Source organism: Mastigoproctus giganteus, chromosome 13, assembly GCF_048544385.1.
Source record: "Mastigoproctus giganteus isolate SK-2022 chromosome 13, ASM4854438v1, whole genome shotgun sequence".
Classification (NCBI taxonomy): Eukaryota; Metazoa; Arthropoda; class Arachnida; order Uropygi; family Thelyphonidae; genus Mastigoproctus; species Mastigoproctus giganteus.
In genome coordinates this window covers 105964901-106109079 of record NC_143587.1, presented here as the reverse complement: position 1 = coordinate 106109079, position 144179 = coordinate 105964901, and the positions used below count along the sequence as shown (strand labels likewise).

Here is a 144179-nt window from a genome sequence, read left to right as displayed (position 1 = left end):
CCTTAAAAACCGTAAAGCTACTTCGTCTGACCTGAAAAGAGAATGGGAAGAACATACAGGAGTGGTAGCAAGTGCAGTAACAGTAAGAAGACGCCTCTTCAAAAATGGACTTATATCCCGTCGTCCTAAGAACAAGCCCCTCCTCACACAAAAAATGAAAAAGGCCCAATTAATTTGGTGTAAGGAGCATGTCAAATGAACCCCAGAGTAGTGGAAGTCAGTTATTTTTTCGGATGAGAAGAAATTCAACCTGCACGGCTCTGATGGAAGACAAACGATTCGCCGTAGATGTGGTGAAGAATACCATCCACACTGTATGGTGTCTACATTGAAATTCTCTACCAGCCAAATGATATGGGGGTGCATTTCGTATCGCAGAGTAGGTCACCTGCAGTTAATAAAAGGTTCCGTAAATGCCAATGGATACCTGGCTATATTGGAATGTAAATTGCTGCCAACCATTAGAGACCATTTCAACCTGCTAAGTAACTGCATCTTTCAGGATGACTCTGTTCCTTGTCATCGCGCGAAAAGTGCAAGTAGGCACTTCTGTAGTTACTTTAGCTTCATTTCTGCATTAGACGTTCGACAGTAATGTGTTTACATTTGTTACAGATGAAAAAATGATCGGAAGAATGGTCCATTACAACTGTTAGCTGACCAGGAAACAGCCCGGACCTGAATCCTGTAGAGAACTGTAAAGCCCCTTCGTGAACTTGAGGAAACCATAATTCATGTTTGGAACCACGAACTATCAGTGTTGATTATCTCCAGAAATTGATCTTGTCAATGCCTCGACGGTGTGCTGCTGTCATCAGGGCCAGAGGCAGTTCCACTACATAGAAGATTGCACCTGGTGAACTTTTCATTTTAGGTTTTCCATTTAAAATGATAAACTGTAGCAAACTGAGGGCTTCTGATAAAATTTCAGCCGTAATTGTCGTGTTTACCAAAACTGTTGCATAAAGGATGCAAATGCTCATTTTGGATTATTTTGAGAGCAACTGTCAAATATTATTTGGCTTTGCCTTAACAATTAATAAATATCTTTTGTTTATATTTCTATTTGTGAAGCAAGTCATTAATGTAACGTACCATCGCGAAAAAGGGTTAGAAACGTGAAATCCCTAGGTGATGCACTTTCTTTGAACACTAGTGTATACTCATATGAAAAACTGAACCGAAGAAAACGTGCGGGAACTGAAACTAAAAAAAATTCAGCCGATCAGAAGAATTTACAATCTTTGATTCTTTTACCCTTGTTGACTTTCACGAATAATATCACTCAAAGTCGTGCGAACAGTGCAGTTGGGACAGAATACTCTTTCAGTGAAGTTAGCAAGTGGGCAGTGAAATTTCAGTGGGCATTTCATAAAGTGAGAAAGCAATTATGAGTGCAAAACACCAATTCAAATCATCAAAATGCACTACACTTATTATTATTATTAGCATAACCCTGGAGAGAGAGAGAGAGAGAGAGAGAGAGAGAGAGAGAGAGAGAGAGAGAGAGAAAACAAGAATCAGAAGGGAATCACCAAGAAAGAGATGAATGAAGATATCGAACTCAGGACCTTGGGTGTGCCAATCCCATACTCACGAGATGTGAGCCCCTGGAGTAATGCTCTCTCTCTCTCTCAGGGTAATTCAGAAATTTTTTTCCTTAGCTGGTGCAGCATGTGCAATTTGGGGAGTACAACGTCTACAGAAAGTATAGACAGGATAGGAAGGGGGGAGGGGTTATGCTATTAGTTAAGAAACACATAAAAACCAAGGAAGTGAAGCCAGTCGACATCGCCGGACAGTGCAGAGTTGAGTCAGTTTGGTGTGACATAAGCATTGGGAGATCAAAATTGAGAGTAGGAGTGTGCTATAGGCCTATTGACTCTGATGAGTATAATAAGGAACTGTACAGGGAAATAGAGTGGGCCAGTAAATCAGAGAGTCTTATAATGGGAGATTTTAATTTCCCAGATATTGACTGGAATTTGGGGGCTGGTTACTCACACACTAGCAGGGCTTCTGTGGATTTATTGGATGATTGTTTTCTACATCAGCATGTTCGGGAGGCAACTAGAGGGAGTAATACTCTTGATTTGATTATCAGCAGTGATTCTTCATGCATTAAGAATCTGCAGATAAACGAACCACTAGGCGGCAGTGATCACAGTGTGCTGAAGTGGGATTTACTCAAAGAGGTAACTACCATTAGGGGTAAAGGGAAGGGTTATTGCTTCCGTAAAGGCGACTACGATGGACTGAGACAGTATTTAAATTCTATACAGTGGGACCAACTGATGATGTTACCAAAAGCAAATTCAAAATGGGAAGCATTCAAAGAACTTATCTTGGAAGCTACTAGGCTTTACATACCAACTAAGAAATATTGTTCAAGGTTGAGGCCAAAATGGATGTCAGATGAACTAATGAGGCATATGGCAGAGAAGAAAAATGCATGGGATACTTACAAATTAACACATGACACAGAAGCCTATGATAGATACAAGTTGATATGCAACCAAGTTACAAAGGAGGTTAGGCAGGCAAAGGCAGATTACGAGAAATCCTTGGCAAGGCATGCAAAGAAAAACAGCAAAGAGTTCTTTACTTATGTTAACTCTAGAAGGAAGGGGATGAATCAGATTGGTTCACTTGATATTGATGGGTCAACTGTTGATGATCCTGCTCAGGTAGCTAACAAACTAAATGAATATTTTGCATCGACATCCACACATGAGGAGTTATTCAGCAAGGGGAATGTCAGAGGTGTATTCAACTCTAGCAGTAAGCTACAGAATCTTGAAATAACTGGGAGTAAAGTGGAGGAGAAACTGTTGAAGATAAACACAAGAAAGGCACCCGGGGTGGATGGGATCTATCCAGTTATATTAAAGGAGGCAGCAAAGGAAGTAAGCAAACCCTTAGCCATAATTATGAGAGCTTCCTTGGACTCAGGGGAGGTACCCATAGACTGGAAATGTGCAAATGTGACCCCAATTCACAAAGGAGGATCAAAGGCTGACATAAGTAATTATAGACCTGTGAGCTTAACTTCTGTTCCAGGAAAATTAATGGAGGCACTGGTTAAAGAAGCACTGCAGGATCATTTAGACAAGACTTCAGTTATAGCTCAGACACAGCATGGTTTTGTTAAGGGGAAGTCTTGCCTGACCAACTTGATTGGATATTATGATGCAGTCACAAAAGAACTGGATGCAGGGAATAACTTTGATATTATATACTTGGATCTTAGAAAGGCTTTTGATACTGTTGCACATGGAAGACTGCTGCACAAATTGGAGCAGTGTGACATTGGAGGCAAATTGCTGCTATGGATAAAGGGGTGGTTGAGGGGGAGAAGACAGAGAGTGGTAATCAATGGACACTGCTCATCGTGGACTAATGTTATTAGTGGAGTCCCTCAGGGCTCAGTGTTGGGTCCATTATTGTTTTCTGTATTTATAAATGATATTGATGATGGTATATCAAGCTTAATGTCCAAGTTTGCAGATGATACAAAGGTTGGCAGGGTTGTCAAGGACACTACTGACACTATGCTGCTGCAACAGGATCTGGAAAGGTTGAGCAGATGGGCTGAGAGGTGGCAAATGAAGTTTAACATTGACAAATGTAAAGTACTACACATGGGAAAGAGCAACGTATCAACTCTGTGGTACTACACTGACAGTGGTAGAGAATGAAAGGGACTTGGGGGTGGTTGTGCAGGCAGATATGAAGTTCTCTGAGCAGTGCAGACGGGCTGCAAGAGTAGCTCATGGAGTATTGTCAATGATATATACAGGAATTTTTCCAGCAGGGATAAGGAGGTGATTATTCCATTGTATAAGGCAATGGTCAGGCCACACCTAGAGTACTGTATACAGGTCTGGAGGCCTCATTTCAAGAAGGATGTAGAGCTGCTGGAACGAGTACAGAGAAGAGCAACAAGATTAGTGAATGGAACAAAGGGGTGCTCTTACGAAGAAAGGCTTAAGTTTTGCAAATTACAGTGTCTGGAGACTAGGCACCAGCGAGGTGATCTGATAGAGGTGTATAAAGCCTTGAATGGTTTAAGCATGCTCAATGCTGATGGGATTCTTCCTCTAGCTCAGAAAAATCACCTGAGAGGGCATAAATTCAAATTGAGGAAAGACAGATGTAGGATAGACGTGAGGAAATTTGCTTTAGCTAGCGGGTGGTTGGTTGGTGGAACAGACTTCCATCCCTTGTGGTGGAGGTTGATAGCCTAAATAAGTTTAAGGCTCAGCTGGACAGGTATTTGGAACGAACAGAGGGGTGAAGTGGAAGTGGGTTTTTTTTTTTTTTTTTTTTTTGGCTGATGCTGCATAAGCTTGCTTTCTTGCATCAAATGCCTCTACTAATAAGCCTTAGGCTCCTTTGCACCATATGCTAATAATAATAATAAAATAATAATAAGTGTAGTGCACTTTCATTGTTTATTAGGATGAATTCTTATAAACAGTTGTTATGTTAGGTTATAAGAATCAAATTTGAATGCTTTTGTGATGTTTTTCTGAAACGTATTTCTGGAGGTCACAACCACAAAACAATTTACAGTTTAACTGGAAAATAAAATAAAATAATTTTGGAATCAAATATTGGATTTGTTGAGCTAAAGATGTATTAAGCTATGCTGTATTTCTGTTTCAACTGATAGTGCTGAACGTTCTTTCAGCAAAATGAATCGATTGATGATAAAATTAAGAAACCGAATTGTATAGGAACCAATGCGAGGTTGCATGAAGATTAGGGCAGAAGGCCCGAATGAGTTATCGGAAAAATTAATAAAAGAGTTTTTTTTTGCTACATAGGCAAAAAAAAGCAAAGAAGAGCAAGATTATTATAATACTTGCATGTTTGTTTATAATTTGTACGATTTTTTTGTGAATTTTAATCTTTGATTTTCATATCATTAAACTGTGTTTGTTTAATGTCGTTTTTGTGAACTGACTATATTAGTATTTAGATAATAAATATTTCCTTTTGTTTCCTGTTTTGATTTCTCATATTCCCTTATTATAACATTCATAAATTACAGATCTGTTTGTAACATATACATTTGTTGTTAATATTAAATAATCATAAAAATATACACATACATTACATGTATCCTCCAACTTTACGTTCTTTTTCCCCAGTACATGTACATCCGAAGTTACATTCTCTCCCCCCCCCCGCAAACACTCTGGATTCAACACTGGCCGAGAAGATCTCTAAAGAAACATATTGAACACTTCATGCCACAGGATGCCAGTTGCCTAGGTTTTATGGTCTACTGAAAATTTATAAGGTGGAGGTTCCGCTTAGGCTAATTGTATCGTTTGTGGGCAGCCCTACGCAAAAATTATCCAGATTTTTAGCAATACTTATATCTCATATTGTAGAACGCTCAAACTTTTCCATCGATGACAATAGAGACTTCATGTAGTTCATACATGCTCAGGTAATTGAAGAGTGAGGTCATGGTGTCATTTGATGTGGTGTCTCTATTTACATGCATCCCCATTGAGCATGGGGTGAAATGTGTGCAAATGGCGTTGGAGAGGAATGACACCTTAAGGGACAGGACTCCATTGAGCAAAGAAGATATTCGTAATGATTTAGAACTATGTCTCTCCAGTACTGCTATATTATTTCAAAACACTATGCACAAGCAGGTTATTGGCTCAGCTATGGGCTCTCCAATTAGTGCTGTTTTAGCAAACCTAGAATGTTTTAGCAAACCTCCTCATCGAAGAGCTCGAGTCTAAGATTTTTTGATAGGTCTGCTTCGTTCCCCCTCATGCGTGCATGGAAACGATACATGGACGATACATTTGCCATTCTGCAGAGGAGAAGAGAGGACGAGGTTTTTAGCTTTCTTAATAGCTTCTCTCCTTTTATGCAGTTTACCTCGGAGGTGGAAATAGCTGGTACCCCCTTTTCCTTAATGTGTTGCTTTATAGAGATGGCCCCATATTAAAAACGAGAGTATATAGAACACCTATGTGCCGGGCAGGGCCGCTGCGACCCTATGTGTCGCCAGTAAGTGAAATCAAATTTTCCGCCCCAAAATATTTGGATTAAAAAAACATAAGGAGTAAATAAAATTGTATTCATTTATTGAAAAAGAAAAGAACTGCAACATATCTCACATATAATATACAACATATCTCACATATAAGGTTGGCAGGGTTATTATGGACAGTGTGCTACTGCAACTGGATCTAGAAAATTTGGGCGGATGGGCTAAGAAGTGACAACTGAAGTCTAACCTTCACAAATGCAAAGTACAGTACTGCATATGGGTAGAAGTAACCCGAGAGAAAAGTACCAACTGTGTGGTACTACACTTAAGGTGGTAGAAAATGAAAAAGACTTGGGAGTAATTGTGCAGTCAGATATGAAGTTTTCTTAGCAATGCAGACAGGATGCCAGGGCAGGTCATGGGGTTTTGTCAATGATATATAGGGATTTTGCTAGCAGGGAAAAGGAGATGATTGTCCCTCTGTATAAGGCAATGGTCAGGTTACGCCTTGAGTACTGCGTATAGGTCTGGAGGCCTCATTTTAGGAAGGATGTAGATTTGCCTGTGCGTGTGCAGAGAATGGCAACAAGATTGGTGAGAGGGGAATGAAGGGATCCTCTTACCAAGAGAGGCTTAAGTTCTGCATGATTTGATTGAGGTGATCTGATTGAGGTGTATAAGGCCTTGAATGGGTTGAGCACGCTGAATTCTGATGGGATACTTCCACTTGTTCACATTACGAATCTAAGGAGGCATAAATTCAAATTAAGAAAGGACAGGTGTAGAATAGATGTGCGGAAATTTGCCTTTAGCCAGCGGGTGGTTAATTGCTGGAACAAACTTCCATCTGTCGTTGTGGAAGTTGATAGGTTGAATAAATTTAAGGAGGAACTGGACAGGCATTTGGAGGGAATAGTGTGATTTTTTTTTTTTTTTTTTTGGCTGATGCTGCATAAGCTCATACACTTGCTTTCTTGCATCACATGCCACTACTACTACTACTACTACTTCAAATGGAGTAATATCGTCTTTAATATAAACCTGAAATACTCCGAGTTCTTCAGATAATGCTAAACCATCAATATCAAACTCATTACGATCAATGTCACATAATTTAATATGCAAATCTTTGCAATGATTTAATAAATCATCATCTGACCATTTTTTTTAATTCAGAAAGATTATAAAAGATTTTAAATATTTCTACATGGTCTTTCATATTTGTAAACCTTTCAGTTAACGAGAAAATTATTGTATCCATAATTTGAAAGAAAAAAATAATTTTGAAATTTTGTTGCGGATCCTGAATAGCTTCATCTCTACTTTCATAATCGAAATGACATTTTTGCAATCTTTTCCTTTCAGTGCTTACTTCTGGAAATGAAGCTTCAATGCCAATGATAGTAGTTATATTTTTAGCCGAATCGAGAATTTTTTGGAATGCTTTCTCTGTTCTATTTAATTTAAAACATTCCGTGATATTTTGTAGACATTCAAGAGCTTCTTGTATATCAAATTCGGTTTTTGTAGCATTTTACTTACCGGATTAATTGTATTTAAAATATCATGCCAAATTAAAACTGATCAAATAAATTTATAAGATATTATTTTTAATTTAGCATGATTCCCTAATGCATTAGTAGTAGTATTACCGCCAAATTAGGATCCACTAAAACTGAAAATAACAGAGCTTATATCACCAAACCAGCCTTCATGCCAATTATTCACTTAGGGTGGATGGGATCTATCCAGTTATATTAAAGGAGGCGGCAAAGGAAGTAAGCAAACATTTAGCCATAATTATGAGAGCATCCTTGGACTCGGGGGAGGTCCCCACGGACTGGAGAAGTGCAAATATAACCCCAATTCACAAAGGGGGATCGAAGGGTTACACGAGTAATTACAAACCAGTTAATTTAACTTCTGTCCCGGATAAAATAATGGAGTCATTAGTTAAATATGTATTGCAGGATCATCTAGACAAGACTGCAGCAATAATTCAGACACAGCATGGGTTTGTTAAGGGAAAGTCTTGTCTGACAAATTTGATTGGTTATTATGATGTGGTTACAAAGGAACTTGATGTGATTTCAGGAAAGCTTTTGACACCGTTGCGCATGGAAGACTACTGTACAGATTGGAGCAGAATGGTATTAAGGGTAAATTGCTACAGTGGATAAAAGGATGGTTGAGTGGGAGAAGACAGAGGGTGGTAATCAATGGGTGCTGCTCTTCGTGGACTAATGTTATTTATGGAGTCCGACAGAGTTCGGTGTTGGGTCCACTGTTGTTTTGTATATTTATCAATGATATTGATGAAGGCATATCAGGCTTAGTGTCGAAGTTTGCAGATGATACAAAGGTTGGCAGGGTTGTAAATGACAGTAATGGCAGTCTGCTAATGCAGCAGGATCTAGAAAATTTGGGCAGATTGGCTGAGAAGTGGCAACTGAAGTTTAACCTTGACATATGCAAAGTACTGCATATGGGTAGAAGTAACCCCAGAGAAAAGTACCAACTGTTTATACTACACTTAAGGTGGTAGAAAATGAAAACGACCTGGGAGTAATTGTGCACTCAGATATGAAGTTTTCTGAGCAATGCAGACAGGCTGCCAGGGTAGGTCCTGGGGTTTTGTCAATGATATATAGGAATTTTGATAGGAGGGGAAAGGAGGTGAGTCCTTCTGTATAAGGCAATGGTCAGGCCATGCGTTGAGTACTGTGTACAGGTCTGGAGGGCTCATTTTAGGAAGGATGTAGATTTGCTTTAGCGTGTACAGAGAAGGGCAACAAGATTCGTGAGGGGAATGAAGGGATCCTCTTACCAAGAGAGGCTTAAGTTCAGCAAATTACAGTGGCTGGAGACTAGGCACCTGCACGGTGATCTGATTGAGATGTATAAAGTCTTGAATGGGTTGAGCACACTGAATTCTGATGGGATCCTTCCACTTGTTCAGATTACGAACTTAAAGGGGCATAAATTCAAATTAAGAAAAGACATGTAGATTTGATGTGCGGAAATTTGCCTTTAGCCAGCGGGTGGTTAATTGTTGGAACAAACTTCCATCTGTCGTGTGAAGTTGATAGGTTAAATAAATTTAAGGAGGAACTGGACAAAAATTTAGAGGGAATGGTTGTGTGAATTATTTATTTATTTATTTATTTATTTTTGGCTGATGCTGATACTGCTTTCTTGCATCACAGGCCACTACTACTACTAATACTATTCAGCTACAGAACTCTGTCAACATTCGCATTCACACATTTATAAAACTCAAACAGATTCTGCAATAATATTAACAAAACCGAATTCCAGTTATAAACTATTATTAATACACGAAGCTTTAGCCATTGAATTATTTTCCGACTGAACCTCGCAGGATAACATCCTTAAAACATGTAAAATTTCCGGCGCTGGTGCGCGCTAACCATGCATAACGTTAGCTAGAGTTAACCGTTAGAACCAGAGGCGGATTAAGGTAGGTTGAGGCCCCGGGCGCAGAAGAAAATATTGGGCCCCTTAAAAAAAAGAGAGACAGGGAAAAAAAAATACATGTTAACTATTTTTTTAAATAAATAAAAAATATTATGTACTATTAATGTTTTATTTCCAATAAAGTTTGAATATAATATATGTATAACATAATTAATAATAGCATAATAATAATCACAAAGTTTTGAACTAATAGTTGAACATATGTAAGAGTATAATTAATGATGATATACGTATAATAGGAGTAACAATCAGAAATTTGAACAAAAAAATCATAGAATTTTACTTGAAATTAAAATTTCAAATGTGAAAATATTTAAATCAATTTTTTTCTTGCTTTTCGTTTTGCAAACTTATTAACTATCTCATCACAATCAATAATTTTAAGTAAATCGCTCTCTATATATAAAATAGCCATATTATTTAGTCTTTCCTCTGAAATTGAATTTCTTAGATAATTTTTTACTCTTTTTAGACAAGAAAATGAGCGTTCCCCCGATGCGTTTGAAATTGGCATGGTTAACAAAATTTTCAAAATAATTTCCACATTTGGAAAAGTTGCTTTCATATCTAATGCTTTTTTGTATATTATTAATTGATCGCTTGTCTTCTTCATCTAAATAGATTAAAAACTGTCCCAACTCATCTTTAAAATTGTTGGAATCAAGGTCATCTTTATACATTTCTATTAAATTATTAACGCATTTTTTCTTTTCTTCTACACACAATGTAAACAGGAAAAAAACTCTAAAATTACTTATATTTTCATTGGTTTTTCCGCGTCTGTTCAGTTCTGCTGTTAAATGATCGCATATTACGTAGAGTACATTATGTAAAAAAAATTCCTTTCGATTTTCTGTCGATGTTCGCTCGCGATCATCTTCAAATGTTTTATCTGTTAGTTCTTTAACTTCTGATTCGATTTCGTTGAAATATCTTATGTTTTCATTAATAAAAATTTCTAGACTTTTTAATAACGACGCACCTTTAACAATTGTGCAGCCAATAGATTGTAAAGATTTACTCGTTGCATCGATTCTTTGCAAAATTTTATTCCATAGGACTGTCATTACAGCAGTTTCATAATCATTCATTTCTTTAAGTAATGATTTTGCTTCAATAACAGCAATTTTTTTTTCTTTTGTGGAATTGCATATCTCATCTAATGCCTCTTTTATATTTTTGTAGCCACATTTTAACGCATCGGCGCTGCATCGGCCCTGGCAGACCACCTTGTATCTGACAATTTCTTTAATGTAGTAGTAGTAGTAGTAGTAGTAGTAGTAGTGGCACATGATGCAAGAAAGCAAGTGTAGAAGCTTATGCAGCATCAGCCAAAAATAAAAAATAAAAAAATAATCACACCATTCCCTCCAAATGCCTGTCCAGTTCCTCCTTAAATTTATTTAACCTATCAACTTCCACAACGACAGATGGAAGTTTGTTCCAGCAATTAGCCACCCGCTGGCTAAAGGCAAATTTCCGCACATCTATTCTACATCTGTCCTTTCTTAATTTGAACTTATGTCCCCGTAGGTTGGTAATCTGAACAAGTGGAAGGATCCCATTAGAATTCAGCGTGCTCAACGCATTCAAGGCCTTATAGACCTCAATCAGATCACCGCGCAGGTGCCTAGTCTCCAGCCACTGCAATTTGCAGAACTTAAGCCTCTCTTGGTAAGAGAATCCCTTCATTCCCCTCACCAATCGTGTTGCTCTTCTCTGTACACGCTCAAGCAAATCTACATCCTTCCTAAAATGAGGCCTCCAGACCTGTACGCAGTACTCAAGGCGTGGCCTGACCATTGCCTTATACAGAGGGACAATCACCTCCTTTTCCCTGCTAGCAAAATTCCTATATATCATTGACAAAACCCCAGACCCGCCCTAGCAGCCTGGCTGCACTGCTCAGAAAACTTCATATCTGACTGCACAATTACTCCCAGGTCTTTTTCATTTTCTACCATCTTAAGTGTAGTACCACACAGTTGGTACGTTTCTCTGGGGTTACTTCTACCCATATGCAGTACTTTGCATTTGTCAAGGTTGAACTTCAGTTGCCACTTCTTAGCCCATCTGCTCAAATTATCTAGATCCTGTTGCAGTAGCACACTGCCATTACTGTCATTAACAACCCTGCCAACCTTTGTGTCATCTGCAAACTTCGACATTAAGCCTGATATACCTTCATCAATATCATTGATAAATACACAAAACAACAGTGGACCCAACACCGAACCCTGTGGGACTCCACTAATAACATTAGTCCACGAAGAGCAGCACCCATTGATTACCACCCTCTGTCTTCTCCCACTTAACCATCCTTTTATCCATTGTAGCAACTTACCCTTAATACCATTCTGCTCCAATTTGTACAGTAGTCTTCCATGCATAAGAACCTTTATCCAATTTATTGCATAACAGGTTCCATTGAAACGTTGATGCGGAGAAAAAAAAAAACAAACAAATTTTGCACGAATAAAAAATATCTGGAAGCATTACTACAACTCCCTGCAGCAACATAACCAACTAAATTAAGTGAATGACTGGAGCACGGAATAAACGTTGCTGATGGAGCATGTTGTCTTATTCTTGTTTGCAGACCATTTTACTTGCCCGACATATTTGCTGCATTGTCGTACGATTGTCCACGGCAATATTTTATATCTACTGGCAAATTTTGCAAGGTAGATAAAACTGTCTCTTCTAGATACTCCGCATCGTGTCTTTCTATAGGGAAGAACTTTAAAAATCTTTCTTTAACATTCCCATTTTCTGATAAATAGCGCACTACAAAAGTAAGTTGATCCACATGCGCAACATCGGGTGTAGAATCTAAAATAATACTATAATATTTTGCGCATTTCATTTCCTCCACAATGTGTGCCCTAAGATAATCGGCAATTATTTGCAAAAGTTCATCACACGTCTGATGCGATAAGTAATTTACATGTCCACTACCTTGATTTCCATACTTTTGTAAGTGCAACTTTAAAAAATCGTCATATTCGCTCAAATACTCTAAACTAGTCAAATAATTGCCTTTTCTCGAAGATGTTGCACTCTCGTTATTGCCTTTAAAAGCAATGCCCAAACTTGCGAGGAATTTTATTGTGGATACAATTCTTCGCAGAATCTCTCTCCAATAATTTTCTTTTTGCGATGTAATTTGCAGATTTTGAACATCAACGCGATTTAACGTAGAGGAGCGCTTGTATAATGTACACATTGAAGCGATGTGCTCTTTTGACATTTCATGCTCGGACAAAGTTATTCCAATATTTTTTCCAATTTTGGAACCCTGTAGTCAACTTAGACTTTGAGCCCGAAAACATTTTGCATGGGTAACAATAAATTGATTTGGATGTTTCGGAAAAAATTAGCCACATCCTTTCTTCTTTTTCACCATTCGGAATATTTCTGTAAAAATGGTCTTTACACAAGCCTCTGCAGTAAATGCGATCACCGAAATATTTCTGTAAAAATGGTCTTTACACAAGCCTCTGTAGTAAATGCGATCACCGTTTTTATAGACCGATTTAAGTGTAGTTATATCGCCTATATTTCTTGGTTTATTTGAAATTCGACCATTTCATTAGATAAAACGTTAGGCCAGAGAGCAATATCTTTTAGTGTAACTTCGAATGGAATATTTTCCATTTGCGTTTCAATATTTTCTAATGGACTTTCTTCTATACTTTTTTCTACTGGTTTTTCACCTGGTTGACGGTTAACTGGTTTTTCATCTTCTTCATCATTGTTGCTTTCTTCTATACCTTGGTTTTCAACTTGAACTAACTCCTTTTGTTGGCTGATGGAAGCTCCTTGTTCTTCATCTTCATTGTTGCTCGAATTATGATGGCTTGAATGGCCAGCGCCAGTTATAAATTTGTCCGATGCTCCTTTCTGTTGGTTGGCAACTTGCTGACGTCTTTTTTAAATTTGTCTTTTATCAGCCCCTGATAGATGTCGTTTCATTTTTTTTAGCTACCATTGGTAGGCTACCAATGAAAAGTCATAATAGTCTGAATGATTAGAATACTAGAGAAAAGATTTTTCGTTATAGTGCAATAAATTAATGATTACTTAAATTCAAAAATTATTCATAAACTACGAAAATCCAGGCGCTGTTGTAAAACAGGAATTAATTTCATCTTAATATAATTTCAACAATATGCAATATACAGTGGTACCTTGGTTTGCGAGCATAATTCGTTCCGGAAACGTGCTCGTAATCCAAAGCACTCGTATATCAAAGCGAATTTTCCCATAAGAAATCATGGAAACCCAGTTGATTTGTTCCAAAACTCGAAAATATTCATATACTGTAAAAATGATTAATACAAAATACATACCTTTTCATATTTTTAATATTTAAATTTAATATACGTAAAGCAATCGGATTTATGGTAGGACCACTTTCACTGTCACTAACGGAAACACTGCTATCTGTTGACTCTTTCTTTCTATGCGACTTTAACAAGGAACCTCTCCAATGACACTTTGCCTTCTCTTGAGGATTTCACGGAAATATGACAATTGCATTGTCCTTAAACAGATTCATCGCTCGCACTATTACAAAATGAGGAGGCACATTTGATACACATAAACAAAGATCCGCGCATGTAGTAATTGAATAAACAACACCGTAAAGGCAGAGATACACTATTAACACCTCACATTTTACTAAAGCACATTTCTAGGGGTTACTACCATAAAACAATAAAAACAATTTCCGTTTTTAAACAATTAAAAACAAGTTGCGTTTCTGCTAGTGGAATCTGTTATAAACTGCTAGTAAACTCGATCTAATTGCATTTGCGATTATACCGATAACTGGAATTGTGTTGGTTTTTACGTTATTATGGTGAAATGTGTTTCCCCTTCACTGATATAAAAAACAAATACATTTTCAGAATCTTCTCTTCATTCCTATCGTGTTGGGGTGATTCCGGTCCGACTGCCATTTCTTGTAAACACAAAGGCCAATAGTGCATAAGCGAATTCGGTTCGTGTTATATAAGATATCGTTAAGTGTAAAGTTGGGGTTTCGGGGCCCTTCAGAAGTCGGGGCCCAGGGCGCGCGCCCGGTGCGCCCGCCGTTAAATCCGCCTCTGGTTAGAACACTCAGAATTTCTTTCGGGATTAAATAAACCAACTGAGGACGGAACTGCGAAACTCGAACGTTAGGGCTCTTGTTTCTTCTCTTTCTTCCCCTCGGGGAATTATTTTATATTTTTTAATTTCCCATTTTAATTTCTTCATTAAATTTTAACCATACAGTTTAGGAGGTACGTTTCGTGATATTTATAAGCAATGCTAAAAAATGGAAATCGTATAAAGAATCGAAGCTATAAGCATATGCTAACAAATAAGTTGCACATGGTAACACAAAAATACTTACCATGAGAAAAAATTACAATACAGTATATAGTACGGTCAGTCCTCGTATAACACGTGTTTACATTACACGAATTCGACCACACACGATTTATAAATAGGGGAACGATGTCGTATATAACATGAACCAAATTCGTTTCTGCACGATTCACCTTCGTGTTTACAAGAAATGGCAGTCGAACTCTGGAATCATTCGAACTGCATAACCCCAGGGGCTTACATTTGGTATGGGCTTGGCTCACCCAGGGTCCCGCAGCAAAGCCTTGGGTTTTCTTGCACCATATGGCTAATAATAATAATAATAATAATAATAATAATGAAGAAAAGTTTCCGAAAATGTATTTATGTTTTTCATATGATTGAAGATTTCAGTGCAGGGGGAAACACATTTCACCGTAGTAACATAAACAGCTATAATTACAGCTATCGGTATTATCGCAAATGCAATTAGATCGAGTTTACTACCCGTTTGTAACAGATTCCACTAGCAGGAACGCAACTGGAAATTGTTTTTATTGTTTTATGGTTGTGACCTCCAGAAATGTGTTTTTGTAAAATGTGAGCTAGCTTGAGGGAATAAGAGTGTGTTTCTGTCTTTACTGCTTTGTTTGTTCAGATGCTACACAAGAGCAGCTTTGTTTATGTGTATCAAGCGTGCCTCCTAATTTTTGTCTTTTTTTATAGTGTAAATGTGTTTTATTCCCTAAAAACGAGTTAAATACATGAGAAATGTGTGAAAAGGAAGCATGCTGGTGAAAGTACTACAGATTCAGAGAGAAAAAGAAAACGAATATCGATAGACTATCAAAAATTCTTACTGGGGAAAACTTGTAGCAGCCTCATACTAGAGTTTATGGCCAAAATCACACCAACTTCTGGCCCACGGTTTTCCCGGTAAGATCAGTCCACCTCTCTCGATACAGACAAGAAAAAAAAAAAAAAACGAAATTGTGAAAAGTTTTGAGCGAAATGAAAGAACATGTGATATTGCGTGTATCGTATTGAAAGAAGTTTGTTAAATAAACAAATGGCTTGTATATGCCAAAAGTTTATTTTGCGCCCTCTTGAGCTGCCGCTCGTAAGCGATGCTTACCTCGCCTAACTACTTGCGTCGGTCCTGGAGATCATTGTAGTGTCTGCCATGGAGTGTCTTCTCTGCCCATCGTTCTAGTTTTGTTTGTACCTCCTGGTTGGGGGAACTCCTCGCTTAAATTGAGTGGGGTATACTGATTGTCTTTCTTCCTTATGGCTTGTTGGAGTTCTGTAAGGCCTGCCTCATTTAGGCAGGCCTTAATGAGGTCTATCAGGCCCCTTTCTCCTCATTCCCGGGCAATTGTCAGTCTCTCCACGACAGATTTTGGGTGGTGTTGGGGGCACTTAGTCATCGTTGTCCTTGTCTTTCTCATGATATCCTCCAGCTCGGTGTTAGTCCGACCTATGACACCTAAAGAGTATGTTAGCACTGGGACTGCATAGGTGCTTATGGCTTTAACTGCATTCTCTCCATTCAGCTTTGCTTTCAGCAGGCTTCCGAGTCTCTGATGGCATTTTTCGGTTAGGCAGGCCTTAATTTCCTTGTACTCTAACTTGGGAAGTGTTTGGGAGGTTTGGATCTCTTCGCAGATAAGCTTGTTCTATTAGTTTGACAATTCATGGTGTATTCAATAGTAAGAAAAAGGGGTGGGACATGCTGTATGAAGTAATGAAATTTTTGGATGTGCAGTACACGTGGCAAGAATATACCCAGATCCTTCACATAACGTGGTGTCGACAATTCCCCCTGCACATAAACTACTCAGACTCCCTCCAGTCACTATCTGGCAGAGTAGCGGTAGCAAGATTATAGAGTAGCTGATCCAGAATTCTCCTAGAGAATTACCAGTAGGTTCTGTCCGGTGTACTAATTAGCGGCCGGCTTGCGAACACCGTTTTAGAGCTATACCCTCAAAATGTATGGAAGATTGGATCTCGCCATGATGTTCATCATAACAACCTCAAAAGTCATCAGTCATACTGTATGTAAAGTATAAAGTGTAAAGTGTGTTTAGGGTCAAGCGGCACCAGGGGTTTCCCCCATCTCCACGTAGTTTACATTGTGGGTGAACCAGTTGACTGGAAAAGCCAGAGATTCAAAAGTGTATGGACTTTGTATATGTGTGATGCCTTGTACCGTTGTTCATCTGGTAATTTAGCTGCCAGACCCCTACGGAGGGCCGACGTTGTCCCACTTTCGCCCCGTGGAGGCAGACCAAGTACTCACTAGTATATAATTCACTCTGGCAGGTCCTGCCACCTAATTTCCTGAGATTTCAGTGGCTAGGACCTGGAAGCGATGGGGAAAGGTTAACAGGAACACCCGCATGAAAGTGCAAGCAGAGAATTTGGCTGTCACAGACCGTCCGGACTTCGCCGAAATTGGGTCCACTTGACTTGAGTGTCACCGGAATATCAGTTCCATCAGCGTTTTAGACTCCCATGTAGCAAGTACAGCTTGTCTGTCATTAGCATTAGTAGAGGCATTTGATGCAAGAAAGCTTATTCAACATCAGCCAAAAAAAATAAATAATTAATAATAAAAATAAAAAAAATAACCACTCCCACTTCACCCCTCTGTTCATTCGAAATACCTTTCTAGCTGAGCCTTAAACTTATTTAGGCTATCAACTTCCACGATAAGGGAGGGAAGTCTCTTCCACCAACCAACCATCCGCTGGCTAAAGACAAATTTCCGCACGTCTATCCTACATCTGTCTTTCCTCAATTTGAATTTATGCCCTCTCAGATGATTATTCTGAGCAAGAGGAAGAATCCCATCAGCATTGAGCATGCTCAAACCATTCAAAGCTTTATACACCTCTATCAGATCACCTCGCTGTTGCCTAGTCTCCAGACACTGTGATTTGCAAAATTTAAGCCTTTCTTCGTAAGAGCTCTCCTATGTTCCATTCAGTAATCTTGTTGCCCTTCTCTGTACTCGTTCCAGTAGCTCTACATCCTTCTTGAAATGAGACTTCCAGGCCTGTATACAGTACTCTAGGTGTGGCCTGACCATTGCCTTATACAAGGGAATAATCACCTCCTTATCCCTGCTATAAAAATTCCTATATATCATTGACAATACACCATGAGCTACTCTTGCAGCCCATCTGCACTACTCAGAGAACATCATATCTGCCTGCGCAACCAAGACCCATGTCCCTTTCATTCTCTACCACTGTCAGTGCATTACCACAGAGTTGATACATAGCTCTGGGGTTGCTGTTTCCCATATATAGTATTTTACATTTGTCAAAGTTAAACTTCATTTGCCACCTCTCAGCCCATCTGCTCAACTTTTCCAGATCCTGTTGCAGCAGCAGCAGCATAGTGTCAATAATGTCCTTGACAACCCTGCCAACCCTCGTATTGTCTGCAAACTTGGACAATAAGCTTGATATACCATCATCAATATTATTTATAAAGGCAGAAAACAATAATAGACCCAATACTGAACCCTGAGGGACTCCACTAATAATATTAGTCCACGACGTTATTAGTGGTCCATTGATTACCACTCTCTGTCTTCTCCACCTCAACCACCCCTTTATCCAAAGCAGCAATTTGCCTCCAATGCCACACTGCTCCAATTTGTGCAGCAGTCTTCCATGTGCTTCAGTATCCAAAGCCTTTCTAAGATCCAAGTATATAATTTCAAAGTTATTCAATGCATTCAGTTCTTTTGTGACTGCATCATAGTATCTAATCGAATTGGTCAGGCAAGACTTCCCCTTAACAAAACCATGCTGTGTCCGAGCTATAAATGAAGTCTTGTCTAAATGAACCTGCAGTGCTTCTTTAACCAGTGCCTCCATTACTTTCCCTGGAACAGAAGTTAAACTAACAGGTCTATAGTTACTTGTGTCACCGTTTGATCCTCCTTTGTAAATTGGATGACATTTGCACATTTCCAGTCCATGGGTACCTCCCCTGAGTCCAAGGAAGCTCTCATGATTATGGTAATGGTTTGCTTACTTCCTTTGCTGCTTCCTGTAATATAACTGGATAGATCCTATCCATCCCAGGTGCCTTTCTTGTGTTTATCTTTAACAATTTCTCCTCCACTTTACTCTCAGTTATTGCAAGATTCTCTAGCTTCCTGCCAGAGTTGAATACACATCTGGCGTTGCACTCGCTGAATAACTCCTCATGTGCAAATGTCAATGCAAAATATTTATTTAGTTTGTTAGCTACCTGAGTAGGATCATCAACAGTTGACCCATCGATATCGTGGACCAATCTGATTCATCCCCTTCCTTCCTGAGTTTACATAAGTAAAGAACTCTTTGCTGTTGTTCACAGGCTCTCCCGTTATAGTGTATTCGCCGGATAACCTTTATCACCTAGTGATTAAGACAATCAACTATTACAATTACTCAACATTCAAGTGTATATAAAATGGTTTCCGGAGAAACTCATCACTAACATTAGCATTCCAGGAAGCCTGGACTTCGATCTGATCGACTAGCGATTTAGTTAGGACAAATTAATCTAGTGTTCTGAATTTACTCTGAGAAGTAAAATGTAAATTGCAACATCTAGACGCGTTGTGTTTTTCATCCCGGGACACCTCTTAGCTAAGGGCTGACTCGAAATGCCGCAATTAATGATTCTTTAAAAAAAATGATTGTTCAGTGAATTGCATGTAATTAAAAAGAATGGTCAACACATAAATATTAACAAACAACAAGGTTTATTTAACAGTATACAAATGTGTACAATATAACTGGTATATAAGTTAGATTAATTGATATGTAATTGTTAGATAAACTAACTGGATACAAGCAGTACCTTGCTTTAGCAATATTATAATTTTGTAATATTCTTCATGTGGCTTTTACATTAATTCTCTAGCAAGAACAAAATAATTTTTGTTCGTCATAACATAACACTGTTCAAATACTAGAACAGGGAATTATATTAACTTAACAGAGTAATTAATATTTGACAATTAAATTAATAAGTTGCATTATCAATTAAACTGAGTTCTAAGAAAATAATACAATTGTCGGGGTATATTTATATATATATGTGAGGAAAGATGTCTTATAAATGCATTAAAACGTATGCATATGATAGGTTCTGCCTTTGGGTAATTTAATACAGTTTGTTATTAAACAATAAGGGTTGACTTACCTGAAAATATTCTGCACCGCCTCGGTGGGGGGGGGGAAATCTGTGGCAGACATCAATATGGTTCTTTTCTCATCTTTTCCCTAGTAATTATTAATTTACCTCTTCTTCACACAATGACAAAAATTGGCCAAAACTATCACTGCTGTTTTCTTCAGTCCTGTCTCGCGCAAAGTTAACTGTGTGTGTGTGTGTGTGTCCCCTCTTTTATTTTTCCCCTTCTCAAATATATATATATATCTGCATCCCCTCTCTGAGCTCCCTAAGAATTGTTTTGTTCTCACGAGTCAACTATGGGGGGGAAGATTAAATGGATATTGTACCATGCACGGAGTGTCGAAGCTAATATGTTTATAAAGGTCTCGTTACACAAGACGTGCTGTGTCTTGTCCTCTAATTGGAATCATGACTCTGACCAGAGCAGCAAAGCAAAAGGCTCAAGCTAATGGGAGTGCTGTGGTTCAGGGGAGAACTGAGGGGGGGCAGTTGCCCTCTGAATCACAGTCTATTAAAATGCACTGTTTGCTTGATGTTTGCAGAGCAGTCGGGTACGGGACATGATACTGCCAAGGGGGGATGTCTTTGTGTGTGCACGATGTAAGGAGTGCAAGAAATCAGGCGACAACTCAGCGTTGTTATGGGCCTTTATGAGACCTTGAAGGTCAGGGTGGATGCCCTCGAAGGATCTAAATTGAGGGGCCCATCAAGCTCTCAGCTGCCCACATCAACGCCAGAGCTTGCACTTGGTCATCAGGCAACACAGGGGCAGCCCCCTAGGCAGAATGCGCTGGTCCCACAGGAACTAGTAGTTGTTGGTGACTCTATTGTCAGGGAAACGGGGAACATGCTTTGTAAAAAGGATAGGTGGAATAGGACCAGGGTATGTCTGCCAGGGGCAAAGGTTGATGACGTTGTAGAGCTGATATCATCTTTTAAGAGCACAAAAGGTGATATAGTTGTACACGTTGGCACTAATGATATTAAGAGTAGGAGACCGGTGGAATTACTTAGCAAGTACAGGTCACTGTTGAAAAAAAGCCGTGAATTAGGGTTGAACTTGAAAGTGTCTGCAATTCTGCCTAGACACGATAGGAGGGAGTATATGATGAGAGCCTTGTCGATCAATTCGGCCCTGGAGGGATTGTGCAAGGTTCAAGGGGTAGAATTTTTTTCAGCCTGGACTGTACTTGTTAACAGGAGAGATTGCTTCTACAGGGATGGGATACACTTAAATAGAAAGGGTGCAAGAATTTTTGCTGATGCTGTCGAGGCAGTGTTAGGTGGGTCGGAAAACTGCTAGTTGGGGGGGATAGAAGGACTAATAGATTAACAGTAGCCACTGGCAGAGGTGGAAGTGATTCTTGCACTGCTTCTATTCAAATGAGCAGAAGTCTGAAAAACAAGATGCAGGATATTTCAGAGACTGCTGGTAGTCATTGCGGTACAAGTAAACACATGGGTTGTGTTAGGGTAGCTAAGAATAGAAACAGGTGCATGTATACCTGCGTGTACACCAATGCTAGGAGTTTGGTAAATAAATTTGATGAATTTGAGGTATTGCTCAAAACATCAAAGGCAGATATTGTTGGGATATCAGAGACGTGGTGTCACACAGATATAAGTAATGCGGAACTGGAATTTGGGGAATACAATGTATATAGAAAGGATAGACAGGACAGGAGGGGAGGAGGGGTTATGCTATTAATTAAGAAACACATAAAGTCAAAGGAAGTGAAGCCAGTTGACATCGATGGACAGGGCAGTGTCGAGTCAGTTTGGTGTGACATAAGCATAGGGAAATCAAAATTGAGAGTAGGAGTGTGCTATAGGCCTAATGACTCTGATGAGTATAATAATATATTGTACAGGGAAATAGAGAGGGCCAGTAAATCAGAGAGTCTTATAATGGGGGATTTTAATTTTCCAGATATTGACTGGAATTTGTGGGTTGGTCACTCGCACACTAGCAAGGCTTTTGTGGATTTATTGGATGATTGTTTTCTACATCAGCATGTTCGTGAGGCAACAAGAGGGAGCAATACTCTTGATCTGATTATCAGTAGTGATTCCTCATGCATTAAGAACCTGCAGATAAATGAACCACTAGGTGGCAGTGATCACAGTGTGTTGAAGTGGGATTTACTCTAGGAGGTAACTACCATCAGAGGTAAAGGGAAGGGTTTTTGTTTTCGTAAAGGCGACTATGATGGTCTGAGACAGTATTTAAATTCTATACAGTGGGACCAACTGATGATGTTACCAACACCAAACTCAAAATGGGAACATTCAAGGAACTAATCTTGGTGGCTACCAGGCTTTACATACCAACTAAGAAATATTGTTCAAGGTTTAGGCCTAAATGGTTGTCAGATGGACTAATGAGACATGTGGCAGAGAAGAAAAATGCATGGGATACATACAAATTAATGGGTGACATGGAAGCCTATGATAGATATAATTTGGTCTGTAACCAAGTCACAAAGGAGATTAGGCACGCAAAGGCAGACTACGAAAAATCCTTGGCAAAGGATGCAAAGAAAAACAGAAAGGAGTTCTTTACATACTTGAACTTGAGAAGGAAAGGGATGAATCAGATTGGTCCACTGGATATTGATGGTTCAACAGTTGAGGATCCTGCTCAGGTAGCTAACAATCTAAACGAGTATTTTGCATCTACATTCACGCATGAGGAGTTATTCAGGAAGGAGAATGATGTAGGTAAAGTAAACATTGGCAGTGAGCTGAATGATTTTGTAATAACTGAGAGGAAAGTGGAGGAGAGATTGTTGAGGATAAACATAAAAAAGGCACCTGGGGTGGATGGGATCTATCCAGTTATATTAAAGGAGGCAGCAAAGGAAGTATGCAAACCCCTAGCCATAATTATGAGAGCTTCTTTGGACTCAGGGGAGGTACCCATAGACTGGAGATGTGCAAATGTAACCCCAATCCACAAAGGAGGATCAAAGAGATACACAGGTAATTACAGACCTGTTAGTTTAACTTCTGTTCCAGGTAAATTAATGGAGGCACTGGTTAAAGAAGCACTGCAGGATCATCTAGACAAGAATTCAGTTATAGCTCAGACGTAGCATGGTTTTGTTAAGGGCAGGTCTTGCCTGACCAATTTGATTGGATACTATGATGTAGTCACAAAAGAACTGGATGCAGGGAATAACTTTGATATTATATATTTGGATCTTAGAAACGCTTTTGATACTGTTGCACATGGTAGACTGCTGCACAAATTGGAGCAGTGTGGCATTGGAGGCAAATTGCTGCTATGGATAAGGGGATTGTTGAGTGGCAGAAGACAGAGAGTGGTAATGAATGGACACTGCTCAACGTGGACTAATGTTATTAGTGGAGTTCCTCAAGGTTCAGTGTTGGGTCCATTGTTGTTTTTGGTGTTTATGAATGATATTGATGATGGGATATCAAGTTTAATGTCTAAGTTTGCAGATGATACAAAGGTTGGCAGGGTCGTTAAGGACACTACTGACGCTATGCTGCTGCAACAGGATCTGGAAAGGTTGAACAGATGGGCTGAGAGGTGGCAAATGAAGTTTAACATTGACAAATGTAAAGTACTACATATGGGTAACAGTAACGCCAGAGCAATGTATCAACTCTGCGGTACACCACTGACAGTGGTGGAGAATGAAAAGGACCTGGGGGTAATTGTGCAGGCAGATATGAAGTTCTCTGAGCAGTGCAGACGAGCTGCAAGAGTAGCTCATATTGTCTTGTCAATGATAAAGAGGAATTTTTCTAGCAGGGATAAGGAGGTGATTATTCCCTTGTATAAGGCAATGGTTAGGCCACATCTTGAGTACTGTATACAGGTCTGGAGGCCTCATTTCAAGAAGGATGTAGAGCTGCTGGAACGGGTACAGAGAAGGGCAACAAGATTATTAAATGTAACAAAGGGTTGCTCTTACGAAGAAAGGCTTAAGTTTTGCAAATTACAGAGTCTGGAAACTAGGCACCGGCGAGGTGATCTGATAGAGGTGTATAAGGCTTTGAATGGTTTGAGCATGCTCAATGCCAATGGGATTCTTCATCTTTCTCAGAATAATCACCTCAGAGGGCATAAATTCAAATTGAGGAAGGACGGATATCGGATAACTGTGCGGAAATTTGCCTCTGGCCAGCGGGTGGTTGGTTGGTGGAACCGACTTCCATCACTTGTTGTTGAAGTTGATAGCCTAAACAAATTTAAAGCTCAACTGGACAGGTATTTCGAACGAACGGAGGGGTGAAATGGGAGAGGGGTTTTTTTTTTTTTTTTTTTTTTTTGGCTGATGCTGAATAAGCTTGCTTTCTTGCATCATATGCCTCTACTAATGCTAATGCTAATTTTCACTCGTATAACAATCTACTGTTCTTGGGACCTTGCATGATCGATGCTCCCGTTACACAGGAGAACAGGTGACGTCACAGAGTGTAGTATTATGGCGAGCGCTCCCCTGGGGTGATTGAAAACGAAAGTAAAAGTTTGTAAGTTCCGTCGAAATGACGCTATTTCTTAGTTGTACAGACCGTGAAAAAAAAATATCAGGCACTATTAGGAAAAATTACTTCTTGAAAGTAAGCGAAAGGGCTGAAAAATGAAAATATTTTTCACACACCTTCCCCCTACGGGCAAGAAATTCTTGAGCGCCGAGAATTTCACAAGCTCAAAATTTCTCAAATTTCTTTAAAAAATACGTGTAACATGAAATCTACCGGTGTGAAAAAATGTAGTCACAGACATCTCTCCTGTTACAAAAATTGGATTATTCTTAACTATGATAAATGGTACCCAAAAAAATAATGTGTCTAAACAACAATTTTCGAAATCTTCTGAGTCCTCTTATAACAAACAACGATAATTTTATGTAAATTTTCACATCCAACAATCCTACCTTGGTTGGGCCAACAACTTGGTCTCCACAGACCTTAAACAAAATCACACATTAGCAAGTAAATTTTCATATGAACTAAATGGTGTTGTGTCCTGAGTATAGTGTAACAATGTTCTATAAATATATTTCTTTTTTTTGTATTAACACAAATTGTAGTATCGTTGCACTGAATGTTCTCTATGCAGGACAATTGAAGCACTGGAATACTGATAGAATTGTTCATTGTTGGTCAGGGAAAAATACTGGAACTTCTTCTCAAAGAATTCTTTGGTCACATTTCCCTTATATCACCATTGACTCAACACAATAGTATTACATGCAACAAAAAAATCAAAGAATCAGTATCTATTCTTTTTAACCTAATTAGTATAATATGACACTAGATATACTATTCATTATGACAGTTTACAACTGAGACAACACAAATATTCAATACATATGACATCCTTTTATAATGAATGTATTTAAAAATATATCAAGCAAACAGCAAAAAAAAATTTTATCTAATACATGAACAGTTCTCACTTATTTATTTACTTTTTTTTAAAAAAAAAGAAAACATAGTAAGCATTAACACTAAATGACTATATAATAATATAAATTCTCAATATAATTGCAAATTCTATATAATATTTGCAAAAAGGACAAAATTTAAAGAATACATTGAATAAATACGGCTGCAAGTTCAAACTTATAACTTGCAAAGTTATAAGACTACAAATTGGACTGTAAAAATTTAGACAGTTACATTAACTGACCAATTGTATAGTTTAACAGTTCAGCATCTTCTGATGGTGCAACCATCATCTGTGGGGAATATCTCACTAACTCTCCAGACAGAGAGAGTTCTTGGGTTCACAAATCCTTAAAGTTTAAGGCCACTGAGTACACTTGTCGGCTGTGAAGACAGCCTAATATTCCTTGAGTGATTTCATAGAGATAGTACTTCATTGTTGGCTGGAACGCCATGTCTGAGCATGAGAAAGACTAAATGTTCACTACAGTTCTGAATGGAAGAACTTTTTGCGTGCCTTCAGAGGAAAGACATCCGTCATTCACATAAAGAAAAACCTCATACATTCTGAAAAAATCTCCTTGAAGCTACTGAGCAAGAAGATAGTAAAATGTTAAGTGGATCTCATTTTCTCTTTCTGTCTTTCTTTTTTTCTGTTCAATACGTTCAAATGTCATGTTCACAGCCTTTATTCATCTTTTCACATTTTGTTTTGACTTAAAGGAGTGGGGGTGAGGTCTCATGCCCTTTACCCTTCATCTATACACTTTCCACTCACTTTTCTTGTACTTGTTCACTTTCCAAAACTGTCACCTCCTTATTTCCTTTCATTTCTTTTCAAAATTTGGATCTCTCTTTTTATTTGCGAAACAGAAACACACAAGTCACTTATGACAGATTAACAAGATTCCCAAAGAAAAAGAATTGGAAAGCAATATCTAAACTTGAAAATGAGCTCTGATCTTTTCAATCAGTGCACTATATTAATTATCAGCTGTTTGGATTATCAAAGGCAACAGCACAAGAGCAATATTTCGACAGTTTGCTTTCTGTTTTCATTTTATTGTGAAGTTGATATTGTCTAAATATGCATACCATCCAAACTCTCTTTACATTAATACAATATCATTAACCTTTCTAATGTCATACGTGATAAAGTTCCAATTGGTGGATAAATTTCTTTCCAAAAAAAAAATATTTGTGGAACTAGAACTCTGATTTATATTGTTTCAAAACTTTAACTCAGGATGAGGCTGAGTATTCTTTTAAAATGGTGCAAGGAAAGATCCTCTTATTTTCATCTAGAAACACAGGTGTTACTATTTATTTCACTCTACTCTTCTCTTCAGAGGAACAACAAAACAAGCAGTGACTGGGCGGAACCAGCCATCCTCAGGCCACTTATCTCATCCGATCTTCAAAAGAAAAAGCCTAAATGTATATATAGACATATTCATATTTTTCAGAATCTTTTCTCTTGTAGTGAAATTTTAGCCAGGCAATGAGAGAGAGAGAAAACAAAAAGAAACTAGGGGTGTACCCAAAAGGCCCAAGTATCCACTGTAACCTTCCTCTCTACATTGGCCTATGATTGCAACATGTTTTGTGGAAGAGGGTGATAATATAGGTTCCATAAGAAAATATTTTCCTCAATGGTCAAATTTGAATAAGATTTCTAGTACTTATCTTCTTTTACTTTTTTTTATTATTTAAACAACTCCTGAAAATAACTCTTGTTTTTATTTGAAATCCAGATTCCCTTTCCATGTTCCCTACCTGTATCCTTTAATCCTCTGTGCTCACTGCATCATCCATAACAAAACTGCTGATAAACACAATGATAGAATTTGATGAAAACTAACCTTTCTTTTCCCTTTGTAAGTAAAAATTTCATGGGTCTGATACTCTAATTAATCTGAAGCTTCATTTAATGTATCTCACAGCTTATAATCAAATCATCTTCAGCCGAATGCCATATTCGTCACAGGACATAATGCATCAATTTAGCATGATACTGGAATCATCATTCTTGTATAACTTTCCCTTTCCAAGAACTGACTTCTTTTCTTTAGAGACAGAGGAAACATAATAACAAACATTGCCTCATACTGTTTTCTCTTTCTCACAAATTTCAATTTTGCTTCTTTATAGTTTTAATCTCTCCACGCATCTCTGATAAGACCTGCCAAATCAAGGCCTTTGTCATTATTTGGTGTATTTAACCTCGCGGTAAGTGGACTTCCCAACATCCACTGAATAGTCCTATCTAATCCACTGGGTTGATCAGCTTGATCTGCACTTCCATGTTCTTCTGTATTTTGATCTGAAGGTTCGCCTCTCTGCATCTCTGTTTCATGAGAGGAGCTTCCATGTTCTGTTCCTACTCTACTGTCAGAAGCTGATTCGGGAATTCTCACTTCATTTTGTGACGGTGGATTAAGGGTTACCACATATGGTGTGTGAGTTACAAGACTACGACTGCGCAAATTATAGTCATGTGTCTGTGCTGGCCTATGGCTAGATTCAACTGTCTCTTCAGACTGTTTTATCACTGACGGCCTATTTTGGTTCTCATTTGAAGATGTCGTCAAAGGTTCTGGAATAGGTGCAGTTCTGGTTGGCTGCAAATACACAGGTTGGGGGTCTATGGGTGGGATTAAATCACATTCTTCTATTATGGGGTCATCAAAGATCCATGTTTCTTTTGGCACTGTCTCTGTACCAGATTGATCTTGTAGTTCACCATCTTCTGATTCCTCTGACTCTTCTACTCTAAGTTCAGGAAACACTTTTCTATCTACTACCTTTGTCAATCTATCAACATGTACAATCTGCTTATCCTTAGGCTTATTTATATTCTGTATTTCATAGTTGACCAATGAAGGTTGACTGATTACCCTGTAAGGTCCTGTACTCAATCAAGCCAGTTTCCTCATGGTACCAACTTTCACCTTAGGAGTGAAAAGGTAAACAAGACTTCCTACTCGAATATTCTTATCCACAGCCACTGCTGCTCTACGTTGTTCTTGCTTCTGCACTGCTTCCTCCAAATGTTCAGAAACAATATCATAAGCTCTCCTAAGTCGTGCACACATTTCTTCTGAATAGTTCTCTAAAGATGCGTAACTTTGCCGTATTTTTGCATGCCATAAGTCTGAAGGTAACAGTAAATCTCTGCCATAGATTAAAAAGTTGGGTGTTTCTTGAGTAGAACTGTGAGTTGCAGCATGATATACAGCCACAGCCAATGGAACCATCTGATCCCAATCTGACTGGGCCTGATTTACGACATGAGATAAAATGTTCGCCAAAGTGCGATTCAAACGTTCAACTTTTGTGTTTCCTTGAGGGTGGAAGCTAGATGTATGAAGTTTATGAATGTTCAACTTCTCACACACTTGTCGCAACAAAGAGGACATGAAATTTGTACCTTGATCAGTGAGAATGTATTTAGATATTCCATGTCTCGCAATCACATTGTTTATAAATGCTGTGGCTACTCCATCTGCCTTCTGAGTTTGGAGTGGAATTGCTTCAACATAACGAGTGAAATTATCCACTGCCAACAATAGATATTTATGTCCTCTCAAGGACATAGGAAGAGGTCCTAGAATATCTAATGATACTCGCACCCAAGGTGAATTTTCACTGGGAACTCTCATCAGAGCTGCTTTGGCTTTAGGATTGTAAACTTTACGCTCCATACACGATGGACATGACTCAACATAGTTCTTAATGTCGCTGTAGATCCCAATCCAAAAAAATTTTTCTTTACCTTCTCTAATGTCTTCTGTAGGGACAAATGGCCTCCACTCAGAGCGTTGTCGTGGCATGCTTTCAATACTTCTGTCTTCAAGCCAACGGGGACTACTAATTGTTCTGTTGGCTCTTCTCTTGTCGCTCCAGGATCAGATAAAGTGTAGTGATATAGTATTCCCTCTTTAGATAAATAGAAGGAATCTGGGATTTTCGCTGATGCCTGGGGTATCCCTTCCAATTCTTCAATTAACTTTTGCCAAACTGGATCTTCTCTTTGCAGGGGTTTAATTAAATTTCTGGTTTGTTGCTGGGGCATCACCAATGACTCCATGGTTAAATCAGCTGATATGGGTGCTACTAACTCAGTTGTTTTAGCCTTCCTTGGCCTTTTTTTCTTTTCATCCTCTTCTAACACTGGCCTTGAAAGAAAATCTGCATTTGAATGTACTTTACCAGGACGGTACTGAATTTGGAAGTCGTATTCTTGTAAAAGCATGCTCCATCTCGCTAAGCGGGGTGAAGGATTCTTCAAATTGAGCAGATAACTCAAGGGTTGGTGATCTGTTATCAGGGTGAAATGATTGGACACTAAAAAAGGTCTGAACTTTGTTACCGCGAAAACAATAGCCAAAGCTTCTTTCTCCGTTGTACTATAATTCAATTCTGACTTCTTTAATAGTCTAGAAGCATAGGCAACTGGCTGTCTCGTATCCTCATCCATCTGAAGCTCCAGACAGGCCCCTACGCAGTATGCCGAGGAATCGGTTGATAAGACAAATGGTTTTGTAAAGTCAGGAAAAACCAACAGAGGTTCAGTTGTCAAGGCAGTTTTCAGTTGATCGAAAGCTTGCTGCGTGGAACAGTCCCAAACAAAAGGTGTTTCTTTTTTTGTTAGTGAAGTAAGGGGTCTCGCTATCTCAGCAAAATTTGGAATGAATTTTCTGTAGAAACCTGCCATTCCTAGAAACGATCGGACTTGTTTTACGTTCCGTGGGGGATGAGCGTCTCGAACGGCGACTAAGTTTTCGGGATTTGGACGAATGCCTTCGCTGCTCACCAGGTGGCCAAGGTAACAAATTTGTTGTTTACCAAATTCACACTTTTTAGGCTTCAATTTTAAGTCATAGTCTCTCAGACGTTGGAAGACCATCCGCAACTTGGCAATCTGTCAATCCCAGGTTTCTGAAGCTATGATTACGTCATCGAGGTAAGCGAATATTGATTGATTTTCCAGGCCAGAAAGCACCAATGACATAGTTCTCGCGAACGATGCGACTCCATTACGGAGCCCGAAAGGCATTCGTAAAAACTCAAATAAGGATTCGCCAGTGGTGAAAGCGGTTTTGTGACGATCAGCTGGGTGCACCTCAATTTGGCGGAATCCACTTTGTAAATCAAGTGAAGTAAAATAACGCGCTTTCCCTAAAAGTTGAAGAATTTCATTCAAATCCAGGACAGGATATGCATCTGAAACCGTTTTCGCATTCAATCTCCGAAAATCAATACAAAGCCTATATGATTGGTCCTTTTTGTGCAGCAAAACAATTGGCGCTGAATATGGGGATTGCTGGGTTGAATGATGTTTGCCTCCAAAAGTTCATTTACCTGCCTCCGAACTTCATCTTTCAACAAGAAGGGAACTCTATAAGCTGACTGCTTAACTGGTATTTTGTCCGTCAGTTTAATTCTATGTTTAAATACTTTTGAATTTCCTAGTTGAGCTTGACACTTGGCAAAAACATCTCTATATTCATACAACAAGTCTGACAATTTACGTTTCTGATCACCAGTCAAATGATCAAGATTAAAATCTTTTAAAGTCACAGGAGATGTCTTATTTTCTTCTACTTCCTTACCTGCAAAAGTAACTGGATTATTTTCAACCCTTTCCAAACTAGAAATTCCCATCCCCTTTGGAAGATATAAAGGCTCAGTTGACAAATTTGCCACCAGGACTGATACTAACCCATCGGCCTGTACTTTGTCCACTGAACAACGGACAGCTAAGTCTTCACGACCTAGGTTATAATTAGGCTCGGTTAACACGAGTTGTTCCATGGAAACAGCAAGCTGGTTACAATATGCTGTCACAACCCTTTCGGAAGATCCTGGTAGCACATGTTTACATATGAGCTTAGCTACCACAGGTTTAGAACTCATAATTCGTTCCCCAACACCTACTTCTCTTAAACAAATATTCAATGGGATTGAGCGAACCATTTTTTTACCTAAGTCAATTATGAACGAAAAACATCTCAAAACATTCAATCCTAATATAATGTCATACTGTCCTGTGAAATTTCCATTAGCTACCAAAACATTATCTTGAAAACTTGCACTATCCAGCTTAATGTTTACTGTAATTTCAGTATGGATCGGTACTACATATCCAGAAACACCAGTTACAGTCAAGTTTGGAGCTCTTGGATTTAGAGATTTATCATTTTTAATTTTATTAAATAAGTCTGTACTTATTAATGTTACGCTAGCGCCTGAATCTACAAAAAATTTAGCCTCCACATTTTGAACTGATCCCATGATCAATGGTAATTGAGAATCGTTATCTAAAATATAAACTCCATGTTGTACATTTTTGTGGTTGGCATACGATTTAGCTCCTCTATAATAATTTTGACCTGGTAAAACAGTTCTATGACGCTGATAGTCCCTTCTATTTCCTTCACACACCCGTTTATGTCAGAAATACCTATCTCTAGCTTGTCTGTAACTTACATTATCTACCTGGTTAATTTGCCTACCAAAAATCGCTTTAGGATGAGTTTGTACCTGATTAAACTTATTTCTAGGTATTTCTTTTCTTACCCCTGTGTAAGAGTTCCTATCTGTCCTATTTCGATTATTATAATACATTTTGTTTGCATTTCTAACCCCATTTCCATTAAAATTACCACTTTGTCTGTTAACATAAAGCGTCCGATATTTTGGTAACGCAGTGTATTCGCGCGCTCCGCGACTCGTGCACGGACAGTTAGGATAATTTGGCATCGGTCGGGAGCTGCCGCAGCGACCGCCAGGCACATAGCGTCCTTCCGACTGTCTCGCTTCGTATGTAGGTTTATAGTATACATGCTTCCCAGCATAGCACGGAGCAAAATCGCGTCTATTGCTAGCGTCTCTTGGTAACGCCCTGTTCAACTGTAAGTGCCTTACAGGGAACGCTTCGCGGTCACTAGAAGGGGAAGATGCATAATCTGTAGTGCTCCATTTTTGACATGGATTATTTCCATTATTAGCAGTACCTTGCGTTTCTAACTTATTTTGCATAACATTATTTACTGATAGAGTATATAACAATTGTTGTAGGTCTCGTATCTGTTCTTGTAACGGCTTTAAAAATTCTTTAAAATAGTTTTCTTGTTGATTCAGCATTTCTCCATCACTGTTAGTTTGTCCACTAAGGGTGTTAACGGATCTATGTTTTGTTTCTGTAAGAAGTTCATTTGTCTCCTCCCGTTTCAAGATAACAATTGCTTGATTGAAAGTGAGGGGGGGTTGTGGGACAGGACTATCCTTTTACTTTTATTTGAAACACCCCTAAGAAACTGGGCTAACATTGCCTGATCTAAATTCGAATTTGCTTCGGGGGGTTTCATTCTGTATCTTAAACGCCTTTCTTGCCAGGTTTTGAATTCGGGCTGCAAAGCTGGCGACATTTTCGTTAGGTTTTTGCACAGTATTAGCGAATTCGCTTAAGCATGTGACCATAGGTTCCGTTTTTTCAAACTGAGCTAAGAGGGCATTTTTGAACACTCTATAATTTTTTCTTTATGTAATTCAGTGGGTTGTGCCAGAAATTGTGCTGCCAAAGAACGATATTTAGCTTTTGCCAATTCCTCTATGCTTTCTAAAGTTTCAAAAAAATATTGGACAGATGGGCCTTCATCTGTACCAAAAAAGGTAGGCACCAAACTTAGGTAACCTGCGATATTAGCCACATGCGGCCTGCCTGATTCGGGAGGGGATTGTGTTTGTTGCATATCAAACAATGCAGCAGAAAGGTCGGTTGAAGTTTGTGGGATTTGTTCTTCCATGTTGGATTTATAAGTGTCTAAGTTAAATTAGATGACTATTAATATTTGAGTAATATTTGGGGTGGAAAGGGTCCCTCCAAAATAGTGTACTTACCTTTACGTAGCTGAAATAGAACTAAACAGTTAGTACTGAGCAATGCTACAAACCAAATGAGTTTCTAACATATAGCAACTAGAATTTTTTTTTAAATTTTATTATTATTATGTGTTCTGACACATCAATTACGACTTCTAAATGCTTCTAGTTGCTAAGTGTTACTATTATGTATGTACTTGAGGACTGTGTTATTTGTATTGCTGAAAAAGAAAAAGAAAATTAATAAAATGCCTCTAACCATTCTCTGTATACACACAAAATCATTAGTGTTCGACGTTTTCCTTTTCTTTCTATTACAACAGTAATCTCTTTATTTTGTCTTCTATTCACTAGTTTCTCCTGTTGTGCTTTGCTCTTCCGTTTACAGTAATCCTGATAACTCACAAGCTTTCATATAAAAAAAATAGGTTTTTCATCCCGCAAAAGCACATTTCATCCTGGTCACGATTAGCAACAGTGTTCGCCGGAAAACCTTTATCACCTAGCGATTAAGACAATCAACTATTACAATTACTCAACATTCAAGTGTATATAAAATGGTTTCCTGACAAACTCATCACTAACATTAGCATTCCAGGAGGCCTGGGCTTCAATCTGATCGACTAGCGATTTAGTTAGGACAAATTAATCTAGTGTTCTAAATTTACTCCGAGAAGTAAAGATCTAATTGCAACATCTAGACGCATTGTGTTTTTCATCTCGGGACACCTCTTAGCTAAGGGCTGACTCGAGATGCCGCAATTAATGATTCTTTAAAAAAATTGATTGTTCAGTGAATTGTATGTATCTAGAAAGAATGGTCAAGACATAAATATTAACAAACAACAAGGTTTATTTAACATATATGTATACAAATGAGTACAATATAATTGGTACATAAGTTAGATTAATCGGTATGTAATTGTTAAGTAAACTAACTGGATACAAGCAGTATCTTGCTTTAGCAATGTTATATTTTGTAATATTCTTCATGTGGCTTTTACATTAATTCTCTAGCAAGAACAAAATAATTTGTGTTCGTCATAACATAACACTGTTCAAATACTAGAACAGGGAATTATGGTAACTTAATAGTGTAATTAATATTTGACAATTAAATTAATAAGTTGCATTATCAATTAAACTGAGTTCTAAGAAAATAATACAATTGTCGGGGTATATTTATATATATATGTGAGGAAAGATGTCTTATAAATGCATTAAAACGTATGCTAGTGAATAAATAAGAGGAGTTAACCTCAATATAGTACACTAAAGTACTCGGCCCAAAATTACCATATTTCTTTCCTAAAATATTGCCTTCAAAAAAATACTATCCAATTAAAACGTATGCATATGATAGGTTCTGCCTTTGGGTAATTTAATACAGTTTGTTATTAAACAATAAGGGTTGACTTACCCGAAAATATTCTGCACCGCCTCGGTGGGGGGGGGGAAATCTGTGGCAGACATCAATATGGTTCTTTTCTCATCTTTTCCCTAGTAATTATTAATTTACCTCTTCTTCACACAATGACAAAAATTGGCCAAAACTATCACTGCAGTTTTCTTCAGTCCTGTCTCGCGCAAAGTTAACTGTGTGTCCCCTCTTTTATTTTTCCCCTTCTCAATATATATATATCTGCATCCCCTCTCTGAGCTCCCTAAGAATTGTTTTGTTCTCACGAGTCAACTATGGGGGGGAAGATTAAATGGATATTGTACCATGCACGGAGTGTCAAAGCTAATATGTTTATAAAGGTCTCGTTACACAAGACGTGCTGTGTCTTGTCCTCTAATTTTCACTCGTATAACAATCTACTGTTCTTGGGACCTTGCCTGATCGATGCTCCCGTTACACAGGAGAACAGGTGACATCACAGAGTGTAGTATTACGGCAAGCGCACCCCTGGGGTGATTGAAAACGAAAGTAAAAGTTTGTAAGTTCCGTCGAAATGACGCCATTTCTTAGTTGTACAGACCGTGAAAAAAAATATCAGGCACTATTAGGCAAAATTACTTCTTGAAAGTAAGCGAAAGGGCTGAAAAATGAAAATATTTTTCACACTGTTTTTCTTTGCATCCCTTGCCAAAGATTTCTTGTAATCTGCCTTCGCCTGCCTAAACTCCTTTGTGGCTTGGTTACAGATCAACTTGTATCTATGATAGGCTTCTGTGTCACGTGTTAATTTGTATGCATCTGATTCATTTTTCTTCTCTGCCATATGTCTCATTAGTTCATCTGACATCCATTTAGGCCTAAAACTTTAACAATATTTCTTAGTTGGTATGTAAAGCCTAGTAGCTTCCAAGATAAGTTCTTTGAATGCTTCGCATTTTGAATTAGCCGTTGGTAACATCAGCAGTTGGTCCCACTGTATAGAATTTAAATACTGTCTCAGTCCATCGTATTCGTCTTTACGAAAGGAATAACCCTTCCCTTTACCCCTAATGGTAGTTACCTCTTTGAGTAAATCCCACTTCAGCGCACTGTGATCACTGCCACCTAGTGGTTCATTTCTCTGCAGATTCTTAATGCATGATGAATCACTACTGATAATCAAATCAAGAGTATTACTCCCTCTAATACATGCTGATGTAGAAAACAATCATCCAATAAATCCACAAAAGCCTTGCTAGTGTGTGAGTGACCAGCCCCCAAATTCCAGTCAATATCTGGGAAATTAAAATCCCGCATTATAAGACTCTCTGAATTACTGGCCCATTCTACAAATTTGTATGTCCCTGTGCAGTTTTTTATTATACTCATCAGAGTCATTGGGCCTATAGCACACTCCTACCCTAAATTTCGATCTCCCAATTCTTATGTCACACCAAACTGATTCGACACGGCACTGTCCAGCGATGTCGACTGGCTTCACTTCCTTGGATTTTATGTGTTTCTTATCTAATAGCATAACCCCTCCTCCCCTCCTATCCTGTCTATCCTTTCTGTAGACATTGTACTCCCCAAATTCCAGTTCTATATTCCTTATATTGATATCGATGGGTCAACTGTTGATGACCCTGCTCAGGTAGCTAACAAACTAAATGAATATTTTGCATCGACATTCACACATGAGGAGTTATTCAGCGAGGGGAATGCCAGAGGTGTACTCAACTCTAGCAGTAAGCTAAAGAATCTTGTAATAACTGAGAGTAAAGTGGAGGAGAAATTGTTGAAGATAAACACAAGAAAGGCACCTGGGGTGGATGGGATCAATCCAGTTATATTAAAGGAGGCAGCAAAGGAAGTAAGCAACTCTTAGCTATAATTATGAGAGCTTCCTTGGACTCAGGGGAGGTACCCATGGACTGGAGATGTGCAAATATGACCCCAATTCACAAGGGAGGATCAAAGGCTGACACAAGTAATTATACACCTGTGAGTTTAACTTCTGTTCCTGGAAAATTAATGGAGGCACTGGTTAAAGAAGCACTGCAGGATCATCTAGACAAGACTTCAGTTATAGCTCGGACACAGCATGGTTTTGTTAAGGGGAAGTCTTGCCTGACCAATTTGATTGGAGACTATGATGCAGTTACAAAAGAACTGGATGCAGGGAATAACTTTGATATTATATACTTGGATCTTAGAAAGGCTTTTGATACTGTTGCACATGGAAGACTGCTGCACAAATTGGAGCAGTGTGGCATTGGAGGCAAATTGCTGCTATGGATAAAGAGGTGGTTGATGGGGAGAAGACAGAGAGTGGTAATTAATGGACACTGCTCATCATGGACTAATGTTATTAGTGGAGTCCCTCATGGCTCAGTATTCGGTCCTTTATTGTTTTCTGTATTTATAAATGATATTGATGATGGTATATCAAGCTTAATGTCCATGTTTGCAGACGATACGAAGGTTGGCAGGGTTGTCAAGGACACTACTGACACTATGCTGCTGCAACAGGATCTGGAAAGGTTGAGCAGATGGGCTGAGAGGTGGCAAATGAAGTTTAACATTGACAAATGTAAAGTACTACATACGGGAAACAGCAACCCCAGAGCAACGGATCAACTCTGTGGTACTACACTGACAGTGGTAGAGAATGAAAGGGACCTGGGGGTGGTTGTGCAGGCAGATATGAAGTTCTCTGAGCAGTGCAGACGGGCGGCAAGAGTAGCTCATGGTATATTGTCAATGATATATAGGAATTTTTTTAGCAGGGATAAGGAGGTGATTATTCCCTTGTATAAGGCAATGGTCAGGCCACACCTAGAGTACTGTATACAGGTCTGGAGGCCTCATTTCAAGAAGGATGTAGAGATGCTGGAACGAGTACAGAGAAGGGCAACAAGATTAGTGAATGGAACAAAGGGGTGCTGTTACGAAGAAAGGCTTAAGTTTTGCGAATTACAGTGTCTGGAGACTAGGCACCAGCGAGGTGATCTGATAGAGGTGTACAAAGCCTTGAATGGTTTGAGCATGCTCAATGCTGATGGGATTCTTCCTCTTGCTCAGAATAATCACCTGAGAGGGAATAAATTCAAATCGAGGAAAGACAGATGTAGGATAGATGTGCGGAAATTTGCCTTTAGCCAGTGGGTGGTTGGTAGGTGGAACAGACTTCCATCCCTTGTCGTGGGAGTTGATAGCCTAAATAAGTTTAAGGCTCAGCTGGACAGGTATTTCGAACGAACAGAGGGGTGAAGTGGAAGTGGTTATTTTTTATTTATTTATTTTACTTTATTTTTTTTTTTTTTTTGTCTGATGCTGCATAAGCTTTCTTTCTTGCATCAAATGCCTCTAGTAATGCTAATGCTAATGCTAATATCTGTGTGACACTACATCTCTGAAATTCCAACAATATCTGCTTTTGATTTTTTGAGCAATACCTCAAATTCATCAAATTTATTTACTAAACTGCTAGCATTGGCGTACACGCAAGTATATATTGGTGTACACCCAAGTGCCTGTTCTTTTTCTTAGCTACCCTAACACAACCCATGTGTTTACTTGTACCCCAATGATTCCCAGCAATCTCTGAAATATCCTGCATCCTATTTTCCAGGCTGCTGCTCATTCCAATAGAAGCAGTGCAAGAATCACTTTCGCCTCTGCCAGTGGCTACTGTTAATCTATTAGTCCCTGTAACCACCGAATCTGGCAGTTTTCCGACACACCTAACACTGCCTCGATAGCATCAGCAAACATTCTTGCACCATTTCTATTTAAGTGTGTCCCATCCCTGTAGAAGCAGTCTCTCCTGTTAACAAGTACAGACCAGGCTGAAAAATATTCTTCCCCTCGAGCCTTGTACAATCTTTCCAGGGCCGAATTGATCGACAGGGCTCTCATCATATACTCCCTCCTAACGTGTCTTGGCAGAATTGGAGACACTTTCAAATTCAACCCTAATTCACGGCTTTTTTTCAACAGTGACCTGTACTTTTAAGTAATTTCGCCGGTCTCCTACTCTTAATATCATTACTGCCAACGTGTACAACTATATCACCTTTTGGTATCCGCTCTACAACGTCATCAACCTTTGCCCCTGGCATACATACCCTTGTCCTGTTCCATCTATCCTTTTTACAAAAAAAAAAAAAAAAAAAAATGTATATTATTTTAGGGTTGCCCCTAATTAAATACATTAAGCCGTATTTGTGTCTGTAAATTGCGTATGGTCTATGGTTGATTTGCCTGTTTTGCTGGACGAAAAAACCCAGTTACTGGGGAAAAAACCTTGCTATCTACGCCTGAGACCAACTAACTCAGCCTCGGAGTGAAAAAAGCCCATTAAAGTTCCTCGCATCATCGATGGGATTCGAACCCAGGTCTTTTCCACTCGGTGGGGGGAGGACGGTGACGATACCACTGTGCTACCCGCCAGTCATCCTTTTTACAAAACATGTTTCCCGATTCATTATCATTATCATTATCATTATTAGCCATATGGTGCTAGAAAGCCTTAGGCTTTTGCTGCACCAGGCAAAAAAAAAAAAAAAAAAATATTCTGAGTTACCCTGAGAGAGAGAGAGAGAGAGAGAGAGAGAGAGAGAGAGAGAGAGAGAGAAGGAAATCACCAAGAAAGAGAAGAATGATGATATCCAGTTCGGGACCCAGGGTGTTATTTCCTTATTTCCTGACAATTCCCTCTGTTCCCTGACAATAGAGTTACCAACAACTACTAGTTCCTTTGGGACCAGCGCATTCTGCCTTGGGGGCTGCCGCTGTGTTGCGTGATGACCAAGTAAGTGCAAGCTCTGGCATTGGTGTGGGCAGCTGAGAGCTTGATGGGCCCCTCACTTTTAATCCTTCGAGGGCATCCACCCTGGAGAATGTCTGTGAGAACCTCAAGGACCCAATTGAGGGTGTTTTTTACATGATTTAGTGACTGCATCTGCTTCGTGTTGTTAGTATTGATTAAATTAGAGTAAATATAAATCTGTGTAGATTGAAAATAAAAATAATTGAATGAACTCAGTTTCATATTGGATATCATCAATCCAGTAGTATTTAAAAAAAAAAAAAAAAAAACTTTTATCCGCTCCCCAGTTAGTTAACGTTTTGCACTCTCTTGTAATACAGTAATTGTAGTTTCGAAGTCTAACGTTAGAAGTATTCACTGCCTCCAAACACAGCTAATATGTGACCCGAATTGAATAAGTGATAACGGCACGTGTATCTGATCATGTGATTGTCAGTATCGTGTATTTATGCTATGATAGCATAAATATCGGTGCAGTTATATAGTTTTCCTTATTTACCTCCTTGTTTTTAATTCATGATGGCGAACCGTGACAAGGCAGCCGAGCAACTTGCCGAACATAAACGTTTGCAACAGGTAATTTGGTTTAGTATTGGCCTTTTTATGTGTGTCTTGTGATTATAGTAGTAGTTCCCAGCTGGCGGGCCATCACAGGTTAAAAATAAATTAAAAATACAAAACATTGATTCTCAAACGTAGTTTGGGACCAGGCTTGTAATAACAAATAAGTGGATCGCGTAAACAAGTCGAGGATTTCGATTCACTTAAAGAAAGAGCAGCCAGAAATAAATTGAGAAACAATTGTATGAGACCTTGATTCCGAAAAAAAAAGTGTTACAGAAATCTTGCGCGATGGATTCTTCGGAAGTTGTAGATCCGTGGCGTATTTAGGAGTTGGAAAGGATCGACCCTTTCAAACATAGGCTTTAATTATTAATTAAAAATAAAATGCGAGCTTTCGAAATTTAGAAGCCTTTTATGATTAAATTGTTTTATTTATGTATATCAACTGTATTACCTGAATTTTTTATTTTTACAAATGAAAGATAAGTTATCTCATAATTAGTTAATTATGAGATTAATTGCATTGTTCTCATAATTAATTAATTATGAGAACAATGAAATTAATAATATTAATCATGAGAAAAATCAGTTGCATTTCCCACTTAAACAATTATTTATTATTATACTTTTTTGGCATTCTGGCAATGAAATATCTGCCAGGGGCTCATATCTGGTATGGGCTTGGTACACCCAGGGTCCTGAGCTGGATATCATCATTCTTCTCTTTCTTGGTGATTCCCTTCTCTCTCTCTCATGGTAACTTTTTTTTTTTTTTTTTTTTTGGCTGGTGCAGCATCAGACTCAGGCTTCCTTGCACCATGTAGCTAATAGTAATAATAATATGATACCTAATGGCATCATGAGTTTACAAAATACTGGGTTCTGCTGGAAGCAGAGGCAGATTTACCCTGAAGCTTAAGCTTTAGGGCCCCTCACATGCCCAGGCCTCTTTCAAAATCCTAGCAATGTGTTAACATGGTGATGTTTTTGTAAAATTTGCAAGAGTAAGATATTTTAACCACAATTGGTTAAGACTGCTGTCTCTTTCTACTCCAACTTGTGCTCCATCACATTTCCCCTTGCATCAGGTGGCATTGCAGTGGCTGCAACTTTAAGAAAAAAATACAAAGAAATTTTGTATTCTCTTTCTTAAAGAGGACCCAAAAATTGTATAAGTGTCAGGCCCCACAAAACCTGGATCTGCTCCTGGCTGGAAGGTAATTTTATAATCCTTATGTTTGGAATCAGCCCTTTCCAAACGTAATCAGTAAGCAGACTCCAAATTTATTTGAAATCTTCTTACTAATTAGTAAGTAGACTCTGAATTGATTACACCACACTGCATGGTTTTCAATGCTTATAAACTAATAGCTGTTTTTAACTCATTTTTTTATGCTAATTTCAGAAATGTTATTCATTGTGTTCTGTCATGTACTGTTTTTTCACAGATTGCTTAAGTTGATGCCACGAGTTGTATTATTGAATGTATTAAGTTAGGAGTAATGCTGAGAATTTGTAAACTAATCCTTCATACATTGGCAACACTGCCTTCAGTCATTTGTTTCTTGATCTTGAGAGTTTCATGCAGCAGTGTTTATCAGGGCGAGCTCAGTTTATTTTTGAAGTTATCATGTCAAAATTGTGCTGAAAAGTGAGTAAAATGTCTTGTTGCAAGTGTTTGAAAATCAAAACTTGTTTTATTATATTTGTGGAATTTATGTAGTCCTTGAACAAAGACAAGATATTAGAGAATTTGTAAAAATCGTTTATTGTGCTTATTTTGTAGTGAAACTCAGTGACCTAGATAAACAATGGGATAAGGTTTGTCGAACCTGTGTTGAAGCATTGAGATTGTCAAAAAATGGGGAAAAGAAGGCTGTGCCATATTCATTTCCCATGATTTGGTGGGAGCCTGCAAACCACTGTGATGACTGTTACTTTTGCTTAGTTAATGTAAAGTGATACAATGCAAAAAGTAAGGAGGGCATTGTGTAACCTAATGTTCCATCTACCATTAGACAAGTCCCACATGGAGATAACCTGCCATGCCCTCCGCTTATATTGGAGATGTAGCAGCAGAGTGCTGAAAGTGAAGCCTCTGAAGATGAAACTGAAGTCTACATGCACAGAGACATTGTCCAGTCCTAAACTGTTTTCATAACTGAACTCGATGATCTGGTAAGAGATTTAAATTTATCATTTGGTAAATTATTCCTTTGAAGGAATTTGCAGAACTCCTTGGTTCTAGACTTAAGTCAAAAAATATTCTGTCACATGGGACATTTTTCTCATGTTACAGAGAACGAGAGATAGTCCTGTACCTTTCTGAGCATTTTGTGGTTTATTGCAGTAATATAAATGACTTAGTTTCAATCCTACAGAGTGGAGACTTTTTTTTTATTGACTCATCAAAGAGGAGTCTCAAAGGTGTTGCTTCACAATGGAAATAAGTGAGTTAATTCCAGTAGTTCACTCTGCATTTGAAAGCAACATATGAGAACTTGAAGTTGTTAACAAATTATAAGTATAAAGAACCTGGTTGGTTGGTCTGTGCTGACTTTAAAGTGATAGGCACGTTGCTTGAAAAAATCAAATTCTATTTTGATTTTTAAAGAAACTTGACATGATGGAAACAAATGGAAGTCATTTTTTGAAATCAGCATTAGAAAATGATTCAGAAACACCCTGTTCTGAGAAAATGAATGTAAATGAATCGGCGAATTTTTTTTTGAAATGCAGTAGTGTTATCAAATTATTTCTCAAACAATAATTCCCTAAACTAATATAAAGGTAAATGCACAAGTACATCATATATAGAAGCAAATACATAAGTACATTAGTTGGCTGCCAGTGGTCTAAAGTATTCATAAGAAATCGCATAAAATATTGCTATCAGGGCAACTTGTCTAAATAGACAAACCAGGTGGGTGCCAAATTTAAAAAGAAAAAAAAAAATTGATGAAAATGGAAAATATGAGAAAAAAATTCAAATGAAGAAGGAAGCTGTCATTGTTTTAAATTAATATATGTCAGATGTCAAAAAAATGTGAATTATAATTCACTTTTTTTTGTATTTCTAGAATTTATTAATATGCCAAAAGTTAATTTTTTTCAAAAATGAATAACATTTAAGGTTTTTTTTTTTTTTTTTTTAATACTGACTTCACAAATTGAGAAACATCTTGCTGAGTGGAGGAGCATAGCTGATCCACTCAGCAAGATGTTTCCCAATTTACCAAAAATCAAAGCCTAAATCAGTCTTAGGAGTTTGGGGGTGCTAATTTTATGGTTTGCCTACAGGCAAACCATAAAATTTTCAAAATTTTTAATAGAGAACCTAGGCACCTCCGTAGCCAGGTGGGAAGGAGCAGCAGTGCGTAGAACATGCTTCTTGATTAGACCGGGGTTTCAGCCCGTCACCACCAAATACGGAGGATGCGGAAAGGTCAGGGAATGACCACCACATATCCTGGAGAAATATGGCCTTAGTTGCTAATTCTCCTAAAAACCAAATAACAAACAATAACAAACAACAATAGAGAACCTGTGTTATAAAATTATCTTATAATGGGGAATTTTAATTTCCCGGATATTGACTGGAATTTGTGGGTTGGTCACTCACACACTAGCAAGACTTTTGTGGATTTATTGGATGATTGTTTTCTACAGCAACATGTTCGGGAGGCAACTAGAGGGAGTAATACTCTTGATCTGATTATCAGTAGTGATTCTTCATGCATCAAGAATCTGCAGATAAAGGAACCACTAGGTGGCAGTGATCGCAGTGTGCTGAATTTACTCAAAGAGGTAACTACCATCAAGGGTAAAGGGAATGGTTTTTGCTTTCGTAAAGGTGACTGTGGTGGTCTGAGACAGTATTTAAATTCTATACAGTGGAAGCAACTGATGATGTTACCAACAGCAAATTAAAAATGGGATGCATTCAAAGAACTTATCTTGAAAGCTACTAGGCTTTTCATACCAACAAAGAAATATTGTTCAAGATTTAGGCCTAAATGGATGTCAGACAAACTAATTAGACATGTGACAGAGAAGAAAAATGCATGGGATACATATAAATTAACATGTGACACAGAAGCCTATGATAGATATAAGCTGGTCTGTAACCAAGTTACAAAGGAGGTTAGGCAGGTGAATGCAGATTAGGAGAAAAATTTGGCAAAGGATGCAAAGAAAAACAGCAATGAGTTCTTTACTTATGTAAACTCTAGAGGGAAGGGGATGAATCAGATTGGCCCACTTGATATTGATGGTTCAACTGTTGATGATCCTGCTCAGGTAGCTAACAAACTAAATGAATATTTTGCGTCGACATTCACACATGAGGAGTTGTTCAGGGAGGGGAATGCCAGAGGTGTATTCAACTCTGGCAGTAAGCTAGATAATCTTGTAATAACTGAGATTAAAGTGGAGGAGAAATTGTTGAAGATAAACACAAGAAAAGCACCTTGGGTGGATGGAATCTATCCAGTTATATTAAAGGAGGCAGCAAAGGAAGTAAGCAAACCCTTAGCCATAATTAAGAGAGCTTCCCTGGACTCAGGGGAGGTACCCATGGACTGGAGAGGTGCAAATGTGACCCAATCCACAAAGGAGGATCAAAGAGATACACAGGTAATTACAGACCTGTTAGTTTAACTTCTGTTTCAGGGAAATAATGGAGGCACTGGTTAAAGAAGCATTGCAGGATCATCTAGAGAAGACTTCAGTTATAGCTCGGACACAGCATGGTTTTGTTAAGGGGAAGTCTTGCCTGACCAACTTGATTGGATACTATGATGCAGTCACAAAAGAACTGGATGCAAAGAATAACTTTGATATCATATATTTGGATCTTAGAAAAGCATTTGATACTGTTGCACATGGAAGACTGCTGCACAAATTGGAGCAGTGTGGCATTGGAGGCAAATTGCTGCTATGGATAAAGGGATGGTTGAGTGGGAGAAGACAGAGTGGTAATCAAAGTTCACTGCTCTTTGTGGACTAATGTTATTAATGGAGTCCCTTAGGGTTCAGTGTTGGGTCCATTGTTGTTTTCTGTATTTATAAATGATATTGATGATGGTATATCAGGCTTAATGTCCAAGTTTGCAGATGATACGAAGGTTGGCAGGGTTGTTAATGACAGTACACTGCTGCAACAGGATCTAGAAAAGTTGAGCAGATGGGCTGAGAGATGGCAAATGAAGTTTAACATTGACAAATGTAAAGTACTACATATGGGAAGCAGTAATCCCAGAGTAACGTATTAACTCTGTGGTACCACACTGACAGTGGTAGAGAATGAAAAGGACCTGGGGTAATTGTACAGGTAGATATGAAGTTTTTTGAGCAGTGCAGACGGTCTGCAAGAGTAGCTCTTTGAAAGAGAGGAAGTCAAGAGTTCCAAGTGATTTGTGATGTTGAGAGAAAGATAGAGGCAACAGATGAATTTCCCAGAATATGTTGGAGAGATTTTAAGCCAGAGAACATCGAAAAGAGGAGATTATCCAAATTACCAAGTCTCTGACAAGGAATATCAGAATGGATGTATGCACAAGTACCACCTTTGAAGTGAAAGGAATCATACATTGAATAATTTTGACAACTGAGATGAGCAGTGGTTGAATCAACCAATAATTGAGATTGTCAGTAACCCACACTTCAACTCCTGTCAGAAAAAATACATGCTGTAAGTAGAAATGGATATCATTGGGATTAGAACTGAGACCACATATATTTGTGAAATGAATGAAGAAGTGTTTGGGAGGTTTAGATCTTTTTGCAGATAAGTTTGCTCTGTTCGTTTGACAAATCATGGTGTATTCAGTAGTAAGAAAAGGTGGGGGTGACATGCTGTATGAAATAATGAAGTTTTTGGATATGCGTACACACACAGTAAGAGTATACCCTGCTCCTTGCCATAATGTGTTCTTGGTAATGCCCCCCACATACACACTATTCAGACTCCCTCCAGTCACTATCTGGTAGATTAGAGGCAGTGAGATTATACGCTAGTTGATCCAGAAGCCTCCTAGAGAGTTACCAATAGGTTTGGCCCTGTGTGCTAACTAGCAGCTGGCCTGCAAACACTAGAGCTGTATCCCCAAAACGTAAGAAAGGTGGGATTTTGCCATGATGTCCATCATAACCTCAAAAGTCATCAACCATACTGCATGATGGAAAAGTTGGGGGAAGGTTTACCAGAGCTTTGCTCCAGAGACTAAACATCAGTTTTGCCACTTCAAGCCTCTAATAAGCAAAGTGGTGGTGTTGCACCGGTTTATAAGAGTCATCTACCACCTAATATTGCCTGGTAACACAGAGGGGTGTCATTCCTCCATGTGGTGTGGGTGCCATATTTCAGGACTTGCAAAAGGGCGTTTATACCCAGGGTTACTAAAAGTCCCACCCTCATCAAGGTGCAAACAGAGGATTTGACCGTCACAGACCAGCCAGACTTCACCAAAATTAGGTTCATTTGACTTGAGTGTCCCCGAATATCAGTTCCATCAGCGTTTTAGACTCAAGCAAGCACAACTTGGCATATCTCAGAGAATGCTGCAACACCCTCAAGGACCAAACAATTGTTCACAATTGAATGTCACACAATAAAGCAGTAGTGGTTCCAGATAGTTTATACTCCCCCCCACCTGATAAAAATGTGGATTTTTATTTTACTGTTACCTGATGATTAAAGCTCAGTGCTCCTCCAAACACTGCTTTAGCCTCTTCTCCTCTATTTCAGAAAAGTCTGGGACTGCTACTGTACAACTGGTATAAAAAATGACTGTTAAGCTTCAATGCTAATGGAGTGCAGGAGGATGCAACTACTGATTCTCAACACAGTTGAAAATGGAAAGGGCCTTTGAATTGTAATACAGTTTGATGTGAATTTTAATTTCTAATTTCTGCAAGTACAGTGCATAGGTTAATGTACAAGAATTTAGCCATTGAAAAGGTAAAGTAATTATTGCACTGTACAAATTGATGGTTATACCATATATTGAATACTTTTTAGAGACCTGGAGGTTGCATTTTAGGAAAGACATAGACTTGTGTAAGAGAGTACAAAGGAGGTGAGAAGAGACTAGTTTTGGATACAAAGAGATGCTTATACAGGACAACTACAGTTTCATTAGCTTTGAAGTTTGGTAACTAGGCATACCTATGGTAATCTGATATGCTTAAAAGTCATAAGAGTTGGGTAAACCCAGTTAGTTTCCCCTTTTTTCTATGATGATGCAAACAAATTAAGGAAGGAATTATTGTAGTCTGGAATGAAAGCAAATTTGCCTTTAATTCAAGTGTTGGTGCAAGTTACCATCTAGTCCTGTAGAGTGCTTATGTAGAGTCAAGGATTATTAAAATATAAAACTTGTAAAAACATTTTGCTGTTAGTTTATTTTTGTTTTATTATTATTTTTTTAATTATTATTATTATTTTTTTATGTTTTGATGGCATTGCAGATGCTACATGTTTTAACTGAGCCTGCTGTGTTAGGAGCTTTTTTATTTTTTTAAAGCCCTATGCTATGTCAGCTTCAGTGCAAATAACAGTTTCCATATCATCTCACTTTTCTTCACATTTTTTTCTGATGATTAATAAAACTAATGCTGATCTCTGCTACAGGTGGATTTTCAAAATGGTACTTTGCTTTTTCTCTCTGATTCATTATCCCTTTTAACCTTATGAATTTTCTTTAATTATAATTAAAGAAAATTCATATTTAATATAATTAATATAATTAAAGGCAATTATAATTGCCTTTAATTATAATTAAAGGCATGGCAGATGCTAATATTTATTATGTATGTCTCAAATTGTATAACATCTTTATCATTTATTTTTTGAAATGAACAAAATTCAAAATAAAAACTGAATTATTCGCTGTTAGTAATGGTTTCTTAGTTAGCATTAGCATTAGTAGAGGCATTTGATGCAAGAAAGCAAGCTTATGCAGTATCAGCCAAAAAAAAAAAAATAAAGTAAAATAAATAAATAAAAAATAATCACTTCCACTTCACCCCTCTGTTCGTTCAAAATACCTGTCCAGCTGAGCCTTAAACTTATTTAGGCTATCAACTTCCACGACAAGGGATGGAAGTCTGTTCCACCTACCAACCACCCACTGGCTAAAGGCAAATTTCCGCACATCTATCCTACAGCTGTCTTTCCTCAATTTGAATTTATGCCCTCTCAGATGATTATTCTGAGCAAGAGGAAGAATCCCATTAGCATTGAGCATGCTCAAACCATTCAAGGCTTTGTACACCTCTATCAGATCACCTTGCTGGTGCCTAGTCTCCAGACAAGGTGATCTGATAGAGGTGATTCGCAAAACTTAAGCCTTTCTTCGTAAGAGCACCCCTTTGTTCCATTCACTAATCTTGTTGCCCTTCTCTGTACTCGTTCCAGCAGCTCTACATCCTTCTTGAAATGAGGCCTCCAGGCCTGTATACAGTTCTCTAGGTGTGGCCTGACCATTGCCTTATACAAGGGAATAATCACCTCCTTATCCCTGCTAGAAAAATTCCTATATATCATTGACAATACACCATGAGCTACTCTTGCCGCCCGTCTGCACTGCTCAGAGAATTTCATATCTGCCTGCACAACCACCCCCAAGTCCCTTTCATTCTCTACCACTGTCAGTGTAGTACCACAGAGTTGATACGTTGCTCTGGGGTTGCTGTTTCCCATATGTAGTACTTTACATTTGTTAATGTTAAACTTCATTTGCCACCTCTCAGCCCATCTGCTCAACCTTTCCAGATCCTGTTGCAGCAGCAGCATAGTGTCAGTAGTGTCCTTGACAACCCTGCCAACCTTCGTATCGTCTGCAAACTTGGACATTAAGCTTGATATACCATCAATATCATTTATAAATACAGAAAACAATAAAGGACCCAATACTGAACCCTGAGGGACTCCACTAATAACATTAGTCCACGATGAGCAGTGCCAATTGAAGCAGTTAGTTTCTTCTAACTGCTTCCGTCTAGTTTTATATTGTGATGTTTGCGCCCACTAAAAGTTTTTTACAGAGTGGCAGTGGGGTAACTTTCTTTTGGTCATCAGGTATCATTTATCTTCCTCTTTCTTCAGTTATACTTGCATGCACACATACTGCTCTTATCCAGAGTACTGTATTTTTATCTTGTGGTTCTGCCATATTTCCTGTATTCTTCATATGAAATATGGCAGAACCCATTCTGTTTTTCAAGTTGATTATGGTCTCTCATTTCTCTTTAACTGCTTTTTTTTTTTTTCCACCATTGCATCTAAGTTTTTTCCTTTCTTTTTCCATATTCAGAACAATTTTAGCATTAGTACTTGCAGAATACAGCATAGAAACAATATTTATTTAGCATCAGTGGTTTGTTATTACTGATTAAATGCTCCATTTGCCTGCCCATCAAAGCCTTAAATAAATTTAAGGTTGAGCTGGACAGGCATTTGGAAGAATGGAGGGATGAAATGGGAAGTTTTTTTTTTTTTGGCTTGCTTTCTTGCATCGTATGCTTCTGCTAATGCTAAATGAACTTCTCTATCTATTCTCTCTTAGTTTAAATGGATATAATAATCATAATCCACTGTTGTATTACTTGATTAAAGTTATTCTTAGTGTTTAATTTACTTAACTTGTTTCAAGCTTTAAACTCAGAGGTTGTTATTTAGATGGCTGGTTTTTAGATTTTTAAAACTTAAAGAATTGGAATTTTTCCCTTTGCAATTCTAATAATCGTATTGTTTGTTTTTTAATACCCTTCCACAAAGGTTCATATCATTCTTGAATGGCAGTTTCCAAGCCCATTGTACTATTTACTTTGTAGTAGAATGGGATAAGCTATCTCTGCATCAAGCTATTTGTTCAATTCTGAAACAAGTATTCAAAGTTGAACCTTTCTTCAAAACTAATCATACAAACTTCCCTTATTAGTAGTACTGTTGATGTGTCTCCTTCTGACCTTGTGCATGAGATAAGGTGCTTTAGTTGATATGTACTCATATCAGTACTGCTTTGTAGAATGACATAATTATCTCTCCTCTCTCTCTCTGTGTTATTGATAGTTTTGCTTGCTTGTAGGCCTTAGCAGCCTATCTGCATTTCTGAAGAAAATTTATGCTAGAGTATCATTATTGTGGGATATATTCCATCTTTGAATACCTTAAATTTATTGCTTTCTAGATCGATACCATAATCTAAGATGATTCTTTTTACCAAAGTTTAGGAACTTGCATTTACCAGTATTGCATTTTTTAACTGCAGTTTTAAGGACCATTTGACATTTTAATAACCTATGAGCATACTTGTATTGCTTTACTGGAAATTATTAGTGCATATATTAATTATAGTAAATGACAATTCTGAATCCTTATGTTACCCATACACATGATATTAGTCTGTACAAAGCAATGGGTGCATATAATCACTTTGTATATATCCATTGCTCTTTGTAGACCAATGTCTGCGTATAATTAGTCTGCCATTAATTAACCACCCTTGTATCTGTTGTAGTAAACAAACTCTAGTGTCATATTGTTGAACAAAAAGTGATGTTTTTTTTTTTTAAGTACAGTAAATAATTTTATTTTAATACATAGATACATCTATGTTATTGCAATTTTTTGAAAAATGCCTCATAGCAACAAGTTTTTTTTTTTTTTTTTTTTGTTATCTGCAGGTAAATTGATTTATCTTTTTTTAGTGCCCTGATAATAGACCTTGTGTGATATGAAAAAGTAATCATGTATGGAGTGTTTCGATGAATTGCACTTGTTGCTATGGTTGTTATCAGTGAGTTAACGTTAGCACTCAAGTTGTGGTTTAATACATGCAGTGGTTGCTTGGAAACAGAATCAACTGAAGGGCAAGGGTTGCTTGGAAACAGTGTTCAGTGATTAAAAAAGATCCTTTAAAGATGCAAATTAGATATATCCAAAGCAAAGACCCTCTTAAATTAATTAATTCAAGGTTTACTCTCCCAATTCATATGAATGACAATGTGTCTGCTATTTTTAGCTTTTCGAAATCAATAAAGGTTTTTAATCGTATTTAAAATTTATATGTTATTGTTATTTCTTTTATTGATTTATCTTTTTTATATATTTGTTATTATATATCTGGACATGGTGGCCTAATTAATTAGGTCACTGAGATGTTAAATTTTTATATATTACCTGGTCTTGGCGCATTATAGCCTTAGTTGCTAATGCGCCAATAAAATCCAAATCAAATCAAAATCAAAAATGCAATTCATATGTACAAGGTGATTCAAAAGTTGTAAAACACATATCAATATTCAAAATCTTGGGTTTGCAAATTTTGAATTTCCCTGTATTACAACTCAGAAATTATATACTGATGCTTCATGGTTTTAATTTCCCCTACATTTACTTAAACAGCTTACATTAACTATATAATTTATTCATTATATTTTTGTTACTTTTCAGAGGATTGTGTTTGTTAGTTTTAGTGAATTAATTTCTGATATTAATTATAGCTACTCATCTGACTATCTGTTAACCCAAATAGTCAGATATATTGTAATTTTATTACAATAATACAATCTCATTACCATTTTCACCCTTTGAAGTTGACTCAGCAGTTGCAAAAATAAGCCCCAGCAAATATCCAGGGCAAGGCCTTATTGAATGTATATTCATAACTGAATTGAATTGCATCAGAAATTCCCATATATTTTGGTTAAACTATTCAACAAATGCTTATACAGTACTTAAGAACTTTCCCTACAGTCTGGAAATTTGCCATTGTGAAAATACTCCTCAAACCTGGCAAACTGATTAACAACCCCTGTTCTTTTTGACCTGTTTCCCTTTCTAAGTCACTTAAGAAAAGTTTTTGAGAGATTTTTGTCTTATGGTATCTTATTTACTGACTGCAAATAATTTGTACTCTAAAAGTCAGTTTGGCTCTTGTCTTGGAGTTGGTACTGAAGATTCTTTGTTTCACTTTATGCAACTCATTACTTACACAGAACATAAATACACCTTAGCCATATTTATTAACTTTGAGGATGGTTTCAACTTTGGTGGGAGAGTTCCATCGTATGTCTTAGATCTTTAGACTGTGACTTTGACTTGTATAGCACTTTGAGACATTTTTCAGACAGACACATTCGCATTGTTTCTAACTTCCAGGCTGTTTATAGATAAATTAATCGTGATTACACACAAGATTCCATACTTGGTTCACTAATATTGCATTTGGTTTTAAATAAATGGCTGCTTAAACAATATGACAATTATCAATAAATGGCATATGTGGACAACCTTGTCTTTTTTTTGCTATGCTAACTCCAGGCCAGGCTCAGATAGAAACTCAATCTAATATCCTACAGGACTTATCAGTATGGGCTAAAGCTAAAAAACTAAATTTCAACACATAAAACTGTGATGGTATTTAAAGATTCTTTCTCTGCTAACAGATCTAGCTTAATTAAACTTAATGGTTTCAGTATTCCTTCTCACTAAAACCAAATATCTTGGATTAATTATAGATAAGTCTATTTGCTGGAATAATAACCAAAGTCACTCACCATGATTGGAGCCTTAGTTGAAAAATTTTAACCACTCTCTACAAGGCTGTCATTCTGCCTATTGTCACATATGCAGCTGCAGCCTGATTTATTTGGACCAAGCTTTCCACTTTCATGAGTAAATTATGTACGTTACATTACAGTTTTCTTTTACTTTTTTCGAAAACTCGTAAAATTGTTTCAACTCCTATCTTACAAGTATTGTCTAGTTCCATGCCTGTTGGCTTGGAACTAGAGGATTTTGCTATTTCATTAAAAAGAATCTCTCTCTCTCTCTCTCTCTCTCTCTCTCTCTCTCTCTCTCTCTCTCTCTCTCTCTCTCTCTCTTAACTTGTTGGATCATTAGATTCAATGAACCATCAAATCTACCTCTTTTTGGATCATTGGATTTGATCAGTTTTTCAAATTGATTAATCTAATGATCCGAAAAGAGAGAAAAATCAAGGTCTTCAATATCCTTATGTCAAGGTTGCAGCAATGTCGTGCTGATTCCGTAATGGTCAAGTCATTAATCTTTTCTCAGTGTTACTAATTTTTTTTCAATAAAAGTACATTGAATTCATTTTTGCAATTCTGTATTCTTGTTTCCTTCCTATGGGGCATGGCTCTATAAATGCAAAATTGGCTCAATTTAATCTTCTGATTTTGATCTTGGTTTTTGTGGTTTAAGATTTCTGGGCACATTCTAATTATATTGTGCAAGGCTCAAGGGGTAGAATATTTTTCAGCCTGGTCTGCGCTTGTTGACAGGAGAGACTGCTTCTACAGGGATGGGGTACACTTAAATAGAAAGGGTGCAAGAATATTTGCTGATGCTATCGAGGCAGTGTTAGATGGGTCGGAAAACTGCTAGTTTGGGGTGGGGGGGCGTGAACACAGACTAAAAGGTTAACAGTGGCTGCAGGCATAGGCAAAAGTGATTCTTGCACTACTTCTATTAGAATGAGCAGCAGCCCGGAAAGCAAGGCAGTGGAGAATTCCAGGACTGCTGGGAGTCAGAGTGGAACAAATAAATACATGGGCTGTGTTAGGGTAACTAAGAGTAGAAACAGGTGCATGTACACCAATGCTAGGAGTATAGTTAATAAATTTTATGAGCTTGAAGTGCTAGTCAAGACATCAAAAGCAGATATTGTTGGGATGTGGTGTCACACAGACATAAACAGTGCAGAATTGGAATTTGGGGAGTACAATGTATACAGAAAGGATAGCCAGGATAGAAGGGAGGAGGGGTTATGCTGTTAGTTAAGAAACACAAAATCTAAGGAAGTGCATCCAATTGATGTTGGTGGACAATGCAATGTTGAGTCTGTTTGGTGTGACATAACCATTGGGAAAGGAAAAATGGGAGTAGGTGTGTGTTATAGGCCTAATGAATCTGATGAGTATAATGAGCAATTGTGCAGAGAAATAATGGGCCAGTAAATCAGAATGTCTTATGGGGGATTTTAACTTTCCAGATATTGACTGGAATTTGTGGATTTGTCACTCGCATTCTAGCAAGGCTTTTGTAGATTTATTGGATGACTGTATTCTACAGCAACATGTTTGAGAGGCAACCAGAGGGAGTAATACTCTTGATCTGATTATCAGCAGTGATTATTCATGCATTAAGAATTTGCAGAAAAAGGAACCACTGGGTGACAGTGATCACAATGTACTGATGTGGGAATTAGGATGTAACTACCATCAAAGCTAAAGGAATAGGCTTTTGCTTTCATAAAGGTGACTACAGGGGGGTCTCAGACAGTTTTTAAATTCTGTACAGTGGGATCAATTGATGATGTTACCAATGTTGAATTCTAAATGGGAAGCCTTCAGGGACTTCATTTTGAAGGCTGCTAGGCTTTTCATTCCAGCTAAGAAATACTGTTCAAGGTTTAGGCCTCAGTGGATGTCAGATGAACTGATGAGGCACGTGGCAGAGAAGAAAAATGTATGGGATGCATATAAAATTTGTGCATTAAGCATTAAGACTAGTCTGTAAAAAAGTCACAAAGGAGGTTAGGCAGGTGAAGGCAGATTATGAGAGATCCTTGGCAAAGGATGCAAAGAAAAACAGCAAAGAGTTCTTTATTTATGTAAACTCTAGAAGGAAAGGGAGAATTAGATTGGATTGCTTAACATAGATGGGTTGACTATTGATGATTATGCTCAGGTAGCTGATAAACTGAATGAGTATTTTGCATCTACATTCACACGAGATGTCATTTAGTGAGGGGAGTGCAAGAAGTTTATCAAACGCTAGCAGGGAGCTAAGTGATTTTGTAATAACTGAGAGCAAAGTTGAGGGGAAATTGTTTAAGTTAAACATAAAGGCACCTAGGGTGGACTGGATCTATCCAGTTATATTAAAGGAGGCAGCAAAGGAAGTAAGCAAACCCTTAGCCATAATTATGAGAGCTTCCTTGGACTCAGGGGAGGTCCCCCATTGACTGGAGGTGTGCAAATGTATCACCAATTCACAAAGGGGGGGGGGGTTCAAAAGTTGACACAGGTAACTATTGACTTGTTAGTTTAACTTGTGTTCTGGGGAAAATAATGGAATTGCTGGTTAAAGAAGCATTGCAGGATCATCTAGACAAGACTGCAGTAATAGTTAAGACACAGCATGGGTTTGTCAAAGGGAGGTCTTGTCTGACCAATTTGATTGCTTACTATAATGTGGTCACAAAGGAACTGAATGCCAAAATTAATTTTGATATCATATACTTGGATTTCAGGAAAGCTTTTCTTACTGTTGCACATGAAAGACTGCTATACAAATTGGAGAGGTATGGCGTTAAGGGTAAGTTGCTACAATGGATAAAGGGATGGTTGAGTGGGAGATGACAGAGAGTGGTAATCAATGGACATTGCTCTTCGTGGACAAATGTTATTAGTGGAGTTCTTCAGGGTTTGGTATTGGGCCCATTGTTGTTTTGTATATTTATCAATGATATTGATGAAGGTATATCAGGTTTAATGTCCAAGTTTGCAGATGATACAAAGATTGGCAGGGTTGTTAACGACTGTATGTAAAGACAGTATGCTACTCCAGCTGGATCTAGATAAATGGGCTGAAAAGTGGCAACTGAAGTTTAATATTGACAAATGCAAAGTACTGCATGTGGGTAGCAGTAACTGAAGAGAAACGTACCAACTGTGTGGTACTACACTCAGGGAAGTAGAAAGTAAAAAAAGGCCTGGGGGTAATTGTGCAGTGAAATATGAAGTTCGCTGAGCAGTGCAGAGGGGCTGCCAGTGCAGGTAATGGAGTCTTGTCAATGATATATAGGAATTTTGCTAGCAGGAACAGGGAGGTGATTATCCCGTTATACAAGGCAATGATCAGGCCACACCTAGAGTAGTGTACAGGTTTGGAGACCTCATTTTAGGAAGAATGTATAGTTGCTAGAACGAGTACAAAGAAGGGCAACAAGATTGGTGAGGGGAACAAAGGGGTGCTCTTACTAAGAGAGGCTTAAGTTCTGCAAATTGCAGAGCCTAAAGCGTAGGCACCTGCCGAGGTGATCTGATTGAGCTGTGTAAGGCCTTGAATGGGTTGAGCAAGCTGAATGCTGATAAATTTGCTTTCTTGCATTGTATGCCTCTGTTAATGCTAATATGTTCTATTTATGGCGTTTTTTGTCAAACCCTTTTTTCTATCACTGGCATAATCTTACAAAATCAGGAATCTGTTTCTTTTAAACAAGACCTAATTTTATTGCCCTAGAAAATTTTTCTTCCACTTTTTTTTGTCAGAAATCACTTAGGGGATGTTTTCAGTTGTTTTGACTGTCTATAAAGAAAGTTTTATTTATTTATTTTTAGTTCTTGCATGGCATATTCAGTACTATTGCCTGGCTTGAAGCCAAACTGTTTGTCTAACTGCAGAGTTGCTTTCTGGCAGTGGTTTAGTAGCCTAGTTAATAAGTCTCTCCAAGAGCTTACCAAGCACAGGGAGTAGAGCTATAGGCTGATAAGATCTTGGCTTGATGGGTTGCCTTTCTGGATTTTCTTAGAATAAATTTCAAGTAGTGCCTGCTTCCATGGGATGGGGAATGCTCCCCAGGGAAAGGCAGTAGTTGAATAGGTTTAAGGGATTTTCAGGGTAGGCTGTAAAAAATTTTTGACAGCTTTCACTTCTAATAGATCAAGTCTGAGCATTTGTTATTTTTTTGTGAAGTCTAATACAGCCTTTAATTTCTGGGACTTATTCCACTGAAATAGGATCTGGGAGAATGCAGATCCTATTTCAGTGGAATAAGTCTGATTGTTACTGTCAGTTTCTAGATGTTCTGAGGTCAGAGCATCAGAGTATATCTAGAATGTTTTCCACAGTGTCCAAGTAAGGGATGTTTGTTTGTGTGTTGTTGGCACATCGGCTTCTGTGGCCATAATGCACCTCCCAAGGTTTTTGCATTTTCTACTCTGATCCAAGCCCAAGGCGGGATTCGAAACCTTGACCTTTGGGTTGCCAGGCAGGCACTTTACCCACCCAGTCGGCCCAAGTAAGGGTAGGGGTGTCCGCTGTGATGTTACGTTTACTACTTTGCATGGTGGAAACTTGTTAGTAACAATACAGATATAACTACAACTCGCTTAGGGTTGGCATTCCTGGTTGTATCAACTATATGTTTCAGAATTCCTTTTTCTTGTGGCTTTTGAGAGTTGTGTAGTTGTTCTCGAGGATCCTGTAGTTTCTCCTCTGGGCATTTACCTCATTTTCAGGCCAGGTAGCTCTTGCCCTTCAGAAATTTTTTCTTGCTTGGTGAACCCTTCATCGGTCGGATTCCAACTGTGGGGACCACGGGAGCAGAGTTTTTCCTCAATTTCTTTTTATGCATGAAAATACTGAAAACTTAACATTACCTCTGTAATTTTTTCAGAATGACCCTGGGGAGTTAATTGGGTGAATGCATCTGTTGGGATTTTCTGCATTTCTTGTGTTGCTGTTTCTTGGAATAAGTCCTAGTTTGCTTTTTTGATGTAATATCAAAATTAGGTGGAGAGCCTCCAGTTGGCATACAAGTTAGAATGAGATGGCTCTGTGATCTCATATTGTCCAAGATTAATTGGACATGCCAGTCTGTTGTTTTATGGGCTATGGAGGTTGTAGACAGTCTAAGTTCAATTTCCATAGGGTAGAAATAAAGGTGGGCAGTTTGTGAGGCCTGTTCAGAACCACAAATGTTGTAGTAGCAAGGAAGTCTTCCAATTCTTGACCATTGTGAGACGGTTGGATTTCAAATACAATTTAGGAGGGAAGGTGATCTGACCCTTGTGTATGTCTTATTTTCATTTCTTTTGCAAATTCTTCAATAGTGAGGTGATCCTCAAAGTTCTTATAATAAATGTCCTCCATCAATGTTGTAAGGAGAGTACCTTTCTCCACAACAAAAAGTATTATAGAGTATCCTTTAGATTTGGAAGCCTCTGCCCAGTTTAAAACTTCTGGGTGATTTTAATGATGTCTGCAACTTCAATGTAGGATGCATTGAAACTGCTTTAATACATCCTGCACTGAAGTAGTTTCAGTGCTCTCTCTTGTATTTCTTGTCTTTCTTACAGAATTAACTTTTACATTTCTCGTACCAAGTGGCATAATCTTATCGAAATCAGGAATCTGTTTCTTTCAAACAAGACCTAATTTTATTGCCCTAGAAAATTTTTTTCTTCCACTTTTTATTGTCACTGTTTGATGTAGTTTCACTGGAGTTCAGCTGTGCATTGTCAGTAGTAGGAAGTCTCAGTATGGTGAAGTATTATTCTTTGTTTTGGGTTTTTTCTTTCTCTAAAAGGGGTTATTTCCTTTAATCCTGGTTTGAACCTTGTTGGATTTTCTCTGGTGGTTGTGTCTTAAGCACCTGTGCATAGGAAATATTTTTCTCTTAATTTTGGTTTGTCATTTCAAGCTTGGTCATTTCAAGCTTGGTCTGTAGAATTTGATTTTCTACTTGGTCAGTCAATTTTCTTTCTGATTTTGTCCAACAGTCAACAATCTGGACTCTTACAGCAGAAGTTATTCTATTAGGTTGAGCTGCCATAAGGTTTTCAAGATTTTGCTTTATCTTTGCAACAGCATTTTATGAAAAACAGGATTGTATGTTGAGTGTATCTGTTTTGTTATTTTTGGGTACATTATGAGATTCTTGTATTACTTCAGGTATTTTGCCTGCATCACTACTTTGAGAAGTTGTTAGCGATCTGGTGGGAGATTTTTGTGCTTTTCTTGGAACAAACAAACAGGACCATGCCTAAGATCTGTTGATCTCCTTTGTGAATTGGGGATACATTTGTACATCTCCAATCAGAGGGGACCTCCCCTGAGTCCAAGGATTCTCATTATTATGGGTAAAGGTTTGCTATTACTTCCTTTGCCGCCTTGTTTAATATAACTGGATAGCTCTCATCCACCCCAGGTGCCTTTCTTATGTTTTAACTTCAACAATTTCTCCTCCACTTTGCCCTCAGTTATTACAAAATCATTTAGCTCCCTGTTAGAGTTTAAGCTTGTCTTCCACTTCCCAGTAGAATTCATCATGTGTGAATGCAGATGCAAAATACTCATTCAGTTTTTCAGCTATATGAGTATCAATTTGTCAGCTATTTATTAGATTAATTGAAGGATGTAGGAAGAATGTCAATGGAGTGAATCCTATTATATAACAGAATTTGCTTGGGTTTTGTATTTTGTGGGTGGGGGATGTGCCATGTAATCCTATTCCTCATTGAAGGAGTATTTCACTTTGAGATATATAGTTAAAAAAAAAGAAAAAAAAAAAAGAATTCACTTAACATTAACCCACTTAATAATATTGCACTCTACTGATCAGATGCTATTAGGGATAGAAGTAGCAGACAAAATCTCAGCACTGTATAACAGATGAGAAAAAATGTCTGTGTTTACATATTTCATTATGGTGTGTGGATTTGAGACATGTACAACATTTTGTTTGAGCAGTGCATTAGTGTTAACATTGTTAATATGCTCTTTAAATAGGAGCTCTTCATCAAAGTAGACTTTAAGATCTTTCTGAACCAAAACTTTTTTGATAGTTTGTGTAAAGTTGATAAAATATGGAGCTAATTTTTTAGTGATGAGCAGATTTATTTGGGTTGTGAAAAGCCTTAAAGTAGGTACAGATTTTAATAAGCTCAATTTTTAATTTAGAGTTGTTGATTAAAGCATTCTGACTTGGACTAGAGCTAGTCCAGATCTTCGGTCATCTACATAACCAAGTTATTTCAATAAAATTATTTCATTTGGGATTGGGAAATCCTCATTGAAAAAACTTTATGCTAGATTTGATTTTCAGACCTCGTAGATAAAGGTACAAGATAGTGATTCTTTTATAAAGTGCAGAATATCACTATTAGCATTATAGAACAAACAAAAGTTTTATAAAAAATTATCCAATTTTTAAATATTCAAATTACCTCTATTAGTAAAATAATAAGAGGAGTATACCTCAATATAGTACATAGAACACTTCCGTATGATACCCTCCAGAAATTAAAACGAAAAAATCGACGACTTACCGGTACATTAGAGTAAAATATAAATAATTAAATAATCAATTTAACACAGTTCTAATCAATTTAAAACAATTAAAAATCAAATTAACGCAATTAAAAGAATCTAACGAAAATATTCAAAACTATTTTCCTTCCTCCTTTTGAAAATATTCCTTTTGAATATTTTCGTTAGATTCTTTTAATTGTGTTAATTTGATTTTTAATTGTTTTAAATTGATTTGAACTGTGTTAAATTGATTATTTAATTATTTATATTTTACTCTAATGTATCGGTAAGTCGTCGTTTGTTTTTTTTTTGTTTTTTTTTTTTTTCCGTTTTAATTTCTGGAGGGTATCATACGGAAGTGTTCTACGTACTATATTGAGGTATACTCCTTATTATTTTACTAATATTATTATCAACGTAGCACATATTGAGTATTACAGCTCTGATTCATACTATCAAATTACCTCTGTAATACGTGGGCTGTGTTAGGATAACTAAGAGCAAGAACAGTTGCATGTATACCAATGCTAGGAGCATAGTAAATAAATTTCAATAAATTTCTGAAATCTGTATAATCCTGAGAAAACAGGATGGCTAGTCACCCTAGATGGGTGTGTGTATATATTTTTTTTTGTACTTTCATCTTTATTACATCTGCTCTACTAGACCCAGTGTGACTACTCCTCTGTCATAATAGGGTGTATCTCACCACTATCACAGCCATTTTTCATTGGTGTAATGCTTCATTTTCAGAAAGTGGGTTGACATTGTTAGATTAATGCAGGTGAATTAATTTAAGGTTTTTATAGAGCACAAATATCTACATTGGAATTAACCAATTGCTTTGATAGAATTTCATTTATTATACACTATCAGATTTCAAGGCTTTTTAGTTAGCTCATTTTGTGATCAGAAAGTATTATAAACTTATAAACTAATGTAAAGAATGTTCATATTTTGGCTGTGCCCAAAAAGTGTTGTAGTTGCAAGAGAAAAGGAGCAGAAAGCAAACTAAAAATCTAAAATATCATCTTATTGATTTAATGTTTTTTAGAATTTCATCAAATCCTCTTGAACATTTCAAAATATGTTCACTCTTTTATATGAAAAAATTAGGGTAAATCTGAATGCTTAACAGCAGCTACAGGATGTCCTGTTGGAGATAAACTGAACTCCCTTACTATAGGACCAAGGGGACCAATGTTATTGCAAGATGTTGTGTATCTGGAAGAAATGGCACATTTTGACAGGTTAGAAAAATGCATTTTTTGGTATTTTTAACTTAATTTGTTTTATTCTTGAATTTGTACTCTTAACAATTTTTTGTTGAATAAATAAAATTTGTTACAAATTTGATTGAGTAATTCTTATTTTAATAGTATGGAATTTAATCAAAGAAATTTTTAGACTTTCTTTTGAAAGTCATTAATTCAGCATGTGTTGAAAATACAAGTGAATGACTATACTATACTAGAAAACAGTGAGGCTATAACTAGTATAAGATTAATAAAGTATAGTCATTCACTTGTATTTTCAACACATGCTGAATTAATGACTTTCAAAAGAAAGTCTCTAAAAATTTCTGATTTAATTCACATCTCTGTGTTAAAATTCACAGAGATGTGAAACTTCACATCAATATTTCACAATATCATAGAATAGATATTGTGAAATATCTGTTCACAGTTCAGTGTTGGCATTCGAGGTGAGCGGACGCGCTTAGTCAGGGCTCCTCAGTTAAGAGGTTTACTTTTGGATAGTGCTTTTAAATATTTGATTTATTTAGATATTGTTGGATTATTTTGTTATAGGTTTTCCTGTAACAGTTTGATTTTAATAATATTATAGATATAATTTTTTAAAGTTAACTTTCATTGATATTTATTTCATTTTATAATGGTAGTTACGAGATCTGCCTTAAACACGTCACAGGGTATCGTGACTCACACGGCAATAGCCGATGGCGATTTACGGGTGAGTAATGATTTAATCCGTTGTGGAACCTGTGGAATGTTTTCCAAAGTCGACCTGGTGACTAATCCTACCTCACCTGGGGATTCTTTTCTTTGTGATCAATGTAAGGAGTGCACCGATCTTAAATTACAATTTGGTCCACTGATGGAACAATTTGAGCACCCTGAAAAAACGGGTGCTTGCCCTTGAGAATAATGCATCTGGGAGCTCCTCAGGGACTCAAGACTTCAGCAATCTACCAAGTGATGCACACCCGATTCGAGCCTCAAAACAGAAAAACCAAGTGCAAACTACTCCGGTTAAAAAGGACATTGTTTTATTAGGAGACTCCAGGGAAACAGGGAATATTTTTTGTAATAAGGATAGGTGGAGTAGAACCAGGGTATGTCTGCCGGGAGCAACTATTGATGATGTCACCAACAGATTGTCAGATTTTAAAGGGGGGGTAAAGAGAATATTATTATTCATGTGGGGACTAATGATATTAAACGTACACGATCTGACGATATGTTGGAAAAATATAGGACCATGCTGAGGAAATGTCGCGAGCTAGGCCATAATGTCCGTGTGTCTGCAATTCTGCCCAGACACGATAGGAGGGATTATATGTTGAGCCTTTTGGATTAACTCAAGACTTGAAGGAATCTGCAAGGCTTTAGGGCGGAAATTTCTATCAGCATGGCCCACACTTGTAGGCAGAAGGAATTTGTTTTGTAGAGACGGAATACACTTAAACAAAGGTGGTGCAAAAATTTTTTCCCAGTATTATTGAGGATACCTTAAAGGTTCAGGGAAACTGCTAGTTAGGGGGGGGATGTGGGTAATACTGACACGTGTTTATCTGATAATATTGGTCAAAGTAACTCTTGCACATACCTTAAGAGTTCTTATCTGTTACCCCAGCTGGACGCATTATCTAGATGTTCTGGGGGCAGAAACGTTTCACGTGAGCGAGTAGTTAATATCAGGGAACAGAGCCTAAAAAACTTCAAGGGTTGTGTTAGGGTTGTTAAATATACAAGAACAGTAAATCTTAATTGTTTATACAGTAACGTTAGAAGTGTCGTCAATAAAATGAGCAAATTCGAACTGCTGGTTAAAACAAGTAACGCAGACATAATAGGGATTACAGAGACGTGGTGCCACCCGGAAATTGGGGATGATGAGTTTAAGTACAGCTTGTATAAGTATTTAGGAAGAATAGGGTAGATAGAAGGGGTGGTGGGGTAATGCTTCTTATCAGAAGCAGCCTGAGTGCGACGATAGCTTTCCTGGATTCAGACATTTCACATGCTAGTATAGAGTCTGTATGGTGTGAGATAGTTGGAAACAAAGGTATAATGCGAGTAGGAGTAATCTACAGACCAGGTGATTGTGAAGATTATGACAAAAGCCTCTACATGCAAATGGAATGGGCAAGTAAGCATCAATGCCTTATTATGGGTGATTTCAATGTGCCTCTAATCGATTGGAGTAAATGGGAAGGAAACTCGACATGGAGAACAAAATTTTTAAATCAACTAGATGACTGTTATTTGTATTAACATGTCAGGGAATGTACAAGAGAAAAGAATATCCTAGACCTCATCATCACACATGAATCAGATGACATAACAGGGCTGACAGTAGAGGAACCAGTAGCAGGAAGTGATTACGGTAGATGATGACGAGAGAGGTAGCAGAAGTAAAAGGCAAAGGAATGGGTTTTAATTTCAGAAAAGGAAATTACGATGCCTTAAGGTACTACATGGCCTCTTAACTGGGTAGATATCATGCAGAAAATGAATACATTTGAACTGTGGTACGCTTTTAAAACATTAATCACAGATACCTTGAATGTGTATATACCATTAAAAAAATACTCCACGAGGAGGGTTCTAAGTTGGATGAATAGTGAAGTTGCCACATTACTTGAGCAGAAAAAGGTGGCATGGAAAGGTTACAGAGCAATAAAAAGTACTGAAGCCTATAACAGCTACAAGGTGATGTGTAATAGAGCCACAGAAAAGGTTCGACAGGCAAAGGCAGTTTATGAGAAATCACTAGTAAACAGAGCAAAGGGGGGGGAAATAAAGAATTCTTCACATATATAAATGCCAAGAAGAGCAGGACAAACCAGATCGGACCTTTACATAAGGGAAAGGGGTTAGTATTAAATACACCAGCTGCTGTTGCAGATGAACTCAACAGTTATTTTGCATCGATATTTACAAATGAAAAGCCTTTTGTGGCAATGGGAAATTGTGGGAGCGAAGTTAAAAAAAATATGTAATTAATGATATTGAAATTTCGCAAGATTATTTAATGAAAAAACTTTTGAGCCTACAGACCAGTAAGGCTCCTGGAGTTGATGGAATATACCCTATAATCTTAAGGGAGGCGGTAAGCGAGTGCATTGAACCATTGAGGCTAATTATGCGAGCATCACTAGACTCTGGGGTGATTCCCTTGGATTGGAAAAGTGCAAATGTATCTTCCATACATAAGGGTGGCTCTAAAAGTGAAGTTGGAAATTATCGACCTGTCAGTCTGACTTCAGTAGTAGGGAAAATCAGGAGGCAATGATCAAGGGTGGAATTCAGGATCATTTGGATCGAATTGAAATTCTCAAGGATACTCAGCATGGTTTTGTAAAGGGAAAATCATGTTTAACAAATCTGGTTTGCTATTTCAAAAGGGTCACTCCTGAGCTGGATTTAGGGAATAGTTTCGACATTGTTTATTTAGATTTCAGCAAAGCTTTTGACTCAGTCCCACATGAGCGGTTGCTTTAATAAGCTGGAACAGGTTGGAATCACTGGGAAAATTCTTAGATGGATAGAAGGATGGCTTCAGGGCAGGAGGCAGAGGGTTGTGATAAATGGCTATTCCTCAGATTGGTTTGATGTAAGAAGTGGGGTTCCCCAAGGATCAGTATTAGGACCACTGTTGTTTTTAATTTTCATAAATGATATTGATGAAGGGATAGAGGGCGTGATGTCTAAATTTGCAGATGATGTTAAAATTGGTAGAGTAATTAATGATCACTGTCAAGCTGAGCTTCTTCAGAGAGACCTAGATAGACTTCAGGAATGGTCAGAAAAATGGCAGCTATGCTTTAATCCAACAAAGTGTAAGGTATTACACCTGGGAAACAGTAATCCCAAAATAACTTATTCACTTGGTGGAGTTCAGCTAAACCAGTACTGGAGGAAAGGGACTTGGGTGTTACGATACAGTCAGACATGAAATTCTCTGAGCATTGTAAACAGGTTGCAAGGAAGGCCCATGGTGTCCTATCGATGATCTATCGAACTTTTGCAAGTAGAGATAGGGACGTGATAATCCCATTATATAAGGCTTATGTTAGACCACACTTGGAATACTGTGTTCAAGTATGGAGACTGCACCTAAAGAAAGACATTGAGCTTCTTGAAAGGGTGCAAAGATGGGTAACTCGCCTGGTGAGATCGGCAAAAGGGCGTCCTTATGAAGAAAGACTTCGAATATGTGGGTTGCAGAGTTTGGAAACTAGACACCTTAGAGGAGATTTGATTGAGGTGTTTAAGGCTCTGAGAGGCATCAGTAAAATGAATGAGGACGAAATTTTCAAGATTATAAATGATGCTAGAACTAGGGGACATAAAGTCAAGTTCGGATTTTTTTATTAATTTTTTTTTTGGTTGGTGCAGCATAAGCCATAGGCTTTCTTGCACCATGTGGCCATTACTAATACTATGATGGGGTTCAATAATGTATAGAGGGGAAGGGAAGGCAAGGAATAGAAAGGCAAAATTGACATTATACCAGCTGCAAACTGTCATCTTTTCATTCAGACTAGTATAGTAACAATCCTATACTTGAGCTAGATGGTAGCTTATGGATTAGTAAGCATGATAATGTGTATCTTTAGCCTAAACACAGAAGGGGCACCTTTTATGAGGACTGACTCAGCCTGACTGTACTTCGATTTATGTATGTTCAATTTACCATATGGTTCAATTTACCATATTTTTACCTTAATACAATAGTTTTCTATCTCCTGTGAGATCATACTGTACATAATAAAAATGTAGACATTTCTGAGCCTGTTCCTATCATCAATGAAAAGGAATCCAAAACGGCAGAAAGGATAAAAAAAAAACATGCTTGCCATTAACTAATAAGAAAAACAAGCAAACAACAATAACACGAAGATAAAGCAATGGTTAAGTGTTCAAAATACAAGGTATATGTTTGTTATTTAGCATTTATAACACATTAGCTGGATTGTCAAATTTCTCCTTGAACTCATTAATGGACCACATAACTTACTACTTTAGGTGTTAATATCTTCAGATCCTGTCTGAGACTGGATAAATTCTTCAGTCATGGCTGTAGTTGGCCAATTGGAAAGAGGGTGCTAGCTGAACAAGCAACATTTTCAGAGCTACAAAGTGGAACTTTCTTTATTGCTTAAAAATAGCTTTTCTATAACTTTTGATTTAAAATTAGTAGTGTAATTGTTTGTTATTCTCTGATTGAGTTGATAAATTTGTTTGTTACTAAGTGTTTAGAATTGCTTAAGAAACCAGTCTTTTGCTGCCATTGTTATACTATTCAGTGAGTGGTAGGGGTATTCTAGTGTTTTAATTGTGGTAAATAGGTAGCTCAGAAGTTCAAATCATGTAGGTGGGCATTATTTATACAGTCCATTCTGGTTATACGGGACACATCGGGACTAGTGCATTTTAACCTGATTAAGCGGCTGCCCCAATTATTCGAAGTTTCACGTAAATAGTTAAAAATACAATGTACCCCCCCCCCACAATTGGTTCACTGTACAATCAAATCACTTTACGACGAACTCAACATAGTAAAGTACCGTTCACTATACGATGTGCAGTAAGCACCGGTCATTGTGATCACGTTTGTGAATTGAATTTTAATGCTATTAAACAGTGATTCTAATTAGCGAAAATAGGAGGAATATTATCCACAGGCTATAAAAGCAAAGATATATTAAGCACACATTTACCCTTTATTACTTTACCAATTAAAAAGTTAAATGATACGTGAAAATCGGAAGAATATACGTGATAATCGGAATAATTAATACGTACTGTAATATGTACATACGAACTAGTTGACATTTCTGTTCACTGACATTTGTGGGCAGGGGGGTTAAAATTTAAAACAGTAAAAAGATAAGCAATCAATAAAAAAGAACATGACACGCACAAATTGCAAGAAACACAATATGTGCAAGTGAGAACGGAGTAACGAGTTACAAAGCTTTAAAAATACGAATGAAGAGAAGATCTGAAAATTAATTTTTTTATATGATTGAAGATTTCATGGAAGTGTAAACACATTTCATCATAATAACCCACAGAATTCCAGCTGTCAGTATTATCGCAAATTCAGTAAGATCGAGTTTACTGTCTGTTTATGATAGATTTCACTAACAGAAAAGCCCAATAAACAGGTGACTGCTAATTGTTTTTATTGTTTTATGGTTGTGACCTCCAGAATTTCGACCGAACCACGTGGCACCGTTGGAGACAATCGTAGGGTAATCTCCAGTGCTGTGGTCTCCTGCCCCGATTAAACGGCATGCTGTCCCAATTAAGCAAAGTAAATCCTGGCTATTTTGTTGATTGGTTTCTGTTTTTTAAGATTTGCCCCAAATAAACGGCTGCCCCGATTAACCGGTGGCCCAAATAACCGGAATCCACTGTATAAGTATATTATAATTAACTTAACTTACAATCTTAATGGTGTAATGTAATACATATATAATGTAAGTGCTTAGTAGCATAGTAGTATTATTGCTGTGTAACTGGTGAATTAGAGTAGTGCTGTTATTGCATTTAGCTCAATTTAAAATTAGAAGTGTAGTTAATATTTGTGATTTTAACGTCCTATGTGGTTGGTACCTTCCAATTTTTCATTAACCTAATGCTATTTTATGAACAATCGATATAGCACCCTTCCAGCATAATGACCGTTTTCTCATTCGTCCAAGTTATCATTAGATAGAGCTTCGACTATAATTACTTAGAACTTACAAATGTAATGATATGTAATGAACTTACATATCACGAAAACTTGATAGGAGGTAGGAAATACGTATAACGTAAGTTCGATAACATAATACATATAATGTAAGCTGAGTATTGCATTTTGTATGTATATATATTTAATAATGTAAAGTTGATAGCATAATATGTATTATTGCTATGTAAGCAGTGGATAGTGTTGTTATGGCATTTAAGTATGCAAAAAAGTACAGTGCAGCCATTATCAACCCACTGCAGGATGGAAGCCTCCTCAACAATTCATACTGAGGGAAAATGGACCATAATCTGCCACGCTGGTCCAGTGCGGGTTGGCAGATCGACCGTATTCAGCAGTCAGGGTCTTGAACCCCGGTCTCAAAGAGCGTGCGCTACTGCACTCCCGTTCCTGCCCACTCGGCTACGGAGGCCGTCTTTAAGTATGCAGTCATCCCCCAATTTGCTTGGGGCCTATGTTCTGGGAAAACAGTGTAATCCAAATCCGCGCAAAGTGAAATGTAGTTTATATGGCGTAATGAGGATTCTGTACCTGTAAACAAAAAAAATTAAATTGAAAAAAAATTCTTCATTCGGTAAGAAAAAAAGAAAAAAATTAGAAACATGTACATAAAATTAATCTTGCTAATACCTCTGGATTTTTAATCTAAATTCATTGCCTCTTTGTTGCTGTTTTGCTGTGATAAACTTGCAACAGTATCTGACACTTTTTGAAAAAAATTAGTTAAAATTGTTTGCTTAGAAGTTTTTCTCTATAAATTTCTTCATAAGGAACTAAAGCTAATAATTAAGTTCTCTGAAAATTTGAACTCCTCTCTAAATTAGGATCCATATCCAGAGCTTCTTGGCTAAGCTGATTTGCAAGTCTTAAAAACTCAGCTAGTCTCTTTGTGATCAAATTTTTGTGTGCATCATCTTCATCATTTTTGTTATCTTCTTTACATTGTGAAAAAATATCGTCCACTGATAACTGTTCTCTGTGAGATTCAAGGACCCCTGTGATATGTTCTGGTTCCAGTTCTTCAAATCCCTCTCTGCTAATCATTTTGCCAATTCTCACAATCTCAACTACCTCCTACATTTCAACCGTGGCTTCTTTAGTGCAGCTTTGTGGCCACAGCTTTTTCCACACTGCATTCATTGTTGAGTTCTTAACTTCTCCCCACATGAATTCATTATCCTTGAATCTCACAGAGAACAGTTATCAGTGGACGATATTTTTTACAGCATCAAGAATGTTATAATTCTGCCAATAATCTCGAATTGACAGTGCCTATTCCATCAGTAGCTTCTGCCAATTGTAAAAAGATCTTAGGTAATAAAGTTTAAAGGAAGCTATAACACCTTGGTCCATCAGCTGAATTAACAAACTTGTATTCGCTGGAAGAAATAACTTTCACATTTGGGTCAGACAAATGTGCAGGATGACTGGGTGCATTGTCAAGAATGAGCAAGATTTTGAATGCTATGTTCTTCAGGCAATATCTTTTTGTTTCAATGCAAAAGCAATATAAAATCCAATCCTCGAAGATTTTAGCTATCATCCAGGCTTCTTTGCTCGATTTCCAATGAATTGGTAAGGAGCTTTCCGATATTCCTTTAAAAGCAAGAGGATTTTCTGATGTATAAATTAGAAGTGGTTTACTGTTTACTCTTAAAGTCATACTCTGCATTTCCACATAGAAAAAGTGTTAACCTATCTTTTGCAACTTTGAAACCTGGGGTGGTTTTCTCTTCTTTTTAAATGAATGTTCGGCTTGGCATATGCTTCCAAAATAAGCTGCTCTCATCAGCATTAAACACTTGGCTTGCTAGATAGCCTTCAGTTGCAATAATGTCCTTTAAAGTTTTTGAATACAAAGAAGCAGCTTCCGTATCTGCATTGGCTGCTTCGCCCATTAATTTTAGATTGTGAAGACTTTGACCTCTTTTTAAAATTTTCAAGCCAACCCTTACTGGCTTGAAAGATGTCTGCATTGGATGGACTGGCTTCTTCTTGTAAGTGATTAAACAACATTCCAGGGGTGCCACGTAATTTGGGTTTAAGTTACTTAAACTTATTATTTTTTAAAATTTATGTTTATTTCATTATGAAACGGCGTATAGTATGATAGAGGTGCTGCAAAATAAAATAAATTGCTTAGGAGTGCCGTTATTAAAAAAAGATTGAAAACCACTGCTTTACAGAAACACAATCACTGTCTTCCATAATGAAATACTTTGAAAACGTTTTCAATATACTGTAATTTTAGCTTCTGCTTCAAGCAACTTCCACTGTTGTTCATGCTTAAATCACAAAGTCATTCAGCTCTTTCATTCAGGTAGCAAAACTTGCCGCGCAATCTAAAATTTTGGTAGTAAATAGCTGACTGCACAATAGCGAAACTGTGCAATAAAAACTATGCAAATTGAGGGATGACTGTATTAGTTTAGTGTAGTAATCTTAATTAAATTGAATTTGAATGGAAATTTGAATGCCTTAAATCAGAGCAGCAAGGCAAAGGGCTCGAAGTAGTGGGAGTGCTGTGGCTTGGGGGCCAAACTGGGAGAGGCAGTTATCCTCTGAATTACAGCCTTACGAAATGTGTCACTTGTTTCATGTTTGTGGACCTATTTTGAATGGGACATGATATTGCCAAGTGGGATCTCTTTGTGTGTGTTCAATGTAAAGAGTGTGAGGATATTAGACATCAACGCATCATTGTTATGGGCCTTTATGAGAGCTTGAAAAACAGGGTGGATGCTCTTGAAGGATATCAATCGGTGCCCATTAAACTCTCAGCTGTCCACCTCAGTGCCAGAGCTTGCACTTAAGCATCAGACAACACAGTGGCAACCCCCAAGGCAGAATGCACTGGTCCCTCAGGAGCTAGTTGTCAGTGACTCTACTGTCAGGGAAACAGGAAATATATTGTGCAAAAAGAATAGGTGAAACAGGACTAGGGTATGTCTGCCAAGAGCAAAAGTTGATGATGTTGTAGAGCAGATATAATCTTTTAAGGACACTAAAGGTGATATTGTTTACACATTGGCATTAAAGATATTAAGAGTAGGAGATCTGTAAGCTTACTTAACAAGTACAGGGCAACGTTGAAATGTTGAAAAAAGTCGCAAATTACAGTTAAATTTGAAAGTATCATCAGCAATTCTGTCCAAGATTGTGCAAGACTCGTGGTGTGGAAATTTCTCAATGTAATCTGTGCTTGTAACAAGAGAGACTGCTTTTACAGGAATGGGATATTCTTAAATAGAAAGGGTGAAGAATATTTGCTGATGCTATTGAGGCAGTGTTGGGGGGGGGTTGAAAACTGTCAGTTTGGTGGAACGCAGACTAAGAGATTAACAATAGTTGCAGCGAAAGTGATTCTTCCACTCCTATTGGAATGAGTAGGAAAGCAAGGTGCCAGAGATTTAGACTGCTGGAAGTCTACATGGATTAGGGTAACTAAGAGTGCCATCAGACAACACAGTGGCAACCCCCAAGGCAGAATGCACTGGTCCCTCAGGAGCTAGTTGTCAGTGACTCTACTGTCAGGGAAACAGGAAATATATTGTGCAAAAAGAATAGGTGAAACAGGACTAGGGTATGTCTGCCAAGAGCAAAAGTTGATGATGTTGTAGAGCAGATATAATCTTTTAAGGACACTAAAGGTGATATTGTTTACACATTGGCATTAATGATATTAAGAGTAGGAGATCTGTAAGCTTACTTAACAAGTACAGGGCAACGTTGAAATGTTGAAAAAAGTCGCAAATTACAGTTAAATTTGAAAGTATCATCAGCAATTCTGTCCAAACATGATAGGAAGGAGTACATGATCAATCAAGCCTTGTCAGTCAGTCAATTCAGCCCTGGAGAGATTGTGCAAGACTCGTGGTGTGGAAATTTCTCAATGTAATCTGTGCTTGTAACAAGAGAGACTGCTTTTACAGGAATGGGATATTCTTAAATAGAAAGGGTGAAGAATATTTGCTGATGCTATTGAGGCAGTGTTGGGGGGGGGGTTGAAAACTGTCAGTTTGGTGGAACGCAGACTAAGAGATTAACAATAGTTGCAGCGAAAGTGATTCTTCCACTCCTATTGGAATGAGTAGGAAAGCAAGGTGCCAGAGATTTAGACTGCTGGAAGTCTACATGGATTAGGGTAACTAAGAGCAAGAACAGTTGCATATATTAGCATTAGCTTTATTAGAGGCATATCATGCAAGAAAGCAAGCATATACAGCACCAGCCAAAAAAAAAAAAAAAAAAAACTTCCCATTTCCCCTATCCATTCACTCCAGATGTTTGTCTAGTTCTGCCTTGAATTTATTCAAGCTTGTCAACTCCCACAACAGATGGAAGTTTATTCCAGCAATCAACCACGCCAACTAAAGGCAAATTTCCGCACATCTATTCTACAACTGTCTTTCTTCAATTAGAATTTGTCACCTCAGGCAAGTAATCTGGCAAGAGGAAGAATCCCATCAGCATTGAGCTTGCTCAAACCATTCAAGGCCTTATACACCTCAGTAAGATCACCTCACAGGTGCTTAGTCTCCAGACACTACAATTTGCAGAACTTGAGTCTCTCTTCGTATGAGCAATCTTTTGTTTCATTTACCAATCTAGTTGCCCTTCTCTGTACTCATTTCAGTAGCTCTCCATCTTTCCTAAAATGACCTGTATGCGGGCCGACCGGGCTAGCCAGGTGGGTAAAGTGCATGCCTGGCAACCCAAAGGTCGCAGGTTCGAATCCTGCCTCGGGCTTGGATCAATGTACTGCAAAAACCTTGGGAGGTGCACTATGGCCACAGAAGCCGATGCGCCAACAACTACCAAAATAAAATAAAAAAAAAAAAAAAACCTGTATGCGGTACTCAAGGTGTGACCTGACCATTGCCTTATACAAGGGGATAATTACCTCCTTATCCCTGCTGGAGAAAATTCATGTATATTTTTGACAAGACACCATAAACTACTCTTGTAGCCTGTCTTCACTGCTCAGAAAACTTCATATCTTACTGCACAATTATGACCAGGTCTTTTTCATTCTCTACTACCCTGGTTGTAGTACCACACAGTTGGTACGTTACTCTGGGGTTACTGCTACCCATATGCAGTACTTTACATTTGTCAATGTTAAACTTCAGTTGCTGCCTCTCTGCTCAACTCTTCTAGAACCTGCTGCAGTAGTGTACTGTCATTAACGGCACTGCCAACCTTCATATCATCCACAAACTCGTAATTAAGCCTGAGATACTTTCATCAATATCATTAATAATTACAGAAAACAACAATGGGTGCAACACGAACCCCTGGGAACTTCACTAATAACATTAGTCAACGAAGAGCAGTGTCCATTGATTACCACTCTCTGTCTTCTCCCACTGAACCATTCCTTTATCCATAGCAGCAATTTGATCTTAATGCCATATTGCTCCAATTTGTACAGTAGTCGTCTATGTGCATCAGTATCAAAAGCTTCCCTAAAATCCAAGTATATGATATCAAAATTATTCTTTGTATCCAGTTCCTTTGTTACCACATCCTAGTATCCAATCAAATTTTTCAGACAAGGCTTCCCCTTAACAAACCCATGCTGTGTCTGAACTATAACTGCAGTCCTGTCTAGATGATCCTACATCGCTTCCTTAACCAGTGACTCCATTATTTTTCCTGGAACAGAAGTTAAGCTATTAACTGGATAGATCCCGTCCACCCCACGTGCCTTTCTTATTTTTAACTTTAACAATTTCGTCTCCACTTTGCTCTCAGTTATTAAAAAATCATTTACCTCCCTGCCAAAGTTTTATAAACTTTTGGCATTTCCCTTCCTGAATAACTCCTCATGTGTGAATATAGATGCAAAATACTGATTCAGTTTTTCAGCTACCTGAGCAGGTTATCAACAGTTGAACCATCAATATCAAGTTACCAATCTGATTCATCTCCGTTATTCTGGAGTTTACATAAGTAAAGAAATCTTTGCTATTTTTCTTTGCGTCCTTTGCCAAAGATTTCTCGTAATCTGCCTTCACCAGCCTAACCTCCTTTGTGACTTGATTGCATGCCAGCTTATATCTACCATAGGCTTCTGTGTCACCTGATAATTAATATGCATCACATGCATTTTTCTTCTCTGCCATGAGTCTCATTCATCTGACATCAATTTAGGCCTAAACCTTCAACAATATTTCTTAGTTGGTATGAAAAGCCTCTAAATGTTTCTCATTTAGAATTTGCTGTTGGTAACATCATCAGTTGGCTGCACTGTATCGAATTAGAAAACTGTCTCAGACTACTGAAGTCACCTTTACTAAAGCAAAACCCTCCCCTCTACCCTTGATGGTAGTTACATCTATGAGTAAATCCAACATCAGCACATTTTGATCACTTACACTTAGTCATTCCTTTATCTGTAGATTCTTAATGCATCAAGAATCACTGCTGATAATCAGATCAAAAGTACTACCTCCGGGTGCTGCTTGAACATGCTGCTGTAGAAAACAGTCGTCCAATAAATCCACAAAAGTTTTGCTAGTGTGCGAGTGATGAACTACAAGTTCCAGTCAATATCTCTGAAGTTAAAATCTCCCATTATAAGAGAATCTGATTTACTGGCCCACTGTTTCTCTGTACAGTTGTTCATTGTACTCATCAAGTATACGTCCACCTGTTCTTAATAACCCTGCCAACCTTCGTATCATCTGCAGACTTGGACATTAAGCCTGAGATACCTTCATCAGTATCATTAATAAATACAGAAAACAACAATGGGCCCAACAAACCCCTCAGGAACTTCACTAATAACATTAGTCCATGAAGAGCAGTGTCCATTGATTACCACTCTCTGTTCTTATTCTTAGTATCCCTAACAGAGCCCATGTATTTACTTGTTCCACAATGACTCCCAGCAGTCCATGAAATCCCCATCACTTTGTTTTCTAGGCTGCTGCTTATTCCAAGAATCACTTTCACTTCTGCCTGCAGTTACTGTTAATGTATTAGTCTGTGTATCCCTCCCAATGTACACCAATGCTAGGAGCATAGTAAATAAATTTCAATTTTAAATGCTGGACAAGACATCAAATACAGACATTGTTGGGATAAGAGAGATGTTGTGTCACTCAGATATAATGGATGAAGAATTTGAGTATGGGGGAGTACAACACGTGCAGAAAGGACAGACAGGATAGGAGGGGGGGTTATGCTCTTAGTTAAGAAATCCATGAAATCTAAGCCAGTGCATCCAGTTGACATGAGTGGCCAGTGCAATGTTGACATAAGCACCAGGAAAGCAAATATTAGAGTAAGAGTGTGTTATAGGTCTAATGACTGATAAGTACAGTGAACAACTGCATAGAGAAATAGAGGGGGGCCAATAAACCAGAATGCCTTATAATAGGGGATTTTAACTTTCCAGATATTGACTGTGAAACTTGTGCATCAGTCACTAGAAAGATATTTGCGTATTTATTGCATGCTTGTTTTCTAGAGCAGCATGTTAAGGCAACAACAGAGAGCATAATATTCTTGATCTGATTATCAGCAGTGATTATTCTGAAGATGGCCCACTAGGTGGTAGTGATCACATTGTATTGATGTGGAATTTTCTTAAAAATGTAACTACCATCAAGGGATAAAAGGAAGGGTTTTTGCTTTTCTAAGACTAATGTGACTATAATGGTCTCAGACAGTTCTTAAATTCTATACAGTGGGACCAACTGATGATGTTACTATCAGCAAATTGTAAATGGGAAGCATTCAAGGAATTTATTATAGAAGCTACTAGGTTTTTCATACCAACTAAGAAATACTGTTTTCAAGGTTTAAGCCTAAATGGATGTCAGATGAGCTGATGAGACTTGTGAGAGAAGGAAAAAAGCATGGAATGCATATAAATTGTCAGGCAACACAGAAGCCTATGGTAGATATAAACTACTCTGTAATCAAGTCACAAAGGAGGTTAGGTAAGCTAAGGCAAATTATCCAGTTAATTAATAAATATACTGGATTACTATTATCAAAGCAGTGATTACACCAAAACTCCAAAATAAATAATTTACAAAAAACCAAGTATGCTAGTTAAATTTTATTAATAGTTTAAGTACAATTAACTTTTAATTTACATTTGTCAAAATACTGAGGACAAATAATTCTTGCCTTTCAGAACGAAATTTATTATATCAAACAAAATATTGTATGTAGATGGTTGGATGTATCAACTAGTATATCACAGGTGCCCAATTTATTTTGGCCATTAGTATTAGTAGTGGAAAATGATCTAAGAAAGCAAGCTTATAAAACAAACAAAAAAAAAAAAAAAACTCCCTTTCCACGTCACCTGTCTATCCCTTCAAATAGTTTGTCTAGTTCTTCCTTGAATTTGTTCAAACTACCCACTTCCACAACAAGAGATGGAAATTTGATTCCCAGAATCAACCACCTGAATGCTGAAGCAAACTTTCCACACATCTATCCTGCAACCATCCTCAGAGGCGCCTCCGTAGCCAGGTGGGAAGGAGCAGTAGTGCGTAGCACACGCTTCGTGATTAGACCGGGGTTCGAGCCCGTCACCACCAAATACGGAGGAAGCTGAAAGGTCAGGGAATGACCACCGCATATCCCGGAGCAATATGGCCTTAGTTGCTAATGCTCCTAAAAACCAAATAACCAACCAACCATCCTCAGTTCAAATTTATATCCCCCCAGTCTGAACTAGAGGAAGAATGCCACCAACATTAATCTTGTTCAGTCCATCCAAAGCCTTAAACACCTCAATCAGATCACCTTGCAGGTGCCTAAGCTTCAGATGCTGCAATTTGCAGAAATTAAGCTTTTTTGGTAAGACCACACTTTTGTTTCCCTTAACAATCTTGTTGCTCTTCTCAGCACCCATTCCAGCAGATGTACATCTTTCTTAAAATGAGGCCTCCAGGCCTATATCCAGTAATCAAGATGATGCCTAACTATGGGGTAATCACCTCCTTATCCCTGCTATCAGAATTCCTGCATGTGATTGACAGAACTCCATGAGCTGCTCTGGCAGTCTGTCTGCACTGTTCAGAAAACTTCTTATCTGACTGCACAAGTACCCCCAGGTCTTATTCATTTTCCACTACCTTGAGTACTATGATGGTACCACAATGCAGGGATTAACTGCTATGTATATAGTAGTACTTTTTATTTGTGAAACTTCAGCTGCTAATTCTTAGCTTATCTGCCTACTTTTTCTAGATCTTGTTGTAGTAGTAGTAGCTTACCTTGATTACTCTTGGTAACCACCCTGCCAACATTTGTATTATACACAGACTTAGACCTTTAACCTGCTATACCTTTGTCAGTATCCTTTCAACTTCACTGATAACATTAGTCCATGAATAGCAGTGTCTGTTTTCGACCACTGAACCACCCCATTATCCATATCAATAACTTACCTTTAATGTCACACTGCTCCAATTTGTACAACACTCTTTCATGTGCAGAAGTATCAAAAACTTTCTTGAAATCCAAGTAAATGTTATCAGAATTATTTTTTTTTGCATCTAGTTCCTTTGTTACTGCATCATAGATTGGTTAGAGAGAACTGCCACTTAACAAATCCATGCTGTGACTGCAGTATAACTGCATCCTTGTCTAGATAGTGCTGCATTACTTCTTTAACCAGTGACTCCATTATTTGCCCTGGAACAGAAGTTAAACTAATAGATCTGTAATTCTTTATGTCACCTTTTGATCCCACTTTGTGAATTAGGGATACGTTCACCCTTATCCAGTTCATAGGGACTTTCTCTGATTCCAAGGATGCTCTCATAATTATAGTAAAAATTTGCTTACCTCCTTTGATGTCATAGTATATTTTTTTTTCTTGTCATAGTATATTTTCTATATCACTGCAGTAGAATGCGTCTTGCTATCTAAGTAATACTTTCTTTCAGTACCTTTAGAGCATCCTTATTAGATTTGAAACCACTGGCCTTGAAAATGTCTCTTTAACATACTAAACATACAAACTGTTTGTCAGGAACAAAGTTCAGGTTGTGATTTATGGTCTCAATCAAAATCTGAACTTTGATCAGTTTGTGATTGAGATTGATCAGGTCTGCTTTTCAGTGTTTATATTGCTCGTGGAGCAGTGTGACATCGACATGACATTTCATATGGAAAATTTTATATGTGGAATTGGGTAGTTTGGATGGAGTTAAGGAAGAATTAGACAAATTATTAGATAGGATGGAAAGACGTGTGGGTTTATTATTATTATTTTTTTTTTCTTTGGCTTAAGATGGACAAGCTTGCTTCCTTTCATATTTTGCTTCTATTAATACTAAATAAACCAGCTGATTATATTGAAAAGTAATTGATATGGCCACAATCTGAAACAGTTTTGTTCAATACAAAACTGTTTTGAATCAAAACTGAATCATATTTTTAAAAGTTAATGGAACCCTTTTCCCTCATATACCTCATGCATAAAATTGAGCTTTATATAATAGGATTTCTGTCAATGTTTTGTTGCTAACTAAATGAATCTGACTACTTTTTTGTATTTTAGTATTCATTATAAATAAACTGATTAAAAAAAAAAAGTATTCAATATTTATAGTTTTCTGTTTTAAGGGAGCGTATTCCAGAACGTGTGGTTCATGCAAAAGGAGCAGGTGCCTTTGGATATTTTGAGGTTACCCATGATATCACTAAATATTGTAAAGCTAAGTTGTTTAATAAAATTGGGAAACGGACTCCTCTTGCCATTCGTTTTTCTACAGTCGGTGAGTGGTTTTTGAAATTTAGATTGGAATTAATCGCTTCTATGTTGTTGTGCTGTTTTCTGTTTCTACCACTAAGTATTAGTGTAAATTTTGTTGACTTAAAATAATTTTTACTGGAAACATTGGGAAGGTTGTACATCCTTGGCTTAGGAATTTTATATTGAAAAAATTAAGCAAAAAAAAAAAAGAATAAAACCTTGATTGTATCCCTTGTTGATTTAGAATGATTCAGGCTAAATATTTTGAATAATATAAAAATCATTAAAATATAAAAATTATGATTGTAAGCAATTAGTAAAACACTATGAACAGAATAATGTAAGCAATCAGTGACAAATCACCGATTGCTTGCATTATTCTATGTTTATTGTCTGTCCTATTGGGATTCTTCCTCTTGCTCAGAATAATCACCTGAGAGGGCACAAATTCAAATTGAGGAAAGACAGTTGTAGGTTAGATGTGTGGAAGTTTGCCTTTAGCCAGTGGGCGGTTGATTGCTGGAACAAACTTCCATCTGTCGTTGTAGAAGTTGATAGCTTAAATAGATTCAAGGCAGAACTTGACAAACATTTGGAGCGAGTGGATGGGTGAAATAAGGGGGTTTTTTTTTGTATTTTTTTTGGCTGATGCTATATAAGCTTGCTTTCTTGCATCATGTGCCTTTGCTAATGCTCTTCCCTATTACAAGCTTATATCTCAAACTGTTTAAATTGGACATTACAGGGATTGAACAATTTCTTTAATGTAACAAAAATAAGTATATTTTTCTGTATACTCATATTTCTCTATGCTCATTTCAGTAAATAACATTTTCTGATGCTCTTTTCATTAACTTGCCAGTATTTTGCTTATTTTTCATTGTAGCTGTCTAATTTTATCTATCTTATTTCAAGCATCTCCATTAGCATATTGCAAACATTGTATTACCAAAAGTATCGGGACCCTAAGAGAAAAGATAAAGATAACAATGGATTATATTTTAATGTGCTATGAGGTCCCTCTTGTGGCTCATAAATATAGCTCTCGGTTTTCATGAAATATTTTTCCACAGTTTGAGGAAATTAAGAGGTGTGGCTATTAAGTAACGAGATTGCATGTGCAGCCACTAAACACCAAACATTATCTATGAAACAAAGGCACAACAGTTGACCTTGAATCTTTCCCTAGTTGTCTCTGCCAAGTCACAGTCCAACATACTCATTCACTTTGCAGTGATATTGGTTTTCATTTCCTTTGCAGTTTTCTGGAAAAATGACGGACAAAAGAATTGTACAACGAATCAGCCTCAAACTTTTAACAAAACTAAAACAGCAACTAAAAGTTATGAGTTATGGGGCAGATACTACGTCAAGAACTCGTGTGTTTGAATGACATAAAATATTTTTAGAAGGAAAAGAGAATGTGGGCGACAATGAATGACCAGAATGTCCCATATTCAAGAAAAATAATGAAAAAGTGGACTGGGTAAGGATATTGATTAGAAGTGAGCATCGATTAATCAGAATTCAATACGGACAAAGAAGCAGTTAGACAAATTTTATCTGAAAATTTAGGCATGTTTGTCTGTGGGATTGTTTTGTCTTCCATTGCATTGACTGTCTTTTAGTTCCTGGATCATACTGGAACAGCCAACTTTCATCACAAGTAATTACAGTACAGTCAGTTCTGCTATAACGTGCATTTTTACAACGCGAATTTGCTCCAACGTGATTGATATATTAGGGAACAATGCGAGTATAACGCAATTTTGGTGTTGACTCATGCATGGTTTCATCTGCAAGTAACACCAGGTGAATGCGAAATCCGGCACCAAGCTGAATGCAGCGACCTGCACAGCAATACATACAAGTTTATGAAGCTTAAAAAATGTCAAATGTGTGAAAACTGTATTTCCCATTTACTGTAGTTGCATTGGTCGAAACACACTGTTGTCATTCACTGTATTCACAAGATAACACGTGATATTTTAGGCCGAGGCACAGTATAGCCGAAGTTGCTCTTGCGCCATTAAACCCCAAACAACAATATTGTAGGCCAACTCATGTTTTCAGGAGCCCAAATTTTTCTGTTCGAACAGAAATTTAGTGAGGCAGGATAGTGTGAGTGCAGGAGGTCACTACCATAAAACCATAAAAATTGTTTTTTGTTAGTGCAATCTAATTTTAAATGGGTAGTAAACTCTATCTTATTGCATTTGTGATAATACCAATAGCTGGAATTCTGTGGGTTTTTATGTTATTATGGTGAAATTGTTTCCCCTTCCATGAAATCTTCAATCATATAAAAATCAAATAAATTTTCAGAATCTTCTCTTTATTCCAATTTTTTTTAGCTTTGTAAACTTGCTACTCCGTATCTCACTTGTGCAATTTGTGTGCTGTGTTCGACCTTATTGAGTGCTTATCTTTTGTACTTTTTTAAATTTTACAATTAAAAAAAAAAAAAAAAGTCAGTGAACAGAAATATCAATTAGTATGTATATATTACAGTGCTGTATTTACTGTAATATTTATTTATTAGAAATTTAAGATATTTAAATCTATGTTAACAATTTTATAGGGTTTCTAACTTTTTTTTAGTATTTTACTTACTAGACAACTTTTTTTTTTTTTTATTGGGTGCTCTACCCCTACCTTAATTTTTCCATAAGCCCTGTTGTTTTTAATGCGCAAAATACCATAATGTGGAAATTTTTAGGAACACATGTACCGCGTTATAGTAGAACTGACTGTACTTAGGAAGACAAAAAACAAAACATCTTCACAAACTCAGTCTTCTTGTTCTTTGACCTTCATTCAAAATTTTTGGTACAGTGTAGGCACACACTTTGATAGCTGCTTTACTCCAATGTGTCTACAAAAACTATTGCGGTTTAAATAATTTTAAATGGGCATAGTGAAAGACTTGAAGGTGAGAAAGCCTGCTTTAATAAGCCATTGTCAAATGTCTTTGGCTGGCTGTGATCCTGAGTTAATGTACATGGTAACTGATACAAACATCCCATGAATCTGTGAGGTGAAACAAAAAATGCATGACCCATTTTTAATTAAGTGCTATTCAGTTTAGCTGCTTTAACAATAAAGTTGTAAACTTTTCTGGCCAGGCCCATCAAAGACTATAAAAGTTGTATATGACTACTAATGCAACTTTATGGGGTATATAATGTTGGAAGAATGGTATTATGGGGATAAACTTTAACAATACTAAGTTGCAGAGCTGTGAGGCATGAGTATACTGACTCTGTGGTTCGAACTTTACAAAGTTAGATGTTGCCTGTAATTGAACAAAGAGATGCTATTCTGTTTTGTGTTGTAAAGTGCAGTTAGACTGTTTAATATATTTTCCTTAGTATTACAATGCATTTACTTGATTGTAAACAGTAGTTTTTTCCAAATATATTTAAACCTTGGTCCTTGAGGTTGTCACAGACATTCTCTCAGATATGCCAGACAAGCAGCACTTGCTACCTGGGAGTCTAAAATGCTGATGGAACTGATATTTGGGTGACATTCAAGTCAAGTGAACCCAATTTCGGCAAAGTCCAGACGGTCTGTGACAGCCAATTTCGGCAAAGTCCGGACGGTCTGTGACAGCCAAGTCCTCTGCTTGCACCTTCACGATGGTGGGACTGTTAGTAATCCTGGGTATAACCTCCATGCACAACTACATGGTGGGTGACACCCAGGTGTGAACCAACGTAAGCAGGGATCGAGGTGTGGCGCCCAAACCACATGGAGAAATGCTGCCCCTCTATGTTACCAGGCAGTACTAGGTGGCAGATGACTCTCATCAACAAGTGCAGTATACCACCACTTTGCTTATTGGAGGCTTGAAGTGGTGGAACCCATGTTTAGTCCCTAGAGCTAAGTTCCAGTCAACCCTTCCCTATCGCTTCCATCATGCAGTATGATTGATGACTTTTGAGGTTATGATGAACATCGTGGTGAGATCCAATATTCCTTACATTTCGAGGGGAGCTCTAAAACGGTGTTCGCAGGCGGGCCACTAGTTAGTAACCTCTTTGGAAGCCTCTCTAGGAGGCTTCCAAATCAGCTAATGTATAATCTTGCTACCTCTACTCTGCCAGGTAGTGATTGGAGGGAGTCCGAGTAGTGTGTATGCTGGGAGCATTGTCAAGGCCATGTTATGTCAAGGATCTGGGTATATTTTTATCATGTGTACGCCATATCCAAAAATTTCATTACTTCATACAGCATGTCCCACCCACTTTTTCTCACTATTGAATATACCATGAATTGGCAAACTAATAGAGCAAGCTTATCTGCGAAAAGATCTAAACCTCCCAAGCACTTCCTAATTCATTTCACAAATATACGTGGTCTCAATTCTAATCTTAACGATGTCCATTTCCACTTGCAGTCTGCCAAACCCCCATGTACTTTTTCTGACAGAATCTCGGTTATTGGTTGATTCAACTACTGCTCATCTCAGATGCCCAAATTATTCGCTGTATGATTCCTTTCGCCTCAAAGGTGGTACTTGTGCATATGTCCATTCTGATATTCCCTGTCAGAGACTTGGCAATTTGGAATCTACTTTCTTTGATCTTCTCTGGCTTAAAATCTCTCTACCTCATTGTGTAAAATTCATCTGTTGTCTCTACCATTCTCCCAACACCACTAATCACTTGGAGCTCTTTGACTTCCTCTCTTTGCAACTTGACTTTCTCCAGTCCAACTTTCCTAACAACGAGGTAATTTTCCTTGGTGATTTTAATGTTCACAACTCCAGCTGGCTTCCGTTTTTTTAGTCACACCGACCCAGCTGGTTAAGATGCCGAGGCTTTTGCAATTACTAATGACCTAGCACAGATTGTTCATTTACCTACAAGAATACCGGATAATCCTAATCATACAGCCAACATGCTTGATCTTTTTCTCACAAACAACCCTTCTAAGTACATGGTCAAAGTGAGAGGTCCTTTAGGCACTTCAGATCACAACTTGGTGATTGTCTCTTCTCCAATGGAACCTTTATCTCATGGCTATTCCCAACCTCGTGTTGTTTGGCATTACAAGAATGCAAAATGGGATGACCTGCGAGATTTCTTTTTTCTTTTCCTTGGTTGGATTACTGTTTCAAAACTTCTGATGTCAACGTTTGCTCAGATCATGTCAGTGAAATTATTCTTGCAGGAATGGAATCCTTTATCCCACACTCCACTTTAAAATCTCATCCTTTATCTAAACCTTGGTTTTCCAATAAATGTGCTAAGGCTGTTCAAGAGAAGAACGTTGCATATCGTAATTGGTTTGTTTCTAATTCTTCAGTTTCATTTTCTGCCTATACCAAAGCTTGCAACAATTGTAAAGCAGTTATTAATCAGTCCAAACTAGAGTTTGAACAGGCTAAGAGTAGAAAACTTGCTTCTTGGTCTAATGGTAGCCGAGCATTCTGGTCTCTTGCCGAAGCTATTGGCCACAACTTTTGCCTATCTCTGCTCCCACCTCTGTTCAAACCAGATGGTTCTGTTGTCACTTCCGCCAAGGATAAAGCTGACCTGCAAGCATCCCATTTTTCTTCCAACTCAGATATTAATAATCTTGGTAAAACACCTCCCACCATTTCCAACACGTTCCATTCAATGCCTCCTGTGGTCTTCCGTCAAAAGGATGTCAGAAGTATTTTGACGAATCTTGATGCTAAGAAAGTTCCAGGTCCCGATGGTATTTCTCCACTTATTCTCCAAACCTGTGCTCCTGAACTTACTCCTATTCTTTGCCGCCTTTTTTCACTTTCTTATTCCAAAGGTGTTTTTCCTTCTGTTTGGAAATTTGCTCATATCCAGCCAGTTCCTAAAAAGGGTGACAAATCCCTTCCATCCAATTATCGTCCCATTGCAATTACTTGTACTCTTTCTAAAGTAATGGAGAAATCAATTAACCGCCTACTCTTAAACTACCTAGAAACCTCCCATCTGATCAATGAGCGTCAGTATGGATTCCATCAGTGTCGATCTACTGGTGATGTTCTGGCTTATGTTACCCATTTATGGACTAATTCAATGGAAAGGTTCGGTGAAACACAAGTAGTTGCTCTTGATATCTCAAAGGCTTTCAATCATGTTTGGCATAAAGGTCTTCTAAACAAGCTTCCATCTTATGGTTTGCCAACTGTTTTTAGTAATTGGTTATCCAGTTTTCTCTCTGATCGCTCACTGAGGGTGATGGTAGATGGCTCTCTGTCTTCTAACTTCTCCACTAATGCTGGTGTCCCCAAAGGTTCATTTCTTTTCCTCACTCTTTTCCTCTTGTATATTAATGACCTTCTTCCATTGACTGGAAATCCTATCCATAGTTTTGCCGATGATAGCACATTGCATTCCACTTTCCATTTTGAGAAACCTTGCCCTGTTCAATCAGCTTCAACTTCTCGAAAATCTGCTACCAATTCCTTAAATGCCGATCTTCAGGTAATTCTCCAGTGGGGCAAAGACAACTTAGTTGATTTCAATCCTTCTAAAACTCAGTCTTCTCTTATATCTTGCAAAAAGGATTCTTATGCTCCTATGCTTATCTTTAGTGGCACTCCGATTTCTAGGTAATATGATATCTCTTTTGGGGATTACCCTGACTTCTAATCTCTCTCTTGGCACAAGCACATTACAAATATTGCTTCCTCTGCATCTAAAAAACTTGGTTTTCTCTTTCACTCTCGCCGTTACTTTTCTTCCAAACAGCTGCTCACTCTGTATAAATCGCAAATCCGCTCTGCCATGGAATATTGTTCCCACATCTGGGGTGGTGCTCCCAAAATCTCTCTCAGGCTTCTTGATTCCATTCAGAAGAGGGCAGTTAGGTTAATTAATGATTCATCTCTAACAGAGTCTCTCCACTCGCTGTGTCATAGATGTACTGTTTCTGCCTCTTCTACAGATAATTCCATGGGCACTGTTCTTCTGAATTGGCTTCTATAATTCCTGTTCTCTCTTTCAAAACAGTCCGAACCTGTGCCGCCACCAGCCAACATCCATTTACTGTCCAACTTCAAACTCACAGAACCAAGTTTTCATCTTCCTCATTTATTCATTCAACTGCCGTTTTCTGGAACAACCTTCCTTCATACGTATTTCCTGAAAATTACAATCTACAGAAGTTCAAGTCCAATGTCAACAAATATCTTCTTTCGTCTTCTCAACCTCCAACCCAAGCACGGTATTAAGTACTCTAGGTTCTAATACCTTGTGTTTGGGGTTTACATAAAAAAAAAAAAAAAAAAACAGGCCAGAATACATGTACGATTTTCAGACATGATGTTGCTTTGGCGCTTATTTTAAACACTCCAACCTAATCTGCTGTAACTTGCAGTGCTGATATTGGATCCAGTTTATTGTAAGTTTGAGAGCTTGCGTTATTGCCTGAAGCTGTCAGCATACAGAGTGGCCACTTTATTAGGTACACCTACCTAATAGCATGTACGTCCCCCCTCCCCCCCTGACCTTCAGAATTTCCTGGATTTGTCATGGCATGGACTTGCCAAGGTGTTAAAAGGATATCACAGGGATGCTGGTCCATTTTTCATATAACTCTTGAAATTTGGGTGCGTGCAGAGAATCTCATGAAGTCATTCTACCTCATCCTGTGGGTGCTCAATTGGATTTAGATCTGGCGACCCATGTATGTAAACCTTTGGCTATCCTTATGAATTTCTTAAAATATAGATGTAATTATCATATTTTCCCTTGCTGTTTAATTCAAACAGGAGAATTAAATGGTTCTTTCTTCATCATTAGTTTTATACTGATCTTTCTGAGATTAAAGAATTCTTCTATGCCATCTTGTTTTGAACCTTCATTTGGACTGGTTGCTCCACAATCAAATTTCATTACATCGTACATCTTTCCATCTTAAATTTTATCCACATAACTACTAGATAATACTTTTCAGCCAGTTAAACATTCTTTCAAACCAATTCTAACAAAAAATCTATTGCTACACTTTCCTATTACTTCCAGAATAATTTAATTTATATTGTTTAGACATAACATCCCAGTGTTCATTCTCTTGCTTTCTGTGATGGTTTCTATTTGGAAGTATCAACTAAGTTCTTTTGTTAATTCCACTTCTTTATCATTTAAGCTTCCAACATTGATTGTACTTATCTTTATGGTGTTCCATTAGCAAGTTTGGTACATATTTATTCATTTCACAGATATACACAGTCTCGATGATGTCTATTTCCACTTGCAATTCACTAAGTCTACTTAAATTTTCCCGATGGGATCTCAGTTGTCTAAACTACTGCTTGTTTCAGGTGCTGTAATTATATGCTCTCTGATTCTTTTTACTAAAAAAAGGTAGTACTTGTGTATATGTTTGCTCTGATATAATGTGTTAGAGACTTCTGAATCTGGCATCTCCTCTGGCTTAAAATCCCTTTACTCCATTCTGTAAAATCCATCTTTGCTCTGTCATTCTCCTATCTCTTATAACTCACTCAAAACTTCAGTTTTCTTTCTTTGAAACTGAACTTTCTCTGGTCTAACTTTCCTAACAATGAAGTAATATTCCTTAGTGATTATAATGTTCACAACTCCAGCTAGCTTCAGTTGTTTAGTTGCATGGACCTGTCTGGTAGAGATGCAGAGATTTTTGTAACTACTAATGATCTTAAACAGTTTGTTTATTTACTTGCTAGAATACCACATAATTCTAACAGCACACCCAATAGTCTTGATCTTTTCCTTACCAACTTCAAAGTACAGGTGCCCCCCCCCCCCCCCCGCTTAACGCTGATAATTCATTCCCAAAAAACAGAGTGCTATGTCAATCAGTGCTAAGCGAGCGCTGTATTCCCATAATGTAACATATGTATTTGTGAGTCACGGCCTATGCCATAGGATATTTCCCAATCAATAATAAACGGTAGTGAAAAGATGCACAAATGTTGGTCAGAATATTTAATATTAAAAATTTGTACTTGCATTCGTTTCCAAAAAAGTCCTGTTTCATCTCTGTTAAAAACTTGTTGAAGTTTAACACCACTCTTCAATAATTTTTAGTTCTTTTTTGAAAGTTTTGGCTTCTCGATCTGCACTTGCGGCTTCTCCCTGGATTTTAAATCTATCTTGCCAGCCCTTACTAGCTTGAAATGGTTCCACATATTTTTTTTTTTTTTTTGGTGAGCTTTCTTCAGATTATCATATAGGCTAATCGCTTTTTCTTTAATAATATTTAACTTAACGGAATTGTGCGTTGGATATTATCTTCAATAAAATTATTTAGAAGTCTCTCCATTTAAATTATAATAGCCAGCCTAGTTGCTTGCAGTGGAACAGCTGTCTTTCCCGCTGCTAAAATTAATTCTTTATTTTTTATAATTGTTCATACAGTTGAACCTGCCAGTCCTGAATTATTGCACACGTCCATTTGTCGTTGAACGGAATCGATTTGCTTCAAAACATATAATTTAATTTTCAAATTCAGCATTTTTCTTACCTTAGTAGGCTTTGTATTGTGTCCAGACGTTCTTTTTTAATTCTTATCCACTATTATTAATCTTCGAAAATGTAACTGCGTTGCATTAATTATGATACAATGTTTGAGTAAGCTGTCCATTACGGGCGATGTCTAACACTGTACCGAGTGATGACTAGACTTCGGATAAATGTATATAATGCAAATATTACAAGCAATACTTGATCATTTTTTAAAATGTTGATCTAACAAGTCACCATAGTGCAATTAAATTAGCGTGGGAGAAAATTTCACTGAGCGTGGGAAAATTTCGCAAGTCAGCGTGGGAAACTTTGCTATTCATTTTCAAGCTGTTGACTACATCAGATGAAATGTTTTCGTTAAACATGCCAAAAATTCAATCTGTACGCAGATAAAAGAGCGTTATAGTGAGCTGTGACAGCATTAGAGTGAGATATGGGTATATAATATAAAAAGAGCATTATAGCGAATCAGCGTAGAGCAAACTGCGTTATAACGAGGGCCTGCTGTACAAAGTTAATGTTTGTAGTCCTTTAGGTACCTCACATCACAACTTGGTGATGGGCTCTTCTCCAGTGGAGTCTCTCTTCCATGCCCATTCACAGCCTCATGTTATTTGGCATTACAAGAATGTAAAATGGGATCATCTGTGTGATTTCTATTCCTCTTCTCGTCATTGGTGGGGTTACTGTTTTAAATCTTTTGATCCTAACGTTTTCTTAGATCCTGTCAGCAAAATTATCCTTGTAAGAATGAAATCTTACATTCCACCCTAAAATCTTTTCCTAATGAGCATATTGCAATTGTCTTGAATCCTGATCTTTAGCTTTCTTTTTTGCCACAGTTGCAAACAAGGTTACAATCAATAAAACTTGATTTAAAAAAAAAAAAAAAAATTCTTGTCCAAATGGTAGCCAAGCCTTCTGGTTTCTGGGCAGAGTTATTGGCTACAACTTCTGTCTGTCTGTCTGTCTGTGCTTTCACATCTGTTACAACCTGATGATTCTGTTTCATCCCCAGCTAAAAATAAGGTTGAATTATTAGCATCCTTCTTTAGCTCTTGTCTGCTATATCTTCAACCACATATAAATCATGATCAAAGGTTGCGGGTTCGAATCCCGCCTCGGGCTTGGATCAAAGTACTGCAAAAACCTAAGGAGGTGCATTATGGTCACAGAAGCCGATGCGCCAACAACTACCAAAAAATATGATTAAAGAGGCCTGTGCACTCTGGATTCATTATTAAATTACAGTTGCTCAGAGCGAAACAGATACAAAAACAGATTGTGACAAGTTTAATAATAGGAAATATTATATTTCCTATTATTAAACTTGTCACAATCTATATTTTTGTATCCGTTTCACTCTGAGCAACTGTAATTTAATAATAATAACTACCAAAAAAAAAAAAATCATGATTAAGTAACTTTTTTTGTAATACCAATAGTAGGCACAATATGGCAAAAAAAAAAAAAAAAAAAAAAAAAAGAATAATCATATTTTTATTATCCCTTTACTGAAGTAATGGTAAAGAAATATATAGGTGTCATTGATGCCCTGTTTGATGAATTCAGTGAAAGTTTTAAATATTTTTAAAAACATGATGTTGTACTCTGATATTAGCTTTTTAGCCACATCTGGGTGATGTCTCAAATGCACCTGAAGATTTGCAGGTGGAATTGATTGAGCTCCTCAGAAGACAGTATTCTAAGGTCTGTTTGACAGTAAGAAGGATTCCATTCATATCTGAAAGAATGCTTTTGAATATCCACATCTGTGTCAACATGCCTGTCATTTACTCTCCCTTGCTTTAGCACAACTTGTTGTTGTGAATCAATATTTTTATTTATCACTGCAATCACAGTTGACTCACCTGGTAATTTTTGCAATACAAAAATTTTTAATAAACCGAGGAGGCAAACACAGTTTAATGAGAACAAACAAGTTCTAATTTCAGAACAAGCAGTCATAAAAACTCATTAAACTGTGTTTGCCTCCTCAGTTTTTTAAAAATTTTTGTAACATGAATAATTGCAGTGTTTATTTATTTAAAAATAAATTATTTTTAAATAAAATGATTTATTTATTTAAAAGTAAATCATTTTTACTCCAACTAGTTTGAGTCTTTATTGTTTTGTCTACCATAGTGATACAAAGAGTCTTTATTGTTTTGTCTACCATAGTGATACAAAGGTTTTCAGCCAGTAAATCATGCAGTCTCTTCAGATTAGTCTCCGCTTCACAGGCCATCCTGATTTGTTCAATAGTTAAATAGCTGGCTTCCTACTGGTTACACTACACGAATGTGAGTCAGGACCTGAGTTAATCATAAGCTTAGAGAGTGGTTTCTTCCTGGTAGTTTGGAGTTTACAAGTGCTGTTGTCTCTTGAAAAGACACTGCTTGTAGGCTCTTTATTATTATTATTATTTTTTTTCATTTTTGTGGTATATTCATTTCAGTGGAAATTTTTGGGGTGTGGATGTGTCTCTCTTTGGGTTTGGAGTTTGCATTTTCTCTCTCTTTCTCTTTCTTTTCTGTTAGCATTAGCATTAGCATTAGCATTAGTAGAGGCATTTGATGCAAGAAAGCAAGCTTATGCAGCATCAGCCAAAAAAAAAAAGTAACATAAATAAATAAAAATAACCACTTCCACTTCACCCCTCTGTTCGTTCGAAATACCTGTCCAGCTGAGCCTTAAACTTATTTAGGCTATCAACTTCCACGACAAGGGATGGAAGTCTGTTCCACCCACCAACCACCCGCTGGCTAAAGGCAAATTTCCGCACATCTATCCTACATCTGTCTTTCCTCAATTTGAATTTATGCCCTCTCAGGTGATTTTTCTGAGCTAGAGGAAGAATCCCATCAGCATTGAGCATGCTCAAACCATTCAAGGCTTTGTACACCTCTATCAGATCACCCCGCTGGTGCCTAGTTTCCAGACACTGTAATTTGCAAAACTTAAGCCTTTCTTCGTAAGAGAACCCCTTTGTCCCATTCACCAATCTAGTTGCCCTTCTCTGTACTCGTTCCAGCAGCTCTACATCCTTCCTGAAATGAGGCCTCCAGGCCTGTATACAGTACTCTAGGTGTGGCCTGACCATTGCCTTATACAAGGGAATAATCACCTCCTTATCCCTGCTAGAAAAATTCCTATATATCATTGACAATACACCATGAGCTACTCTTGCAGCTCGTCTGCACTGCTCAGAGAACTTCATATCTGCCTGCACCACCACCCCCAGGTCCCTTTCATTCTCTACCACTGTCAGTGTAGTACCACAGAGTTGATACGTTGCTCTGGGGTTGCTGTTTCCCATATGTAGTACTTTACATTTGTCAATGTTAAACTTCATTTGCCACCTCGAAGCCCATCTGCTCAACCTTTCCAAATCCTGTTGCAGCAGCATAGTGTCAGTAGTGTCCTTGACAACCCTGCCAACCTTCGTATCGTCTGCAAACTTGGACATTAAGCCTGATATACCATCATCAATATCATTTATAAATACAGAAAACAATAAAGGCCCCAATACTGAACCCTGAGGGACTCCACTAATAACATTAGTCCACGATGAGCAGTGTCCATTGATTACCACTCTCTGTCTTCTCCTCCTCAACCACCCCTTTATCCATAGCAGCAACTTGCCTCCAATGCCACACTGCTCCAATTTGTGCAGCAGTCTTCCATGTGCAACAGTATCAAAAGCCTTTCTAAGATCCAAGTATATAATATCAAAGTTATTCCCTGCATCCAGTTCTTTTGTGACTGCATCATAGTATCCAATCAAATTGGTCAGGCAAGACTTCCCCTTAACAAAACCATGCTGTGTCCTAGCTATAACTGAAGTCTTGTCTAGATGATCCTGCAGTGCTTCTTTCACCAGTGCCTCCATTAATTTTCCGGGAACAGAAGTTAAACTCACAGGTCTATAATTACTTGTGTCAGCCTTTGATCCCCCTTTGTGAATTGGGGTCACATTTGCACATCTCCAGTCAATGGGTACCTCCCCTGAGTCCAAGGAAGCTCTCATAATTATGGCTAAGGGTTTGCTTACCTCCTTTGCTGCCTCCTTTAATATAACTGGATAGATCCCATCCACCCCAGGTGCCTTTCTTGTGTTTATCTTCAACAATTTCTCCTCCACTTTGCTCTCAGTTATTACAAGATTCTCTAGCTTACTGCTAGAGTTGAATACACCTCTGGCATTCCCCTCGCTGAATAACTCCTCATGTGTGAATGTCGATGCAAAATATTCATTTAGTTTGTTAGCTACCCGAGCAGGGTCATCAACAGTTGACCCATCGATCTCAAGTGGACCAATCTGATTCATCCCCTTCCGTCTAGAGTTTACATAAGTAAAGAACTCTTTGCTGTTTTTCTTCGCATCCCTTGCCAAGGATCTCTCGTAATCTGCCTTCGCCTGCCTAACCTCCTTTGTAACTTGGTTACAGATCAACTTGTATCTATCATAGGCATCCGTGTCACGTGTTAATTTGTATGTATCCCATGCATTTTTCTTCTCTGCCATATGCCTCATTAGTTCATCTGACAACCATTTAGGCCTAAACCTTGAACAATATTTCTTAGTTGGTATGTAAAGCCTAGTAGCTTCCACGATAAGTTCTTTGAATGCTTCCCATTTTGAATTTGCTGTTGGCAATATCATCAGTTGATCCCACTGTATAGAGTTTAAATACTGTCTCAGTCCATTGTAGTCGCCTTTACGAAAGCAATACCCCTTCCCTTTACCCCTAATGGTAGTTACCTCTTTGAGTAACTCCCACTTCAGCACACTGTGATCACTGCCACCAAGTGGTTCATTTATCTGCAGATTCTTAATGCATGAAGAATCACTACTGATAATCAAATCAAGAGTATTACTCCCTCTAGTTGCCTCCCGAACATGCTGATGTAGAAAACAATCATCCAATAAATCCACAAAAGCCTTGCTACTGTGTGAGTGACCAGCCCCCAAATTCCAGTCAATATCTGGGAAATTAAAATCCCCCATTATAAGACTCTCTGATTTACTGGCCCACTCTATTTCTCCGAACAGTTTCTTATTATACTCATCAAAGTCATTAGGCCTATAGCACACTCCTACTCTCAATTTTGATCTCCCAATGCTTATGTCACACCAAACTGACTCGACACTGCACTGTCCAGCGGTGTCGACTGGCTTCACTTCCTTGGATTTTATGTGTTTTTTAACTAATAGCATAACCCCTCCTCCCTTCCTATCCGGTCTATCCTTTCTGTAGACATTGTACTCCCCAAATTCCAGTTCTGCATTTCTTATATCTGTGTGACACCACGTCTCTGAAATCCCCACAATATCTGCCTTTGATGTTTTGAGCAATACCTCAAATTCATCAAATTTATTTACTAAACTCCTAGCATTGGTGTACACACAAGTATACATGCACCTGTTCTTTTTCTTAGCTACCCTAACACAACCCATGTGTTTACTTGTACCCCAATGATTCCCAGCAGTCTCTGAAATATCCTGCATCTTATTTTCCAGGTTGCGGCTCATTCCAATAGAAGCAGTGCAAGAATCACTTTCACCTCTGCCAGTGGCTACTGTTAATCTATTAGTCCTTGTATCCCCCCAATCTAGCAGTTTTCCGACCCACCTAACATTGCCTCGATAGCATCAGCAAACATTCTTGCACCCTTTCTATTTAAGTGTATCCCATCCCTGTAGAAGCAGTCTCTCCTGTTAACAAGTACAGACCAGGCTGAAAAAAATTCTACCCCTTGAGCCCTGTACAATCTTTCCAGGGCCGAATTGATTGACAGGGCTCTCATCATATACTCCCTCCTATCGTGTCTGGGCAGAATTGCAGACACTTTCAATTTCAACCCTAATTCACGGCTTTTTTTCATCAGTGACCTGTACTTGTCAAGTAATTCCGCCGGTCTCCTACTCTTAATGTCATTAGTGCCAACGTGTACAACTATATTACCTTTTGTGCCCTTAAAAGATGATATCCGCTCTACAACGTCATCAACTTTTGCCCCTGGCAGACATACCCTGGTCCTATTCCACCTATCCTTTTTACAAAGCATGTTTCCCGTTTCCCTGACAATAGAGTCACCAACAACTACTAGTTCCTTTGGGACCAGCGCATTCTGCCTTGGGGGTTGCCGCTGTGTTCCGCGATGACCAAGTGCAAGCTCTGGCATTGGTGTGGGCAGCTGAGAGCTTGATGGGCCCCTCACTTGTAATCCTTCGAGGGCATCCACCCTATCCTTCAAGCTCTCATATAGGCCCATAACAACGCTGAGTTGTCGCCTTATCTCCTTACACTCCTTGCATCGCACACACACACAAGGACATCCCCCATGGCAGTATCATGTCCCATACTTGACTGCTCCGCAAACATCAAGCAAATAGTGCATCTTACAAGGCTGTGATTCAGAGGACAACTGCCCCCCTCAGTTCTCCCCTGGGCCACAGCATTCCCATTAGCTTGAGCCCTTTGCTTTGCTGCTCTGGTTTGAGTCATGATTTAGATTTACTTTCAATAAAATTTCAATTTCTGTACAAAATTAAATCCTAAACTTGTATCCAAACACAGTTATAACGCTATATTTATGTTTCAGTAACGAGTGTTATCTACGAAATATTTACGTTTCAGTAACGAGTGTTATCTGCGAAATCCCTTTATATAACTTTCGTATCAAGTTATGTATTAATTATTTGTTTTTACTAATTATTTATGTTACGTAACCTAAGTGGTTATATGTATAATTAATTATGTTAAATATAATTAATTATATTACGTTTGTAATCTAAGTCGTTATATGTATTTATTTAAACGTACAATTTAACTGCTAACGAAGTTCAACTAACGCTATCTAGTACGGTATATCGTATCACAAAGGCGGGAAAATTACGAACGGTTAGCGGAGTTGAAACACGTGGAAACCTTTACCGATACTTTTATGCAATTACAAGGCCGAGTAAAGAATAAATACACCAAATTAATCAGAAAATCACAAAATAATGTTATACTACTAAATTTAAATCAAAAGTTTTAGAAAAACAATAATTTCAAATCAATAAATAAGAAAAATCCACTTAGCGGCTTTGAAAACGACCGTCTCTAGTAGCCTCGTCAGCAGACTCCGTTCTTTTAGATTATTATGTATTTTTTGCTGTAGGGGTGGTTAGGATCATAGGAGCAGAATATCACCTTGCCTTACCTATAATCCTATAAACAGCATTCATTTTTCTTGTATTTATTTCTTACTCCCAGTTCTTTTTGTTATTACTTGTCTAGACATTTGGTAATATCCAAATGTTATATCACTCTAGGATTACTGTTACCCAAGTATAAGACTTGCATTTTCTAGTATTTAAACTTCAACTATCATTTCTCAGCTCATCCAAATAATTTGTCTAAGTATTGTTGAAGTAACATACCTTGCTTACTGTCTTTAACTGCTTTGCTTACTTTTGGGTGATCATTGAACTTAAATATCAGCCATTCCTTGCATACATTTCCTTAGTGACAACTTCATAGTACCTAATTAGATTAGTTAGTATTATGTCCCCCCCCATAACAGAACCATGTAATTGCTCATTTTAGTTACTGAAGTTTCATGCTTTGAGCCACCATTTTTGAGTAGAAGATATTCTTATACATCTCCAATGTATAGGGACTTTGCCTAAATCGAAGAATGCTTTCATTATAAGTTAAGGTTTACTTAACTCAGTAAGACAGTGCTTATCTCTTTGTAAGAGATATTAGATTGCAGGTGCTTTGTTCACTTTTAATTTTAATAATTTTGCTTTTAGTCACTTCTCATTTATCATAAAATTATTCAACTCCCAGTCAGTATTAGCTGGGCTGCTGGTATCCTAACTTTAATAAAATTCCTCACATGTGAATGCAAAATATTTATTCAGCTTCTCAGCAACCAATTTAGGGTCATCAATAAAAAGATTCAACCAATTTGGTTGAATCTTTTCCTTTTAATGCTGACATAAGCAAAGAATTCCTTGCCATTATTCTTTTTACTCTTAAATTAAGGGTTTCCTTTGTAATCTGTCTTAGCATACCATAGGATTGCAGAATGAACAGTGTAACATTATCCCAAATCATCTAATGTTCTGGGATCGTGTTATATAGCTCTAGATATTCTGGATTCATCTTTATATAAAAATAATCCTTAAGAATTCCTAATGTCAATAAGAAAAAGATCATTTAACTTATTTCTGTTTTTCCATTTATTTAAATTTAAGGTGGAGAAAGTGGATCTGCCGACACAGTGAGAGACCCACGTGGATTTGCAATGAAATTTTACACTGAAGATGGTATTTGGGACTTAGTAGGCAACAATACACCTATCTTCTTTATAAGGGATCCACTGTTGTTTCCAAGCTTTATTCATACTCAAAAACGAAATCCTACTACCCATCTAAAGGTAAGATGAAATTTCTGGCATTTTTAATGCTCGTAGAATGCTTATTAGTTATTTTCATCAAAAGATTTGTCATACTGCTAATAATCTTTTTTTATTAGCACATGGTGTTTTTGCATTCCCTTTTTTACAAAGGCTGTTTGTACATATGGGAAACAACAACCCCAGAGCAACGTATCAACTCTGTGGTACTACACTGACAGTGGCAGAGAATGAAAAGGACCTGGGGGTAATTGTGCAGGCAGATATGAAGTTCTCTGAGCAGTGCAGACGGGCTGCAAGAGTAGCTCATGGTGTCTTATCAATGATATAGGAATTTTTGATATAATCAATGATATAGTCTTGTCAATGATATCAGGAATTTTTCTAGCAGGGATAGGGAGGTGATTATTCCCTATCCCTGCTAGAAGGGATAGGGAGGTGATTATTCCCTTGTATAAGGCAATGGTCAGGCCGCACCTTGAACGAGTACAGAGAAGGGCAACAAGGTTAGTGAATGGAATGAAGGGTTGCTCTTACGAAGAAAGGCTTAAGTTTTGCAAATTACAGTGTCTGGGGACTAGGCACCGGCGAGGTGATCTGATAGAGGTGTACAAAGCCTTGAATGGTTTGAGCATGCTCATTGCTGATGGGATACTGCCTCTTGCTCAGAATAATCACCTGAGAGGGCATAAATTCAAATTGAGGAAAGACAGATGTAGGATAGATGTGCGGAAATTTGCCTTTAGCCAGCAGGTAGTTGGTTGCTGGAATAGACTTCCTTCCCTTGTTGTGGAAGTTGATAGCCTAAATAAATTTAAGGCTCAGCTGGACAGGTATTTCGAACGAACGGAGGGGTGGAGTGGAAGGGTTTTTTGTTTTTTTTTGGCTGATGCTGCATAAGCTTGCTTTCTTGCATCATATGCCTCTACTAATGGTGATGGTAAATTTTTATGGAATTCACATGTTATTTTAATATCAGCTTTTCATTCTCAGATGTTTTTCCAGTTTGCATTGAACAGTTTACTGCATATTGAAGCTAGCTTGATAAACAAAACTTATTTTGTAAAAGCAATATTTTGACAGAGCTACTTATTTATTATTTATTTTTTGTAACAATAGCACTTTTACAAATGAGATTTTATTTAGGTGAATATTCCACATCTGCATGCATAAGGCAATAATTAATTCAAAATAAATAGTAGTGTATGTAAATAGTGGTGTATAAGCAAATATATATAATTAAGAACACTGTCATATGAAATATGAAACAAAATAGGTTCTGTTGAAAGTTTTCAAAAATTTTACCTGAACTAGTTGTGAAAAGATGCCACTCTTATGGATTATGACCAGTTTTTCATAAAGACCAACCGAATGAAAACAGTAGCAGAGGAATTCTGCAATAGTATAGAAACATGCTTGAGTGACACATCTTTTTCTGGAAGTGTTGCAACTGGGATCCAGTAGATTCATTTTTTTAAATGAGATATCATGAGTTCTGCATTAGATTTCGTTACACTCAAGTCACTGTCATCCAGTTCCTGCAGATAAAGGAACCACTGGGTGGCAGTGATCACAGTGTGCTGAAGTGGGATTTACTCAAAGAGGTTATTACCATTAGGGGTAAAGGGAAGGGCTTTTGCTTTCGTAAAGGCAACTAGGATTGTCTGAGACAGTATTTAAATTCTATACGGTGGGACCAACTGATGATGTTACCAACAGCAAATTCAAAATGGGAAGCATTCAAAGAATTTATCTTGGAAGCTACTAGGCTTTACACGCCAACTAAGAAATATTGTTCAAAGTTTAGGCCTAAATGGATGTCAGATGAACTAATGAGATATATGACAGAGAAAAAATGAATGAGATACATATAAATTAATGCGTGACATGGAAGCCTATGATAGATATAAACTGGCCTATAACCAAGTCACAAAGGTGATTAGGCAGGCAAAGGCAGATTATGAGAAGTCTTTGGCAAAGGATCCAAAGATAAACAGCAAAGAGTTCTTTACCTATGTAAACTCTAGAAGGAAAGGGATGAATCAGATTGGTCCACTGGATATTGATGGTCCAACTGTTGATGATCCTGCTCAGGTGGCTAACAAACTAAATGAGTATTTTGCATCTACATTCACACATGAGGAGTTATTCAGCGAGGGTAATGCCAGAGGTGAATTAAACTTTGGCAGTGAGATAGATGATTTTGTAATAACTGAGAGGAAAGTGGAGGAGAAATTGTTGAAGATAAACACAAGGAAGGCACTTGGGGTGGATGGGATCTATCCAATTATATTAAAGGAGGCAGCAAAGGAAGTAAGCAAACCCTTAGCCATAATTATGAGAGCTTCTTTGGACTCAGGGAAGGTACCCATGGACTGGAGATGTGCAAATGTGATCCCAGTTCACAAAGGAGGATCAAAGGGCGACACAAGTAATTATAGACCTGTTAGTTTAACATCTGTTCCAGGAAAATTAATGGAGGCACTGGCTAAAGGAGCACTGTAGGATCATCTAGACAAGACTTCAGTTATAGCTCGGACATAGCATGGTGTTATTAAGGGAAAGTCTTGCCTGATTAATTTGATTGAATACTATGATGTGGTCACAAAGGAACTGGATGCAGGGAATAACTTTGATATCATATATTTGGATCTTAGAAAGGCTTTTGATACTGTTGCACATGGAAGATTGCTGAACAAATTGAAGCAGTGTGGCATTGGAGGCAAATTGCTGCTATGGATAAAGGGATGGTTGAGTGGGAGAAGACAGAGTGGTAATCAATGGACACTGCTCATCGTGGACTAATGTTATTAGTGGAGTCCATCAGGGTTCAGTGTTGGTTCTATTGTTATTTTCTGTTTTTATAAATGATATTGATGATGGTATATCAGGCTTAATGTCCAAGTTTGCAGACGATACAAAGGTTGGCAGGGTTGTCAAGGACAGTACTGAAGCAATGCTGCTGCTGCTGCAACAGGATCTGGAAAGGTTGAGCAGATGGGCTGAGAGGTGGCAAATGAAGTTTAACATTGACAAATGTAAAGTAATACATATGGGAAACAGCAACCCCAGAGCAATGTATCAATTCTGTGGTACTACACTGACAGTGGTAGAGAATGAAAGGACCTGGGGGTAATTGTGCAGGCAGATATGAAGTTCTCTGAGCAGTGCAGACAGGCTGCAAGAGTAGCTCATGGTGTCTTGTCAATGATATACAGGAATTTTTCTAGCAGGGATAAGGAGGTGATCATTTCTTTGTATAAGGCAATGGTCAGGCCACACCTTGAGTACTGTATACAGGTCTGCAGGCCTCATTTCAAGAAGGATGTAGAGCTGCTGGAACGAGTACAGAGAAGGGCAACAAGATTAGTGAATGGAACAAAGGGTTGCTCTTACGAAGAAAGGCTTAAGTTTTGCAACTTACAGTGTTGGTGACTAGGCACAGGCAAGGTGATCTGATAGAGGTGTATAAAGCCTCGAATGGTTTGATATGCTGAATGCTGATGGGATTCTTCCTCTTGCTCAGAATAATCACCTGAGAGGGCATAAATTCAAATTGAGGAAGGACAGATGTAGGATAGATGTGCTGAAATTTGCCTTTAGGCAGCGGGTAGTTGGTTGGTAGAACAGACTTCCATCCTTTGTTGTGGAAGTTAATAGCTTAATTAAATTTAAGGTTGAACTGGACAGGTATTTGGAACAAACGGAGGGGTAAAATGGGAGGTTTTTTTTTTTGGCTGATGCTGCATTAGCTTGCTTTCTTGAATCATATGCCTTTACTAATGCTAAATACGATCTTTTTTTTATTATATTCTTTGAAAGGAAAATTCAAGCAAATCAACTTCTATTTATGATAACTTTGTGGAAATAAAAAATTTTATTCAATATCCTGTTGAGTAATACTCGTACATAAGGATAAAAGCGTATCTAATTTAGCTGGAAATATCCATTCTATATTAATCGTTTAATATGTTCTCAGACACTGGAGATTGATGGTGTCTTGAAGTACTTGTCCAATGATGTCTGCACTGTAGCTCTTTTTTTTCTCGTTGTAAATCAGTTTGTAACATGCAATTGCATCATGCACCACTTCAATCACTTTTTCAAACCGTTTGGTGTCTGGATCCTAAGCTTTTAAGCCAGCTAGCCCTTTGTCGATCATTTTAAAGCATTTTGCCATTTCCTTAGTATCAAATTGTTTTGATGATTCAACTTCTTGTACGTCTTCCGAAACCTTGTTTTCATTTTTATGGTCATCAAGTTCCATTAAATCTTCATTGCTTGCTTCCTTTCTATGACTTTGTGACAATTCAATAGTCATTTTCTTCTAAATTTAATTCCAATGTTCTGATCATTTCCACAAGCTCTATAATTCATCTTCATTTTCTTCACTTCCCGAAGCATCTTGAACAAACTGGGAGGCGAGTTTCTTTCAGACGGCATTCATGGTTGATGCTTCAATTTCACTCCAGGCCGAATCGATGTTTTTAACAGCTTGTAAATTTCAAATTCTTTTCAGAACTGCTTCAATAATCTGGCATTCTCTCCTTCAGTGGCCCTTACTGCCTGTCTAAATGTTATTCATAGATAATACTTTTTGAATGTCTGTATTAGACCCTGATCCATGGGTTGAATGAGGTAAGTTGTATTTGCAGGCAAAAATGTAACTTATGTTTTCGTGATACACATAGTTGTTGGGTGCATTATCAACCAGCAATAATATCCTAAATGGTAGGTTGCTTTCTTGGCAATATTTTTTAACTTCTTGCACAAAATGATGAAGTAACCAGTCCCAAAAAATTTCTTGTGTCACCCATGCTTTTCTATTGGATTTCCACACAACAGGTAGCGATGCCTTTGAAATATTTTTGAAGGCCCTTGGATTTTTGCTATGTTAAACAAACAGTAGGTTTATTTTGCAACCTCCAGCAGCATTTCCACCAAAAAGGAGAATTAATCTGTTCTTTGATACCTTAAATCCAGGCATAGTTTTTTTCTTCTTGCGATATGTATGAAGAATCTGGCATTTTTCCAATATAAACCAGTCTCATCTACGTTGAAGACCTGTTGTAGTAGGTAATCCTTGTTTTTGATAATTTCTGCCAAAGTCTTGGGGAATTCCAAAACTACTACTGTGTCTGCATTAGCAGCCTCACCTGTAAGTCTAGCATGGCCCTTAAATCTTTGAAACCATCCGTGGCTTGCAATGAATGTTTCGCTAGCAACATTCTCACCGCATTTACCCTTTAGTTCTTCAAAAAGACTAGGCCTTTTTTGTATGAGCATAAGACTTATTGGCATTCGTTGTTGTTTCATGTCGTCTATCCAAATCATCAACAATTTTTCCTTTTTTTCTATTAATAAGCCTCTTTTTTTGGATATGATTGTATATTGCATTGGCGGTGAACTTTTTACTTGCTGCTTCGAATTTTATCTTTTATAATGGTTCTAACAGTTGATTCATTCATTTCGTAAACACTTGCAAGTCCACAAATTTCTTGCTGTTTTTATGTTGTTTAATGATTTTGACTTTAGTCTCCATAGTTATAATGCGCCTCTTCTTATCACTATGATTACTATTCTCACCATTTTTTCTTGTTGCAGAGATATTTAAGGTTTATATTTATTTTGTTTACAAGTATAAGCTCACAAGATACAACTTGTTTGTTTTCAACTTAAGTGGTTAAGGTGAAAACAAAGTGCTGATGCCACTATCAATTCACATTAGCAGACACTAATGCATTTTATTATATTTAAAGTGGTGCTTAATGAATGCCGTAGCTAGTCATAAGTAGAAGTAGCACAACTGTGTATCTATGAATCTGCGTGAGTTGAGGACTTACTGTATTGACCTGCAACCCACATTAGAAATGAGCTGCCATGACGTGTCTTGATTACCCACAGGCATATTCAAAATAGGCTTCATATGCACTGCAAAACTTGGTACCACTGAAAATGCTGTGCTTCAACTGCTTTGGATCTCTATATATAAATGAACTTTTAACTAAATAGGCAAATAAAGAAAATAACAAAGAAAATAAAAATGGAAAAAAGAAAAAAATTGATATAGGAAACATTGGCTTCAAAGCATTACCTACCACATGTTGCAGAAATATAATTTGAATATAAACAAAGAATATGCAAGTCATATGGCAAGCCAAGTAAGTGATGAATAGAGGGTAAATCACTATGTAACCACAGCAAGAAATGAAGCGGGGGTAAATGTAGAACATGATCAACAGAGCAAAACAAAAATAAAATGGACTGATCATTGTGTCCCAACTCATCGGAACACCTTTTTTAAAATTTTTTTTTTTATTAATCCCTCCCCTCTCTCTTTGCTTGTAGCTGTAGTTACGTACTGGTTTACTTTCTGTTAGCCACTTACATGGTTTGTTGTATGGCTGGCATATTCTTCATTTATAGTCAAGTTATATATATGTATGTATGTATATCCACAAATATAACAGAACTGGAAATAATACACCTTTTGTTTTGTAATCATAGCAAAATAAAAAATAAAAGCCATTATTATATGAATACTATAGTCTCTTATATGTGACCGTATTGGTGCATACTTATATAATATGTATAAATCTCACAAAAACATAAACCTTCAATTGCCACTAAAATACTGACACTAGAGGGGGAAGTGACACCATAAAATTCTGTGAACAAAATACATATAAAAAATGGTATTGGGAAATATCAGTTCCCTGTGGGTGCATATAACTGACAATTGCCATTTATTTTGTTTGGTCATTAATTTTGAAACTAATAATTTACAAATTGTATCACTGAAGAGCTCATTTATATCTATATATAGGATGCAGATATGTTCTGGGATTTCATCACACTTCGTTCAGAATCAACTCATCAGGTATCATTTTTGTTCTCAGATCGAGGTATTCCAGATGGATATAGACATATGAATGGATATGGCTCACATACCTATAAATTAGTTAATGCTAACAATGAAGCTGTGTATTGTAAATTCCATTGCAAGGTATGTATGTTTGCTTCATATAATTCTAGTTAATATTTAGTTTGGTAACTAAATTAAAAATAAAATGGAACGTAAATAACTTTTAATGATTGTTAAAATACGTACAACATAATATACAAAATGCCTATGCACACCTACAATCTGGATGATTTTTTTCAGAGGTCAGCCAATCAGACCGAAAGAAAAAACAGTGATAAGTGGGTTCTCTGTTTCTGTAATAATATGTAGCTTGGCATTACCAAAATTCATTAATTAAGCCTAAAGGTTAATTAAGCCTATATGGAACTGTAATATTTTATTTTTTAATTTTATAAATTGTGTGCATAGCGCATATTGATTATTGTTGACCTGACAGAGAACAGATGAAAACACTGATTACAAAGGTATGAGTTGATTTGCTATGTCACTTAATCAAGTACAGAGAAGGGCAACAAGAATGGTGAGGGGAACGAAGGAGTCCTCTTACCAAGAAAGGCTTAAGTTCTGGAGACTAGGCACCTGCAAGGTGATCTGATTGAGGTGTATAAGGCCTTGAATGGGTTGAGCACTGAATTCTGATGGGATTCTTCCTCTTCCTCAGATTACGAACCTGAGGGGGACATAAATTTAAATCGAGCAAAGACAGTTGTAGAATAGATGTGCAGAAATTTGCCTTTAGCCAGCAGGTAGTGGATTGCTGGAACAAATTTCCATCTGTTGTTGTGGAAGTTGATGGCTTAAATAAATTCAAGGAGGAACTGGACAAACATTTAGAGGGATGGATGTTGAAATGTTTTTTTTTTTTTAGGGGGGAGGGGCTGATGCTGCATAAGCTTGCTTTCTTGCATCACATGCCTCTGCTGCTGCTGCTACTACTACCACCACCACCACCACCACCACCATCTAAACCAAAAACCACTTGTAGACCTGTGCTGCTAGATGAATGAAATGAAAGTGGATGTAGTATGCATACATGACTTCTATGGAAGGCAAAATTTTAAAAGTAGCAATCCCCTGTGTTACACATGGTGAAATGTGTTATATTGTGCATGCATATAGTCCAATATGTGATTTGTTAAGTTCAGACATAATGAAACTGAGCAATAGTTTAGTGGGGAAAATGGATAATGAAGTAGGAAAGAAAAGAACCTGAACTCCATAAAGTTGAAGAGATAGTGGTATGTTTAGGAATAGTTTCTCCTTCATCCTCAGTAAATCTAGTAATTTCAGAGAAATAAAATGAAGGATATAGTATACTTAAAAGTGGGAGCTAAGATATAGGATAAGGTAACTCAGGATCACTTAATCATTCCTGTAGGACCTTGAGCTGCAGTTTCAAGTTTATTTTATGCAAACTTAAGTTCAGTAGGGTGCTACTGTAGATAATGAAATGAAAAAGGGAATATACAAATATTTTAAAAAAAAAAGAAGATAATAAAATATAAGACAATGAGTACATAAAACATATGACCCTGTTAATAAGGCAGCTGATAAAACATAGGACAGTGAAAGAAAATTAAGCAAATAATAAAACTTAATATAACATAAAACATAATAAAACTTAGTACAGTAAAAATTAGATAATAAAACATAAGATACAGAAGGTTAGTGCTATTACATGAAAACTATAATAATGAATGAAGCAAAGCAGTTTACAGAGATTACGGCATATACATGAAACAAACCTTTATAGAAATTAAGGATGAGAAATAAATACACTGTTTGTTAACTGATGGAGTATGAGTTTGCCAGACTGTAATACACCAAGATGAAACATGCATTTTATGTACAGTATATACATAGTTCTAAGACCTGATCTGAAAAATCTGACTCACCAGCTGAATATGACTCACTGGTTCAGGTAGAAGTTTTTTAAAATTGATAATAATATAAATTTTTTAAAATGATAATTTAGATATAAAATTGGAAAATTATTGAATACTAATTTATTATAGTCCTGATGTTGGATATACATGTTGAACTTTTATTACATATGGATGCAATCCTGAGACATTGGGAAAGAATTGTATTGGTGTGTACAGATTTTTGGAAATATTGGATGACCAGTGAGTAAGGAGGACCACACTGAAATTAAACGTATTTATTTCATTATGTACATCTATATCTTTCCAAGGTGTGGATATGCCATTTTTTTAATCCAGGTGATTAGCAGTGTGATTAGAAGTGGTAGTTTATCTGGATAAGTTCTTGTGGATATAGATTATTAAAATTTTGAATGAATATTGATCCATGAATCTCAAGAGTATTAGGTCTTCCAGAAATGTTTTTCAGCAGAATACAGGTGTAGGTTATCAATATTCTGCTGTACACACGAGGTAGGACTACCTACTGGGTATACCTTTAATTTGTAAGGAGATGTCCTTGAATAAATAATTATGGAAAATACACAGTTTAAGTAGTGTGTTCCAGTAAGCCACATCATGGTTAATGACCTGCGCATATTCCTTTGTATAGTTCATTAAGGATCAATTTTTGGTTGAGATCTGTACTAGTGACAGACTACAAAAGTAAAATGTCTGTATATGAGTAACAATATACTAATTATATTGTTGCTTTGATAAATGGCATGTCATTGAATATAATGTTGCTTTTAGGAATGTAGTCTAGGATAGATTTTAGTACTTTTTTGAATGCTATACCTGAAAGTATTGCATTACTGTTTTTACATGAGGTAATGAATGTGAAGCCAATAAGTGATTTAGGAAGTTCCGGAATGAAATAGTTTTTTTATGCAGTGCTGTTGAATTATTTTGTTATTATATTATGATGTGGGTATATATTTATATGTGGTACTAGATTTCAGTTTTCTGCAGCAGCATGATCGAGAAGCAACCAGAGACTGTAATACTCTTGATTTGGTTGTCAGCAGTGATTACGTGCTGCAGAAAGGGTGCATTAAGAATTTGCAGATAAAGGAACCACTAGGTGGCAGTGTTCACAATGTACTGATGTGGGATTTACTTAAAGATATAATTACCATCAGAGGTAAAGGGAAGGGATTTTGCTTCCTTAAAGATGACTTCAGTGGTCTCAGATTTTAAATGTACAGTGGGACTAACTGATGTTACCGAGAGCAAATTCTAAGTGGAAAGCATTCAAGGAGCTAATCGTGGAAGCTACTATACTTTTCATGCCAATTAAGAAATATTGTTTAAGGCTTAAGCCTAAATGGATGTCAGATGAACTAATGAGACTCCTGGCAGAGAATAAAAATGCATGGAAGGCATATAAATTATCAGGCGACACAGAAGCTTATGGTAGATATAAGCTAGTCTGAAATCAAGTCACGAAGGAGATTAGGCAAGCAAAGGCAGATTACAAGAAATCTTTGGCAAAGGATGCTAAGAAAAACAGCAACAACTTCTTTACTAATTATATAAACTATAGAAGAAGAGGATGAATCAGATTGGTCCACTTGATATCGGTGGTGTCACTGGTCACGATCCTGCTCAGATATCTGTAATCTGAATGAGTAGTTTTCATCTACAGTCACACATGAGGAGTTATTAAGGGAGGAAAATGCTGGAAGTTTATCAAACAGGGTGCTTAATGATTTTGTAATAACTGAGAGCAAAGTGGAGGAGAAATTGTTGAAGTTAAACATAAGAAAGGCACTTGGAATGGATGGGATGTATTCAATTATATTAAAGGAGGCAGCAAAGGAAGTAAGTAAACCCTTAGCCATAATTATGAGAGCATCCTTGGACTCGGAGGAAGTCTCCACAGACTGGAGATGTGCAAATGTATCCCCAATTCACAAAGGGGGGGGGTCTAAGGGTGATACAGGTAATTACAAACCAGTTTAACTTCCATTCAGGAGAAAACAATGGAGTCATTGGTTAAAGATGCATTGCAGGATCATCATATTTTTTTTTTTTTTTTTTTACGAGAACCCCAAACTCGAGAGGTATTATAACCTATAGTACTTAGTACCGTGCTTGGGTTGGAGGTTCAGAAGACGAAAGAAGATATTTGTTGATATTGGACTTGAACTTCTGTAGATTGTAATTTTCAGGAAATACGTATGAAGGAAGGTTGTTCCAGAAAACGGCAGTTGAATGAATAAATGAGGAAGATGAAAACTTGGTTCTGTGGGTTTGAAGTTGGACAGTAAATGGATGTTGGCTGGTGGCGGCACGTGTTCGGACTGTTTTGAAAGAGAGAGCGGGAATTATAGAAGCCAATTCAGAAGAACAGTGCCCATGAAAGTATCTGTAGAAGAGGCATGCAGCAGAAACCGTGCGTCTATGAGAAAGCGAGTGGAGAGACTCTGTTAGAGACGAATCATTAATTAACCTAACTGCCCTCTTCTGAATGGAATCAAGAAGCCTGAGAGAGGTTTTGGGGGCACCACCCCAGATGTGGGAACAATATTCCATGGCAGGGCGGATTTGCGATTTATACAGAGTGAGCAGCTGTTTGGGAGAAAAGTAACGCCGAGAGCGAAAGAGAAAACCAAGTTTTTTAGATGCAGAGGAAGCAATATTTGTAATGTGCTTGTGCCAAGAGAGATTAGAAGTCAGGGTAATCCCCAAAAGAGATATATCATTTTGCCTAGAAATCGGAGTGTCACTAAAGATAAGCATAGGAGCAGAAGAATCCTTTTTGCGAGATATAAGACAAGATTGAGTTTTAGAAGGGTTGAAATCAACTAAGTTGTCTTTGCCCCACTGGAGAATTAACTGAAGATCGGCATTTAAGGAATTGGCAGCAGATTTTCGAGAACTTGAAGCTGATTGAGCTGGACAAGGTTTCTCAAAATGGAAAGTTGAATGCAATGTGCTATCATCGGCAAAACTATGGATAGGATTTCCAGTCAATGGAAGAAGGTCATTGATATACAAGAGGAAAAGAGTGGGGGAAAGAACTGAACCTTGGGGGACACCGGCATTAGTGGAGAAGTTAGAAGACAGAGAGCCATCTACCATCACCCTCAGTGAGCGATCAGAGAGAAAACTGGATAACCAATTACTAAAAACAGTTGGTAAACCATAAGATGGAAGCTTGTTTAGAAGACCTTTATGCCAAACACGATCAAAAGCCTTTGAGATGTCAAGAGCAACTACTTGTGTTTCACCGAACCTTTCCATTGAATTAGTCCATAAATGGGTAACATAAGCCAGAATATCGCCAGTGGATCGACACTGACGGAATCCATACTGGCGATCGTTGATCAAACGGAAGGTTTCTAGGTAGTTTAAGAGTTGGCGGTTAATTGATTTCTCCATTACTTTAGAAAGAGTAGAAGTAATTGCAATGGGACGATAATTGGATGGGAGGGATTTGTCACCCTTTTTAGGAACTGGCTGGATATGAGCAAATTTCCAAGCAGAAGGAAAAACACCTTTGGAATAAGAAAGTGAAAAAAGGCGGCAAAGAATAGGAGTAAGTTCAGGAGCACAGGTTTTGAGAACAAGTGGAGAAATACCATCAGGACCTGGAGCTTTCTTAGCATCAAGATTCATCAAAATCCTTCTGATATCCTTTTGACAGAAGACCACAGGAGGCATTGAATGGAGCGTGTTAGGAATGGTGGGAGGTGTTTTACCAAGATCATTAATACATGAGCTCGAAGAAAAATGGGATGCTAGCAGGTCAGCTTTATCCTTGGCTGAAGTGACAACAGAACCATCTGGTTTGGACAGAGGTGGGAGCAGAGATGGGCAAAAGTTGCGGCCAATAGCTTTGGCAAGAGACCAGAATGCTCGGCTACCATTAGGGCAAGAAGCAAGTTTTCTACTCTTAGCCTGTTCAAATTCTAGTTTGGACTGATTAATAACTGCTTTACAATTGTTGCGAGCTTTGGTGTAGGCAGAAAATGAAACTGAAGAATTAGAAACAAGCCAATTACGATATGCAACATTCTTCTCTTGGACAGCCTTAGCACATTTGTTGGAAAACCAAGGTTTAGATAAAGGACGAGATTTTAAAGTGGAGTGTGGGATAAAGGATTCCATTCCTGCAAGAATAATTTCACTGACACGATCTGAGCAAATGTTGACATCAGAAGTTTTGAAACAGTAATCAGACCAAGGGAAAGAAGAAAAGAAGTCTCACAGGTCATCCCATTTTGCATTCTTGTAATGCCAAACAATACGAGGTTGGGAATAGCCATGAGATAAAGGTTCCATTGGAGAAGAGACAATCACCAAGTTGTGATCTGAAGTGCCTAAAGGACCTCTCACTTCAACCTTGTACTTAGAAGGGTTGTTTGTGAGAAAAAGATCAAGCGTATTGGCTGTATGATTAGGATTGTCCGGTATTCTTGTAGGTAAATGAACAATCTGTGCTAGGTCATTAGTAATTGCAAAAGCCTCAGCATCTCGACCTGCTTGGTCAGTGTGACTAGAAAACGGAAGCCAGCTGGAGTTGTGAACGTTAAAATCACCAAGGAAAATTACCTCACTGTTAGGAAAGTTGGACTGGAGAAAGTCAAGTTGCAAAGAGAGGAAGTCAAAGAGCTCCAAGTGATTAGTGGAGTTGGGAGAACGGTAGAGACAACAGATGAATTTTACACAATGAGGTAGAGAGATTTTAAGCCAGAGAAGATCAAAGAGAGGAGATTCCAAATTGCCAAGTCTCTGACAGGGAATATCAGAACGGACATATGCACAAGTACCACCTTTGAGGCGAAAGGAATCGTACAGCAAATAATTTGGACATCTGAGATGAGCAGTAGTTGAATCAACTGATAACTGAGATTCAGTCAGAAAAAGTACATGGGGTTTGGAAGACTGCAAGTGGAAATGGACATCGTTGAGATTAGAATTGAGACCACGTATATTTGTGAAATGAATTAGGAAGTCCTTGGGAGGTTTAGATCTTTTCGCAGATAAGCTTGCTCTATTATTTTGACAATTCATGGTGTATTCAATAGTAAGAAAAAGTGGGTGGGTCATGCTGTATGAAGTAATGAAATTTTTGGATATGGCGTACATGTGGTAAGAATATACCCAGATCCTTGACATAACGTGGCCTCGACAATGCTCCCCGCATACACACTACTCGGACTCCCTCCAGTCACTATCTGGCCGAGTAGAGGTAGCAAGATACCTCTGGCCGAGTAGAGGTAGCAAGATTATACACTAGCTGATCCGGAAGCTTCCTAGAGAGTTACCAATAGGTTCAGTCCGGTGTACTAACTAGCGGCCGGCCTGCGAACACCGTTTTAGAGCTGTACCCTCGAAATGTAAGGAATATTGGATCTCGCCATGACATTCATCATAACCTCAAAAATCATCAATCGTACTGCTTGATGGAAGAGATAGGGAAGGGTTGGCCGGAACTTAGCTCTAGAGACTAAACATGGGTTCCACCACTTCAAGCTTCCAATAAGCAAAGTGGTGGTATTTCACCGGTTGATGAGTCATCTACCACCTAGTACTGCCTGGTAACATAGAGGGGCGGCGTTCCTCCATGTGGTGTGGGCGCCACACCTCGACCCCTGCTTACGTTGGTTCACACCTGGGTGGTCACCCACCATGTACTTGTGCATGAAGGTTATACCCAGGATTACTAACAGTCCCACCATCGTGAAGGTGCAAGCAGAGGATTTGGCTGTCATAGACCGTCCGGACTTCGCCGAAATTAGGTCCACTTTGACTTGAGTGTCACCTGAATATCAGTTCCATCAGCGTTTTAGACTCCCAGGTAGCAAGAACAGCTTGTCTGGCATATCTGAGAGAATGTCTGTGACAACCTCAAGGACCGATCGCAGTAATAATTCAGACCTCTAGACAAGATCGCAGTAATAATTCAGACACAGCATGGGTTTAAGGCAAAGTCTTGTCTGACAAATTTGATTGAATACTATGATGTGGTTATAAAGGAACTGGATGCAAAAAATAATTTTGATATCGTATACTTGGATTACAGGAAAGCCTTTGACACTGTTGTGCATAGAAGAGTACTGTACGAATTGGAGCAGTATGGTATTAAGGGTAAGTTGCTACAATGGATAAAAGGGTGGTTGAGTGGGGAGTGGCAATCAATGGATGCTGCTCTTCGTTGACTAATGTTATTAGTAGAGTCCCTCAGGGTTCAATGTTGGGCCCACTGTTGTTTTGTGTATTTATCAATGATATTGATGAAGGTATTTCAGGCTTAATGTCAAAGTTTGCAGATGATACAAAGGTTGGCAGGGTTGTTAATGATGGTAATGGCAGTGTGCTACTGCAGCAGGAACTAGAAAATTTGGGCAGTTGGGCTGAGAAGTGGCAATTGAAGTTTAACATTGACAAATGCAAAGTACTGCATACGGGTAGAAGTAACCCCTGAGGAATGTACCACCTGTGTGGTACTACACTTAAGTGGTCGAAAATGAAAAAGACCTGGGAGTGATTGTGCAGTCAGATATGAAATTTTCTGAGCAATGCAGACAGGCTGCCAGAGTGGGCCATGAGTTATTGTCAATGATATACAGGAATTTTGCTAGTAGGGAAACGGTGATTATCCCTTTGTATAAGGCAATGGTTAGGCCTTATCCTTGAGTACTGCATACAGGTCTGGAGGCCTCATTTTAGAAAGAATGTAGAGTTGTTTTAGTGTGTACAGAGAAGCTCAACAAGATTGGTGAGGGGGAACAAAGGGATCCTCTTACCAAGAAAGGCTTAAGTTCTGCAAATTTCAACAGCCGGGGACTAGGCTCCTGCAAGGTGATCTGATTGAGGTGTATAAGGCCTTGAATGGGTTGAGCAAGCTGAATTCTGATGGGATTCTTCTACTTGCTCAGAGTACAAGTGTGAGGGGGCATAATTTCAAATTGAAGAAAGACGGTTGTAGAATAGATGTGTGGAAATTTGCCTTTATCCAGCGGGTGGTTAATTGCTGGAACAAACTTCCATCTGTCATTGTGGAAGTTGATAGTTTAAATAAATTCAAGGAGGAACTGGATAAACTTTTACAGGGAATGGATGTGTGAAATTCCCCCCCCCCCCCCACCCTTGACTGATGTTTCATAAGCTCATATTCTTGCTTTCTTGCATCACATGCCTCTATTACACACACACACACACACCTCCAGAAAACATCCAATGAATGATAAACTACATAAGGTTTATTCCACTACTTCTGAAGAATTGCTACCAGTTGACTTACTGCTGCCAATAACTTTGGTCTGGTCCTCACTCAGTGTTCTAGTTCTTTCCATAGGATTCGTATTATTTGTTTCTTTCTGTAGATAATTATATTTCTTCAACAGATGAAGGCTTGTTAGTTATGAATGGAAGTTATTTACTTAGGAATATTTTATTTATGGTATTACCATACAGTATTTGTCACATTTTGAAAAATACAAATAAATGCTGCAATGTAAAATTTTCTTTTTGTGCCAGACTCTGATAACAATTTTTTAGGGTAACATTTTATATATTTTACCTTTGCATGAGCAAAAAGTGGATTGTTTCTTTAATAGTGAATGAGGGAGATTTGCTGTGAATTTTCACATGTTGTGAAAGTTAGCAGTAAACTAGAATTTTAGTGTTACATTAAACTAAAAGTAACTTTCCAGTTTACTAGAGTTGGCATTATTTATTAAAAATTAATTTTGAAGAAACTTATGGATTTAATTTTTATTTTTAGGTAAATGATAAAATGTAAGTTGGTTTATGTGAATAATGCCCATTGATGTTTATATTATATTTAGACAGACCAAGGAATTAAAAATATTCCTGTAGACAGGGCAGCTCAGTTATCAGGAAGTGATCCTGATTATGGTATCAGAGATCTTTATAATGCTATTGCTGAGGAAAAATACCCTTCATGGACTTTTTATATACAAATAATGACTTTTGCTGAAGCTGAAAAATTTCGGTGGAACCCATTTGACTTGACTAAGGTAAGCATATGCACATTACTTTTTTCTGCTTTCGGTTTAGTTTTGTGGTAGGTCTAAACCATGTATAAAAATAAAATTCATGAATGATCTGTTGTTGGAATTTCAATATTAGCATAACAGTACTTTACTTTTATTGTAATTGCAGTGTATTCAAAGAAGGTCATTCCATGTCAAGTGGCCTAAGGATCCCTGCTCGACCAGTTTCAATTTTGTTGAAACTTGGTGTGGATGTTTAAACCGGTTTCAAATGAAGCTGTGCAAAATTTCATTTCAAAATATAGTATTCTTGAGGCACCAGCACCTTTTTTTTATGGAGGTCACTTGTGTTATGTGGAATAAATCACAAAAAATCTTCAAAGTTTTAAGTGTTACTGTTGTACTGGTGTGAGAAGTAGTGCTTTGGCAGAGAATGCAAAACTTTTGGTGTCCAGGCTCAAAAGGCTTCGTGATTTCTGAGTGATTTCCAAGCGATTTTCTTAAAGAGTGGCTGATAATTAGTGTTATTCTTCATTTTTTCTAGAGTTATTTAATTTTGCTCTTCTAAAGTAAAGAAGTTAGCGTACCTAACTGAAAGGAAAGACACCTTTTTTCTTGTACATAGGACTAACTTACTAACGCATTAACAAATAACCTTTATCACTTGTCACTGGTAGCACCACTCCTGCCTCCATGTGGCGGGGCTGGAAACCTGGGAGAAGAAAGCCACCATCCCAGGGCTAAAAGGAGCAACGATGGACAAAAATAAAGTCCTTGTGTGGATCTTTTGATCCAGATCTAGACAAACATAATCCAGATCATGAAGACATAACTATATCCCATGCTAAGAGACAAAAAAAAAAAAAAATAAGAAACTGATAATACCACTCCTCTATTTTTAGACCAACCATTGAGTAAGCTGTCCCCATTTTTGATACAGAAATGTCTCGAGAATGTGGCTGGCCCTCCAAAAATGGTTCTGTGATTAAGATTTGGAGATTTATTAGTTGAAGTGACTGAACATAGACATGCTGAGAGACTATTGAAAGTATCTACTTTTGGTGGAATTCCCATGAAGGTTAATCCACATGCCACCTTAAACTCCTCTAAAATTTGCAGATACAAAGGTTGGCAGGATTGTTAACGACAGTAAAGACAGTATGCTACTCCAACTGGATCTAGATAAGTTGGGAAAATGGGCTGAGAAGTGGCAACTGAAGTTGAACATTGACAATTGCAAAGTACTGCATATGGGTAGCGATAACCGAAGAGAAACATACCAACTGGGTGGTACTGCACTCAGGGAAGTGGAAAGTGAAAAAGACCTGGGGGTTGTGCAGTAAAATATGAAGTTTTTATATGCTTTTCTGAGATCCAGGGCTAATTGTTGCCATTTGGCCTCAGATTTGGCATATTTCACATTTGTTTTTTATTTTATTAGAATATTAATTGTTATTTAACTGTAGTGTTATCTTTCATAATTTTTAACAAGTTGCTGGTGTATGTTCAGAAATTAATTTTTCCTGTTTTGCTCTTTAATATCAGCTCATGTATTGGTCTGATGATAGGATCTGGCAAGGGTCCTGGAACATTACTTCATATCAAATTTAGTGCAATTAGGTCACAAGCACTTAAAGATATATCAGAACCTTTGCCAGATCGACTTTTGAAGAATAAAGTGCAAAACATTCTGGGAACTTCTAGTGGTTACAGTGGAACTATGTGTCCATCTGTAGTGTTTGTGATACAGCTCACATTGCTGAATTTTGGGTGAATTTATCTGGGTGATGAAAGGCTGTAGCTTTGAGCATGACTTCAGATTAATGTAGTGGCATTGGAAATGTTTTCAAAGTAATGTTTTCTAGACTAGGAGCAGTCACAGAATGATTGTCACCTAATCATATAAAAGTTATCTTATTAGTGATATATTGGCACCATACTTCCTTGAAGAAATTTTACCAGAAGCTTCATCCTCATACTACATGTTGCACTGTGATGAAACAACAACTGAAAGGGCTGGCATAAAAAACCACAACAAACAATAAGATACTGGTATAAAACCAAAGAGGATATAGTTTCATATCAGTTGGGTTTTATGTGGATTGTGTAACAATCAATGTGAAAACACAAGAAACTACATCTTAGAGGGAAGTTTATTGGAATGGTCATTTTATTTATTGCTCTAAGATTTAATACAAACAACTGTCTTTTCTATTATGATAAATGGGCTGTTTCAATTGGAGGGCTCAATTATTCCTTTTTTTTTTTTTTTTTCATTTATGAAAACCCCAAACACGAGAGGTATTAGAACCTATAGTACTTAGTACCGTGCTTGATTTGGAAGTTGAGAAGATGAGAGAAGATATTTGTTAATACTGGGAAGACGATATCATACAATACCATAACTCTACTAGGAATTACCCAGACTTCTAATATCTCTCTCTCTCTTGCTGTCAGTGTTACTTTTTTTCTAAACAGCCACTCACTCTCAAATGCACCCTACCATGGATTATTGTAAGAGAAGTATTGGTGCACCCAAAACTTCTCATGCTTCTAGATCCCATTCAAAAGGGGCAGTCAGGTTAATTAATGAACTATCTCTTACAAGTCTCTCCAGTCTGTTTTGTAGATGTTTCTGCTGCCTGTGTTTTCTCTATATACTTTCATGGGCACTGTCCTTCTGAATTGGTGTTTATAATTTTCCCTCTCTTTTCCTAACCAGTCTGTTGCTATTTACTGTCCAATGTAACTCACAGAACAAACATTTCATATTTGTCATTTATCCTTTTAACTTCTGTTTTCTGAACAACCTTCTTCACTTGTGCTTCCTAAAAAATTACAGTCTACAGAAATTCAAATCTAATGTCAACAGGTATCTTTTGTCTTCTCAGCATTCAAGCCACACATGCTATTAATATCTTTCGTGTTTGGGGTTTTCATTAAAAAAAAAAAAAAAAAAAGAGGCCACCGTTTTGCAACTTTGCATAATAGAACTTTGTAGCTGTTATCTCTCTCTCTCTCTCTCTCTCTCTCTCTCTCTCTCTCTCTCTCTCTCTCTCTCTCTCTCTCTCTCTCTCTCTCGTGGTGGATATACGGTCCAAATACTGTTGATGTCATCCTCTATTGTTTCTGCCAACAGTTGAAAGTATCTGTCTTCATTGAAGGTTGTTTCTCCTAGACCTCTCTCCAGGTGTTCTGGCATCATTGCTTGGCTCATGGAGCATCCATGTTAATTGTAACTACATCCATTTGATGGGTGCAGTCAGCTACACCATCAGCAAAAATATAGATAGTACTGCAGATGGAAGATGGTTATTAATATACAGGAGAAAAGATGGGTGAAAGAACAGAACCTTGTGAAACTAGTATTATTTTGAGAAGTCAGATGACAGTCTTCTACAATCATATGCAGTGGACAGTTAACTGACTACCCAGTTGCAAAAAACAGAAGGCAGACCATATGATAGAAGCTTGTTTCAAAGACCGGTGTGCTAAGCATGATAAAAAGCCTTATAGAATATTGATAGCAACTGCTAGAGTTTCTCTAAACTGTTTTGTTGAAAGATGAGTAATAAGCCAGGTTCTTACTGAAGGAACACCTTCAGTAAGAACTGAATGCATATTGGTCACATCATTAATCAGAAGGTTTCAAGATGGTGTAAGAATTGGCAGTTGCATTTCTCCCTTACATTGGAAAGAGTTGAAGTAAGTTTAGTTGCAATCTGTCTGTAGTCTTCATTTAATTGTTACAAATAATGCTTTTTGTATAGTATCTTTTCAGGTAATATCTGCTCACATAACACTGCTGTGTTGAAATAGAAAAGTGTTTTTTTTTTTTTTTTTTTTTAGAATTATACAAAAGTATACATAGCTTGTGACTAAAATTTCAAGAGATAAATGATTGAATACAAAAGTGAAATATTAAAATATGACGGAAAAAAAAAGATTTCACCTGCTTGTTCCTATCTTATCAGGAGCTACAAAGCACCAGCATTCAAAACTGTTAAGGGACATTGCATTTCTTAACCTCCAAACCTGCCAAAGGGTTTGAAAGGGTTGAAAGACTGTGTTAGAGGTTATTGAAATGTTTTGTTGCTTTATTGTTTTGGACACTGATATCTTGTGTTCCTGACAAGAGATGGGCCTGGCAGATAATCTTTTTTTCCATCATATTTTAATTTTGTTTTTCAGTTATATTTAGCATTTTAATATACAATTTAAAAAAAAAAAAAAAAAAAAAACTTGAATGCATCCATTGAAATGGAGACAGAGTCATCTCAGCAAGCTATGTGTACTTTTATATAGTTCTAGAAAAATTGCTTTTCTATTTCATGGAGAATGTGATATGAGTAGATTGCAATTCCTACATATTTGTTCCCTTTGCTTGTATACTTTCGAGTAATAATCATGCAATCACTAATGTTCCACTTTGGTATAGCTATGAATTTGTATTGGAATTTTTTTAAAAATAATTCCATATACAAATTTCTATCAGAAAATTTTAAACTTTCAAAATTTTTAAACTTTTCATTTTGTTATTATAAAATAAAATAATATTAAATTACCAATATTTTTATATATTCAAACTCAATTTTTAGAGTAATATCTTAAATATTATTTTTAGGTTTAAACTAGAAAACCTGGCCTTACTACACAGATAATTTGCTTATAATGTAACTCCCCCCCCCCCAGCTCTGTGAGCAAACTTCCTTTGCCAATGTTGGCTCATTGGTCACATCATGATATGCCATTCAATTAATTGCTTTGATGCATATTTTATTTGTTGAAGTTACTACCAGGACTACTTGGGAATATTATGTTCTTGTTTATACTCTGGCACAACCACCAGGTCAGTGGAGTTTACAATAAATCAATTAATACAAATGTTAATCATATTTAGCAGTCATGGGCTTGAACCTCCGGTCCACTCAAAGAGTGTGTACCTAACCTGATATTGTGATCAAGATCTTTTATTTTTAGGTTAGGTTAGGGAATGAATTCACATCAAAGACATGGATCAGTAGCTCAGTGACTATACTCTTCTCTGTGAATTCCTTTGGCAAATTTCTGAACCTAACGTAAAAAAAAAAAAAAATGTGAGAATGTGTGTTAGCTATTTTAGATTAGAAAAATATTCCAAAATGGTTGTTGAACTGTCAAATTTAAAATAAAGTTACATTTTGGTATTCTTTCCCTGTGAAATTTATGAAAATTTAGAAAATTTCCATAAACAATCCTAAAACTGACCAAATTGATATTTGAATAGATATTGATAGACATTCTGAGATGACTATACAGCCTATATTATAATTTCGCTCAAATAGTTTCCAAATAATTTTCACAATATAAATAGCTGTTTGGGGGATTTTGAAGAAATTGCAGCATGAATTTAGGTATTCTTGAGTAGTGGGGGAAAGAAAGAACACATTATATGAATTTACAACTTCAATAAATGAGGTTAATCATTAAAATGATTAATTGACTGGAAAGTCAAATCAAAGTGGCTGATGAGCAGATATTGGAAAGGATATCTGCTTAGTGAAAAACCCAATCTACTACCCACTCTGCAGATAGCAGATTGGATTTTCTGTGATTGGTGCCAAGCACGAACTCACACAAGTTCACAATTTACAAGTTTACACAACTTGTAAATTGCGAACGAATTTGGAAATTTTTCTTATTCTATGTTAAAACTGACAAAACAGATATTTGGAGTAGTAATTCAAGAGATAAAATAAAACTTTCACCAGTGAATAAAATATGTCGAAACAATGCATTGGTTTTCATCTTGTGCTTCACTGCTAATAATAGCTTTGTCATCTCCCCATCTTTTCTGTTGTGCAGTATGAGTCATGTCTTTTGAAGGTATGGTGAACATCATGAGATCCACTATTCCTTATATTTTGATGGTACAGTTTTAAAATGGTTTTCACAGGCCAGCTACTAGATAGTACATTACATTTAACCTATTGGTAACTCTTAAAGGCATTTGTATCAGTTAACACACTCTTGCTGCTTCTACTTTGCCAACAAGTGACTTGATGAATCCAACTGGTATGTATCCTAATATCACATAAAATTTCTTAATCTATACAACTTGTTTCCTCCAAATTTTACATTAGTGCATCATGAAAAGTCAAACTAATAGAATGAATATATCTGTAAAAAGATATAAACCTCCAAAAAACTTCCTAATTCATTTCACAAATATGCATAGTCTCAGTGATTCTCTTTCTACCTGCAAAGCCCCACTTATTTAACAGAATCTCAATTACCAGTTTCCACAACCATGACTGATCTCAGTTGTCCTAATTATTCTCAGATTACTTTTGCTTTAAGGTGATACCTGTGCATATGTTTGTTCTGATGTCTCCTTTCTACACTCTTTTTATCCCACTGATATCTTTACTTCATGGAAATTGGTTCATATTCAGTGAGATCCTAAAATGAGTGACAGATCTCTCCCGTTTGATTATCATCCTATTGCATGTATCTTTACTTTTTCCAAAGGAATAGAGAAATTAATAAATCACTAATGCTTACACTACCTCAATGTTTCAACTGATTAATGATTCTCAATATCAGTTCCATCATTAATCACTTTCCACTGGGTAATAGGCACCTCTGTAGCCAGGTGGGCAGGAGCAGCAGTGCGAAGCACACGCTTCTTGATTGGACCCGGGTTCGAGCCCGTGCCCACCAAGTACGGAGGATGCGGAAAGGTCAGGGAATGACCACTGAATATCCCCGGAGCAATATGGCCTTAGTTGCTAATGCTCCTAAAAACCAAATAACAAACAAACAAACAAACTGAGTGATATCTTCATCATTTTTTTTTTTTTTGTTTTGATGAAAAATTTCAGCGAAACTCAAGTGATTGCTCTTTGCATTTCCAAGACTTTTGATTGCATTTGTCATAAAAATCTAAACAAGCTTTTTCATTTTATGGGTTACCTTCTGGAATTTTTTTTTTTTTTTTTTTTTATCGTGTAGCTAGCTTTCCCTTTGACTGCTCACCATGGGTGATGTTGATGGCTACCCAACTGAAGCTGGAGTTCTCCAAGGCTCAGTTCTTTCTCTCATTTTTTTTCTCGTGTGTATTAATGGCTTTCTTCCAATGACCAACCATAGTTTTGCTGATGGTAGTGTACTACATTCAATCTTCCAGTTTGAGAAACTATCTTCTACACAAACAGCAACTTCTTGACTGTTGCCAATTCCTTGAATACTGATCTCTAGGTAATTTTCAATTAGATGAAGAAAACTTAACTTCAGTCCTTCTAAAACTCATCCTGTCTTATTTTTTTTGCAAAAAAAAAAAACCCTGCTATGATGCTCCTCCTCCTCAGTGACAGATTTCTGGACAAGATCACATTTCCCTATTAGGGATTATCCTGAACATGGGCCAATGTGCTGTTTGGCTCTTGGGTGCAGAAAAGGAACTGTCAGTTGGAGATAAATTGCAGGATACAGAATACAGACAGTATACGGCAATTATTGTGTTTTCTGAACAACCATGGTGGACTGTTGTAGGTCCCTTAATAACCCTTATGCTTAGCATGGTGGTTATTGATGTTCTTTTACATTGAGATGAGCAGATAATCCTCCCGTAAGAGATGGAAGGGATTTTAATGGGTTCTTTTCACACTATGGCCTAGCCAGGTGGGCAGAAGCAGCAGTGCGTAGCACACACTTCTTGATTAGACCGGGGTTCAAGCCTGTGACCACCAAATACGGAGGATGCAGAAAGGTCAGGGAATGACCACCATATATCCCCAGAGCAATATGGCCTTAGTTGCTAATGCTCCTAGAAACCAAATAACAAACAAACACTATGGCCAAAGGTTCTATGGTTGTCTTTTTTTTTTGTCCTAAAAAAATTAGCCAAACTGACTGCAGAATACATGTAACTGACAAGCACGATATGTACTCCCATCTGAAAAATAAATGTCAGCAGCTGTCAACTAAGATTATGCTACCAGCTGTCCACAGTGACAGCCAGTATCATTGCTATGGAAGTAGCAGTATGTGCCAAAAGATTGTGACCATTAGGGTCATAGCAGAAGACCTGTGGAGGAACAATATATTCCATCATTCAGGAGTGTAAATATACACAGTGTGCTCAGTGGATGCCATGCTTAGTGTGCATGTAAGCTCTTGGATGGAATTATCCAAGGGAACTGTATCCTGTATCCTAGGAAAGGGAACTGTATCCTGTATCCTAGGAAAGGGAACTGTATCCTGTATCCTAGGAAAGGGAACTGTATCCTGTATCCTAGGAAAGGGAACTGTATCCTGCAGTGATGAACTCAGTGACAACCACATTAGGTGGGAAGCACTGGCACATCACTTATTATAATCCACATACTAACTCTATGATTTTCATATTTTTGGGCCTCTAAAGGATTTTGGCGGCTTGATATTGGGATGCAGCAAGCTATCTGTGAGTGGTTTGACTATTATGTGAAGAAATTTTCTGAGTGAGATATCCCACACTTGGTGTTAGGAGCATGTCCTAACACTGTGTGAATTGGGGCCTAACAGGTTATAGTATCCTCATATGGATTTCTGTTGAAACCAATTTGAGAGCACTGACTTATAAAATGGCAGAACAGTAAGTATAATGGTGACTGCCTTATATACATATAATGTATATAAGGCAGTTATAACATTATATATATAATACTTATATACATAATGCAACAGTAAATATAATGATCCTGGAATGATATTGATTTGTTTTTGAATTATATGTGCTATTGTAGGTTTGGCCCCATTCAGAATATCCTCTAATACCAGTGGGAAAGATTGTTTTGAATCGAAATCCTCAGAATTATTTTGCTGAAATTGAACAGATTGCTTTTTGTCCAGCTCATATGATACCTGGTGTTGAACCAAGTCCTGATAAAATGCTCCAGGTAAGTCAGCCAGATTTTCATTTTATAAGATCTCTTTACAAGATTCAACTTGACCTAGTGCTTTTCAATTTTAATTTTTGATAACTAAATTCATCTTATCTAGGGAAGGCTATTTTCATATAGTGACACTCATCGCCATAGGTTGGGAGCAAATTACTTACAGATTCCTGTAAACTCCACTAAAGGATGCTCTGTTCATAATTACCAAAGAGATGGACCTCAATGTGTTAATGATAATCAGAGTAAGTACCTTTTCCCCACAGTAGTTTGCATAGGCTGAAGTGAATCCTTGCTTTTTTTGTAAAAAAACAAATCCGTATGTCGTTTATTTTTGCTCAAAATCCGAAATGAATTTGCTATTAACATGCAATTTAAATGCCACGTGTTGACATAATAAATGGTATTTAGTTAACTACTAATAACTCTGATTTCATGTTAAAAAACTTATCCACTGTAATCACTGAATTGGAAATAAATGTTGACACTAACAAATATATTTAATACTGAAGGCATTTCAGGAATCTTGCTTATTCCCATTGTCAGCATATCTTTATTAATTCTTTGCTAAATATAAGGAATAAAATGGAGAATATGAGCAGTCAGACAAAAAAAAGAAAGCTAGGTTAAGTTGTATTAGTAGGTAATGTACAATAATGTAAGGTTTTAAAAATGCTAAAAACTTTCTGTATATACTTCTGCATGACCATCTAAGTCAGAGAATTTACAGAAAATCATTTCGACAGTGAATGTAATTGTTAACTGCATTCATTGTTCATATGGGCTTTGAGCCGCAGTTGACTGAAACACACTACTGTGTTTCAGTACTGTGTCTGCTTTTGTCTATGTCAGAAAAAGTTGTCAATAAAGAACATGCATAGGTAGGTGTTAGCTTAAATGGAAGTAGATTATAATACCAAACTCAGTTGTTGTTTTGGAGTATGTCTAGAAATAAATTTTCTTTATGAATTTTTTTGAGATCTTTTATATTCTCTTGCTTTTATAAGCCATATGGCCTTGTAAGTAGGACAGTTCCTATTGATATGATTTCTTTGTTCAGATCTAGAGTAAAAGCTAGAAAAAGATGACCCTACACATCTCACTGTCGGTGAGATGCAATGACTAGTAAGTAAACTGAAGGTTAGTGCTCAGGGTGGAATTTTAAGTAGTTGAGATTATCTCATTCACTGGATAATCTTCATTTTGAATACTGAGTGAGTAGGATTTTTTGGCTCACACAGTATGCAAATTTGTCCATGAACACACTTGTAACAACACATAGCAACACTGTCAGTATATTGCTTAAGATGCTAATGCACTTACATCATTATGAGATTTGTAAAATCAATAACAATCACTCTGAAGAACAGTATCCTCTAATAATATTTTGAAGTTAGATTTAAGGGAAGGTAACACACTTTTGACAATCTGACTATCATTATCTGAATGTAGAAACTTCCTTTGAATAACTTCCTATTCTACTATATTGGTCCAGTTTTTATTCAAAAGAGTGATCTGATTACTGATTTAGAAGTAATTTTTGCAAGCAGCTGCTGGTTTGACAACCATATCAACTGTCATTAGTAAATATTTTAAAATTATTGGATTCATTAAGAGGAATTCCTTTTATTTTTATCTGAATTTCTCTCTGTATAAACTAATTGTAACAATTGCAGTTAATTCTACCAGTCATCGATAATGCCTCTGTTGTGTGGAATCACTATAGGAAGATACATTTGAAGCTGTTCAGGGTAACTTTGTAACGTACCTCTCCTCCAGGAATCCTCTGTTCCACCACTCATTACTGACAGTCATTCTCGGTATGCTTTCATCTCAAAACTCTTGATGTCAGAAGAATCCTAGCTGAATTCAAGTTTATTCATAAAATTCTCTCTGGGAATCATGTCCCTCTTAGCCAAACAGATATCAGTAAACTTTCCATATCCATCCATTCAAGGGTGATGTTAAGAAATAGTCCTACAAACAGACATTTTCTCAAATGCAAATAATCTCAATTTATATTTCTTTTACAACTCAAAGAATATTAATACCATTAATGTTCTTGTAGCCTTTCCTTTGTGCAATAAGTGATATAGTCTAATTAGGCTTTTTTTTATATCCTAACAAGTTAATTTATTATGTTTATTGCTGTTATTTTCTTAATTATTTTTCTTTTGTTACACAAATATATGTACTGTAATTGGTGCTCTGTAGTGCATGTCTTAATAATAATAATAATAAACAAATGTTTAAATTTTTTTTAAAGGTTTTTATAATACTTTAATGCTTGCATTCTTTAGTCTCTTATTTTACTGTATTTACAGTCTGTGCATTATAATATTTGATATCCTCTAAAAAAGGTAATTTAATGTGTAATTTTAGTGTTTTTTTTTTTATTATTTTTTCTCTCTCCATGCATTGTAATTAATGCATGGATTAAAAATACAAAATGCTGATTTTTTTCATGTATTGTATGAATTAATAAAAAAACAATAATAATAAAATAAATGTGCAAACAAAGTTGTAGGCTAAAAATATCAAAATAAAATGCAGTATGGAATCAGTGCCTGGAATATATCGAGTTGAACTGTGTAGTGGACGATGTTCGGAAGAGATAATGGAAAATTTTGCACTGTTTTCACTTGTAATAATAAAATATTACAATTAATTAATTGCAATAATTAGAAGTATTTGTGAAGATATTTTTGTTTTATTTTCCTATTCTCCAAAAAAAAAAAAAAGGGGGGGGCTTGGAATACCAAACTGGATTCTCATTGCCACAACAGAAGAGTATTCCTGCATTGTGAAAAATCCTAATTACTTATTTCCCTTGGGTAGGTTGTGTATGCCTTGGCTACTATGCTGAATGATGACATATTTCAAAGTATGTCAAGTCATTCTGACTCAAGTCATTTTTCTGTAATGGCTTCACCAAATACCCTCCAAATGGCTTGTTTTGCCCATCATCAGTTTAAAAGCATTCTGTACTGGTAAACAATTGTTCAGTTGTGTTTTAATATTAAATGTATATGTTTTCAGTGAAATTTAATTTCTAGAGTCCACAGTCTGGATTTCAAAAAAGAATTCTATTGCTTTTCTAAAAATATAATTTTTCTGCTTTCTGTAGAAATGTATACTTTTTTGGAAAAGAATCAATTTTAAAACCTTGAATAGATTTCATGCAAGTGAGATTTCTAATTTTTTTTCTCCCCTTTTTTATATCATCAGATGGCTGTCCCAATTATTATCCAAACAGCTTTTGTGGTCCTGTAGATGATAGTTCCCAGAAAGAATCTTCTTTTCATTGCAGTGGTGATGTTACTCGTTGGAATTCAGCAGATGATGATAATTTTACACAAGTTGGATTGTTCTGGAATAAGGTTAGGTCTTTTTAACTCATGAATTGCACACCAGATATGGCTTATGACCAAAAATGCACTCATTGTATATTATAAAAATGTTCAAATTGCATCATACAGTAAAGTGTTAAGTAAATTTTTGTGGTTTCTGCTTGCACACCTACTTGCAACTCATGATTAAAATTCTGATTTTTTTTAAAAATTAAATCTTTTTAATTTAATTTAATTCAATGTTTACTCATTGCATTGTTACATTGTTATGATTTATTAAGAGTTGGGTTTAATAAGACCCAGCAAAACTGGGTCTTATTATTCACTCAGAAGATTAATTAGAAGTTAAGACTGATATATGAGAAAGATGGTCCAGATACAATATTTGGTAAGAAATGTGTCAAAATTAACAAGTTAAAATATGAAAGGCATTTCACAGTATTTAAAGTTTAAGGATTTTTAATTGAAGTGCCATAAAATTTATTATGACAAAGATTAGTGGGTGGAATGAGGGAAATGAGAGAGAGGGAGGAGGAGAGGGAGGGATGAAGAAAGATAATGTACCCAAGTTAGTATTAGAATTAGCAATGGCCACATGGTGCAAGGAAGCCTATGGCTTATGCTACACCAGCCAAAAATAAAAAATAAAATAATAAGAAAATAAAAAAAATAGACAACCTATGCATTTCCCTCCTCCTGCAGATAACTATCCAGTTGACCTTTGAATTTCCCCAAACTGTCAGCCTTTACTACCCATGTAGTTAACTTATTCCAGTAATTTATGACTCGCTGGCTAAAATAAAACTTCCTGCAATCCAGCCTAAACAATACCCCCCCCCCCCCATAACTTGAAATTATGGTCCCTAGTTCTAGAATCATTTATAACCGTGAAAATTTCATCAGCATTCATTTTACTTATGCCTCTCAGGGCTTTAAACACCTCAATCAAGTCTCTTCTAAGGTACCTAGTTTGCAAGCTATGCAGCCCACATATTCGAAGTCTTTCTTCATATGGACGTCCTTTTGCCGATCTCACCAGGCAGGTTACCCGTCTTTGGACCCTTTCAAGAAGCTCAATGTCTTTCTTTAGTTGTGGTCTCATTTCATTCATTACAGTATCTGAGTTCAGAATGTTCATTTATTTCAGGAGGTATGATGCATAATTTTCATTAAGCAGTTTCTGTTTTTTTTTTTTTCCCTTGTTTATTTTAAAATGTAAATCATGCATTCGCATTTATCTCATCTATATCGTATTTTCTAGCATTGTGAGAAACAAAATGAAGAAAACAATGAAGTCCAGCATGATCATTAAAATATACAAGGGGCTTTCAACATATTATCTACCCACCTATGAAAGAAATGAGATAGAGGCAAAAATTGGTTTTATTTTTCAATGTAATTCCCCTGAGCTTTAATACACTTGCTCCATTTTGTTGGGCAATGAGGAAATACCAGACAATTAAATTTCTTTGTCCTGTTCATCAAAGAATGCAGAAACACTGGTGCATTGTCCTGAAGAAGCAGCACACCCCTGGAAAGTTTTCCGTGGTGTTTTTCCTTTATGACATCCCTTAGGTTGTACAGTAGGGATGCATATGACCCCCCAGTGACTGTCTGCCTGTGTTCCAAGAAGTGAATGCACAAAATTCCCTCACCATCCCAAAAAATGGTGGCCATAATTTTACCAGCTGAAGGTTGTCTGAAATTTTTTGGGTGGGGAGAACTCTTGTGCTTCCATTTCATTGATTATTGCTTGGTCTCAGGATCCTAGTAATGAACCCATGTTTCATCACCCGTAACAATTCTGGAGATGAAAGTTTCAGGATCCCTTCCATAAAACTTTAAAATCTCTTTACAACACTGTATTCTGAATTGGTTCTGCACAGGAATCAGAAATCTGGGGACCCACCTTGCACATCATCCTCGGATGGTTATGACTGTTCCCTCAGATATGTCATTCCCTAGAGATTTGGGACACCTTTAAACGTCTGCCATTCAGCACAAGGGTTTCCACAGCTTGGCACATTTCTGGAGTGGTTGCTGTCATAGGCCTTCCTGGACGTGGATCATCTTTGATGGACTCTGTACCCCACTTGAATTGTTTTGACTAGAATTTCACCTGGTGCTCTGAAGGTGCGCTGTTGCCATACACAGCCATCATCCTTCCATGAATGGTCTTTGGCCCATTTCCTTCTTTGGTGAGCAGCTTAACTAAATGATGCTCCAATTTCAGCAAATTCATAATTTGATACTGGTGTCTTACTTCTTTCTGTTACATCAGCACAACCTCAAAACATAGTGAGATCAAAACTGGTATTATAAGTTGAGATATGTGGGAAAACTACCTTAGGTAGATAATTTATTTTCATTCAATTGTTTGATTGACTTTCAATAAATAATTTATCGAATGCCATTATTAAATTATAAAATGAATTTGTGAGGGTGTGTTCAATAAATAATTTATTGAATGCCCCTCACAAAATAAATATAACATGGCCTTTGTTTTTCTTCTTTGAGTTCCTCACAGTTGGGATTTGGAAGAGCCTCTGTAGCCGAGTGGTCAGGAGTGGGAGTGCAGTAGCACATGCTCTTTGAGTAGACTGGGGTTCAAGCCCCCGACTGCTGAATACGGTCGCTCTGCCAACCTGCACTGGACCAGTGTGGCAGATTATGGTCCATTTCCCTCAGCATGAATTGTTGAGGAGGCTTCCATTCTGCAGTGGATTGATAATGGCTGCACTTTTTTTTTTTTTTTTTTTTTATTCAGAAAGAGAATAGCATTTCAGATGAGTTTATTTTCTTCAAGTGTTTCTTTACAGATGGTATAAATTTACAAAAACCATTCTCTGCATAAAGCAGGGTCCATTCATTCTGATGTTTGTGAGTGGTAATAAATTGGTGAAGATGAGCAATTTATATTTATAGGATTTCTCTGAATATTTATAGCATAGGTCTAGGCTTAGTTGATTTACTGGCAACATAAAATGGCAGTATGTGAGTTCCATTTGCATTGCTGCAGTCAACTACTGTGATTTGTTCTTTGAACTTTTTATATCCTGGTGCTATAGGCTCCTCTTTTCTCCCATTGTTTTTGTGGGTAACATCTTATAATTTAAATCTGTTTTTTTATATCATATAGTTCTCCAATCAATTTTTCTCTGTTGATAAATGACCTTAAATCTTCTGTAAATTTTTGAGCAGCGGCAAGCTGATCAGTGGATAATCCGTCCTTGTTAATACTCAATACATGAATTCCATAGCATGTTTTTCTAATGTCCAAGCCATCCCTCACTTGTTATAAAACTTTCTGCACCCCATCAGTCTTTTGATAAAAGACCAAGGCCTTTTCTTTGATGTGGCTTTTATGGATGAATGAGGATTGGAGTTCTGTGTTGTTGGAAAAACAGTCTAGTCTTGTCTTCCTTGCTTGCATAAACCATAGCCATAATGTATTGCCTTATCTCTAATTTTGGTTTCTTTAAAGTGGAGCAAGAATTTATGACCCTTGTGGAAACAAAAACAGATTGAAAAACCCTATTTTTTCTTTATTGATTCTGCCCCCCATCTTATTTTTTTTTGCCCATGCCTGACTCATACTGTCTGTTGCCCATGGCATACTGCATATGCCATGGGCATTAGTATGTTTTGAAGGGGGAAGTGTTGGTTGATTAAGGCGATGTCTACTGTATTGACAATATAGTGATCATTAGAGCAGTGGCCAATATTTCATGGGAAATTATGCACCCCTTATGATAGATGAATAGACTGCTGGCTGGAGAGGGAGATGACCATTTTGAATAACATTGATTTTTCAATTTTGAATTAATTTTGAATTTGAATGTAAACTCCAAGCACGAGAGGTGTTAGAACCTATAGTACTTAGTACCGTGCTTGGGTTGAGAAGACGAATAACATTAATATTAATCAGGTTAAATGATGGAACTAAGCAAACATCTTTTGTATCAACCAAAAAACTGAGTTGATCATAAATTATCAATTTCTAGAAAGTAGCAAGGCAGTTCACTTCTGCCTTGAATCTTGTCAGAATCTCTACCTCAAATATCTTGGATGGTAACTTATTCCATTGATCAACAACATTAGACATTAGTATTAATAGCGAAAACGACGCAAGAAAGCAAGGTTCTACTGCATCAGCAAAAAAAAAAAAAAAAAAACCCCTTCCCATATCACTTGTCCTTTCTCTTCTAATTGTCTAGTTCCTCCTTAAATTTATCCAAACTACCCACTTCCACAATATCAGATGGAAGTTCCAACAATCAATTGCTGGCTCAAAGAAAATTTTCACACATCTATCCTGCAACCAACCTTCCTTAAACACCCCAATCAGATCTCTTGCATGTGCATAGTTTCCAGATGTGGTAATTTGCTGAATTGAAGCCTTTCTGCATCTGTTCCAATAATTTAATGAACAGGAGTTTTCTATTCTTTTAAGATAGCTATTAAAAGAAAAAAAAAAAAAACCTTTATAACAGTATTCATGGAATGTGCAGTGAATACTGTAATTTTGAATGCTTCATCTGTGTAATGTCCTGTAGAAAGATGCAGCATTCAGATTAAAGTTTTCTTATAACATAGTGCATGCTGTGAATTGCTAAAATCAGGTTACATTCTATAAAATGTGTAATATACTTTATTATTTATGTATATAATTGCTATAATTTTATATAATATAGGTTTTAAAACCTGATGAAAGAGAACGGCTAGTGCAAAACATTGCTAGCCATTTGAAGGATGCTCAAGAATTTATTCAAGAGAGAGCCATTAAGAACTTCAGCCAGGCTGATCCACAATATGGCCGTATGGTGAAAGATGGATTATCCAAAATTAAGGTATAAAATTTCATTAGCGAGAAAAATTTACTTATTGCTGGGTCTCTTTATATTTATAAAATATGTTTAACAAATGCCAGGGTGTTCTCTAGGTGCAACACTACCTAAGTCAATAGGAACAAATTTCATAAATAGAAAATAAAATACAGTGGATCCCCTCTTTATGATCAAATCACTTTACAATGGACTCTCCATAATAAAATACCTTTCACTGTACGATATGTAGTAAGCGTGGGATATTGTCATATTTGTGAATTGAATTTTAATTCTATTTTAATTAATTAATTATGTTAAATGCAGCTTAAAAAATAGGAATGAAAAGAAGATGAGATGTGGATCTTTCACTTTCTGCCAGAGACAAGGGAACAGTCCACACAGTGGAAATACAGCTCTTCTCCTGCTCCCAATAAAGCAGGTGAATTACTTATGCCAGCAAGGTGATGGCATCGGTTTTTTTTGTAATGCTGATGGAATGTTGCTATTGGATTATCTTCAGAAGGACCAGACACTTACAGGAGCATATTATGCAGCCCTTATAAGGCATTTTCATGAAAACATCAAAGACAATTGGTGAGGGAAAACTCAGCAAAGTAATGTTGTTCCATCAGGAAAATGCACCTGCTCAGAAGTCTGTTATTGCCATGGCTGCATTGCATAAGTGTGGCTTTGACATCTATATTCATCAGATGTAACACAATCGGACAGGCCCTGGATGCCAAGCGTTTCCATGGCCAAGCGATTTCAGAACTCTACAAAGCATTCTCCTTTAAAGGAATCACTCTTCTGTTTAAGTTTTCAGTTAGTTTCTCTTAAGTTCTTTCAAAAATCATTGTAGACTTCATCTTACAAGTAGTAAGTTATGTCAGGAAAGAAAAGACAACTTTCCTTTTATTCTTATTAGAGTTACTAATCCAACTAACTTAACAACTTTTATTAGAGTTACTAATCCAACTAACTTAACAACCGCTTAGCCACTCATGGCATTACTCCTGCCTCCCTGTGGCGTGGCCGGTAACCTGAGTGGTAAAACCAACCCTCAGGGCCAAAAGGAGTATAAAACTTTTCCTCCACTTGATCCATTGAGATCACTTACCGATACAGACCAACCTGATCGTGACCATTGTCAAAATAAAGGGCAAAAAAAAAAAAAAAATCCATGTCAACAAGACCACCCAGCCATTCTCCTAATACATTCACTTTCGGACTATCCTGTGAGCATATCCCCATTTCTAATTCAGAAATACTTGGAAAATGCTGCAGGAACACGAAAGATGGTAAAACGTCTACAGTCTGGAGATCTGCTGGTAGAAACAATAAAACCAAATCATTCAGAAAGATTAATGAAACTGACCACCTTTGGTGGAATACCAGTGAAAATTACACTACATGCTACTCTGAATACCTCCAAAGGAGTTATAGCAGAGTGGGACCTCATTAACATCTCAGAGGAAGAAATTGTGCAAGAATTGTCTGATCAAAGAATAGTAGTAGTGGCATGTGATGCAAGAAACCAAGTGTATGAGCTTATGCAGCATCAGCCAAAAAAAAAAAAAAATCACACCATTCCCCCTCCAAATGCCTGTCCAGTTCCTCCTTAAATTTATTTAACCTATCAACTTCCACAGCGACAGATGGAAGTTTGTTCCAGCAATTAACCACCCGCTGGCTAAAGGCAAATTTCCGCACATCTATTCTACAACTGTCTTTTCTTAATTTGAATTTATGCCCCTTTAGGTTCATAATCTGAACAAGTGGAAGGATCCCATCAGAATTCAGTGTGCTCAACCCATTCAAGACCTTATATATCACAATCAGATCACCGTGCAGGTGCCTAGTCTCCAGCCACTGTAATTTGCTGAACTTAAGCCTCTCTTGGTAAGAGGATCCCTTCATTCCCCTCACCAATCTTGTTGCCCTTCTCTGTACACGCTAAAGCAAATCTACATCCTTCCTAAATTGAGCCCTGTACACAGTACTCAACGCATGGCCTGACCATTGCCTTATACAGAGGGACAATCACCTCCTTTTCCCTGCTAGCAAAATTCCTATATATCATTGACAAAACCCCATGACCTGCTCTGGCAGTCTGTCTGCATTGCTCAGAAAACTTCATATCGCACTGCACAATTACTCCCAGGTCTTTTTCATTTTCTACACCTTAAGTGTAGTACCACACAGTTGGTACGTTTCTCTGGGGTTACTTCTACCCATATGCAGCACTTTGCATTTGTCAAGGTTAAACTTCAGTTGCCACTTCTTAGCCCATCTGCCCAAATTATTTAGATCCTTTTGCAGTAGCACACTGCCATTACTGTCATTAACAACCCTGCCAACCTTTGTATCATCTGCAAACTTTGACATTAAGCCTTCATCAATGTCATTGATAAATATACAAAACAGAGGACCCAACACTGAACCCTGTGGGACTCCACCAATAACATTAGTCCACAAAGAGCAGCACCCATTAATTACCACCCTCTGTCTTCTCCCACAGAATCATCCTTTTATCCATTGTAGCAACTTACCCCTAATACCATTCCAATTTGTACAATAGTCTTCTATGCGCAACAGTGTCAAAAGCTTTCCTGAAATCCTAATATATGATATCAAAATTATTTTTTGCATCCAGTTCCTTTGTAACCACATAATATCCTATCAAATTTGTCAGACAACACTTTCCTTTAACAAACCCATGCTGTGTCTGAATTATTGCTGCAGTCTTGTCTAGGTGATCCTGCAATGCATGTTTTACCAGTGACTCCATTATTTTACCCGGAACAGAAGTTAAACTAACTGGTCTGTAATTACTCTTGTCACCCTTCGATCCCCCTTTGTGAATTGGAGATACATTTGCACATCTCCAGTCTGTGGGGACCTCCTCTGAGTCCAAGGATGCTCTCATAATAATGGCTAAGGGTTTGCTTAGTTGCTTTGCCACCTCCTTTAATATAACTGGATAGATCCCATCCACCCCAGGTGCCTTTCTTATGTTTAACTTCAACAATTTCTCTTCCACTTTGCTCTCAGTTATTACAAAATCATTAAGCACCCTGCTACAATTTGATAACCTTCTGCCATTTTCAAACCTTAATAACTCCTCATGTGTGAATGTAGATGCAAAATACTCATTCAGTTTGTTTGCTATCTGAGCAGGATCATCAACAGTCGAACCATCCATATCAAGTGGACTAATCAGATTCATCCCCTTCCTTTTAGAGTTTATATAAATAAAGAAATCCTTGCTGTTTTTCTTAGCATCCTTTGCCAACGATTTCTCATAATCTGCCTTCACCTGCTTAACCTCCTTTGTGACCTGATTACAGACTAGCTTATATCTGCCATAGGCTTCTGAGTCGCTTGATAATTTATATGCATCCCATGAATTTTTCTTCTCTGTTACGAGTCTCAGTAGTTCATTTGATAACCATTTAGGCACCTTGAACAGTATTTCTTAATAGGTATGAAACTTTTAGTAGCTTCCACGATTAATTCATTGAATGCTTCCCACTTAGAATGTACTGTTGGTAACATCGTCAGTTGATACCACTGTACTCACCTTTACGGAAGCAAAAACCTTTTCCTTTACCCCTGATGGTAATTATATCTTTTAAGTAAATTCCACATCATTATACTGTGATCACTGCTACCTAGTGGTTCCTTTATCTGCAAATTCTTAATACACGAATGATCACTGCTGATAACCAGATCAAGAGTACTACCCTCTCTGGTTGCCTCTCGAAAATGCTGCTGCAGAAAACTTAGCATTTCTTAATGCTAAGCCTTCTGCTAAGAAAACTTAGCAGAAGGCTTAGCATTAAGCAGGGACCTGCTTAATGCTAAGCCCCAACTTCCAAACAAAGTCTACAAGAACAAGAAAGTAATACTCCAATTTCTGTTCTACCCAATATACCTGCACCAATGGATCATATCCAGACCAAGAAAAAATCCCCCATACATATGGATGTTGACAACAAAGTTGAAACTATATTACATCTTCATGCAGAAGAAGATATGGATACGGAGCGACCGGCATTCCCGAAAAAAGAAAGGCAGAAACTGAACGATACAAAAAAACTGCTCAAAAAAAACACAGATCAAAACACAACTCCAAAAACCGTGTAATGCAGCACATACTTCAATGGAATTGTAGAGGCATGCATGCCAATACAGACGACTGATTAATAGATATAATTCGATGATAGTTTGTTTACAAGAAACCGATTTAACGCCGCAAGTAACTCTCTCAATCAAAAACTTCACAATGTATAGAAAAGACAGGAATACTGCAAGATCCGCACATGGAGGGGTGGCGATCTTAGTAAACTCTAAAATTCCCTCCCGAATTATATCTCTATAGATGGACTTGGAAGCTGTTACTGTGCGTGTGGCTTTTGGAATATACCTTCTGCCAAACAGTCCCGTCACACTAGAAGATCTTATAGTTCAAGTGCCAACACCTTTCTGTTTCCTTGGTGACTCCAATGGGCATCACCCATTGTGGGGATCTTTCCATATGGATCAAAGAGGACATCTGACTGAGACTTTACTGAACCAACAGCAGTTAACCTTATTAAATACTGGCCATCACACTTATATTCATCTTCCCACAGGATCCACCTCAGCAATTGACCTGTCCATCTGCTCTCCTATACTGTTCCCCAGTATGGAGTTGTCAATCTTAGAAGATCCACACAACAGCAATCATCTTCCAATTATATGCAAAATTCAAACGAAACAATCCCAATGTCCCAACCACAGAATAAAATGGAAGTTCTCAAAAGCAAATTGGGCAAAATGCTCAAGCTGTTTGTCCTTTAATGATCAATTTATAAAAACACAATCCATAGACAAAGTCACCGAGCACATTACCACATATATTCTGGCAGGAGCTTCTGAAACAATTCCTCAATACTCTGCAGACCAACACAGATATGCAAAACACTGGTGGAATGAGGCTTGCAATAGTGACAAAAGAGAGAAAAATAAAGCCTGGAATCAGTTTCGTAGGTCCCCCACAACAGCCAACCTCATATTATATAAACAACAAAAGGCAAGGCCAAGACAAATAAGAGGAAAAGCAAAAAAAAAAAAGAAAAAAAGACTGCTGGATAAAGTTTGCCAGTACAATCATGAAGGACACCAGCAGTCGGATAATATGAAAAAAAATCCAACAATTAAATACATTCTATTTACTGCTCCAATCCTGATTATAAATGGACGAGAACTGTCCTCCCCTAAAGAAATAGGCAATTTCCTTGCAGAAAATTTTAGTGAAGTATCAGCAGCATCCACATACGACAATTCATTCCTGAAATCTTAGCAGAAAAAAAATAAATAAATTTTAATACCACACGACCTATTTCTTATAATCAGCCCTTCAACTTAACTGAACTCAAAGAAGCCCTAAACAGATTAGCAAAAAACAGCACAGCAAAACGGATGGAATCTATTACATAATGCTCAAACAACAGAATAACACATCTTTAAAATTATTAATAGTATTCTACAATCAGATTTATCTTGAATGTGTTTATCCTTCCTCATGGCATCATGCAGTAATTCTTACTTTTCCTAAACTGGGGAAGGATCAATCAGTTCCACAAAACTACTGACCAATATCTCTCACCAGCTGTCTCAGTAAAACACTTGAAAAAATTATAGACAACAGACTAAAATAGATCCTTGAAAGTAAAATGCTGTTAAAAAAAACAATACGGTTTCCGCCAAAACAGATCCTGCTTGGATCTTATGATAAGAGCTGAAACCAATATTCACAACGCTTAACGTTAAAAATCAACATCTAGTGATGGTCAATCTAGACATCGAAAAAGCTTTTGCCACCACACAGAGGTATGGCATTCTTCGAGAGCTATATTCCATGGGATTGAGAGGACACTTACCACAATGGACTAATGTTATTAGTGGAGTCCCACAGGGTTCGATGTTGGGTCCACTGTTGTTTTGTATATTTATCAATGATATTAATGAAGGTATATTTTGCAGATAACGAAGTTTGCAGATGATACAAAGGTTGGCAGGGTTAGTAATGGCAGTGTGCTACTGCAACAGGATCTAGAAAATTTGGGCAGATGGGCTAAGAAGTGGCAACTGAAGTTTTAATCTTGACAAATGCAAAGTACTGCATATGGGTAGAAGTAACCCCAGAGAAACGTACCAACGGTGTGGTACTACACTTAAGGTGGTAGAAAATGAAAAAGACATGGGAGTAATTGTGCAGTGAGATATGAAGTTTTCTGAGCAATGCAGACAGGCTGCCAGGGCAGGTCATGGGGTTTTATCAATGATATATCGGAATTTTGCCAGCGGGAAAAGGAGGTGATTGTCCCTCTGTATAAGGCAATGGTCAGTGTGTACAGAGAAGGGCAACAAGATTGATTAGGGGAATGAAGGGATCCTCTTATCAAGAGAGGCTTAAGTTCTGCAAATTGCAGTGGCTGGAAACTAGGCACCTGCGCGGTGATCTGATTGAGGTGTATAAGGCCTTGAATGGGTTGAGCATGCTGAATTCTGATGGGATCCTTCTACTTGTTCAGATTAGAAACGTAAGGGGGCATAAATTCAAATTAAGAAAAGACAGTTGTAGAATTGATGTGCGGAAATTTGCCTTTAGCCAGCGGGTGGTTAATTGCTGGAACAAACTTCCATCTGTCATGGAAGTTGATAGGTTAAATAAATTTAAGGAGGAACTGGACAGGCATTTGGAGGGAATGTTGTAAATTTTTTTTTTTTTGGCTGATGCTGCATAAGCTCATACATTTGCTTTCTTGCATCACATGCCACTACTACTAATTCATTCAGAATTTTCTTAAGCACAGAACCTTTCAAGTTCGTCACCAGAATGTACTGTCAGAATGTTTTATCCAGGAAGAAGGGGTGCCCCAAGGGTCCATACTTAGTGCTACCCTCTTTGCAATTAGGCTAAATACCATGACACTGAATATTCCTAGAACTATAGAGATATATATGTATGCTGACGATCTTGCCATATTATACCATTCATCAAACATTAATATCATTGAGAGACAGCTACAACTTTTCATAAATAAGCTAGAGACATGGACTTAACAAAATGGTTATCGTATATCAGAACAAAAGACTATTGCGATCCATTTCTGTAAAAAAATGCAAATTACATCCAGAACCTGAACTGAAATTAAGAAATCATCCAATCCCTCTCGCCAGCAATATCCGCTTTTTAGGTTTAACACTAGATGTGAAACTAAATTTTTCCATGCATATAAGTTATCTTAGAATCATCTGTTTGAAAAAACTCAATATACTTAGAGCTATCTCTATAGATACTCTTCTGCACTTGTATCATTCTCTCATCAGGTCGCGTCTAGACTATGGCACAATTGTCTATGACTCAGCCAGGAAAAGTGTGCATACAACACAGTGCTCTTTGCACTTTGGCTCTTGAGGCCCTCTGAACTTCCCCGGTCCAAAGTCTATATAGAGGCAAATGAACCTCCACTCCACTTCAGGAGGAAAATGTTACTACTCACCTAAGCAGCCAGACTTAAAAGCCTTCGAGATCATCCCAATTAACTGCTACTCTTCAATCCTGAATGGATAACATTTTTTAACAATAAGCTCACAGAAAACAGACCCACTGGTGTTAGACTACATGAGTTGAGTCACTGCTGGAACGTACATTTTACAAACATGCTCAAAGAAACTAAAATACCCGATCCACCCTGGTCCACAAACCTACCATACTGTGACACATATTTTCAACAGTGGGGAAAAAAGTCCCTGGAAAACTGTAACATCAAACAACTCCACAAAGAGCATGCTTATAGCAATGTGCAGAGCTGCATAATATATACTGATGGCTAAAATCAGACAGCACTGTAGGTGCTGCAGCAGTTTTTCCCTCCTTCACAGTGTCCAGACTGTATATTGCAGTAGCTGTATGCAATCCAGCTAGCTATTGAGAATATCAATATTCATCTCAGCACCAGTGGTTTAATATATACCGACTCCATGAGTGCACTGTCCACAATAAGTAATATATTGGCGCCTCCGTAGCCAGGTGGGAAGGAGCAGCAGTGCTTCTTGATTAGACCGGGGTTCGAGCCAGTCACCACCAAATACGGAGGATGCGGAAAGGTCAGGGAATGATCACCGCATATCCCAGAGCAATATGGCCTTAGTTGCTAATGCTCCTAAAAACCAAATAACAACAAATAACAAGTAATATATTCTCAACTCCCATAGTATCCCATAGTAAAAGAAATACGGGTTGGTCTAAATCACTTAATGAATAGTAATCATACTCTAAGCTTGGGTCCAATTCTGTTGGATTCCAGGGCATGCTGGCATCGTAGGTAACGAAACAGCAGACCAGGCAACCAAACATCCAAACAGTACTGCACCTCCATCTTACCAAGTACCCTATATAGATTTACTAACACATATCCGAAATATCTGTAGAGACCAGTGGTTAAACATTTGGAAGACCCATATGAACAATAAATTGTTTGAAATTAAACGTGAACCACAACTATGGAACTCCAGCTACAGGCAAAACAGGTAATACTGGCAAGACTACTCATAGGGTCAAACTCCTGACCCACCTGTTCCTGCTCATGGGTGATGGGCACATTGTGATGATGTGATGACATCATCACAATAGGCATCACATTGTGATGCACATTGATGGGCACAACTTACAGTCCGGCATTTTTCATTTCTATATGATAGAAACAGCTGAAATGCACAAATTGATAATGGTTATGATAAAGCTGACAAAAGTTAGAGCCAAACAGATATTAAAAGATTAATGCATTGTAGTACAAATAAGTCAATCCACAGCTTGTCAGTCAGTCTGTGTGCTGAATTGCAAAGGGCTAGAAGATCTGTTTATATCTGAATTTGAAAGCTGAAAAATATATCTAATCAGTTAAGATTAGATATATTTTTCTTGTCATTATTTAGTTGGTATGAAAGATATAGTTATACACAACAGATATTTACATATGGTCCTTGTTTAGAATTCCTTGGAGGAGTTGATCTCTGGTGAAACTGGGTGACTCAGTTCTGTTATGGTACATCTTGTTGCACTGAAATTAGTTGAGATAACTAAAGGATACACCAAGGGGACGGTATATACAAGAGCAAATACTGTCTTAAGATAGTAATTTAATGCGTAAATAATGTTCATTTACAAATTAACTAATAAAAATTTAATAGTACATTTGGTAATTAATTTCTGCTTTGAATAAATAAAGTAATTGAATAATGAAATGGAAACTGAGCTAGACAAATTTTCATTGTGAGTCTGAGTATATAATGCATGCTGTGTTATGTTTTAATTTCTCTCAAATTGCTAATTGTACCTAGATATTTTTAATAAGGAAACTGAGAGAAAACTTCATTTGAAAGTGATTGGGAGAGCAGTGGTTTCTGAATACAAAAAACTTAAAACACACAGATTAGAACAAAAATCATGATGTTTATTTTCAGAAGAATAATTTTATTTTTATTTTTTTTTTTTCCCAAATAGAAGAGCAGTCACCTGTGAGAGAAGAGTGCAGCTGTTATTTTTTGAATAAGGAACCCACATTTCAGAAAACAAATCAGTAGTCATATTCAGATGGAAAGGAAATGAAACGGTTATATTGTTTTGATAAGCTATTTTATTTCACATTTGATAGCTATTTTTGTTATGTTGATATTCTGGTGTAATTAATAACATAATTACCTAAAGGATAATGTGCATATCTATATTTTGGCTAATAAATTTATGGGAAGAGTTTATATGCAACCACTAGAGTACAAATTTTGTTAATTTTAACTGAATAACTTTATAATAGATTTCTGTGGATACCCATTTTGTGATGAATTTAACCCCACAATACTTGTTCCTCTACTCTTGGATTAGACCTCACTGGTGCTTGGTCTAACAGACCCCAGTTTTTCTTTTTATTTATTTATTTTTTTTATTTGGGGAAGTGAGTTTAGTGTTTTGAATTCTGCTTGGAATATATCAGTGCATGACTGGATTGCAACACTTTTTTTGTAATGTATAATTTTTTAATGAAAATTTCAAATTTAAAAATTTTCTTCCTTTTTAAGGACACAAAAACTTGGTGTTTACCATGCAGAATTTTTAGGGTTCTAATCTCATATTAAAAATTTAAATTCAACAATAGGATTCAAATATTTGTGTTTTTGACCACACACACATTTTCAAAACAAAATTATCGATTATTACATATTTATTTCTGGCTTAACTTTATTCTTCATATTATATGTGTGTTTTAATATTTAAATAATAATTGATATTTATGTAACTTCTTGAATTACCATATTTCCTTTGTAGCTGAAGACAAAATAACAGCACTATTATTTTGTTTTCAAAGCTAAAGACAAAATACTAGCACTAGTGGCCCTGACAAGAATCTTTTCAAGTAAATTCTGAAAAAACAATATGCTACTTGTGAAAATTTTTCAGTATTGAACTTTCTTGGTTTACACATAGTTGAAGACAAACACCAGTAATGGCACCCAGTCTATGTCAGACATGTTCATGTATTAATTTGAATATAATCTATTACTTCCAAAATATCTGTAGTGTTATTGTATTACTAACCTTGAACCAACTATCAATATATATACAGGGTGTTTCAGTTAAACGTTTCAGAACTTCTAAGAGGGGTAGGGTACATCCTGACAACTCGAAATCATATAGCAATGTGGGGTCGGAAATGCTTTCCTGAAGCGGTGTTGTACACAGAAGCACCATAAAAAGAAAAGAGACCGTAAGTGAGAAATCGTTTTAATAATACATGAAAAGAAGCAAAAGGTACATGGATTAAAGTAAGTGTTCGAAGTTTCTTCCACGGGCTACAATGCACGCCTCACATCTCCGACGCATGGACATCCGAACATTCTGGAATACTCCAGGCGAATTTCGAATTTCTTCGGCAGCTACTGCGATTCTTGCAACCAGCTCCTCAGCATTGTCAACAGGGGTGTCATAAACTAGCGATTTCATATGACCCCAGAAATAAAAATCAAGACATGATAGGTCGGGTGACCGAGCAGGCCAACGCACGGGACCACCACGTCCGATCCACTGTTGACCAAATGTGACATCCAGGTAGTTACGAACATCTCCGCTATAATGGGCAGGGGCTCCATCGTGTTGGAACCACATTGTCTGTTGCGTCGATGCAGAAATCTGTTCATCTCTCAAAAGTTGTGGCAATACTTGCTGCAGAAAGATCAAGTAGATAGGTCCGGTTAGACGACATGGTAACAGGTAAGGTCCGATGAGGTGATCTCCCATAATACCGGCCCATTCATTGACCGAAAATCGAATCTGTGCTGCACGACGTCGTATTGCATGCGGGTTCTTGACCGCCCAGATATGGTCGTTATGCGTGTTGAAAATTCCTTCCCTTGTGAAGGATGCTTCATCGGAAAACAACACTTCAGCAGGAAAAAGGGGATTTGTAGCACATTTTCCAAGGTACCACTGTGCGAAAGCAATACGAGGTTGAAGAAACTTCGAACACTTACTTTAATCCATGTACCTTTTGCTTCTGTTCATGTATTATTAAAACGATTTCTCACTTACGGTCTCTTTTCTTTTTATGGTGCTTCTGTGTACAACACCGCTTCAGGAAAACATTTCCGACCCCACATTGCTATATGATTTCGAGTTGTCAGGATGTACCCTACCCCTCTTAGAAGTTCTGAAACGTTTAACTGAAACACCCTGTATATATATATATATATATATATATATTTTGTGTTGAGGAGCCTGTTGGACCGGACACCAGTATTGTTAGGTTATATATATATATATAACCTAATTATATATAATATATATTTTGTTGAGGAGCCTGTCGGACCGGACACCAGTATTGTTAGGTTAAATGCTCATGTTTATAATTTTCATTCAGACTAAGTACAAAATATTTCTCTGTAATTGGATATCCTGTGTAATAAAAATATGAAAATAAACAATTTAAAAAACCAATTGTGTGAATTTTTTTAGCAGATGTATTTTGAGTTATTGATACTGTTTGGAAAAGTTAAGAGATGGAGACAGAAAAAAAAGAAAGGGGGTAACAGAGTAGGAGAGTGCATCCTCTAGATGACTTTGGATTATTCATGTGGGGAGGAGACTGGCTCAGGGTTCTGAATTCCATTGAGAAGGAAGAATTATTTATGGGCATTTTCTCATTGCGACCATGTTAATCTGTCTTGGATAGGTTGTGTGTGTGTTTTTTTTCTCAAAGATTTTAGCTTCATCCAGTCTTTTTTGCTTGATTTCCAATGACCTGGCAAGGAGCTTTTTGATACTCCTTTAAAAGCAAGAGGATTTTCTGACATAAATTAGCAGTTTACATTTAAAGTTGCCCTCTGCATTGCCCTTTAAAAAGTGTTAACCTATTTTTTGCAGCTTTGAAACCTGGGGCCAGTTTTCTCTTCTTTTGAAATGAATGTTCGGCTTGACATACGCTTCCAAAATAAGCCGGTCGCATCAGCATTAAACACTTGACTTACTAGATAGCTCTCAGTTGCAATAACATCTTTTAAAGTTTTTGGATACAAAGAAGCAGCTTCCATATGTGCACTGGCTGCTTCACCCGTTGTGAAGACTGACGTTTTTTAAAATTTTCAGACCTACCCTTACTGGCCTGAAAGATGTCTGCATTGGATGGACCGGCTTCTTCTTGTAAGCGATTAAAAATTTCAGAGCTTTGGAGCAAATAATATCTGAACTAAGGCATTCTTTTATGATTAAGATCTTCTATCCAGAAAGAAAGTACCGTATTTGACGGCATATAAGATGCACCTCCATTTTAGAAAAGAAAATGAAGGAAAAAAGTTTTACTGTATTTAAGCATTTAATATTTATTCTAATGTGTATAGTAGAAAAAAGATAATCGATCAGAACAGTAAGAAAAATACTAATACAGGCAACCGCCGTATAACACGGTACTTCTATAACACGGTTTCACTCTAACACAATTGGTAAATTGCAGCAATCCTCACACAACACGGTTTTGCTCTAACACAGATAGAGAAGTTCGGTAAACCTTGCATAACAGTGAGTATGGGCTTGACACACCCAGGGTCCTGAGCTGGATATCATCATTCTTCTCTTTCTTGGTGATTCCCTTCTATTTCTTTCTCTCTCATAGGGTAATTCAGATTTTTTTTTTTTTTGGCTGGTGCAGCATAAGCCTGGTTTTCTTGAACTATATAGCTAATAATAATAATGTTGGATGTCATTTTTCAACATTTCCACTCTTTTTGAATCTCAGCTGTTGACTCGCTAGTCAAAAAAAAAAATTATTTGTTATGTTCTGTGCTATTGA

General features: G+C 37.3%; 2 protein-coding genes across 2 annotated transcripts; one reads left to right on the top strand and one right to left on the bottom strand.

Annotated features, from left to right (window-relative positions):
• Positions 1–12128: 12128 nt before the first annotated feature.
• LOC150076330 (zinc finger MYM-type protein 1-like) lies at positions 12129–12773 on the bottom strand. Its single transcript, XM_090387324.1, has one exon. The coding sequence runs from the start codon at positions 12771–12773 to the stop codon at positions 12129–12131; it is 645 nt and encodes a 214-aa protein (XP_090243450.1).
• A 27141-nt stretch (positions 12774–39914) lies between these two features.
• On the top strand, positions 39915–140849 carry LOC150076329 (catalase-like). Its single transcript, XM_090387928.1, has 11 exons — positions 39915–40188; positions 61364–61497; positions 78860–79011; positions 96726–96907; positions 103713–103892; positions 113536–113727; positions 122469–122621; positions 122725–122863; positions 125847–125998; positions 130663–130818; positions 140348–140849. Exons 1-11 carry the CDS (start codon positions 40129–40131, stop codon positions 140363–140365), a joined length of 1518 nt encoding a protein of 505 aa, XP_090244054.1. The 5' UTR covers positions 39915–40128; the 3' UTR covers positions 140366–140849.
• The last annotated feature ends 3330 nt before the right edge of the window (positions 140850–144179 follow it).

What these genes read in the sequence shown, in the direction of transcription:
- LOC150076329 (XM_090387928.1), top strand. Translation starts at nt 40,129, where the DNA reads ATGATGGCGAACCGTGACAAGGCAGCCGAGCAACTTGCCGAACATAAA. An exon ending in ACCCATTTGACTTGACTAAG is followed by an intron (nt 113,728 to 122,468) that starts GTAAGCATATGC and finishes GTGCTATTGTAG; the next exon opens with GTTTGGCCCCATTCAGAATA. An exon ending in TTGGATTGTTCTGGAATAAG is followed by an intron (nt 125,999 to 130,662) that starts GTTAGGTCTTTT and finishes TATATAATATAG; the next exon opens with GTTTTAAAACCTGATGAAAG.
- LOC150076330 (XM_090387324.1), bottom strand. Translation starts at nt 12,773, where the DNA reads ATGTCAAAAGAGCACATCGCTTCAATGTGTACATTATACAAGCGCTCC.